This window comes from Perna viridis, chromosome 1 (genome assembly GCF_037379345.1).
Source record: "Perna viridis isolate PV_CMFRI_1.1 ecotype Kerala chromosome 1, ASM3737934v1, whole genome shotgun sequence".
Taxonomy (NCBI): Eukaryota; Metazoa; Mollusca; class Bivalvia; order Mytilida; family Mytilidae; genus Perna; species Perna viridis.
The window spans coordinates 61,412,285-61,556,463 of record NC_142445.1 but is presented as its reverse complement, the minus strand read 5'-3'; the positions used below and the strand labels follow the sequence as shown (position 1 = coordinate 61,556,463).

The following is a 144,179-nucleotide window of genomic DNA, read 5'->3' as shown; positions in this document are numbered from 1 at the left end:
ACTTTCCTGAATTACACATGAATAGTTCCCATATATAATTAAATGATGCGCCACAGTTAGTGTAATATCATGTACAAGTTTAAAGAAAATTGAATTATTGGAAAATTTTGGGGGTAACCCAGGTCTACATGTACTACCTTACACCGGACTTCTTTTACCAATGATATGATCATGTCTGAGAAAAAGGCTTGCGTATTAGAATAACTTTATTTATCATAGTTTTTTTTTCACAATAATAAATTATAAGGAATGTAACCAATATCTAATATATTATCTAGTAAAAAGAACTTTGGTTCGATTTACGCAGAATAAATCGAACCAAACTTCTTTATACAAGGTATTATATTCAGATATTAGTTACCTTCCATATAATTTAATATTGTGGAAAAAACTAATGAAAATAGATTCTCTCAAACATAATCCGATGGGATTATCGACTGCCCTAGATTTTTGGTAACGATACTATTTTAAAATTATTGTCTATTCTTTGAACCGTGTTTTCACGAATAGAGATATTCGGCCATTCGGTCATTTTGTTGCTTTGTTCATCATATACTTCTATCCAGCATTGAACTATGTTTAGCATATAAGTTTTTCGCTTCGTGCAGGAGTACGAATATTTGTGTGACAATAATTTGCAACTCAAGCTGTCCCCGCAATACTCTTGCATCAATATAAATCATCATAATTTGATACTTATTGAATATTAACATGATTTTAGCCATAATGATTAAGTATTTAAAAAAATATTCATTGCCTTACCATACAATCATTATAACATTATAATAAACTACATGGTGAACTTTCCTGAATTACACATGAATAGTTCCCATATATAATTAAATGATGCGCCACAGTTAGTGTAATATCATGTACAAGTTTAAAGAAAATTGAATTATTGGAAAATTTTGGGGGTAACCCAGGTCTACATGTACTACCTTACACCGGACTTCTTTTACCAATGATATGATCATGTCTGAGAAAAAGGCTTGCGTATTAGAATAACTTTATTTATCATAGTTTTTTTTTCACAATAATAAATTATAAGGAATGTAACCAATATCTAATATATTATCTAGTAAAAAGAACTTTGGTTCGATTTACGCAGAATAAATCGAACCAAACTTCTTTATACAAGGTATTATATTCAGATATTAGTTACCTTCCATATAATTTAATATTGTGGAAAAAACTAATGAAAATAGATTCTCTCAAACATAATCCGATGGGATTATCGACTGCCCTAGATTTTTGGTAACGATACTATTTTAAAATTATTGTCTATTCTTTGAACCGTGTTTTCACGAATAGAGATATTCGGCCATAATTGCTTGCCTATTACTTTACGTTGATATTCCACAGTCTGGCAATTGGAGTTGTAATAATAATAATAATAATAATAATAATAATAATAATAATAATAATAATAATAATAATATTTATTCAGTGAAAGGTGAGTTATATTATTTACAAACATAAAAGTAATTAAAACATACATCTGTAATACATTTATACAAATCTTTTTTGCTTTAACCCAAGGATTATCAATGAAAGCTTTAAAAGCTTATTTCCATTTTGGTCCTTAGAAACAGAAAACATCAGTACAAAATACCATAAATAAAAGGAAATTACTAATGAGAGATATAATGTTTGTATGATATGAAAAACAACCTAATCAAATATAAAATCTAATTCAGATATTGATCTCATTTCATTCAAATTGTGTTGCTTTACCTTAAGCTTAAATTTTGACTTTACATTGATGGTATAATTGAATCAGGTAAAGGATTTCAATTTTTAATTCCATTATAAAGAATTCAGAAGATTCTACACTTTTAATACCTGGTGCAACAAATTATCAACTGAGTCAGATCTTGAAAAACTTTGTTTTAAATAACATGGACATATATTGTAAAAAAATATTGAAAACATGATTCAGCCCAAGTTGCAATACTCCGTTACAAATATTAAAAAATCCTAATTTTTCACATTAATGAACAGTAATACATTTTCTTTCAGGTAATTCTAAAATAAATCTGATAACTTTGTTTTAAATAACATGTACTTTGTCTTTAAGTTTTTTTAGACAAAACCTCATACCAACAAGCACAAGCATAATCCAGACGACAATGAATTAAAGTATTTTTTTGTTGTTTATTGAGACAAACAATGTTTATATCTGTACAAAAAAATCAACTTATGATTTGCCTTCTTTACAATAATATCAACAATGTTTTGATCTGATAGTTAATTATTCAAAATTACATCTAGATATTTAACACAAGATTTACTTTAAATGTTTATGTCATAGTAGTGACCAATTATTTCTAATGCTGGTAGTTTTGATGATGTTGTCGTTCTTCAATATGTTCTCAGATTTCAGTCACTGCGAACGTTCTTTAAGTATATATCTCATTTTGCATGAAGATGTAGGATTATTGTCGGACGATTAAATTTTATTAAAGAATAATAGACATCATATGTTCATGAAGGAACATAACAGTTATCAGAGGACTCCATAGCAAAATAATTCAACTTAAAATTTATTCAAAGCTCACTCTCTCTCTCTCTCATTAAAATATTTATTTTTTTCGCTAACTTGAATATACTGCCATCAATAATGAACTCAATATTGCTTTAACATACGTACCAGAGACCAAAGAACTCGAGATAAAGGACACAATAAACTATAATATGTTTAACTAGTGCCTTGATCGATCTCCTTTATAAAATAATCAAAATAACCCAACACACGCGATGGTGACATTCTATTCCTTGTTGTAAATTACGTATTCCTTCTTGGATATTGATATTACATCTTTCAGTATTAAATTTTATTCAAAAACAATGTAAGAATATTTAGGGTGTATTGACTATGTATGACGTCTCAAACCTCTCAGTAAATTTAGGGCAGATTTATGTCTTGTTACCTTTCAGATTAAGTATGTCAACACCTGAAATACTAACCAAATCTATTGGTGTTTCTAGGGTCCGGGTAAGTCAAGACGACCACATTGTGGTGTCTAGTTACATTGGATGTGCCTCTATTTTCCTCGCATTTATTTTTAGGTACACAATATCGCCTGTTTCTTTGTTGACACTTTGTTTCGCATTCAGGTATGGCCATGAGATTAAAACCATTATATTTGTACATTGACTAATTCATTAGTTTCTTTAAATGTAATAATTTATAGAATAAAGATAATGAATAAATACATTCAAAAACCCATTGAGTGTTAAAATTTAAAATAACTTATCATATCCAAGCCTTACCAAAGCAATACATGAGGATTGTTTATATGAATATATCATCAAAATTTAGTCAAACAGAACATGGTTTTAAAATTATTGTAAGTTGATTTTCTAAGGCAAACTCTGTGCAGCTCAGCTGTAACCTGAAACGTTCATGTCAGTATGCTAAAAACAAGTAGTAATACGTCACGTCTTAATGTTATTAACACATTCAAGTATAAAGATTCTCCTATAAAAATCACAAGGCGAAAAATGAAATTTTCTTCTCAATTAAAAAAAATGAAAATGATATCATTTTATGCCTAACAGTGATAGTAGATCAAACCATTTTGTATGGAATGTGTATAAGACAGCAGTTACTGGTTGTCCTATAAATATAAAAGTATATGACTTTAGTACAAATAATTTGTAGACGATTTTTAAAGTATTAGTTTTTTATGGTAAGTGGCTGTATGGTTAGAGGATGTGTCGTTTAGGAGAATCAATCAGTTGAAATTTTGTCATTAAACATGTATGTTCCCAACTGGTGAAAAGCAGGATTAGAACGTTATTTAAAAAGAAAACACACAATCTAGACGACATGCATTAGAGAAAGAGAGAGAAATTCAGTTGAAAGATTTTTTGTTATTTTTGACATTTTCCCAAATACGTTGTTTTTTTGTGAGAAACTTAGAAATTATATCATATGACGTATATATATGCATACAGTAGTATACGTCGGTTAATAATATAAACTACTCATCTATCTCAACCAAAAAAGTGTTGCCTTTCTTTAAAGTAAACGTCCCCAATATCTTCAAGTTACCGCTATATAAATAGGTGACACACCAAGCATTTGTCAAGTGTCGTTTTGATTCGTAAATTATTACTTAAGTAGTACTTGCATGTGTTACTACCTGGATGTGAAGATCAGCTCTCATAGCCTGCTGGATTAATTATGAAATAACCCTCGTTTTTCACTTTAACGGGTGATTGGATAAGGGTTTTACATTGTGCATTTTCTTTCGCAGGCCACGCACTAATCTAAGGTTTTAATTAAAATCAACAAATCAATAGAAAATGGCAAAGGCTATTCATAGACGACGACATATAAATGCCAAAAAAATCATATTGTGTCAATAACATGAAAAAAAAATCAGAATTGTTTAACGTAATATTAAATGATTGATAGTGCTAACTAAGGAAAACATCACCCTTTGTATCAACGAGGGGTGAGGTAAAACAATCAATGTAGTCTTATTGACCTTGAATAAGCTTCTAACTGGTTAACTCGAGGTGCTAAAATACATACGTTATATCTTATTTTGTCTACAGAAAACCTTATGAAATATTCTCAAAAGAAGAAGACTAAAGTAAGGAACTTCCTAAATAATAATAAAGGACACACACACAAACGCATAAAATTGTCAATATTTTCATTATTTAAATGAATTATGGACGAATACTTTTTCTGAAACACTTCCACTGTGGATACGCCTTAATATATTTCTTCTTTTTTATGTCGCCTTCACTACCGATGCATCTAGTCCACGTTTTTACTGAAGTTCGGATTGTTCTTTTACTTTTGTTTCTTTGTATGTGTCATCTTGGTTATTTCATGCTTTTTTGTGTGCCCCTCATTTCCCTATCTAGTATATATCTTTGGAAAATATTCGTTTGATTTGGTTTACTTGATTACTTCTTACCACACACTCCAAAGAAGAGATGGTGGAAAATCATTAATCTGTTCTATTATATTGTTGTTTGTCTCTCAACCAAAGACGATTTTTGTGCTCTATCGTCTACGAACTGAATTTCTAAATTCCTTAAGAATCCATACAAACAGCGTTACATAGCTGGATCTGCAAAATGTACCACAAAACTTCTTTCACATTTTTTAAGTTCTATACTCACAGCTGTCAAATAGACTCTCCAGTCCTACCATGGCACTTGTTACTCCCGTAGTGGTATCTGAAAAAAATTCGGAAGACATTCAGGAAAACTCAATTTAAGATTATTGTTAGCATACAATAGCATCAAAATCCAAGATTTCTCAACTCTTTATACTTCTTTTCACCATACTCAGTTAAAACTCCGATTCAAAAACGTTATATATTGTTGTTATTTAAAAAAAATAACGGTACACCTAGATTCAAATATATATTTCTTGATAAAGTGTCCTCATACTTTGAAAAAAAGATTCCAAATCATTTTCCAAATAAACCAAACAAGATATTTATGCAATAGCTTGCTGCTACTACGCAGACTTGTTGTACCCACGCTAGACTTCTTACAATCAGGCTTTTGGGAGAGGGTTTTGTTGCTACAAGTTTGAAGTCATCACTACATTACTAAAGAAGTTTCATGGTCGTCATCAAGAATTCGTGGATCATTACGATGTAACATCTGCACCGTGAGAACTGATTTATTCAACGTGTCATAATTTTCCTTTTTCATTTACCCTGGACTTGACTTTTTATGAGCATATCGACGGGTGTTTCTAGAAAAGCAGAAGGCGCTTTCGAAATAAAAGGTTGATTAAACAGGTTTAGTAGTGCGTTTAAACTTCCGCGTCCATTACAGTTCATTACTCCGGTATATTTCAACACAAAAGCGGCATAAAAAAGTTGTGAAAGAAACATTTTACATATAATTTGGTGGAATAAAATATCTATGTCTCTTGACTGTGTGTTATTTTCAATCTCTAATTACAAAAAAAATGATATTAGCAGAAAAAAATGCAAAGTATGCAAAGTATGAAGCTTGTCAAGAGGTTTAAGTTTTTAATATATTGAAATGATTAATGTATCGTCAACCATATAGGTGTATGTTGACGTTCTTGATTCTGACTAGTGAAGAACAATTAGAATTATAAAATTGGATATTAACCTTTTACAATAAACTAATATACTTAAGAAAACTACAAAGTATTCATATATGCTATTTTCTTTTGAAATTTACAACTCATTCCAATTTTATATCCATTAACATAGATTTCTAAAACATCAAAACGAATGGTTATCGCGGTAGATTTTGTAATGACCGAAAACATTCTAGAAATATAAAGAAAAATACCGAAGTGTCAATAATACGACAATTCAGATATATGTTAATGTTTTGGGTTTCATTTATTCTAGTTCATGCTATTGGTTTTTGTTTTCAATTGTTCGTAGAATTAAAAATATCGAAGTTATTCGCTGCGTTCCCATCTTTTAATTGAAAGTTCGTATATCAACTCATAGGTTATCCACGAGCTTGTTGAAGTCAACAAGCTAAACGTTTCACAGACAAGAAATAAGGGTTTAATTAAAATAATTCAAGACACATAAATTGCTTCGAATGATCTCAAATCGCCTTCATTACAATATTTTGGACAAAGCGTTCAGCTTTAGCAAGTGCAACTACCTATTTCTCTGTCTATGTTAACATCCATATAAATTTTCATTATTTTAATATTGTACACATGAACTCAGCCAAAGTTATTGGTTCGTTTGGTTTGTTTATTCACTGAATGTGTATTAAGTATTGACCTAATTAGACATCGAATTGATAAGGCAATTGTAGGTTGATATCTGACAATCCGTATCCAAATTTCAGACACTCTACTTTGTAGATTTTAAAAGCTCTGAATATTCTATCATTACTAACGATTATTGTTTTGTTGATAACTAATTTTCTTTCAAATTGCTTCCGTGCTCAGTAGGGTATACGAAATCACTCTTAATGACATGACGCGATAATATCACTATGCACTTAGAAGGACACAGAAACGTCCATGTATATTTGCCTGTATAAAGGAAGTAACATTATAAACATAGACTAAGCAATGAATATTTCAAAAACCTATTTCACTATTGGATTGTCTTTCATTAATTAGGGTATACCGACTTACTTCATGGCAAGGAATATCCCATCTTATTGCTTTGATTCATTATTTAAAACTTGGCCGATGACAAAATGTCATCATTTAGATTTTTCTTGTACGTAGACATGTATTAATGCTGTTCTGGTGATTAAGTGAACAAAATCCATTGTAAGTGTTTTACCTTATAACCGCATGTGGTATTCCTTCAACTTTCTGCCCCTTAGAAAGTATATTTATGTTTTTAATTATCATCAGGATGTAAATATTCCAGCGGCAATTTAAGTAGTAAGTTTAATTGCCTTAATGGTAAGAAAGGATTCAAGAAAATACCAAATCAGGGAGTGTTGTAATAATTCATCTAGTCTTCATTAAATAGCCGATCAGTTCTTCGTGAAATATTTTTAAATGTTATATCAGGTGGGAAGTATTGGACCTAATTTAAGAAATTAATCAGCATATCTTAAACTCTTCTTTATGGATGAGACAATAGTCTGCAGCAAAATAAAATAATTCACCAACGTGTTCAAAACACTTAATAGATAATTCTATGCATTTAACAGAATTGAATTGGCGAAATAAATGAAATGATAATGAGTACATAAAGCAATTAATCGTTTTCTTTAAGATGTATAAATGGTATGTCCTTATGAATTGACCCGTACGTAATGACCCTGATAACAATTGAAAATATAAAAGGGAATCCAATACATTGATAACGACTGCTATCGGGAAACTATTTACAATGCTTTTGGGAACTATCAATCGTTTACTGTAAAAATTAGGATTATAACTGGCGCCCATTTGTAATAAAAGGTTTCAAATTAAACTTTACAGCACTGTCGATTATTGCTTCAGTAGAGTGGTAAGTTACTTTTCCACAAGGCTTCTGTACGTTTGCTAAAGTTTCATTTACTCAAAGATATTAAGGACAATATCAAAATTACCGTACTTACCGGCGGGTGTTTCTAGAAAAACAGAGGACGCTTAGTCTACCGGTGCACCTGGTCCATGCTCCCAAGTTTTAGTGGACTCCACGTTGCTCATTTGCTTTTGTTACTCTGTATGTATGATTTTAGTTACTTTATGTTCTTTGTTGTGTATGTCTGTTTTCCATGTCTGGTCTTTGTCCCTGGATTACATTCTGTTGATTACCGCTATAATCTTGGTTCCCTTGAATGTACTTATACAACCTAGGTAGTAGTCAAAAAGATAGATTGTAAGAAATGGTTATATGAGGTTAATGATCGTAATGTTCCTGATTTTGTATTAAATTCAAAAAGAAAGATGGGTGAAACCAGTTTTAATAGCAACAAACCTCCCAGTTACGGTTTATTCTTTGCAATATATTTCAACACAAATGGGCAGCATAAAATTGCCAGTCAAAATAGGTAAAATAAGTATCCAAAGCAGTACAGAAGATAAGAACAAAAAATTAATATAATAAGAACTAATTATAATAAATAAAATGTAAATCCAAACCACTGCAACTCTTTTATGATATCATGTGTAATATAATCAATATATAAACATTACTGCATTATACATTTAAATGTGGCATCAGAGCAAATAAATAAATAACACGATATTTAACAAACATATTATAAAAGAATATGTATAGCAACATCATTTGCCGATGTTTAACCACGCTCTATATATTGGAATTATAACTTTGAAGTTCTTATGGATGCCGTCAAGGACTATGCAAGAAAATGGATAAAACGAGAAAAAGAAGACACTGATTTTCTGTCAGAGTGGTTAAAGGTCGCGAGGTCTTTAATTTTGAAACGAATAAAAGCTTTACGTAGGTCAATGAGTGCCAAAGCTACATCAGTTTTCAAAGACCCCGATGTAGCAAAACCATTGTCTACTATACATGACAAAGATGTTGTCGTACCAGCAGACAAAGCCCAAAACAACATTGTTTTTGTCTGCAAAACGTTTTACATCAAATGTTTATTATCAGACGTTAACGTAGAAAACAATAGCAGTGATAAGACCTATACTGCTACCACACTCTCCAAAGAAGAGATTGGGGAAAACCATTAATTTGTGCTATCCTCTCTTGGTCTCTCTACCAAGGACGATGATTGTAATTTACCGTCTATGTACTGGATTCCTAAACTCCACAAGAATCCATACAAACAACGTTTCATAGCTGTATCTGCAAAATGTACCACCAAACCTCTTTCAAAACTTTTAACTTCTTTACTCACAACTGTCAAAGTTGGTCTGCAGTCCTACCACAACACTTGTTACTCCCGTAGTGGTATTAATTCTATGTGGACCCTGAAAAATTCGAAAGATCTTTTGGAGAAAATCAGTTCAAGACTATTATCTGAATATAGTAAAACCTATGATTTTTCAACACTGTGTTATTCCTCATACTCTGTTAAAATCCCGACATAAAAAAAATATATATCGTTGTTTTTTCCAAAAAAGATGGTACACCTAGATACAAATACATAGTTCTTAGTAGAGATTCCTCATACTTTGTAAGAAATAATTCCAAATCATCTTCCAAATATACAGAGGAAGATGTAGATGTTTACAAAATGCTGGAATTTTTAATCGACAACATATTTGTCCAGTGTAGTGGGCGTGTTTTTATACAAACGGTCGGTATTTCAATGGGAACAAATTGTGCTCCTTCATTGCTGACCTATTCCTTCACTCTTATGAGGCTGACTTTATAGCTGATTTGATCCGAAAGACATAATATCGTTTGGCTAGATCCTTTAATCTCAGTTTCCGCTACATAGATGACGTATTATCTTTTAACAATCTTAATTTCGGGGATTTGATACATCACATCTACCCCAAAGAACTTGAGATGAAGGATACTAAATACACTGTAAGGTCAGTCTCATATCTTGACCTACACATAGAAATCGATGGTAAAGAAAAACTATTGATGAAACTTTATGACACACGTGATGATTTTTCATTCAGAGTTGTCAACTTTCCTTTCATCGGACGACTTTTTTTATTCTTTTGATTACCGCTGTAACCTTGGTTCCCTTGATTACTCTTTCTAAAATGTAATCAACCCTTAAAACTATATATTTTATTGCTAATATTTTAATTAAAAGGTACATTTAACTCAATGTTATAAAATCTCCTGAGATTAAAATATATCCATTTTGTAAACGATTGTAATATCTTTGTTTTTGTTAAGAGTAATCAAGGGAACCAAGGTTATAGCGGTAATCAAAAGAATGCAAGGTATTGAACAACTCCCTTACTTGAGTACACAAATGACAAGACCTGAATACATTCTACAGTGCCGTTTCTGGACAATTGAAATATATATTTTCAGTTATTATTTGAAACAAAATCTGACCTGCACAATTTTTGTAAAATTTTTATACTTAAAAAAATAGTGTTTTTAAATATTAAGATGGTAACAACATTAAATCTGATTTCAATTTATAATAAAATTAAAGCAATTATTTGAAGTTGCATGAAAGAAATAAGAGATATGAGCGAGTTTTTAAGATCTGAGTTTTTTTTTCAAAATTTTGCTTTTACGTTATGTATTCTTACTGCAAAATTAGAAATTCCAACTAGTATTTTTAACTGAATTTAATACATGTTTCATTTTAATTTATGAGTTATATAATTTAAAGGTACAAAATGTAATTTCATTTTCATAGTAATTACATCACTATTATGGTATGGAGAGGGGGTAGTTTTTTTTATTTTGTTCTGTCATAAGACATAAGATATTGTTATAAAGTTTGAACTAAACGTATATACGTAAATGCTGGGGGATAGTTTAGGACAATGAAACTGTAATTTTAGTGTTGAGTAAGTTTATCAATTTAAATCCAAAAACTCGAAATCAACAGCAGTGAATTTATATTTTTTCATTCTTTGCAGTAGTTGCAAGTTGGCAAACAGGTCAATTCTTTAGATTATAAAAAAGTTAACAACTAGGGCTTCATAAATTCCGCCAAAAAGAAGGTAGTGGCAACTAGATTATCTGTGACCGATGGACTTCATTGCCAAAACTGTAGTTTTGACAACTAAAATATACCATTAACACTAAATTCCAAGACAGTTTATTCAAGTAGTTTAGATCTAGATGTTAGTAAATTCCATACACAGACAAATTTTGAATGACAGCTTACCTCTAGTTAACCAATATTAAATCTGTGAAAACCTGTCATTAACATAGGACAAATATTAAATCTGAATATTGAGGTAGCCTTCGGATACATTCTTTTGAAATTGAATAAAAATAAAATAGGTTAGGCATCCTTGCATTACTCGAGGAAAAATATTTAATAATTATCAAAAGCGAAGTTTCATTGAAAAAAAATGGAAAGACGTACAAAGTATAGAATCTCCTGTTCTGAATATTGAAAAAATCATCAGGATTTGATTTAAATCCCTGTCGCGTAAGAAGTGACAAATTATTCCCTGTTCTTAAAATGATTGATGGGGCGTGAGATCTGAATGAACAAATTAAAATGCTTATACTTTAATCAAAGAAAGCCGAACATGTTTGAATGTTCGCAAACTGATATTCTAGCTATCCAGCTATTTTTCTTTCAGACGATGGCTTTTTTCTTTGAAAGTGTTTTTTTTCTTCTATTTCAAAGCTTTTGGTGACTTTAAAAAAAAATATTTGTCTTTGGTTGAATGTAACAAGATAGTTTGGACATAACATAACAAGGTAAAATAAAATAAAACTTCAACACACTTTTGTCAAGGTGACAATGAACGTTCAAAAACGAAAGGCTTATATAAACAAATACTGCACATATCCAAATACATAAAAAAAACTTTCTTTGTTTTATGCGATGCACTTTTAACATTACTTAAGAAATAATTCTATATATATGTGATTTGAATAGGAACTGTAATATGATGTAATTTTAGGGTGTTTAGACAACAACCGTGGTAAAACGTTGATAAACATATAACCAACGTCATAGACGTATCCCAGTCTTATTTCTGTCGTCATATAAATATTTTTTAAAATTTTAACGACGTCACACAAGACCTTTGCTCCATGATGGTTGCCATTTAAAGGCAAATATGAGGAAACTAGTCCTTCAAGAATCGTAGTAAAACACTGAAACTCCAAATATCATTACTTTTTCACTGGTCATTTATGTCGATATCTCACACCTAGCTTACGCTTGGGTTATAACAGTGCGACATAAATGGCTAGTCGGTGGTAAAACAATAATAAAGTGAAATATTCAAGAAAATTTCAACGACACAGTTAATGCGTAATGTTTACTTGTTATATTAATAAAAGTATACCACCTTGCAAAATCAAACGATACGGGTATGAATAATGAATATCATAAAAAATTAGAATTCCTGTATGTGTTCGATAAAATAACATAATGTGCCTGAGTCAGCTTGTAGCAATCAATTTCATCAAGCATTACGGAAACAGTACGTTCAAATAAAAAAAATAAACCATTTTGTTCACTACGGTGCTGTGCTTCGAAGATGGTTGAAATATTGTTCATTTTTATGAACTATAAAAAGGGTTGCTTTCCATTGTACGTTTCCTTCCACTTGAACCACAAATACGTTATACTTATTGGTTGGTACTCATTCACATTGGCGCGGTTTTAAGTGCCTCCCAAAAAGGCGACAGTTTCTGATTCTTATTAAACGTCAACCTGTTGCTCGTTGCAGGTCATATCCTGTGAACCATGATGGATGTCTATGAAATTATTGTTCATATTCAGAAACTGACGTTTCACATTAGTCAGTGGTGATAACCGTTTAATTTTTAAAATGAAGACTTAATTCTTTTAGCAATATATTTTTTTACAGAAAACGTATGTAATAATTGAAAAATCTAGGAAAGAGAATGAAATCTGTAGTATGGAGCCGCTGGAATACCTTCTTACTGCAAAGTAAGTAACTATTGGACTGATATTTGCAACATATTTAAAAAAAAAATGAAAATAGCAAAGCACTTACAAAATCATAGTGTTTACTTGAGGTGGTAATTTGTAAATATTTGACACACGCACATGATACTGCACACCATATTCAATCACTGAAATGCTTAGTGAACTTAAATTTGAAAGTGTTGAGAAATATTTAACTATAAAGAACTTTCCATTATGTCCCATAACTACGAAGACATGTATCTTATTTTTAAAGTAATTAAGATCTACGTAATGAAATGTCAGTGGTCAGTGACGTTACATATTCAAATCCGATACATTTCTATTTAGGATACTTAAGATAATTGGTGTTAGCTAAAATATAATATATTATCTATTTAAAAGTAAATTTGTTCAGTATTTCTGTGTAAGCTGTGTCATTGATTGAGCATGACTATATCAGTTTTATGAACAATACATCGATAATTATTACTTTAAAAGAAAGTAAATCGTATTCTAATGCAAGGTAAAAAATCATTTTCTTTCACTTTATCCAAAATAACAGTTTTTTTTTGTGCCAAAAGATTTCTATTGCTATAAACCAACGAAGAGTGTTATCTTACTATGATGGACTTTACAGATATAGTTTACTCAAATATTTGAGAATTATGTTACTATGACTTACTTTGTAGATATTGGACTCAAACATATAGTGTCATGTTACTATGGTAGACTTTTATGTGAACTTCATTCCATAAAGCCGATATCGGACCGTTTTCTATAAATCAACATAAAATCAAATGCCATTTTATGTTGAAATTACATTGCATATGCTTTAGTTTGAGTGACTTGTTTGTGATACCTGTAAATGCAGAATTCATAACAGAAAAGATACGTTATATTGTTTGTTTGAGCGTTTTTGTCGTTTATGTTGATGTTGTTTTGTTTTGTTTTATCGTAATTTTATTTTGTTATCTTGTTTTTGTTTTTTGTTTGTTTTTTTTTACATGCAATTGATGATGTTTATAAATATTATTTTTAACAAAGATTTGCTGAAACATAGAAGGAGAAAACTCAAAACAAACAGTCTTTATATCATCAGAGCCCTTAGTCGTTTTTGTGATATTAATAATACATGAAAAACATTGCTTCTCTGTGGCATTTTCGATTTATATATTCTTTATACAGCAGTATAATTGTTTAATGCAGCCCTTCGGGTATTTCATTTCAACGAGAGCATCTGGCGATTGACGGCTGGCCGCACCGTCAATGAAACATGAACGAGCATTAAGCAGCCACTGCAGGAAATTAAATAATGTATGGATTATTGTTAGACACAAAAATTCTGGTTATGGTCTCCTTTAGAAATTTTTTAATGGATCAATTTTCTTTTTGGTCTTTTAACATGAAGAAAAAATTGTATATAGTAATTAACCAAATCATTATCTTGTAGTATTTACGCACATTCCTACCCTTTTCATTCCGAGCAATGTTACACACGTTACACATATAATTGTTTAATGACTCTCTAAGATGCTCTTGAATTTTTTATCTCTTTGTCTATTCTTACAAAAAAAAATTGATGTATCTTCATGCGATGCAATAGTTCTTATTTCTTTAACTTTAAAAAAAAGCTTGTAGATGTGTCATTGTCCAACTTCTAGCAACCACAAACGGATTGATATGAATTAAGAAAATATGTTATACTTATATTATATGTCAATCGACAATCATAACATCTATGTTACGAAGAAAGTTTTTTTTCAAAAATGCAATAGAAGTCATAGACATCCGTGAAATATTAATGATATTGGTGACAAGAAAGGTTGTATCGTACCGTAGGAAACGACACGACAACAATATACATGGCAATTGAAAAGTCATCCCTTGCAATAAACAGTTTCTATTCGGTTCTTGGATGTAATTGCTTATATCTACTTAAATCATTTACCCAATCACCTAAAACACAAAAAAGCTACTTTGTTCTTTTTTAGGAATCCCGACATCTTAGTTTTTATCATATATTAATTGGATCAATTACCCAGATTACACTTTACTTAGTTCTACATCACGCTGAAAATGCAAGTAAATTCCCTCTATTTAATAAGAGTTCCTTTCATATCATTTTGTTGAATAAAATATTTGAGAAAATGAAAGTTATATATCAAAAAGGGTTTATACTACAAGAGTGAAATCATTTTCACACAAACAGAAAATGCTTGCTTTAAACACAGTACAAGTAATCTACGAATATCTTCAATCGAGTCATGTATGCCAAATGTTGTAGTTCTTTCTTCAAATGAATTAGTTTCTGATATTATTCAACGTGCATAAGATGATAAAACCTCCGTGTTTTCTCACAGCAATTTGAAATTGATCTGTTTCATTAAAATGTGTATTAATTTAGTTAAGTCAATCACTTTATTCTGATTGATAGCACACTTAAGCCGTGGAGAACAAAATCAATGTCGACCCTTCATGCATCCAATTTATCAGCACTTTTAAATGGAGATATGAATGTTGTCATGTATGTAGACAAAGTATGAAATTTGATATTATATATGTAATGAAATCAACTTCTTTTATTCTACATGGTTCCCAAACATGATGCTAATGACATAAAAACGCTTATTCAACTATAATTCTGCTTATATCTAAAAGAAATGTTCACACCATATTCTAAGCCTCTTCCAAATAGGAACGGAAATATTTGTTTGAATGCTTTCTTTTAGAGTTATCAATTGTTGTAGGTGGTCCCTTGTTACTTCTTTTCTGAAGTTCATTAGAACAACTAGTATACTATTGGGGCTTTTTAGTATTTATATATTTAGAAAACACAGACAATGAGACTACAGATGTATTCTTATCAAATGATTTTTTAATACAACAGTAATATGTTTATTTTTGGTATGAAATGTTAAGAATACTGTATTGCAATACAACACTCAAAGGGTAACCAGATTGGAAAATAACGATGACCTACAAAAACCTAAAAGAGTGTAAGTATGTGACATTAAATACGATTGCCAGAGGTTTGAACTAATTTGTGCTAGATTATTCCCGAATTATACTCACCTCATCTGCAATATGGGGAGTGCCGCTGCCTGAGCGGATCATGCTTCCCCTTTCGGTGCACCTGACGCCAAACCCGATACTGATAATGCTCTTCTGGTGACATCTTGTTTCTCTTATCCTCAGTTTTTTTTAATTTTTTTTATTCGGTTCGCTACATTGTGTATGTAGATCGTCTGTGTTTTGCATATTTACGTTTGGGTCGCTTTTTTTTTTATTATTTTGACGTATTTTAATTATCCTACTGCTGTTGTATTGTTTTGGTGATGTTTTGTTCATCTCAAGTGGAAGGCTAACGACAGAACCTATACCGACAAAAATATTTGTAAGATGGACAAACCATATACGTCAATATGTCAATAATTGTGGAAATAGTTGATTTAAAATATGTTAACTAATTCGATGTTGTTACATCGATTGATGAAATCAGAAGGGAACAAAAAAATATACAGACAATAAAAATTCGTAAAGATCAACGCCAATACATCTGAAATCTCATAGTCGGGGAGATTCACTCATTAAAGAATTATATTTGTATTTTAGCAGACCTATGTAACATAAAAAGTGAAGTCTATGTTATTAAGTCAGCTTAAATTAGTATGAAGTAATATATTTCAATAGCTGAAATAAATAAGATTCATCTTGAACGTCATGATTTATTGTTGTTGTTTTACGTGTTTGCGAAGCTTATGATATTTTGCGAATAACGTATAAAATCATTAAAGACAATCAATGCTGAGGTGTTTCGAGATCAAAACAAATCTCAAGCAATAATTAATTAATCGTGGTTAGATATAGACTAATGATTGTAGTGCAAATTACTGGTAGCAATGTCGCTTTTTGGGGCAAGATTCAATCGTAAAAATGTTTTCCATTCATTGACATATTGCCACTATATTTGTTGACTTTGTCGATACAAACGTCAATCGTCTAGACAAGTAGAACAATATTGGCCCAGGATATGATTCTACCTCCTATAGCGTACAAAATAAAGAATCATTGAGATCATCACACTCTTGTAAAACAGTTTGAGTTTTTTGCAGTTAAATGACGATTCATCGTGACAGTAAACATTGATGTATATATTTTTTATTCTGGATAATACGAAAAGTAAATAAAATGACAAAGAACTGTCAAAAGAAATGAATAAATTGCTCATGATGACAAATGTAACAATATATGTAATACTTTAAAGCACGGGGGTAACTTATGTTCAATGGGTAGGTACAGATGTGCGACCGATAATGGTCCACTTTTTATGATTAGTGATATAAATAAGAAATGGGTTGGCATTTTAGTTGTAGACAATGTGATATAGGTTAATATTTACACATGGTCATAGATTTGACATCAATAAAATTGTCCTTAAGATTATCAAAGTAAATAAAGATTGACTCCAGAACAGATGCAAGGAATTAACTCTGACATGATAAATTATGTCTTTAGATACAATGTCGTATGATTTGACAAGCATCCTGCAGTGATATGTAGATACAGATGAATGCCATACATATATATATATATATATATATATATATATATATATATATATATATATATATATATATATATATATATATATATATATATATATATATATATATATATATATATATATATGAATGAGTTACATAAATGCATTACATATATATAAATGGGGTGGGAAAAAAATTTTGGAGGCCGCACTTCCGTACCCTTTTATCCTTAAAGTTACCCCCCGGGTTTGCTGCTGTGCAAGTCTACCTAGTGTAAATTCGAACAGAAGTCTTCATGTGAAAGTAATGAAAATATTGAAATTTTATTTTTTTTAAGACTGTACAATTTTGTGAGCCATCATTTCTCGTAGATTTATGCCATATTTTTTTTCTTGAAGGCTTCAAATGTATGGCATGGTTTAAACCCTTTTTCTCTGTAGTTAAGTGAAATAAGAAGATACGAATCAAAGGACATTCTTTAATGTGCCTTTACGTTGAAACGTCTAGTTTTTAACACATTATTAGTATACCACATAAGAAGGAATAATTATCAAGTAATTATTCATGGTGCCAACACTCTTTTAATATAGTGAATATAGTCAGTTTGTACATTTGGGTATGTAGGAGTGTAACGTCAATTGGCATATGTAGGCGCGTTGCCTACGTTATTGAACTCTGTTACGGCATATCATTGTGGAATATGCTTTGTTATTCATTACATTCTGATTTGTCGTCCATGTACTAGATAGCCACCGTATATAGTAATCCTTACAAACAATGAAAAGTTTGGATGTGCTAAATATACATCTTAACCTATTAAGTAGCACGCCAGCTAAGGATCATGCAAAATATGATTCATGGGTAAAAAGCCTACATATTTTTATTTTTGCTATTTTGTTTGAAATGCCATAGTAAAAAGAAATTAATCTTCGGTTTTTCATATAACCCATGCTCTTACGAGATAAAAATTATATAGAATGCACTGTAGATTTCAAAATTAAGGGAGATAACTCTGTAAATGACACTCAAATACAATAGAATCTATTAGATTTTCAATGTTGATTATCTCCTAAGAGCAGGCAGATTTGAATAAATAATTACACATTTCATAATATAGACCCATAAATCAACTTAAAATCAAAAATAAAAATATGAAGCCTTTCTTTTAGGTGTATCACAATTTACAGAATTTGCATGATTCTTACAAAGACTGCTACTTGAAATACTTAGAAAGCCAAAAACTTTCTCTAATTTGACATGACACTGTTACGACGATATACATGTGTCCTTTGAATATCATGACTTAAAAAATCTGCAAATGAAACTTTATTCAAACTTAAAGTTAAACTTAAAGAGTTTTTTTTTAAAATCATCCGCAATAGTGAGTGAAGGTGTAACAATTGAAAACGATGAACTATTTTAAATGATATAATAGTTCAATTAAATGCAAATGGTCTTCTGCATTATTCAGGGATTACATATTCTTTATGCCATAAAATTAAAACAAGAACAATAAAGACGCACTCTTACAATTACAGACACTTAAAAATAAGCCAATTCTGTTATACGCATTAATGTTAAATGACGTTCATTTAAAGATCAAGTTTGATTTAATATGGAACAAGCACTATATTTAATTTTTCGTTGCTTTGATGTTCTTTTCATACCAAAAAATCTGCTTTTTATAATGTTATACTGGCATTTCAATTTCCAACCTTATCTGAGTATCTTCATTATTGAAGTGGGGACAAGTCCGACATACAAAAATACTAAAACCAAACAGGATGCAGATTTCAAACGGGCTTTAATTGCTCCATTATGTTGACATTAGTTTAATTGCAATGACATCGAAAGAGTCAAACGTGACAGAATCAAGAGGCTTTATATCTCTAAATACCTTCGTTTGGGAATCATTACATCCTATTCTGTGATTCATGGCAGTTTTGTTTGAAAGCACGCGTTAGTATCGTACATAGGGGATAGCGTGACAATCTATTCATCTTCGGATTCTCGACATTCATGTTTCTTTTAAAGCATTTTTTCATTTTTTTTCTCTAACGAAGATTTGAATTTAAATGGATTGGAGAATCAATGCATGTATGATTGTAAATCCGATGTATAAATCTCTCACCAGGAAATTGTTATTTCTGCATTTGCTCATTGAACGGATACAAAAATTATTCTAATTTAATTTGTATTATTTTATACTTGTGTTCCCATGTGTGAAACGTATGTTATTCTGTCATGCATTCAATGTCACTTCGGTTTAAATATGAGCAGTAATATCGAACATACAAATGTTACACAGTGGTGCTGTAGTTAGGGTATCATGTCAGCTACTTTATCTATTATGTCATAAACAGCAAGGGAAAACTTTACTGTAATTGTTCGCTAACTAAGACTTTTGCATTATTTGTTATCGTAGAAAACGACAACAAGCAAACAAACATAATTTTCATGGAATTTATCTAATTTAAAAATCATAAATGATACGCTCTTGATAGTAAATATCAAATCATACAGAAAGTATCCTCGACATTGCCAATAATTCGAGAACAGTTTTACAATGCTTATTGCCAACATCAAGAACAAGTATTTCCACAGTTAATGACCTCCACTTGTAGTGGTTTGGATTTGATATAACGAAAAAAAAATCAAGGAAGCATGTTGTTTTTAAATGTGTGAGTCTTATCTAAACCCAGACACTTATCTTTAATCTAAGAACAGGTGACAGAACCTTCTGCATTCAAACCCGAAGGAACTTACTGAACAATATATAATTAGTTGACGAACTAAAGTAAAATTCTTTATTTCAATAAAAAAAATAATAATATCTTTCAAATCTTGCCCTATTATATGCTTTCAGAAACAATATCATGAGTTCAGTTGCATGGTTACTTGTTATATCTGATTTAGTTATTTAAATAGCTGCAGTTTATATGTATTTATATCTACATACATACTACCATAATACTAACGAACTTGGTGCACTTTTGGATTCTGTAATGATAAAGTATCCACATACGTGAAAGCCTTTTGTATTTGTATAAACCAAATCCTATTTAGGAATTTAGAATTGAAAAGCCCAATTTGATATATTTTTACGCTAAACCTGGCACTTTCAAATGCAACTAATATATAATAAAATTTGTTCAAGTATCAATTCCCAGCCGCCACAAACCATGGTTTATGCAATGCATCAACGGTAATCCCCTATAATATTTGATGGCGAAGATTCATTAAAATTTGGATTAAATGTTTTGTTTGCATCTTTCTCAGCGTTCCAAAATATATTACCGTTTCCAATTAGTAGTGGATTACAATTTCACATTACATGTTTTGACAATCCTTGCTTTGACAGATGCCTTTTTAATCGCCTTTGAAATGAATGACCTTTACATGAAACGAGTGATGACAGAACCCAATATTATTATACGATAATAAATGGCGAATATTGGATTTTGATTTGTTCTTGTCAAAGGGTGTGTTATGTCTAGTCACTGGGTGTTCTATCTAATAGCTTAAGTTTAGTTACGGTTCTCTTATTTTATCGAAATTGTATATGGCAAAATGATTGTTTAAGTTGTAAGGACTAATAAGCAAAGATATAATTTAACGCCACTAGTATGACAAATAACAGCATTAATTGATATATTTCCAATCAAAACGTTTGCGACTGATTTTTACTTGATAAGCAAACGCTGCTAAAACTGACAGGCTTGTCCATGAGATCTCCTTAACAGGTTGTCAGTTTGCATAATGCATTACTGTCATTGTGAGATTAAAGAACTTCGTGACTACTGCTTCTAAGATGGTATCCTTTTGAACACGACGTTTCCTTAGTAAGAGCAAGAAATATTTCAATTTGAACCGATAATGGAAGCAGTAGTATAAATGGCAAATTAATAAATAACTGACCGCTAATTAACGATTCGAAGTCACGGTCATGACAATGAAACACGCCGTTAAATAAAACACATTTCCTACAATTTGCTGTAAATCTGGATGAACACCAGAGGATGCCATATAACATTTTATGATATTATGAAATAATTGCTAGATATTGATCATTATCATTTTGCAATTTTCTGATAACGATATAATGGATACATCCCTTAAACTATTTCGTTTTCTATCAACATCCTGGAAGCGGATTATAATTGGGGAAGACCTAAAAGCTCCATGGAACACAAAGCAGTTTAATTGAGAATAGCTCAAAGTAGTACACAGTCTTTAAATATTGTTGTCTATAATGTAATTTTTGAACGAATACATATATATTTTTAAATTGAAGTTCTTAGAAATCAGGTATAAGCATAGAAATTCAAAACCCACTCGAGAGGTACCACATAGGTACTAAGATTACAAATAACAACAAATAACTAGTCAGGTGGTTTTTACACATTTAAATGAAAATTTCATAAGTTTTCGTTTGATTATCAACAAATTTTTGTATAGAGCGGCATATAGCGTACATGGTTAATACTCGCACTACTGGGAAATGCTGAAAATTGAGTGCGTAGTATTTCCTTTATTTACATCTGTGTATTTTTGTAAAATAGTAAGCGCTACTTAACAATGATCAACACTCATATTCAAGTTGAACATGTCACAACGAAAATGATAAATGTGATACCATGTTACCTTGTTAACGATTTGAATAAAATTTTATAAAGTCTATTATATATCATGGCCTATTCTAGAAAATATTTCTAGTGAATGGTCAGGCATCGCCTTTTTGTAAGGCAATATTTCAAATCATCCAAAGCACAAATAAATGGAAGTTTTATCAAGATAAACAAAAAAGAAACTATACCCATCATAAACATATCTGGTGATATAATTTCTGTCTTATTTGTCTCACTTGTAGCAATATTTGTTTTGGTAAAGGTCAGAAAACGACAGTAGGCTATTTTTGTCGCACTAGACAGTAAATTTTCTTCTTTTGCATGATAACAAAACTAAATAATAAGATAAATAAAGAATGGATTGAAGTCAAAATAAAAAAAAATCTTTTTATCAAACCTGGAAGGAAATCATTATTAACGAAGATAATCAAATAAACGTTTTGTTTGCTTTGAATTATTGTGTTCTATCCGAAACATAAACACATAATATTGTGGACTGACACAATGAAACTGTAATTAAATTGGTGCACGTACGAATAAACAATGAACATAATGAGGCAAGCAAATATTTCTTATGCTCATAGATAGTGTATTTTATAACATATTCATGTATTATATAAAGCTTCAGACCAAAGACGTCGTTTTTATAGCCCCGTGCAGATCCGGGTGTTAAAAGAATAGACCTGCAGCAGCGCTAAGCCTGTCGTAAAAGGCGACTAAATAGTGCTCAGAAACCTAGCCGGGTGCTAGGAGCTCTGCCGATAGAGCAACTGGGATGTGTGCCCCAGGTAGTGGAATGGGGTATCCCTGGCGTGTTACATGCTGGGTTTGTCAGGCTATAATACGGAAAACCTGACTGCAAACCATAGTGGTGCACCGTGTTGGGAAAGATGCCACGTTCCTCGCACGTTAAAGAACCCTACTGTGGTATTCTCCCGGAGTAGGAACCATAGGGCTCCGCCACAGGAGGCTAAATTGCCAGACCCTACCCACCTCTCCGAATTTCCGGTGGCAATCAAAATTTGTCGACCACATTGTCCTTGTGTCCCATTCCTCTTTCATTTCATCATCATTTCATGTTCATTTTATCATCAATTTCATGTTCAGCATCTGAATATAGCTGAAATATTGCTGCTCGGACATTAAACCCCAACAAACAAACAAACAAACAAACGTCGTTTTAACAACATTTAAATATCAAATTGTAAAGGACAAATACGTAGAAAGCGTCATCAAATAACCAGCTATAAGTAGAATTGTAAAATTTCAAAGGTCAATGAGAGGAACAAAGCAACAAAAACATATACCATATTGATGGTTTGACAGTCTGATAGACCAAATTTTTAAACATGGTAGTAGGTTGGACCTATTCTGCCTAGTCGTTGAGAATTTAAAGTAGAAAAATTTATCATTTAAGTTCAATATTTTGGTGATTCAACTCCGTGCTTTTATGAAGCTGTAAAAACACTTTGTGAATATAGGAAATTTGACTGTAAATATTAATAATTTGTAAAGCAGGTTAAGTTTTATTGGCTAATTTGAAGTCCGTACCAAAAGCTGAATTGAAGAGTCAGTTGCCAGTGTTATCTCAGAAAACTCTTGGGTTAAGTTTTTAATGTAAAAACTTCAGGATAAGACAGCTTTCAGAAAAGCAGATTTGCTGTTAAGAATAAAAAGTGACTACCTAAATCATGGATTATTGTTTTGAGGTTTCTTCTCTTGATGAGCCCTAAGACCAAAACATGAATTCAGCTACGAAATTACAGTAATCAACTGAACTTAATATTGACAGGGTAGATATTATCAGCAAAAAGTGATTCGTTTAAGAGGGTCCATTGAAGACCCGGACAGTGAATTTCACATGGACAATTTTCTTTCCAGTAAGTTTCCATCCAGTAGAGATTACTAACTCATGTTATCTAAACTAGAGGCTTCAAATAGTCCAAATCGCTCACCTGACTTAATAAGCAGAATTCTATTTTTGTAGAAGCGGCCATGTTTTTTCTTAGAGAAAATTTCTCATGGTCATACCGAAGGAACAATCATATCCATTTGTCCAATGCGTCATAGTTTTGCTTTCCTCTTTCGTCAACCCCGAACTTGATATTTTAATCGCAATTCGGCGGGTGTTCCTAGAAAAACCAGACCATACCGGTTTTTAGTGAAGTCCGACTTTCTCATTTACTTTTCTTACTTTGTATCTATTATTTTGGTTATTTCTGTTCATTGTTATGTGTATCTGTTTTCCATATCTTGTCTTTGTCCCTGGATTATATTCTTTTGATTTCTCCTAGAATCCTTTTTCACTTGATTACTTTTCACTGAATCATGTCCAGTTTTTTTTTTTTCAAGAAAATGTTAAAAAAAAGACAAAACATTAAAAAGAGCGTCGAAAAGAGTAATCAAGGGAACCAAGGTTATAGGGTAATCAAAAGAATGTAATCCAGGGACAAAGACCAGACATGGAAAACAGACATTCACAACAAAGAACATAAAGTAACCAAAATTATACATACAAAGTAACAAAAGTAAATGAGCAACTCGGACTCCACTAAAAACTGGGAGCATGGACCAGGTGCACCGGTACGGTAAGTGTCCTCTGCTTTTCTAGAAACACAAGCCGAGTTGCTCATAAAAAGTCAAGTCCGGGGTAGACAAACTAGGAAAGGAAAACTATGATCCGTTGAATACATTAGTTTTCATGGTGCAGATGGATACACCATAACGATCCACGAGTTCATGATGACGACCATAAAACGTCTGTAGTGATGACTTCAATCTTGTAGCAACATAACCCTGTTCCAGAAACCTATTTGTTAGAGTTCTAGCGCCATACAAAAAGTCTGCGTAGTTTCGGCAAGCTCTGGCATAACGTATGAATTGTGATATGAACACTCCTTACGCAGGAGCCGAAGGGATGTTGCCATACATGAAAGAAAAGTTAACAATTCTGAAGGAAAAGTCATCACGTTTGTCGTAAAGTTTGGTCAATGGTTTTCCTTTACCATCGATTTCTAAGTGTAGGTCAAGATATGAGGCTGACTTCACAGTGTCTGTAGTATCCTTTATCTCAAGTTCTTTTTACGGGACGATGCAATGTATCAATTCCCCGAAATTAGGATTGTTAAAAGATAATACGTCATCTATATAGCGGAAACTGCGATTGAAGAATCTATCCAAACGATATTCTTTCTGTCGTTTCAAATCAGCTATAAAGCCAGATCATAAGAGTGAAGGAATAGGTCAGCTAGTAAAGGAGCACAATTTATTCCCATTGGAATGCCGACCGTTTGTTGAAGAACACGTCCATCACACTGGACAAATATGTTGTCGATTAAACATTCCAGCATTTTGTAAACATCTTCCTCTGTATATTTGGAAGATGATTTGGAATTATTTCTTACAAAGTATGAGGAATCTCTACCAAGAACTATATATTTGTAACTAGGCAAAAACTCTAACATGCTTAACAAATTGACACAAACATTTGACCACAGATAGATCTCATCATGCTAAACACTTTTAAGTTGGCCAACTTACTGGTTTTATATATATATATATACCAAAAACGTCTGTCTGATCCCTATGTTATATTGTACTTAGGGCAGCCATGTTTTTCGACGGATAAACAAAAACTAAGAATACCCTAAGGAACATTCATACCAAGTTTAGTTCTAACTGGTCTGGTAGTGTCAGAGGAGAAAACTTTTTTTTAAGAAATAACACTAAAAATAGCAAAAACAGTCGACAAAAGGCAATAACTCCAACAAAAACTAACAGATTTATACAAAAAATTGACCACAGACAGATCTCGCCATGCCGAATAATTCACCTCCCATGTTAGAATTTGACTGTTTTGACAGGTTTTGAAGATATGAGAATAACTTCCGTCCGACCTCTATGTTCTATTTCAGTAACGGCGGCAATATTTTTCGACAAATCGAAAATCCCACATCAGTTCTATGTAAAGCATCCCAAGAAACATTTATACCACGCTTGGTTTTAATTGGTCTAGTACTGTCAGATGAGAAGAGTTTTGAAAAATTGTAAACGACGACGGACGCCATGTTATGGCAATATTTCATTAATTACCCTATGGGCAAGGTAAGCTGGTTTGTGATTTACTAAAATGGTGAGAAAGAAATTAATCATTTATTAATTATTAGGACAAATCTCTGTTCTGTATGTCATTATAACATTGGAACAAAAATGGTGGGATAAAATTGACTCTGTGCCGCCAATATGATAGGGTCTGTGTGGTTATTACATACATATATACTTAAAAAGACATGGCATGTTTGGTTTTGGTATGTTGAAAATTAAAATATTCTGCTTCGTTTAATTATCAGTCAGATATATACATTTTTTTAAAATTTTGTCTGTTGAGGTTCGTGATACTTTCTTCTTACTGAATGATCATCATGTTAAATATTAAGTCAATTTATTTGTACGTAAATTTAAAGGTCCAAGAATACTTCCATGAAAATATATCAAAGTTTAGCTCTAATAAATGTTACCTGCTTCTTAATTAAACAAATTGATTAAACATTTAAAATATAGATATTTCCAATTCTATTGTTCTAATACCGCACTCTTATAAATGCTTTTTAACAGTAATATACTTGTTATCAATCTGATAAAATGTTGATAGGCTGTATCACAATGAAATAATAATGTACAAATCGTCATCATTTTCTGATAAGATCGAAATTGAGGAAACTGAAATTTTCCGATCTGCTGATTTCGAGCAAAGCATCTGATGATAATCGTTATTCAAAACATCAAACTGAAGCCTTCCTTGTATTTTCTGATCAAATACAACTCCATTAAAGTGTCATGCATAACAAATCCGATGACACCATACATATTCGCGTATTTAACTTACTAGTGTACTTACCGTGTACTATTTCGCGTACTTAACAGAAATTGTTCATAATTTTATTTGAACTATTTGTAGTATATTCATGAATTTTGAATCGAATCAAATAAAACAAACATGATAAATCATGTATATGCCGTATTTATATTGTCACCTCATTAACTTTAACGTAAACAATTTTAGAAAAAAAGAAACAGTTGTTCAAGGTTCAACCGACAGCATAATTCTTAGGTGGATAATCACTTATATACAAACCATTAATTAGAGTTAGCAGACTGATACGGGATGTTCTTGTCAATAGCATATCATAAAGTTCATTAATCCTACGAAGCTAATTTTCTTTATCATGAAACTAAGATGGAAGATATGCTTTCTGTAGTAGATCATCACAATGATTGTAAATAACGGGACGGGGACATGAAGTGTCATTCATTGTCAAACAGAATATGAAATATAGACTTTAATGAATACATCGTGCAATAAAATATCACATGACCATCTATCATCTATTTTGGTCTAAGCATGAATAAAACTTAATATTAAAGTGAGCAGTATAGCTTGTTTTTAGTTAACGTGATATATATTTCTACATGTAACATAGCTATCAAATCTAATATTAATCATCTATTGAGAGTACTTTATGAATGAACAAAAAGAACAAAGTAAATTTAGATCTTATTATGATAACTCAATTCATCAGTATTCCAACCGTATACTTATATAGTACTTGTGTTTCAAGTTCCGTGTAATTGTAATGAAATAAACATAATACCCTCGTCCTGTACAAAGAATGCAATATATACTTAGCCTCTACAAGAAACGATCTACCCATTAAATATTATGTTCAATGCTTCATTGATCTCATAATTTAGCATAGTTAATAACACTCTTGCCAAGAATAGCATATAAAAAAAATGCAAAAAAGAATCAAATTAATTCCAGTTACATGTATGTTATTGTCGGAAAGAACCCGGTTCTTTTTCTAATGAAAGCATTAACTTGGCTTCCGCTGTGTCAGTATACTAATTAAGATATGTAAATTTTGTATCATTCTCACCATTTTTGACATTTCATTTAATAACGGTGAAATTTTAATTTGTATATTATGAAACGTTGATCATCTTGTCATAGCAGGATATCTATTAATGAAAGATTATTCAGTGACATTTTTAGTAGTATTTCTGTCAAATAGTTTTACCTTTCTCTTTTAGACCTTTTAACGGAGTCTTTAGTCTTCAAGGTACTAAACCTCTTCCCCTGACGATGAACATGTCAGCATGTATAAGTATGTCTCCTTTTTCATATTAGAACACCAAGTGTGTAATTGTGTTGCAGAGTAGTTACGCAGTGAAAACTTTAAAATTTAGGTTGGTCATTGTTCTAAATTTGGCATATTTAGACAAACACAGATCGAGAGTTATATTTACTAATGAAATTAATAAACTGCAATTGCGATTTCACATTTTAAGAGAATTTACATGCTTATTACACACTCCACTTGTGCAGTAAAATTGGGATATATTGATAGGGTTGTCCCTACTTCCGCCCTCTCTTCATTCCTTTCGTCCATACTTCCTTTCTTCTGTTAGAAAGAGGGGGCGTATCTCTATCCTTTCTCCTACATCGCTAAATGGAATTTAAAGAAACATATCAACAGAATCGTCATAACATATTTCCATTGTATACATCCTATTCTAGATTTGATAAAAATCAATATGGGGTTTTACATTCCAAAACATTGATTTTTTTTCATTTATGAATATGGAGACATAGGGAACCCCTCTCCTGTCAGATACATATCCTTCACATTCTCATTTTGTACTTCTTGTTTTAATTTTGTATCTAAATTGAGTTGAGTGTTTTACTTAGCAAAACATGGACTATGTTATTTATGAGTATGAAATCATGAGGCCACCTCTTATCCGTTACTCCTTCTTCACCACTGATTGGAATTTTAATGATACTTTCACAGAATCTTTATTGTGGAATTCTGTTTAAGATTTCGAGGTCTTTCATCAGCAAACATCATTCCCTGAAAGCGGGTACCCATCACTTATCCGGAACTCATTGTACACAACTAAATGAAAGTTAAAGAAACTTTATTACATAATATGCACCTTTTTTTAGACTTGGATCCAAATTAATTTGCGGGTTAAAAAGTGCATGATATCAAATGGGGAGAAAAAGTGGCAATTTAGTGAGCATTTTTCAAAGTATTTTATAGTTTTGTTCTCTGATGGCAATAAAGAGTAATCAAGGGAACCATGATTCTAGTGGAAATCAAAAGAATGTAATCCAGGGACAAAGACCAGACATGGAAACAGACAAATACAACTAAAACTAAAATAATACATACAAAGTAACAATAGTAAATGAGCAACTCGGACACCACTAAAAACTGGAAGCACGTAATAAAAATTATATTTCCTTGGTCGGTGTTGTTGAGTCATAGAAACTGAATAAAAAATTATATAGCATAGGCCCATTAACAACAAGGTGATACGAATCATAACCAATATTTTGTTTAGCTGTATACTTTGGTTGTCATAAACCGATTTCAAAATGTTTCACTTAGTCATTCGGAAGTGGGAATTGTTTAATTAGTATGAAATATCTTTGATCTCAAATGTTTAAAAAGAAAAATGCAAATAGGGGAACTTATCAGAATGATACAAGCCTGCCTATTAATATCAAATGACGTCGAAATTTAGTTTTACAAGGTTTTGATTCAATTTGCATGTTTTATTTTGTTAATATTACAACAGAGATGTACTACAAAGGAGTTAGATTTTTGTTAGGTACCTTTAACAACTTGTTATTTCATTGTGTCATGTTTATACTGGGAAAGACGCAATTGTGTTTCGATAAAATTTTACTCTCCTTTTGTAGTTTTTTGTTATAAAGGATTTAGAAATCTCTAGAAATATATTTAGGGTAAATATAGCAACATCGACATTAAGTAATTACGTTATTTTCTTTATTTGAAAGAATAAAAGCCTTTCTTGACAAGACCTTGAAAGAAAAACAAATAACGACATTCTCATAGGTCATTTTTACAGTACAGTTTTTATATTTTTATATTAGCCATTACATGTAGTATGAAAAGTCTGAATTTGATTGAACATATCATTGTCAAATGTCTCTTTATAGCTTTACTGACTTATAAAGACAATCCGCTGTGCGTCCTTTTGGTGGGAGACTAAGTTTTAATCCGACAAAATGTAGAAGACATAGATGCCACTTGACTTATGAAATGATTCCCATGAGAATTAATGCTAGAAGTTGTAGTAAAATAACTGACAAGAAGATGCCCGTGGTTCAGATTTTCTATTGTCCTTCGGAAATTATAACTAAACCGTCTAGCTCTTTGAAAAATATATTTTATGACAGAGAGATAACTATTTGAGAGGAACTTGTTATTCTTTAGATATAACAAACATCTTCAGAATATGAAATATTTCTTCTGAAATGATAATCTTGATGTGTTTACAGAAAGCTTAATTTGTCGGGCTGTCTGTAGTGGAGAACCATCCCTATTTAATCTTACTCAATAAATGATTCTTACCATATATAATAACTATTTGATCATTGATTTTCCAACAATGATAGTAAATATCAAAAACATGACAGCTTTGGTTAGACCTCAAACGACTGGATACTTAGACAGACTATTTGAACAAATCCTGCAACATGATACGTACGACGAGATCAAACTATTATTGAAGTCTATAATGAAAACATTGTAAGAAAGATTTATGAGACCATTAAGTTTTATTTACAACATGAAATTATTAACTCTTTGCTCCATATTCCATAGATCTAAATGATAACTTAGACAGCTACTGTCTAAATGTGTAATTGGAACCTTTTTGTTGATTTCACGACGAGAAATAACCGTTGAACCAGAAGGTAATAATATCGCATCTATTAAATTAAGACATAATAAAGAGTAAATTTATCATTTTAATCATGTGTCTCGCAAGTAAAGACGCATTGACGTCTTTCCAGTGATGAATTGGAAGCTGATTGAGGTAATACAACAGTCAAAACTCATATTAAAAAGCCAAATTTTTCAAACGTTTGTGAAATATCGGTAGAGCACCTAGCTTTACTGCTAATCATGAATTTATAATAATATATGTTACAGTCAAAATGACCGCAAACCGCATCTTAGAACAGTTGTTTATGCATTCCATCATTTCTTTGTATCGACCTTCACTTATAAACCATGAAGGTTTAAACCTAAAAAGGAAATATACACACATATTTGTCAGCAGTCAAACGACAAATTATGGAAATTCACATTTATATACTGTTTTCAAACAAAGCAAATCTACACCGAATTACCATACATATTTTCATACTTTCTTGACAGATTACACCCTGCTCCCACTTTACGAAAGCAAGGATCGGCGATGATTGACCTTAAATATAACTACTAAATTTTATTTATAGAAAAATCAAGTATTAATTAGAGGCTTTAGAGGACCAAAAGCAGCAACAACTTGATTTTCTGGGGTATGTAATGGATTTTGTTTCAAATATAAAAGTTAGTTTCCAATGTTTCCGTTCTTTGGCTTTGTGGAAATTTAATTATTTATATACATGTATATTTTAAGAAATTAATGTTTTCGACTTGTCAAGAAAAAAATACTGTTTTTTTTTCGAAAAGCAATAAATAAAGATTGTCTCTGGAAAAAAATCAATAGCCTCCACCACTCCATCAATTCATATAGTTGCTGCCAAAATCATCTGGAAATAATGTGTTCCTCATATGAATATTTGATGTCAAAATAAATGGATGTTACAGCAATTAAAGCCCTTACTCTATCTTATGTAAGCTAAACACTGCAAAACATGGCTAATTTTTGTTATTTTCATGACTTTACGAATAACTGCAAAAACACCAGGTTTCGCCTTTCATAGGCAGTAGCTCTATTAAGAAGTCGTCTTACAACTATGACATATGGTGACTTCCGTCGATCTTATAAAGATCATTTCATCAATTGAAAATTTCTTTTTATCTATTTTTGGTTCTCACAATCATTGCTAAAAACTGCAAAACACGTCGTTATTCATCTTTCAAGTTTAACAAAGAGTTGCCCAACAGAGCTTAACCAAAAGAGATTTGTGTATAGCTTTTCAAACTGAAAAATCCCTCATAGCTTTCAAAATATACCTTGAAATAAGTTGCTTATGTTTACAATTATATGTGGATGTTTGTTTGTTTGTTTCCTTCTTTCTTTTATTGAGGGATCAAAAATTAAATCATAACTTTTGTGGACGATACAATCAAACCAACTTTCATCGGTCTTTGTAATGTTTTTTTTTCAAGTGGATGTATTAAAACAATATTAACCAACAACACGTCGACGGAAGCCAAGAGGTGGGAAACTCATATAGATCTTGGTTCAAGTGAGCTTAACATGAAAAAATATGTCAGGTACATGGTGTTTATCATTTTTAAAAAATTGTTGGGAAAACATCGATCAACATTCGATTAATGGTAAAAATTAAGAATTGTAATATACAATTCAACGTCTCCATTAAAAGGTTGGTTGTTCTATATGGACTGTTGGAGTTTTTTTATATGGATGATGTGTTTTAAGTAGAATATTATTTTATGTACTAAAAATATACAAATCTGAACAGTTGCGTGTATATATTTATATAGAATTTTCATTTACGGACAAGCGATTTTTGTTCAAAGATATATTTTTTTCCACTTTTGAGGTTGTACCCGATTTTCATCAATATTTATAACATTTTCAATTACACTGCAAAAATCGCGCTTTTAATTATACCATAATTAGAACGATCTCAAACCAAGTATGTAGCAAATGGACTAACAAGTTGACGGAGTCAGTAAATAATATGTAGCAGTCGAAAGAAAACAAAAAGAAAACTAATAGTAACTATAAAAAAATCTGGAATGTATCCCCAGGTGGAAGCACGTACTGTCTAAAAATGGAAATATAACTCGGTTACACATATGACTTTAAAGTTTTAAAGTACTGGTTGATATTTTTTTAACTTTTAAACAAAACAAAGAAAGGTCATTGTTGCACAAAAATCATGTTGTCTTTTTTAACACTATCTAAGATGTTTTTTCTTTGTCTTACACTCATTCTTATTCCTTAACAATACATTCATAGGAAACAATTACAGATACAGAACAAAGAATAAACCAGAGTTCAAAGGTATTGGTGGATATAATTGAATCAAAACAGAGCTTAAAGGAATAAGAAAATCACATTAGAACACATCCTTTGTGAAAATATGTGCCAACTTTATGATGCACTGCTCAAACCATAGAAAGGTAAGGGGAATACTTGTCAAAGTTCACTTTGATCATGAATAGATCCAACTTGATGTTGCAATAAATGATTCGTTTTATTTTTAATGCATGGCAAAGCCACAAAATATTGAAAACGAATTGTTTGTGCAGTTCATTTTACATGACATACAGAGAACAGACCCTCATTTTAGTCAGGTGTGTACCGTTTATTTCTTTGTGAACTTTTAGTTGTTTTTCGTTTGCTGAAGTGTTGGTAAAATTCCCATTTAATTTAATCGTCGATATTTTTATTATGTTCTTCCAAAGTCAGCCATAAAAGAAAAAGACAATAACATTACAACACGAAATAATAGAAAATAGACTTTAAAAATAGTAGAAAAAAACACTCCTCATAAAAACAAATTGTCATTTTGTTCATATCAATATAATAAAATGCTAATGATATTTTCAGTATCATAGAAGAAACCATTACATCTATACTATATCAGACAGGAAGAACAATAATGATATGTAAAAAACAGTTTTCAACAAATAGATCTATGTCGAATTCGAAATCCAGTACTCATAAAAGTTTACCATCCTTCTTAAGCTGCACTTCTGTCCACCTTTTTAAGTGCAGTACTGCCCATGAATTGTTTATGTGCTTGTCATCATATTTCAAATCAAAATCGCCATCTTTCAAACATAATTGTCCAAAACATTGTTTTCAGTATTGAAAAGAAACAGCTAAATTCATGAAACAAACGTATAGTAATTCATATAAAGTTTTGTATTTTTTTATGTATTGTATATAGATTTAGTTGTGAGACCGGATTATTCTGGATAATTCTTTTAACAACATCTATTGGTTCGTCCGTACGAAAATAAAGGCTTGAAATCCGCAAAAATCACAATTCATAAATCTTTTACTTCGTCCTCGATATAAAGCTAAATTCAACATGATATTCAAAAGATGCATCATTAAGTAAATTCAAACCAGATGCTTTAGTCAGTATTTTTGTTTGGTATATTCATTTTGTTGGTTTAAACAGACCTTTTGATATTTATATCTATAAAAATGCACACCTAAAGCGATGATAAAGAGAACTACAGACAATAGATTCAGTTACTCAGGATAGTTATAAATAGGAATGTCCAGAAACAAATTACTTGGAAATAAGCATTTTGTCTTTATGTAATGCACCTTTCTTCAGAAGACAACGCCGCCTCTGGTTTTTTATTTCATATGAAGTTCGGATTTTATTTAATTTTAGTTGAAGGTCCTTGTTCGAGTGATAAGTATTGTTCCAACCATAGTCACGCCTAATCATTCTCAATTCGCATTTACTTAATTCTACCAAATAGTTTTGCTTTCGTATGTCAGTTCGGCTTTTGAAAGTCTGTATCTTAAACGAAAACTTCAGACCACACTTGAAGTACTATAATACTTTCAATGAAACTTTTAGAACAAGCTAAGATAGTAACCCACTCATAACTCTTCTTAATTTGTTCTGTACAAGTTGCTAAACTAGTCATAGAATAATCCTAATGTTTGTTAATATTCTAATACATTGTAGTATGTTACGGTCGAGCACGAATAAACAATGTGTCATTTCATTATTTAAATGAGTATGCAAATTTACCTTTTTAATGTTGATTTCTCGTGTAATTTGAAATTTCGTAAATACCTGTTGAATTATGAAAACGCTTTGGTAAAATGTTCATTTACTCAGCAGTATCAAATCACCAGCATTTGCTTTAATTACTTAAATAGTATCCATTAGTTTGTCTAAAATAACTGATAATTATTTAATTTTCAAACAAACCTCAAAAGTTTAAATTAAAAAATACAAGAAAAAATCATTTGACGTAAGGTAATTAATTGGTGATGCATCATAAAAGTCACTGTGTAAACATTGTTCAAACCTAAAATAACGTCGTTATACAAATGCAGTTTAGTAGTCAATTAAAATTACAATACTAATGACATCGACGTCATTTAGAATTCATTGAAATGGGTTCGTCTCAAATTATTTAGCAAAACCGTAACAAGTTTATAACAAATAACCGTTCTCTATTTTTGATAGAACACCATATACAGTGTTGTGAAAATTTGATAAAAGTTCTAAATCAGGTTATAAACAAGCACTAATAACAAAATCAAATTTGGCTTGTCTAGTAACAATATTTTATCTAGCGCTTACTTCCATTTATTGTGTGATGTATTAGCCTTCAGGGCAATGCATCACGACATCTTTTATCGTATTTTTCTCGCAAAGTAAATTTGTTCTATGCTAAAACTTCCATTGTACAAATTTCCGTGGTTGAAGGCTAATATAACATTTAATAGCTTTTTCTGTTTTTGCTACATTAAACTGCTTTGTGTGTACTTTAAATGGTTTAAACTAACTTTTCTCAACTTTTAACCATACAAATATCATTAGAACATATTTTATTTACCTTAACGCCAATCTCTTAACTATATGTATCGTTACAAATGATGAAAAGAAGCATTTTTGTTTTCAAACTTTCATTGAAAATAAACATCGCTATCATTGTAAAACATCTTTTGTATCACATGGACCACAAACGTTTTTGCTTAATCTTCGCGCCAAATCTATAGAAAACTTATTTAGGTTCAAGAGGAAGTTCAGAGCCTTGAAAAACAACTATAATTTATTCAAATTATAGACGAACTCGGTTAACGCCTTGTTTCAAAAGACAGTATTTCTTGCAATAATCTTCTTAATTTCTATTCTGCGGTGATTACAAGATTTTCATTGAAAAGGGTACTGCTTCATTGAATATTGGAATACTATCGACCAATTCTGACTTTATTAAACCTTTTGTTGTTTACTTAACGCACAGGATGTCGTTAAGACAAAGATCACAATATCTCATAAATGTATACAATAATCTAAACATAATCTGTTTGATTAAGAAGGAAACAACGACTATGAAACGCTATACCGTACAAGAAATGTGATGCATGAGTGTAGTAATCTATCCAAACTATTTGTGTAAATTCAACTAAACAAAAGATGGCCACTTTCAGCCACCTTAAACTGAATAGTCATTTTGTTATTTATAGCTGTAAATATTGACAACATTTTTTTGCTAGATGAGACACGTCTTTTCCTCGTTGTTTTTAATTATTTCAGACCAAGCTCAAGAGAAAGATTGTGGGTGGGTTTCTTTTTATGTGGTTTAACAATATAGTACTCCATTAAGTATGTTTGTGTCATGATGTGGACAAAAGAAAACTTGTGCTTAGTTTAAAACTAAATATAGTTAAAGTCAAAATTATACCGATATTAGCTATAATTGATATTAGATGTTATTGCAATGCGACCGCAGCAAGAATATATCATAGAAATTTTCCATTTGATATATTACTAGTGATATCATTCACAACAATAACTGTTGATTTGGAAATAACTTTACAAATGAAATACCATTACCATAGAATAATGAAACTTTACTAGGTGTGAAATTTGTGTTATCAAAAATCGCTAGTTTGCACAAATATAGATTATATTCGAATTTAAACGATCAGTTTTTAAAGTTTCTCTTTTTTCTCTTTTAGAAATTTGATCGATAAATCCTCTAACATTTTATGCTATAGGTTGTTCTATGGTTTCATAGAAATAGGATAGAAATTAAAGACACTATAGATATGCTGCTTGCAAAATCAGTAAGAGAACACCCCCGCTTTAAAGTCACTTTAATGTTATATCCTTAAGACGGATTATTTTCGTTAAAGGACTTATCGACCAATAATAATAATAATTGTGCATGCAAATGTACATTTAATGCCCGACCTTACAAACGGAAATATTCAAAACCCTTCGAGTGTTCAACGGGGTATTGGGCATACGCGTTAAATGTTAAAACCTTTTATTGGATTTTCTTTATTTGAAGGCACCATAAAATATCTAGTTTCTTAAATGCTCATCATTTATTTGGATAGCCAATCTTCCAATAAAATTTCATCAAAATTCCTTGAGTGGTTTCGGATTAGTATGTGGAAAGATCAATCCTGTTTACATATGTAGGAGGTATAATAAACATCAGTAGTGTGACACGGGAATGAGTTACCATGTTAACAAACATTGCTAATAGATACAGCATGGGGTAATTAATTCCATTTATCTACGAACCGAATGGCTTGTCACCATTTTACACACCATATTAGCATATGAGCATTGTCATTCCAAAGCCGAATTTACTAAGGATTGGATAGGGATAAGGACCATATAGTTAGTATAAGTTCGGAGTCGGTTAGCCTGAATGTGTCATTACGTTCGATGAACCCATATCAATTCATGGCAAATATAAATTTGGCTTTTTGCTATATAACTAAGAACGGAAATATTATATTAACAATACTCACTTCATTTTCCAAATAATATCATTCAAGCAATTATTTGATTTGGAATGGAAAGAATATTAAATATAATACATTCGAATAACAAATCATTCAGTCCATCAGTCGCACAGGACTATTATTCTAATTGTTCATGCCATCTTTCTTACACAGAAGTTAGAGACAATACCATTGTACTAAACCACCAAAAAACATAAAATGCTTCGCGTTTGATACGACCGCATAGTCAATAACAAGATCATTTTCTTTTCGGTATGTTTAGATACGTTCGCAAACAATTGCAGTCGTACAAAAGTATCATGCAAACTTCAGCATGAACTGTTTATACGACTGCAATTGTTTCCAGTTGTATACCGAAAAGACAATGATCTTAACAAGATCAACTTAGAAAAATGTTATTAATCACTTTTGAGAGTGTAGACAAAGAGTAATCAAGGGAACCAAGGTTATAGCGGTAATCAAAAGAATGTAATCCAGGGACAAAGACCAGACATGGAAAAAAGACATACACAACAAAGAACATAAAGTAACTAAAATCATACATAAAATGTTGATAGTTCTAAATCGTTTTACGTATGGATCATAAAATAAGAGATATAACTAGTATAGGATTTTTTTTATTTATATACATACATTAATAGACAAATATAAAAATCAGATACTGGAAAGCCAGTGAATACATTTCATATAAGATATAAGTTCTAAATCAATAAGATGATTAAAAATAAAGCTTATCTTTATCTTTGAGGCAATAACTTACAAATTTATAAAAGAATAAAGCATCACACTTTCTGGGGAACATATAAGAAACACTTATTTTACATTAAATAAATCATAACTATGGCAAATATCGTAAGATATATAATTTGAAGTTTAGTTGCTTGAGACTTCCGTATAATAATAGATTTAACAACAAGGTTTTCCAATTAAGGCAAACAAAAAGAGACTTAGTAATACGTGGTAAGACGGTACCACAGGAGATTAATATTGTATATCTAGAAACCCTTTTACGTGTATTCAATGTTATATCCATAACGAAAAGAGATAGTTACAATTGAAGTTTAACGTTTCTGTTTGAATTATTGCGACAAATAGCACTTGGTTAAAGCTAAATACAACACGTTGATGGGTAATTTGTTGATTAGTCTGTTGATTTCAATATCACAGAAAACTACAATTATATTTAGTGGTACTGAGCGTGAGAGAGATTGAAGGATACAACAGCTTTAAAATGATATATACTTATTTATACAAAAGCCATACCGAATTTCATGATCAAATGAAAAGGTAGCAAGCATTTAAGTAAACCACGTTATCATTAAATAACGCCATTATCATAAGATCAGTAATAAAAATGCAAACAAAATGAAGTAAGATGCACTGACTTATAAAACGTGTTCGTTATAAATACAAAAGTAATTGTAACCCAGACTGGCTATTTGTATACCCAACGCCTTGTGGATGGTATGTAGTGATTATGGTGTCTATCCATTCTTCCGTACACAACTTTTTTCATTACTGGGTTAAGCGACGATATATGTTAGTGATCTTTGCTCACTTTTTTCTAGTTTATTTCCTGTTATTAATAACACAACTAATATAATCAGGTTATCTTTAAACGATTTTTTAGAAAAAAACTTGAATTTTCTGATATTTCTTATCCTAATTACTTAAAATAATCAACAACAAAATAAAAAACAAAAACAAAAACTAATAAAAAAATTTAATAAGTACGTGAAGATTTTAATCTTTTAGAGATCTAATTTTACTGACATAGACATAATGTAATCTCAGCATCAATATATGTTATATTACTTTTGGGAATTATGACAATTAGTTTACTGTGCTTTGGTTCTATCGTTAATCCTGAATTATTGTGCAGTTTAGGTAAATATCCAAAGAGTAACTATAGACATTCAATGGAGGAATTAAAAACCTTATTGTAATCAGGCAGCTATTACATACTGGAAAGAATTTTGGCTCTAGATAGTTGAATTCTGAAAACGCACCAGGAAATCAAAAGTACTGCTGACAGTCTTTGTTGATTATGTCCACCAAAAGAACCTATTATTTGAGTGACTGTCAAAAAGCAAATAATTTGAATGACTATATAGGAAGAGAACAAGCCTGTAATAAGTATATGATTAAAACTCCATAATAACTTTAACTTCATAATAAAATTATTTAAAGCTAAGTTTAAAAAAATGTTCCATTATTGTATAACGTATAAGCAAAATATAAACAAAACAAGCTTTTGAGATACATAAATGGCTTTGACGCCTCTCCCGATTCCAGTGATTTCTTGGGACCAATACCTTTTATCTATATCTATTTTCAATCCTGTTTTTGTCTGGTCTTGATTCTTTTGATCCGGTCCCCATAATACCACACTGCAAGTTTGTTTGGATGAACTCCAAATTTGTATGCAAGAACGATAAGAGAATTCATACCACTTATCTATAAAAAGAATACATAGCATACATCAGTAATTTCAATTAACAGAGCAGAAAAACATGACCCTTTAAGTAAAGTATCAGTTACATTATCTTTATCTGTTCTAGTCAAAACTACTGCATGATTAAAAACAAGATTGCCCCGTTCAAAGCCATAACGATTTTTGTCTTATATCCATGACAGATATGCTCGAAACAGAGTAGGGTAGAAATGGGATGGAGTAATTGGTTGAGTGAAGTTTTCTTTTATTATTTTTTATTGCAGATATGTCAAGCATTTCAGGGCGAGAACGTTTTATCGTTTGAGCAGACCCTGTTTTGTCTCGCACGTTTTTTTTTCGGATTTTAATGTACAATCTCACAGAAGCAGTAGCCATCAGATATGCATAAGAACCCATTCGGGCACGTTAATCTGAATCAGTCGCCACCCTACCTACCTCCTTTATGTCGCGTGCTTGTTGAAAAGCACTGACTATTAATTTGAGTGCGACATAACTCTTTCAACAACCGAATGTGGCCATTCGGGCTTATACTTAACATGCTTTAATTCACGAAGTTGTTGATGTACTATTATCAAAGAAGTTTTGAAATTCCACATAAATACTTAATCAAGATAACGAAGGGATAATACATGTTTAAACTTAATTTATTTTCCTAAGAATTATGCCCGGATGGGGAAGGGGGCGCTTGGTCTGACAAGTGACGGGAGTGTTTTTCAGGTAGTTCAAAACCCTGACACCATACTAGACAATTTGTGGTGATTCTACACATTTCATGACAGACAAATGATTGAAAATACAGCCCCCTTTGCCAGAGTCATATAATCAGGGGATATAGAGGATTTATTGGCATATCAATTCAAATAACAAATTTAATAATCAATTAAGTGAAAAGTATGCAATTATCAACCAGTGATTCCTTCTGAAAATGTTTTCATCAAATAAACGACACTCCATTCCAGATGCTTTTGTTACTTTGTATGATTTTAGTTACTTTATGTTCTTCGTTGTCTATTTCCCATGTCTGGTCTTTTTCCAAAGATTACATTCCTTTGATTACCACTATAACCTTGGTTCCCTTGATTACTCTTTCTAATGATTATACCTAATTCTAGACCGTTAAATCGGTCCCCTTGTTTTCAGACAATGCAGCTGAAAATGTAACCATGTTTATCGGAACATATTGGATACAAAATATATATTGAGTGTCCCTCCGGGGGATTAATGCAGTACTGCAAGAGCTACGTGTCAATACTTAGCGATTTTCTAATGTGCAACTAGTACATTATAAGCAAACGATGCCTGGTACGCATAACGCAAAAGGGTACCATGTCATGCCTGGTTCTTTATAGCACTTAAATTACGACTATCATCGTAACCATTAGCATATTTAATTTCTGATTTGTAAAAATGAAAACAGATTCAACAATGCTCCCCAGAAAACTTTGAAATGTTTATAAACTTTTGAAAACCACAGTATAAAAATAAGTTTTCATACTATTTCATAGAATACTTTTACTTGTAGAGATGTTTTTGCAAAAAAAAAAAAAATTCTAAAATAATAAAGCTCGTAATAAAATGATTTCAATAAAAATGCAATTATGAACTGTCATTGTCCATATACCCTGAATACTCCATATCGTTCCCATCGTCTGGACGAAGTTATTGCAGGACCGCAATCAGCTATTCCTATATGACCGATTTTTCTTAGAGATTCCACCTGCAATAAACAATAAAAAGACAAATAATGGTTCCGTGACTACATATACGATAAATAAAATCTATTGTGTTTATTCTTTTTTAACTTCTTTCTAGAAGAATCTATCTTATCCAAGAAAAACGAATTTTAGCACGACATGATTATCAGAATAAAATGATAGAAAATCCTAGATATTTTAAGCCTTATCATCAACTGATTAAGTGAGCAACTACGTTCACAATGCTAATTCAAAGACAATGGTTCTCATTTCACATATACTGTACAGGTCAATGGACGATTAAAAAAACCTTCAGAAGCCCCCGGAAAGGAAATATTTTATAAGACTTTTTTTATGTATTTAACTTGGAAGTATGAACTGTCTAAATAACTTATGTTTACAAAGATTTATATCCACAGATTATTTTATAAAGACTTATTATGCTTTCCGGTATAGTTTTGAAAATATTGTAGTATAATTTCAATCTACGTCTTCCCGTACATGATGATTAGTTCACAACAGAGTGTTTTCAAATTAACAATTTTGAAACGATATGGTTATCAGTTGAACCTTTTTTACTTCGAATATTGAAATTGACAAGCATGTCACCCCGCCTTTTCTTATGTCAATTTCACTGAATGAGAGTCTCAAAGAAAAAAACACAGGGATAGATACGTTGCAAATAGTTAGAGATTGGAAGTATAAGAATTTTCCACAATTTATGGATGTGTAAAATCGGACCATTCACTCACAAACATGACATTGTGATGTTTAAAGACCAATAACCCTTAACAATGTAAAAAAGCAATACAAAGACAACAAAGTAAACGGACTTCCTGATAGCACAATACCATAATTTATGCGGTACAAAAGGGGGACAGGACTTCAAATCACTGTATCAGGTAGAAAACGAGTAAATTCACTGTGAATATTCTTAGCATCCAAAACATATCTATTGCAGTGAAATAAAGATAACTTGGTACATAAAACAAAAAGAAGTAATATGATTTGTATAAACACGGGGAATAAAAAAGTCGGAACGAAGGAAAAACCCGTACAACACAGTAGAATTAAAACGCAAAAAGAAAGAAATACATGACCCTTACAAAACAGGTGTAACCTTAAGTGCTTCTAAAGGCTAGAACTTCAGGCCACTAATGCTGCTCCTTGAAGAACAAGTTATCAAGTCTGTTGAAAAATTAAGATTACTTATTGCAAGTTAAGGTCGTTTAACAAATTATTAACGGACAATTATCGTGAAGACCGAGTAAGAACGTGTATCTTATTAATTGAAGACTCTAGTGTCTTAGTTCTCTTAGATTTTACGTAAGCCTCTAAGTTCTATCTAGAAATCGTTGAAATTGTCGCAACTTCTAGAAATAGGATTTGAAATGAAACATCTTCATCTGTTTTTTTTTCTATGAGCACCATAACATTAAGCTAGAAACGCGGCGAAACGGTCGCAATATCTGACAAAGTGTATGAGTTGAAAGAAAACACTTTTCCATGCTTGAGCGGCAGCAGCAGAAAATTTTCTACATAAATTAATTGACATTAACACATCGTATTACTGACTTTTATCATTTTTTAAACCCGACGGATATGATACATTGCCGTTCGCGAGGTGACACCGCATGTCAGATAAAATGCAATTTTCATTATTTTACTTATTTTTTAAAGGAATCAAACATTGTATGTGTGGCTGATATATGGAGCTATACGTATGACACCAAAAAATAAACAAAAAATATACCATATGTAGCTTTCAAAATATATTCTTGAGTGAAAAATAAATTTGTTTACTTTATCATGTATATAAAATCATATCATGTTTTAATTTCTGTAAAATAGCGCAACACATTAAAAATAATGAATCTTCTGTTGATACATTTGACGCAAAAAGCTAAATGTTGAAGGATATCAAAGAAACTACCCTTGATTTAAGGGTACCCTTCGATTTACATGATACATCAAAACCCGTCGATTGATACGATTAATGCAGGAAGGATAAGTTCACATGCGGACGTTTCTTTAATGTTGGATCGTCTTTTATCTAATATATAAAACTGTATATCTGGGTTGGTAGGACAATAAAATTACCAACGAATCATTTACATCAAAGGTGACTTTTTACCGTCCAAAAGTTTCAGTTTGATTCAGAAGTTATACCTTATACACAGCATTTGCGTTATCCACATTTATTATGTTTAAAAGATTGACATTTACCTTCTAAGTGGCGGATGCTTCCATTCAGAATATTTGTCATGAACTGCGGACGAATTTAGTACTATCTAAACTTAATGAATCAACCATTAAATTCGTTTATTGCATTAATACAATTTGTCATCGCTTATATGTTATCATTCAGTTGAAATTTTTAAATGCTAAAGCGACATTCAAATGAATTTTAAACGGTAAAAGCGATTGTGCTATTAAGTCCGTGCAAAGGCATATACTTTTCCCGCTTTCAACGGAATTGTATTTATATAGCAATGTTATTAGTTCATCATTCACAGTTTGATATTGAAAGGAATACAATCGAAATCCCTCCTACCCAAAACCCTTTATTTCGATACCTTCTGCTGTTTGGTTTCTTTTTCAGATGGAACAGTATCACCAGTAACCACAAAACGTCATGAATTACCATAGAATGCATCTAGAAAAAAGATCGTGTTGGCGGAATATATCAATCGTCCTACTGGTAGGCCGGTGGTGACTTTACAAACTATATGATAGTTGCCCGTCATTGAGCATAAATATATCTATTTCGTTCCTGCGTCAACAGACCATTTGTTTGTTGACAAGTTGATTTTGTTGAATTCATTAAAGTCATGACAATTTTCGCCAAAACCAATAGTTGAGTTTATTTTAATATAAGCATAATTAAAATCAATCGAATTGTTTCATTAGGTCATAAAATGATTCTGTTGTTCATATTATAAGAAATTTAAATGAGCAATTCTGTATTTAAGGTAATAGTTTCGTTTAATATATGCAATAAACGTCATACTACATTATTCTCAAGGATCTGAGTAGAAAATAAGTTCATGATGATATAGCCCTTTTTCAGAATTTTTCTTTTTACCCTTCCCTAGCGAAATATTTTTACGGTAACTTCGAAATAAAAAACAAAGCAAATACAAATACAAATACCCCAGCTATTTAGAGCTAAACCCATATTCCGCATGATTTAAGATTTTTTCGACTACCACCCACATTTTTAAGGCAAATAAAATATATAATATTTAGCACTGGTATATCCAATCCAACCAGGTGAATAAGTCAATAAGACATCAGTTTAAGATCATCATTAGTCATTATATAGTGACAAGAGAGAATCAGAAGAGATAATTTTGCTTTAATTGTTTCCAAAAAGATTGTAGGGATCGCATCTTCAGCAGGAACTCGCCCGTATCATTACGTCTTTTTTTCTGAACGAAGGGTTGGAGGTATCATGAAAACAGACGGGTAACTCTAAATTGAGGGTAAATTAATTGATATTACTACGAATTTTGCATTTTGTTTGTTATACATATGGTATGCAGATGTGTTGAATTTTTAATTACGGTGCTACTTATTGAAATAAAAACTACAAAATGATTCAAAACACATGTAAACGTAAACAAACGCATTTTTAAGCAGAAATTTGTTTAGAAGCAATGAACTTCACAAATTTTGTTTGTTATGGTGTCATACATATATATCAGCCACACAAATGCAAAAACTATGAGTAAAATAATACAAATTGCATTTTATCTGACATGCGGTGTCACCTCGCAGACGGTAATATATCGTAACCGCCGGATTTTAAAACAAGTACTATCTTTAAAAAAAGATAGCCGACGCAGTAAAATTACTTGTAATTTTCATCAGGAAATAACGCATGGCACGTAATTTCAATTTCCCTTTTCGAACCCCACTAAGTTAGCAATTCGTTGTCCAATCTGGAAACAGAATTTTGATCAAATGACTTGCGTTTCCATGGAAGAGCGTCTTTAAGGTCATAGGGTAAAAGGCGAAACGATAGCGACTGCGTCGGAAAAACGATAAAAGTCAGTAATACGGTGTGATTAAGCAAATCAAAGTCTTCGCATCAAAGTACAAAATACCTATTTTGTAAATTTCGACAAGAACTGAAGATAAAAAGAAAACGTATGTTCAAGACATATGGACATAAATCTATTTTCGCACATTAAAACTAACAAACTATCCAAGTGAAAATATAAGTTAAATGGTTGAAGTTTGTTTTCCTATTAATTGATCAATGAAAGATTAACATATATTTACATTTAAATTGAAATCCTATGTTTCATGTGAAAAACACAGTTGCAGTCTTGACCGCAGTCACATAATTTCAAGCTATGATGTTTTAGGTAACACACATGATCTGTAACAGAGTAATGCTTTCATCATCTGTATATTGGATGTAACATTCGGATTTTTTTCCCAAAAGTAAGTTTCTTCCAATTATGCCTTAATAGTATACATAGTGGAAGGATTACTGCAACAACATAAAGTGTTTTTAATCCATGATTCTCTGTTATTTTCAAAATCTAACCCCATTTAAGCCACTTTTTTAGATCAAGTATCACGATACCTTAGTATTTTCCACAGTTGCTAAGATGGAAATAAGCAGCTCAGAAAGAGTTCTTTCTTTCAGTGCAATTGAGTGACCAAGCAATGACAGGGTTTTTGTGTGGACACTTTCTTTATTACTTCAGGAATTTATGAAATTTATGTATCCAGATTGGAGGATCACAATGTTACTCAGCATTGGAAATGGTAAAAGGGAAGTAAATACTTATTTTTATTGAATATAATTTCGACCTTCGAAGAGGAAGCAAACCAATTAGAACAAGAAATAGCAATCAACACAAAACACTATGAAAAAAGCAAGGCTGCTTATATTTTCTTAAAATAAACATCAGCGATAACTGTGTCAATAATTCCCCGAGCGTTCACTTGTATATTCATTATTGCACGCAGTGTTTCGTGATTGTAATAAATATGATATAAAGCATTATATATATTGAATACACTGCATTTGCTGAGGTTATCCTGGCATGCGTGTTAAGCAAACAGCAAGATCAAATAATGCCACTTTCAACTGTCAATTACAAATATAACGCCAAAATATTTTTTTTCTGTTAAAGCTTACTTATCAAATCATGCTATATATAAGTTAAGCATCAAGCCAAAATGAATATATTTTATAATATAGCAAAGTATTGTTTAACTTCATTTATTTCCAACCAATCATATTTTCTGAATGTTCTTGCAAAACCTCTCCATTCAAATATGGTCCTTCTGGTCACGTCGTTACGGGAGATTTAACCATTATCGAAAACGAATCTCTGCGTAATATCCTTTCTAAAGGTCCCAAGTACCGTGAACCACGCTCCATAAATTGGAATTATATCTTTGAAGTTCTTATGGATGCCGTCGAGGACAATGCAAGAAAATGGATAAAACGAGAACAAGAAGACATCGATTCTCTGTCAGAGTGGTTAAAGGCCGTGAGGTCTTTAATTTTGAAACGAATGAAGGTTTTAAGTAGGTCAATGAGAGCCAAGGCTACATCAGTTTTCAAAGATCCCGATGTAGCAAAAACATTGTCTACTATACTTGATAAGTATGTTGTCGTTCCAGCAGACAAAGCCCAAAACAACATTGTTTTTGTCTGCAAAACGTTTTATATCCAATGTTTATTATCAGAGGAAGACATAGCAAATAATAGCAGTGATAGGACCTACACCGCTACCACTCTCTCCAAAGAAGAGATTGTGGAAAACCATAAATCTGAGCTATCTTTTGGTCTCTCTACCAAGGACGGTGATTGTGATTTACCGTTTATGTACTGGATTCCTAAACTTCAAAAGAATCCATACAAACAACGTTTCATAGCTGGATCTGCAAAATGTACCACCAAACCTCTTTCAAAACGTTTAACTTCTATACTCACAACTGTCAAAGAGGGTCTACAGTCCTACCACAACACTTGTTACTCCCGTAGTGGTATTAATTCAATGTGGATCCTGAAAAATTCGAAAGATCTTTTGGAGATAATCAGTTCAAGACTATTATCTGAATATAGTAGCATTAAAACCTATGATTTTTCAACACTGTATACTTCTATTCCCCATACTCAGTTAAAATCCCGACTTAAAAACATTATACATCGTTGTTTTTCCAAAAAAGATGGTACACCTAGATACAAATATATAGTTCTTGGTAGAGATTCCTCATACTTTGTAAGAAATAATTTCAAATCATCTTCCAAATATACAGAGGAAGATGTTTACAAAATGCTGGAATTTTTAATCGACAACATATGTGTCCAGTGTGGTGGACGTGTTTTTCAACAAACGGTCAGCATTCCAATAGGAACAAATTGTGCTCCTTTACTTGCTGACCTATTCCTTCAATCTTATGAGGCTGACTTTATAGCTGATCTGATCAGAAAGAAAGAATATCGTTTGGCTAGATCCTTCAATCTAAGTTTCCGCTATATAGATGACGTATTATCTTTAAACAATCCTAATTTCGGGGATTTGATACATCGCATCTACCCAAAAGAACTTGAGATAAAGGATACTACAGACATTGTGAAGTCAGCCTCATATCTTGACCTACACTTAGAAATCGATGGTAAAGGAGAACTATTGACCAAATTTTACGACAAACGTGATGACTTTCCATTCAGAATTGTTAACTTTCCTTTCATCTGTGGCAACATCCCTTCGGCTCCTGCGTATGGAGTGTTCATATCACAACTCATACGTTATTCCAGAGCTTGCCGAAACTACGCAGACTTTTTGTATCGCGCTAAAACTCTAACAAATAGGCTTCTGGAACAGGGTTATGTTGCTACAAGATTGAAGTCATCACTACAGAAGTTTTATGGTCGTCATCATGAACTCGTGGATCGTTATGGTGTATCCATCAGCACCATGAAAACTGATTTATTCAACGGGTCATAGTTTTCCTTTCCTCGTTTGTCTACCCCGGAATTGACTTTTTATGAGAAACTCGGTGGGTGTTTCTAGAAAAGCAGAGGACGCTTACCCAACCGGTGCACCTGGTCCATGTTCCCAGTTTTTAGTGGAGTCCGATTTGCTCATTTACTTTTGTTACTTTGTATGTGTGATTTTAGTTGCTTTATGTTCTTTGTTGTGAATGTCTGTTTTCTATGTCTGGTCTTTGTCCCTGGATTACATTCTTTTTATTACCGCTATAACCATGGTTCCCTTGATTACTCCTCGTGCACTTAGGTATAAAGTTTATGTGTATTGGCCTTCGAAATGACATTATTTCGTGAAGTAGTATAGTTCAGTGCTATGAATAAGGAAGTATGTCATCGTTTTTCACACTTTTTAATATTAAAAAGAAACAGGGACATTTGTATACACACAAATCAAGTATTTAAAACACATCAATGTTAATTCAATGTGGACAACGACGTTCTTTGTTAATAGAATCAGAAACTAAATGCAAGGTAAAATATAAGGCAATGTCCATTTAAAAGTACTATCAGATTTTTTTCCACGATGATTGAAGTTGTATTTAAATATTTATTTTTGTTCCAACGTTTGGGTGTTTCATTTGTACAAATAATCCGGTTATGTAATATACTGCGTCCGAAACAGATTTTTTTAATTAGCAAACATCCATTATTCAGAACACAAAATACAAATTTTAACACTCAAATTGCAATAGTAAAAATGTTACAAGATTTATGAACTTTCCTTTAAATTACAGGCATGTGAGGAGGCGTGAATAATAACAGGGGAGTAAATCAAGTTTCAACCCAAATCAACAGTCTCGATGGTCATCACAACAATCACAAGAAGTCATAACGGTCATCAATACGAAATTATCCTTTGACCTTAAAAGCACTTGCAGCCTTATTTCAGTCTGACATGAAGTTCACCTGTAATACCTAGTATGGATCTTAACTTCATTTGTAATTTCGTTACGACGACGGGCGCCAAGTGATGGCAATAGCTCACTTGGTCCTTTGAGCCATGCACAAATTTTTGTACTTCTTTTCGAATAAGCTACAATTTTTTTACATGCCAGCGCCTGAGAAATTTACTCTTAAATTTGGTACTAACAATTAGTATATAATGCAACAATTGTTTGATTGCTGTTAAAAATTCTGTTAACATAAATGTTTCAATTTAAAGAATACATCCTTGTGACGAATACATACTTTTGCTTAATACATTCAACTTCTAAAATGAAATTAAACACTAAACATCATACAACTTCCAGCATTACTTTTGTAATATTGTCAGTTATCAAATTATTATAAAAACATAAATACACTAAGCAAGACATAATGGGGATATTCGTATCATCCTTAAATGAATTGATAACAACACGAACACATGTAAACTTTGATTTGTATGTTTATATGTGTAGTAATGTCGAATTTTACCCATATATTATGTTATATGTGTATTTACTTTGTATTGTAAAATTCTTATATTGATGTGTTTGATATATTAAGAAAATAAAGCATTAGTAAAGACTTATTTGAAATAGACTATATTGAAAAGTACACGTAATTATTGATCTTTAGTTTTGATTGGTTATTTGAAATTTCGTCATGATTTGGCGTCATTTGTTTGGTTTTGAGTTGGGAGTAATGCTCGGGGTCGATGTAATTGATACAAGTTGTATTCTACAATTCTTGCCAGTTTATATTTTCATGAATTGATGAACAGTTAATACCCATTACAGACATAATGACTCTGTAATTTATTTTCACTTCTTTTAACACTCTAATTGTATGATTAACTGAATAAGGGACATTTTCTTTCTTTCTACGCAGAATTCTATATGCACGATCCTTGAATGTTAACAAGAGCGGCGTATGATTAATACATGTAAGATAATTTCATTTTTTACATATTATCGCTACATTTATAAACGCATTCAGGTATTTTCTGATCCTTTTGATCCTGTAATTGTGAAGTATAAAATGTGCATATTTGCTGTGCAAATAAAGTACAATAAATCTATTTCATTTTACATAGTGTATTTCCCTGAGTAATCGATGTGAATCATAAACATATCGTCGAATCGACACAGACATTGATTATAATACTTTTATAGTTGATTATTGATTTCACGGGAACAAGTATTGATTTATTGTGTATTGGTTTCAGATTTGAGGAGATGTTTGAACTGAACTGAGTGTCTGGTTCACTCGAGCATAAGATAGCTCATTCAACAAATGGTAAGCGTTAGCTATTTGTATTTATTTTCTTTAACTGTTCGGGAAATATCTAAGATAACTTCCCTTGAATGTGTATTCCAATTCTGACGTCATTTGTCTTTATTGCACTATATTGATTATTGTATTATTTTAAAGGAAAATGTTTCTTTTATCATTTTTACCAATACTATATATATACACACATCAATCAAATATTGAACTATAGTGAATGTTAGATTACAAGTAGTTTTGCATATTTTGGATAACTCTTTGTTAAGTTAAAAGTACATGTGACCTTTTGAACTTAAGAACATTCCATTGTGGTGTGTATTGGGTTCTTTATTATATTACTTATTGTGATTGTGTTCAAGTGATCGAATACTATGTGAATCACCTTAATGATTGTCTTTAAATTCAATCTCTTCATATTTATTGTTTCAGAACTATGTTATATATATGCTGAATAAAAATAAGAACCTTGACGGTTACCTTTATCAACCGACCCTGTTACATATGCAGCTGTATATGCAGCATTTTAGAATACCAGATAATGCCTGTAATGCCGTGTTAATCGTCATAAAACCATCCCTTCAATATTCATAGTCCATAAACAGTTTCGTAAATGGTTGAAATGATGTCGTAGAAGAAGAATACATAATAAAGTCATTTGCAATCTTCTAATGACGCAAGACACAAAAGTATGAATAATAACAGTATTAGGTCACGTAATAATATTTAATTTTAACTATGCGCAAATAAAAAGGTCATGCAAGGTCATTTATTTGTCCCTACGCACTCGACAAAATGTTGACCACAAGTGATACTTAAGACCTTAATGATTTCCATCTCCCTTATTCTCCTCCGCGGATAATGGCGTCAATGTTTCGAAGAAAATAAAGCAAACCTCGATGCAGGAATAAGGAAATCTATTGTTTGACACTCGTCACAATGTTGACCACAAGTGATACTTAAGACCTTTCAAATGATTTCCATCTCCCTTATTCTTCTCCGCGGATAATGGCGTCAATGTTTCAGATGTGATAACACACTTGAAGAATCTAAATGTCAATCTAGGTAAATAACGTATACAACAAGATCAACGCTGAGTCATTAGTCCTTTTGCCCTTTTAAGTTTAAAGTTTAAAAAAAACTTTCATATATGGACGAAATAAAGCTTTCAGTTAGTTTTCATCAAAACCAAAAAATCATAATAATCATGTTTTAAACAAAAACATTTACTCGATTTCCCCTTAAATTTATATAAAAATGTTTTAAAAAGTTATAGAAGAGGTCTTACTATTTATTACGACTTCAGAGGAAGTACTTTAGATTTTTTGCACCCTGTTACATTGATCATATTTGAGTAAAAGGAGAGAAAAGTGTACTGAACAATGTACCAAAAATATTTACTAAAATGAGAGAATAATCATACAATTTCAATGGTTCTGCTTTTAGCGTCTTGAGCGTTAGTATGTAGGTACAAGATATTTCTTGACCAGGCAGATTAAACCTATGACAAAACTTAGGATATTAAGTGACAATGTAAAATCGGTATTGCTTTATGAAGTAGAAACATGGAGATTAATACTTGCCAACATGAAGAAACACCAAACCTTCATAGATGTTTGAGAAACATCCTTCAGATATATTGACCAAATAAAATTACCATGAACACCTTTGGGAAAGAGCAAATCACGTAACAATTATACAAAACATAAAGAAAAGGAAATATATATGGTTAGGGCATACACTACGTAAAGTAAAAATAACATCACTTGTCAAGCTTTAGAAAAGACACTTCAAGGTAAAAGATTAAATCGTTGTTAGCGCTGGAGGTTTTCACGAGAATACGCGGTCAATTTTAAAGATTAAATGATAAAATTGATATCATTATTATCATTAATTTGCATTTCCCATTAAATAAGAATCGTTTTATTTCTTAAATATTTAATCTGGATGTTAATCTTTAATATTGATTTCAGAAATTTTATATATGAATCAATTATAAAACAGTATCCAACTCCACACACATATATTTATTTTGTTTTGTTTCACAAATTTTCACTTCTTGTTTATTAATAAAAAAATATAAATACAACATTGAAGACTTTGACCTAATGTATGTGTTTAAATGAACATGCTTTTCAAATTAATATGTCTAAACACATTCTGCAAAAGTTAAATATCTAAATGCAAAGTTTTACTAAAATTCTTTTAAGGCCAAAACACCTACAGTTGATTTGAGGACTAGATCCAAATTGGCAGCAATTAAAGAATATTATTAAACTGATTAATATCCTGACACATTTTTACTGATTTCGAAAACATACTAATTTATATAAAAGGAATTACATATGGACTTTATTTTGTGGAGTGTTCAATAGGGAAGTTCCTTTGATGAACCAGAGACACAAGATATTCTGACCCTGAAGGCTCAAAAACAAAAAAAGAGGACGATCAAGATTAAGCTGAAGGAGAGTTCTCAATAAGTGAGCACAGTTGGAACACCATACACTTACTAGAAAAGAACTGAGTAACCTAAATGTATCATTATGAAAATTAAGACATGATGACATTTTCAAAATTATTAGTTGAACTCGTTCTCTTGTTGTAATGGTCCCAAATGCTCCAAACACCAATCCAATAACAGTTTAATGTACTGCAAAATGTGTACCAGTAGATTAATTAGTACCACATTTCACTAAAGTCAATATTCCATCAAGAAGTTCCCGATAAGAAGTCATTTATCATCTTTTCGAATGTGTAAAAAAATAACCGGTATTATACTAGAATGTCCAATCTTAATTGTTAAAAATAGTATAAAAATAGTAAATTGTTAAATCTTAAAATCCAGCAATAATTGTAACAAACATAACGATTTGTTTTAACAAAAAATATCGATCAAAGGTGTGTAACTCTATCTTTAGAATTTCATGTTATGGGTCTCTAATGCCAGTGTGCGATTCGTTTAATATCTTCATTTTCCCGCCTTAATTGTTTGCATTTAATTTCTTTCACAGTATATAAGTACACATGTCTTGTAAAAATAATCAAATTTGAGAAACCCCTCATTACACACAACTGTACAAATTAGATCTGTTTTCTCAATGCTACAATCGGCGAAAACGCTTCAAAAATCATTAATATTTATATAAAATCATTCAGACTAAATTAAACAATATTTTTTAAGATGAAACTAAACTCCTACCAGCATGAAATCTTCCATTAGATATACTTCTTGAAATCCACCAACTTTCTTGTATGTACCGACTTCCATGAACAATGCTTGGTCTCCATAAGGCAACTCTAAAAGAAATTACAAAAAAAATATTACCATTACGTTATTTTTTAATAAAAAAAATATCATAAAAACGCAGCAAGAGATATAATTAATCGAAGTTGCTAATTTAATTAATCTGAAAGTTTCCGACTACTAAACTGATTTTTGACACATTATGTGTAATATTTCACTTAGTGATGTAGGATCTACGGTATTTGACCCACCTGGTCCTTTCACCAACAAGTTCGCCCGTGAACATACTTTTTTTAACTTACTGTCTTTCGAATAAAAAAATTACAAAAACTTTTCCAAAAGTATCTGCAATTAGTAAACAGAGAAAATGGATTCCGGTGGTATATGTCCTACCTGTTAACATTGTAAATTAAAAATGCCCATGTAAAAATAAGAACCGACTGACCATTTCTGCTTTCAGCATATGAAACATATATGAAAGGTTGTTTTTTTCAAAGCAGCCCACAGTTACTATCACACAACAATTATTTTTCTTAAAGCACGTATACCTTCGAATAGTTTCTTTTAAATGCATAGACGGTTCAGGAGTTGCTCTTACAAAGTGACGAACATTTCAGCTTGAACATCTCCCTTTGTACGCTTTCACAGTTTTCAACTTTTCTTTTTCGTGAACATCTACATATGAACCTTTATATACATTTCCATCTAATTGAACGGTTAAGGTGTTGCGATTACAATATAAATGTAAAGACAAACAGATTGCGGAACAGACAAAGACGAACAGACAACGAGATTCCCAATGTACAGATGCGATATACAAGTCAATATATAATGAATATTTTTACTTCCTAGACAATTGTTGTTGATTTAATATATTTGGAAATTTGAGTTTTTTTCATTTTCTATTTATCTTGAGGCTACATACCAAACTTCAAATTTCTTTTTAGCACTGACCATCGTATCCAACTCATTTTCAAGCGAAACAAAAAACTTACTTCTTTTGATCTGAAATAAATTTCCTGTTTATTGTAAATGAATCGCAGAATAATCTTCTATACAACAAGTGAATACTCTCATAAAGGTGTGTGTTCTATTTTTAATGTAATTAAAAAATCTGACTTAAAAGTAAATAAATAATCATTCAAATTCAACAACGATAAGTTTTCTTAAAAACTCACTCCAACGGACACAAGTTGGTGCAGGCCAGAATTTCAGCTCGAACTATACAGAGGATGATTGATCACTAAATATATCTGATAAGGTGACTGCCTCTATATTAGCTATACCAAAGATCCTGAGATAGAGGACACCACAGGCACGTTTCACTGAAGACTATCTACCTACCTTTACTCCGGTGTTGATAAAAGTTAAACTCCATGACAAATCCGTTCCTATGAGGTTAATTCTGCTGTTCCTTTGTGTTTTCGATTATCGATTTAAACACTTTACTAGAAAGTCCGACCAACACACTAAATAATTATATAGGTACCTGGCAAAGCTATGGGGTCAAGAATATGTTGATAAAAGATTAAATTTGTCACTTAATAAACTAAACGGTCATTACCAAGGCCTGATTGGCCGATATAGACTGATATACATCTGACATATAATGTCTTGTTCTTTGACATCGGGTTATACCTCAACAAAAAATAAAAATAAAAAGAGACATATGCATTATGACATCTTGTGCGCATGTCTAAGTTTCCTAATAGAACCCATAGAAAGACATCTGGCTAAAATAACATTAATTAAGTTAGGAAGTCAAACCTACAGACTAAATAGGAATGAAAATGCATTGTCATATTTGACATATTTATATTTTCTATTGCTTGATACTGACGAAATCATTTTTTCTATTGTACAAAGAAAACTGATATGTTCAATGTGTCATAGTATTCCTTTCATCTTCCGTCCACCCCGGACTTGACTTTTATGAGCAACTCGGGGAGTGATTATAGAAAATCAGAGGTCGCTTACCCTACCGGTGCACCTGGTCAATGCTCCCAGTTTTTTGTGGAGTCCGAGTTGCTAATTTACTTTTGTTATTTTGTATATTTTATTTCATTAACTTTATGTTCTTTGTTGTGGTTTGTCTGTTTTCCATGTCTAGTCTTTGCCCCTTGATTACATTCTTTTGATTTCTGCTGGAATCTTGGTTCCCTTGATTACTCTTTCTACTCCTTTTCGTCCTCAATTTGGTCAATGATAATTGGACGTATTGATGTCATCAAATAGATTTTATACAATAAACTCTTTACTAATTAGAAATTTACCTCTCTTAAAAGATATTCAAAATGAATAAAATTAGGATATACGTATGGATTATTTTCATCCTTTTTAAATGCCTGCCCTCGTTGTTACCAGGAATAACAGCTGTGCATTCATTGCATGTAATAGTGTATTGTGATTTCTTCTCGATAAATTGCCCTACACCGTCCTGAAATTAATTGTGAAATTTCGCTAAAAACTGTATTTTATTTGTAGTTACAAACTAATTTCACTTTTAAATGCTTCTTTGTTGCGAATAACATAAAAACTCTAGAAAAGTACCTTTCCGGGCATTCTAATGAGTCAAGACTGAACCTGAAGAACCCAGCAATATTCCCTGGTGTATGGAGACATTTCAGTATAGCATCATCATAATGATTAGGTAACTTAGTACCAGCATGCACAAATAACAGTATGTCACCAGAGGCATATTCTGCTCCTAATTTCTGTTGGAAACCTCTACCTAAGATAGATAACATTTAATCAGCCTGTAAGTTAAAGTTCCCGGCAATTCAAACGACGGTGTAAAGTCATGCCAGATGGGTGGTAAATCGTTGCAAACTTATCAAGCTTCAAATGCCATTGCAAAAGGAATTAAATACTAATTACATATTTCGACAGCTCCATATACAAAGTGGTAGGTTCAAATCTCAAATGCCATAATGGAAAGCGAAAAGAAAAACTGTACAAATTAATGTTTATGATCACTACTACAAAATGTCTTGCTTGTATATTAATATTGAATATCAATAATATAAAATAAAAACAAAACAAAACAAAAATATATGACTCATATTACACATATAACAGTTTAATGTTTGTGATGTTCATCACTTCAAGTAATCCGTCTTTTCATTCTGTTGAATTTATTAGCTTTGCATACCTATTATTTTTAATTTTTTTTTGTTTTTGTCCATGAGATTTCAAGTTATAAACATCCTACTATATATCAGTGATTTCACATAAACATTCACATTTATACACAAAATTTATAGAAAAAAACATGTGTAAGAGAAACATTGCCGTGCATTATAGTTTTAGTTAACTTACTGAGCCTATAAAACTCTACGAAATGACGGTTGTTTAGAACGATTTATTTGTAAAGAGACAAGAATAAGCTCTAAACTTTTAATGATATTCTACCTGGATGACTGTTTATAACTTTTATAGGAACGTCACATTCTTTACCAAACTGTTTGATGATGGAGGCTGTGTCATCCGTACTTCCACCATCGCTGACTATGATCTCTTTCAGAACATCACGATTTTTGCAACTCTAATCAATGAAAGAATAATTAAGGAAGATAAAAAATACATTTTAATATCCTATTTCCTGAAGAAACATGTCTTCAAGTAATATCTATGAAGTTTTGATTTAATCATGTCAAAGTAGAATTATAGTAAACAAAAGACAGGAAATAAAATCAATACAAAGATATGACGGAAAGGTTGGATTGTTGATTACCAACAAAACATATGTACTGCCTTCTTGTTTATTTTTTTCGTACAAAATGCTTATTATGTCATTTATTGCCGATGATGGAGACATTATGACCATTGCTTCTATTGAACACTGTCAGTGTTTGATCAGTAATAAGAATAGTTAGCCATAATTCTTAAAATCATAAAGATGTGAATGTTCGTTGTTTAACATAATTGTCAAGCTATTTGTGTTTTAAGTGCTTGTCATATAAACTTGGAAACATTCTAATGGAACTTCTAATTAATGAGTAATTCGTATCAATCGTTTGACATTATGCCTACACAACAAAGAAATAACTATCAATAAACATACGGTTAAAAACAGTTCACATAAGTTAATGATGCATTAATGGAGTCAGTGTTCCAATTGCAAACTGGAGAAGTCATGTAAAACCACAGATATCGCCATGCTATATACGAAACTACCTTTGAACTTTGCCCCGAAATCCAATAATAATAAAAACTAAACTGTGAGTAAAATTCACAAGGGCTACTCCAGCCACCCACATATTTCTCATGCTAACTAGCGTAAAGCTTCAATATTTAATGTTATACTGAACCTTGTTCGCGGGGGTATACCGAGCTATTGATGATTTGCATTGAAAACAAAATTACAAGGTCAAACACAAAGAAAAGAATTGATCCAGATATCGAAAAAGTAATCAAGGGACCCAAGATTCTTCCGGAAGTCAAAAGAATGTAATCCAAAGACTAAGACCAGACATACATAACAAAGAACATAAAACAACCAAAACAACAAAGTAACAAAGAAAATAAGAAACTTGAATTCAATTAAACACTGGGCGCATGGACCAGGTGCACCGGAAGATTAAGCGTCCTCAGCTTTTCTTGAAACATCCGCCGAGTCACTAATAAAAAGTCCGGGGTAGACGGAAGAGGAAAGGAAAACTATGACACGTAGAACGTATCGGCTCTAGAAACGACAAAACATTATGCAACTCATTTATCAAGTGATTAAAGAAAGATACATAAAAGTTTTTTTACAAGAAAAATGAAGTTCATTTCAAGATAAAAATTTAGTTGCTTTAAACTCGAAAGATTTTGGAACTTTTACATGTCATTTGTGTCCACACCTTTACACACAACTTTAAACAAATAAATGCCTAATGCATACCTTGAGTTATACTTTAAGACTGATCAAGGGAACCAAGATTCGAGCAACAATCAAAAGAATACTTTCCAAGAATAAAGACTAGACTGGGAAAACAGACACACGAATAATATTTTAACCGTACAAAGAAACAAAAGAAAATGAGCAACCCGGACTTATGGAAAAACTAGTTGCATGGTCCAGGTACACCAGTAGGGAATGTGCCCTCTGCTTTTAAAGAAATATCCGCAAAGTTGTTCAAAAAGTGTCCCCTCCGGGGTAGACAAAAGAGAAAAGGAAAACCATGAAGGTTTCCATGATGTAAATACACCACAGCTATCCACGAGTTCAAGATGACGATCCTAAATTTTAATCTTTGAGCAGTATTACCGTTTTCCAGAAGCCTAATTGTATGAAGTTTAGCACAATACAAAAAGTCGGCGTAGCTTCAACAATCTCTAGCATAACGTATGTGTTATAAAAGCTCCATACACAGTTGCTAAAAGGATGCCACAGAAGAAAGGAAAGTTAACAATATGGACTGAGAGGACTTCAAGGTTTTAGTATAGTTCGGTCATGAACTTTCCCATCGAAAGTGTAATTCAAGACACTTCACAGTGTCTGTAGTGTCTTTCATTTCAAGTTCGTTAAGGGAAGATGCGATATAAAAAAAATCCACGAAACTAGAATTGTTAAAAGACAATATGTCATTTTATAGTGTGCGTAAACTGGGATCAACGGATCTGGCAAAACGATGTTCCTTCTTTTGGACCAAATCGGCTACAAACTCAGCCTTACAAGAGTGACGGAATATGCCACAGAGTAGCGTAACACAATTTATTTCCATTAGAATGCAGACCGTCTGCTGAAAAACGCGTCCACCACACTGAAAAAGTATGTTATTGACAAAACATTCCTGTATTTTGATAACATCCTCTTATATTTTAATGACAAAAATCGTTGTTTTTGTATCCGAAATTAAAAGACCTTGTGAGACTAATCATCTCATTATAATTACAGGTGTTTCTTCGATTCACTTGACTTACACTTAACGTTTATATAATTTTATTTTTCAACAAACATAATTCAATTATATTACAGCTGTATGTTTATTTAAACATAATGTTACGGTTGTTAGATGGCTGAAGCTTTAATAAAAGTAGTAAATACCGTCAACAAAACACAGAAGCATCAAAATAGATTGTTTGTTTGTTTGTTGGGGTTTAACGTCCGAGCGGCAATATTTCAGCTATATTCAGACGATGAACATGAAAATGAACATGAAATGATGATGAAATGAAAAAGGGATGGGACACAAGGACAGTAGGGTCGACAAATTTTGATTGCCACTGGAAATAGGGAGAGATGGTTAGGGTCGGGCAATTTAGCCTCCTGTGGCGGAGCCCTATGGTTCCTACTCCGGTAGAATACCACAGTAGGGTTCTTTAACGTGCGAGGAACGTGGCATCTTTCCCAACACGGTGCACCACTATGATTTTCAGTCAGGTTTTCCGTATTATAGCCTGACAACCCCAGCATGTAACACACCAGGTGTAGCCCATTCCACCACCTAGGGCACACAACCCAGTTGCTCTGTGGGCAGAGCGCCCTAGCCCCCGGCTAAGGTTCTGAGCACTATTTAGTCGCCTTTTACGACAAGCTTAGCGCTGCTGCAGGCCTATTCTTTTGACACCCGGACTTGCACGGGGCCATCAAAATAGAGGAGCAGTTTTGAGAAATCAAAAGCCCTTTGTATTCCAATAAATAAATTTATAAAATAGTTAACGAAAATAGATGTAGTCGTATGTCCCCTTGATCTTGCATGAGTAATTCATGTTAAAGAATAATCAAGGGAACCAAGATTCCATGCGGAAATGAAAAAAAATGTAATCTAGGGACAAAAACCAGACATGGAAAACAGACACACAACAAAGAACATATAATAACCAAAACAACACGTATAAAGAAACAGAAGTAAATGAGCAACTCGGACTTCACTCGGAGCATAGACCACGTGCACCCGTAGGGTAAGCGTACTTGGTTTTTCTAATAACATACACCGAGCTGCTCAGAAAAAGTCAAGTCCGGGGTAGACAAAATAGAAAAGGAAGACTATGACACGTTGAACAAATCGGTTCCACAAGTTCATGTAAACGACCAGAAAACTTCTGCAGTGAAGAATTCAAACTTGTAGCAAGATAACCCTGTTCCAGAAGCTTAATTGTAAGAAATCTAGCGCGGTACAAAAAGTCTGCGTAGTTATGGCAAGCTCTGGCATAACGGATGAAGTCATCACGTTTGTCGTATAGGTTGGTCAATAGTTTTTCTTCACCATCGATCTCTAAGTGTAAGTCAAGACACGAGGCTGACTTCACAGTGCCTCGGGTATCCTTTATTTCAAGTTCTTTGGGATAGATGCGATGTATATAATTCCCGAAACTAGGATAGTTTAACAATAATACGTCATTAATATTGCAGAAATTGAGATCAAAGGATTTGGCTAAACGATGTTCCTTCCTTTGGATTAGATCAGCTATAAAATCAGCCTCATAAAAGTTAAGGAATAGGACAGCGAGTAGAGAAGCACAATTTTTCCCATTGGAATACCGACCGTTTGTTGAAAAACGCGTTCCTCACACTGGACAAATATGTTCTCGGTCAAAAATTATTACAGCATTTTGAAATCATCTTCTTTGGTATATTTTGAAGATGATTTAGAATCGTTTTTACAAAGTTTAAAGAATCTCTACCAAGTATATGCGCAACACATCTGTATCTAGATGTAACGTCTTTTTTTGGAGTAACAACGATATATTTATGCTTTTGAGTCGGGATATATGGTATGGAGTGAGTATGGAGAATAGCTGTATAAAGGGCTGAAAAATTATAGGTTTAATGCTATTGTATTCTGATAATAATCTTGAATTGAGATCTTTCCAATTTTTCAGGATCCACATTGAATTAATAGCACTAAGGGAGTAACGAATTCCGAGGAAGGACTAACAATTATCTTTTACAGCTGTGAGTAGTTTATTTTAAAAGCGTTTTGGTGGATAATTTTACAAATCCAGCTACGTAGTGTTGTTCGTAAGGATTCTTGAGAAGTTCAGGAATCCAGTGCATAGACGGTAGATCACAATCATCGTCTTTGGTAGGGAGACCAAACGAAAAAAATAGTACAGATTTATGGTTTAGTATTATCTCTTCTTCGGATGGGTAGGAGCACTATATATATTAATACTGTTATTATTTTCTAAACCTACCTCTGATAATAAAAATTAGATGTTGTGTCTTTTGAAGACAAAAACAATGTTGTTTCAGGCTTTGTCTGCTGGTAAGACAACATATTTGTCATGTATAGAAGACAATTTTCCTGTTACATCAGAGTCTTAGAAAACCAGTGTAGCATTGTCACTCATTAACCTATTTAACATTTACATACGTTGCAAAATCAAAGACCTCACAAACTTTACCTACTCTGACATCGTTAGTGGCGATGGCCAGGACTCTTCATCTGTCTTGGATTGTTGTCAAATACATTCATCACATTCACGTTAATGCTATATTGGCTTGAAAGTTTCCTATACTATAAATGTTGTCATTTCACCCATAAAGTATTGAAGTAGTTTGTGTATCAAATATTCCTCTCTTTCCCTACGATAGCTTTTAATCAGGACAGGACTGCCCACTGGATGGTATATTTGTTTTTCAAGAATACAAACTACTTTTGTAGAGAGGATTGAAGGACCCTTTTCATTAAAATAATAAACTGTCGGCAATTTGTTCGTATCCATTCCCGAACGGTGACCGCACATTCGGTCAACCCTATACAAACTAAGATTATCAGAAAACTTTACATTAAAGCCTTAAAAAATCAAAGTCAATAGACCATGACTGCTAGGTATATGCATGGAATGGGTATTGAACAGCATGCCAACTATGACTGACCAAGCAGAATGGTTAAAACTAAGCTGCCCTAATCAGAAAAGTTAACATAAAATCTGATGGTGGGCACCGGAAAAGCAATACAACTTTCCTTGCAGGCAAGACAAAAATCTGTTGCAAGTTGTTCTTTCGAAAAAAAGAAGACAAAAATTTGAAACTGCTAAAAATCAGTCCATATAATTTCCCAGTACATTTTAGTCTCTATTCTATTACACTAAGTACCATTCTCTATATCACCCTTCCCACTCCTGCCACCAAACATGGGTTCCTATTCAAATCTTCCCTACAAAAGTTCCAATTCAATTCCGCGGTACAAAATTCTCATTTCCTTTCCCCAAAATATTATTCTGCACTCCATATCCCATACATCAATTTCCATTCAAGACCCCACCAAACCCTACTGCCATTCTATTTTCATAGCCATAAATAAATTTCCCATTGTAATTCCAAAATGCATTATTCGCCATTTCGTTACCAATTACACCAATACTCTTTATTTTTATTTATTTAAAGAATACTTATAGGGCGTTCACATATACAATGTAGGTGTTTCTGTTAGAACAAACTGTGATGACATCTGCTTCATTTCTAAGTTGTTGGATATTGACGTGTTGTCTTTTAAAATAAACATTTAAGGAGGTAGACCTAGGGTAAGGGACACAACTCTTAGAAATCATTGGAAAGTTTATATTCATTATTTTACATCTATCTCATGTAAGCAACAAAGTAACTTGGATTGATTTCATTCTGTTTCAAATGAAAGCTTGATAGGCCCTGGTTAAATTGAATATGATACAAACATATCACTGATTTCAAGAGTTATGTCCCTTAGCCTAGATCTACCTCCTTAATTACAAATGTATCGTTCACAGCTTAATCAGTAATCTGAAGTTAGTATTTTTACCAAACATCAACTGCTTCAAATTTCACTATTTATGTTGAATTGATATTAAGATATACAAGTTATATTAACAAACATGACTTTTTTACAAATGCACTTAAATCGTCAAGCTGATGTGGATTTAAGAATGACGTTTAAAATATGAAAGGTTTCAGTAATGTAGAGGTGATAATTCAAAAACTGTTTGGAGTCGGAAATTTATCAACATTTTAACATGAATGTTGTACAATAGTAAATATTTATAGGCTACCTACCAAACATGACTCATATGATCACGTTTCTCGAATACTATGAAAATCTATGGAAATCTATGACCAGGCATTGGGTCAATTACCATGGCATTACTGGAGGAAACTTTCTCTTGCAGAAAAAACATTTATACAGAAATGCAGTTAATATGTTTAATCTTTATGGTTTTTTGAAGATTGTTACATATTGCACTTGATTTGCATTTGCTTTGCTGAATTAGATATGACAAGAAGTTTCTAATCTTATCAAAAAAATGTACCTTATGGTTACTTATTATAACAATGAATATTAATTGTCTTATTTCAAATAATAGCATCTGGAAGAATTAAAACAAAACGTGGATCCTAGATTTCCTAATGTATAAATTAATATTTATGTTATTGTTGGTGATTTGTTCTGGTTTCATTACTTGTACTGATCACTAATGCAAGTTTTCGCATCATCATCTGCCACATCCACAACGGCACAATTATGCGCATGTGGCCTTGAGCTGACATTTTCATCCCGATGGGATCGTTGTCTTTTTGACGTTTTCACCATATCCATTCTCGTTATACTATTCAATAATCGGAACTAAATAACAGTTATCAGCAGTCATTGCACTGAACTGACAACTTACTTTTACACCCGGTGTCATACGATATTTTGACCACTGCGATATATTGACCCCGGTTAAAATATCATTTAAATTTATTGCAGCAGGAGGGAAATAACATAACGGGATGGGGGTAAAATATCTGGTGGGGTAAAATATCGCAGCAGGGGGGGGGGGATAGTATAACAGGGGGTTAAAGTATCATGAGAGGGGGTTAATATATCGCAGCTTGGGGGAAAATAACAGAAAAGTGGAGGGTTAATATAATGCAGCAGGGGGTTAATTTATCGCTTCGGGTTTCAAATATCACAGAACCGGGTTAAAGTGTCATTGCAGTGGGGGGTTCAAATATTGCAGCAGGGGTTAAAATATCGCAGCAGGGGGTTAAAATATCGTAGCAGAGGGTTAAAATATTAAAAAATGGATTTAAGTATCGCACCAGAGGGGTTAAAATATTGCAGCCGGGGTTTAAAATATCGCTGCTGGGGTTAGTGTATCATTGCATAGGGGTTAAATAGCACAAATTTAAGGAATGTGAAGTATTACATTATAAGGCAAGTTATAATTGTCAGTAGTTTAAAAAGTATGAGTTATATCCTTTTTCTGCAGTTAAGAATTCATGTTTGAATATGTTTGTGTGTCTGTTTATGTGACAGTCAAAAACAAAAAATCAAGAATTGCATACTTAGCTATAACTTTATTTATTTATCACATTTTTATAACATAATGTAAGTTAACAAAGTAATCTTAAATTAGGTTTCCCTCAATTACACTCATGCACTAAATACAATATAGATTCACACTCATTACCCGAATACTAAAACTGATAATTACATGAAGGTTGATAGTACTAAATAATTGCAGTCTAGTAGATTATGTTGGATGAACATACTTCAGAATCGTACATTTAACTTAATAATAATGAATAAAGAAAAAGGTATACATTGTCTTTAAACTTCGGCATTTAAACTTGAAAAGTCTGTGTTTAATGTATTTCCTGTACTGCGTAACATGGCACTGTCTCATGATGGTTGGAGGTTGTTTTTTTTTTTTTTTTTGTGAAGAGCAACAGCATTCTGCAAAAACAAGAGACAATATTAACCAATTTAATTTTAGTGATAAATTGTAAAAACACTTAAGAGGATAACTTAACAAATTGGTCTCAAATAAATAGATTATTTATCATTGATAAAAACATATAAGAGAAAAATATTTTAAATTGCGGAGGTTAAAAGATGACATACCTATATATTTGGAAATTGGCAATATGAAATTATGAGTACATTTGGTTGTGATGTTTTTTATTTATTTTATCAGATTTAATTATGATTAAATATACTCAAATTATATAAGGTATCAAGAAAGTTAAAAAAAAAAGCCCATCATAAATAATAAAAATAATATATAACAAAATAGTAAATAACTCACATTGACATGTGCTGGTCATGATTTCTTGATCACTGGTCAGGAAGTTGTAGAAGCTGTTGTACTTCTTTAAATCCATAATTTGTAAATGAACTTCAAGCGTTTCGCATATTTTTATAAAAAACTCAGTTGAAAACTAAGATACCATCTGTGTCCAATCTTGTAGTATATATATTGTACGATTTGACATTTTAAAATATACCCCAACCCTTTTCCATCCCAATTGTTTACAGGAAGATATAATAAAAGGTCTGAGAAACTTTTGTTAAAAGGGATACCAATTAAAAAATGTATACTACAAAGATCTGACATTGCTGTAAAAGAGTCTACCTTGTCTATAGGATATAATTAAAGGTGTCAATACATTTCATTTAAGGGGGAAGCCATAAATGGTTGTAAAAACATTGTACTCGTAGCAGCTTAATATTTTTATTACTTGATGTACTCGTACTTTAATTTGTGTATCTGGATTAAAACAATTACTTTAGAGTAAAGTAAAAAGTACATTATTATTTTAATTGATAATATTTTTATCATTATAGATAAAAGGGAAATATAAGTTTATCAGTTTCATGTTGTATTTTTTTAAATCATAAACATTTTAATGTAGGAAAAGTAAAGTTTTATTTTCATTTAACCAATAATAATAGGAATAATTTTTGTCTACTAAATGTTATAATGCTAATGTTAAGCTTTTTCCCAGCTGTTATCATAATTATAAATGTTTGCGTTGTTTTTTTTTTCATATGCAAAAAGTGATTGAGGTGACTGTGATAATTTTGTATTTCAATTCAGTAATACGTTTGACAAACCTGGATGTCTATAAAAACTTTCTACTGACCTATTTATCAATTGTCCAATCATCGCTCTTGTTCTCTCTTGTTATGTTGCTTTAAACTGATACGGGATCTTTTTCCTAGCATTACAGGGATAATAAGTGACCCATACATCTCTTGGTTTTGTCCAAAAGACTTTTATCCTCGGACATATGCCTCGGTCATAAAAGCTACGCATACCCTCAAGGTTGTCACTAGGAGCTGGTAATTAAGTACGCATTTACTACTTTGAGTCACTGCGCGAGGCGCTTTGTCAACAATTCAACTGCTAAATATTAATTTGTACTAGATAATGTCAATCTATTTATTACATTCATTTCATCCCCTTCAAGGTTATGATGAATTATTTTTTTCAAAACAATCATAGTTTTCCTTTCCACTTTCGTCTACCCCGGACTTGACTTTTATGAGCAACTCGGCAGGTCTCCATGCACCCAGTTTTAGTGGAGTCCGAGTTGCTCATTGGCTTTTGTTATTTTGTATGCATGATTTTAGTTACTTTATGTTCTTTGTTGTGTATGTCTGTTTTCCATGTCTGGTCTTTGTCCCTGAATTACATTCTTTCGATTATCGCTTTAACCTTGGTTCCCTTGATTACTCTTTCCAGAGTCTTGAGTCAAAGAAAAGCAGAGTACGCTTACCCTACCGATGCACCTGGTCTATGCTCCATGTTTTTGTGGAGTCAGAGTTGCTCATTTACTTTTGTTGCTTTGTATGTATCAATTAAGCTATTTTATGTTATTTGTTGTGATTGTCTGTTCTCAATGTCTGGTCTTTGTCCCTGGATTAAATTCTTTTGATTTCCGCTAGAGTCTTGGTTCTCCGGATTACTTTTCATTCTGGAGTAGCAAAGAAACCCAAGAACTAAACAAACTCAAGATTAATGAATGAAAACTCGTCTGTCAAGATCTGTATATTTTGCAAAGATAGACACTTTGCAACGGACTGTAAAATGGTTACAGAAAGGAATGCTAGGTGGAACAATAGCCCGAATGGGAACGGAAGTCTGTTATTATGACTACGCTAACAGACACCGAGCAAAATGATAAAACGGAATCTTACGAAATTGGAAACATGTGAAACGAAACAGAAACTTTGGTCGATATTAAACGATTTAGCAGCTATCAAAAGTTACTTCGTGTTGTATCTTACGTTTTACGTTTCGTCGGAAGCTGCAGAAAGAACAAATGTGAACAAGAAGTAGGACCGTCACATGTATATGCAATTCAAACCGCATCACGCATCTTAATTCTATCAGTAAAACATAACATATACATAGAAGAAATCTTGGACAACACCTCAAGGAAACAGAACAGAATACCAATTGTGCGTCAATTACGACTCTACTTAGACGACCAAGGGTTATTGCGTTCAGGAGGAAGGATGGATATTTCCGCTATATGTGAAACCAAAAAATACCCGTACCTGTTACCGCCACATCATCCACTTACAAACTAGTGATTATGGACGCACACAAGCGACAGAATCATATTGGACTAAATGGAACTATTGTGTTAATTCGACAAACATTTTGAATTCCGAAAATCCGACATAGAGTAAAGATGCTACTACCTTCGTGTGTCTCATGCAAAAATATGTCGCGGACCCACCACCCCTCCCGAGAGAACGACTCACAGGTCACCCACTTTTTATCGTAACAGGAGTCGAGTTCAGTGGGGGTTGCATGCAAAGACAATGAGTAGTATGGGCACTAGAGTATACTTGTGTTAATTTATATGTGCAGCAGCGACAAGAGCTATACAAATATATATTAGCATTCCGCAGATTTTCAAGTCGTCCATCACAACCTCGAATAATGATATCCGGCAACCTTGGAAAGTGCAGCATCAAAGATTTCCGAATTATTCAAAACTAACACTGTTCATGACAAACTTAGAGACTATGGAATGATTTGGAAATTTATACTCACTCGAGCACCGTGGTATGGAGGATGGTGGGAACGATCAGTCGAACTCACAAAAGATGCATTGAAAAAGACTCTAGAACAAGTGCATGTTGATATAGACACTATACACACAAATATTACAGATATCGAGTACACCTTACATGAAATTCCGTAAACATGCATTTCGGCAGACGTTGATCCGTTATCTCCGTCTGATTTACTCTATGGACGCAAATAAAACACTTTACCATACCCGTTTATCACGAAAATATCAGACATGCGAAAACCGCTTACAATCTGTACCAACGTAAGCTCCAGGAACATTTCCAAACGAGGTTAAAGAAGGAATACATGACATCATTACGTGACTTTCATAGAACACATGGCAACAATACACAAGTGATAAAAGTTGAAGACGTTATATATACACAGAAATATGAATAATCACCGCGTACATTATGGAAAGTCGACCTTGTGCACGGCAGAGATGGTTTGACAAGATCAGCGATCGTGTGTACTAAACACGGATTAGCGGAAATTGTATCCACTGGAGATAAGTGCGACTGAAGAGGTTCCCACGAGAAGTGTTAGAATACAAAATCATAGACTAATATTCAGACAATGCAATATTCTGAAACTGATCACTTCTGACAAAAGTGTTTCTATTCTAAGTGACAATTGCAAAGATGATTTACTTTTTTTTATTTCTGGTCAAAGTTTTATTTTTCTTATTGAGTGCATGTAACTGTCATCTATCAAGATTAAATATGTGATAATGTAATATACAGACCGTGAGTACATCCATTTTATAATACCGTGAGTACATAGTGTAATAAGTAACCGTGAAACCGTCAGTACCTTGACGCAATAATAACATGATAATTAAGTACCAGTCAATATAAAATTCAGGCACTGGCTATGGTAAAGTGATTCATGGTGTGGAAAAACCCACGGAACCAACGATGCTTTTTTGGTCTACATATGCTGTATTTTTATGTGGCAATAGTCCTTTCTGTATTTAGATCTATACTTTTGAGAAATTACACTTTAACCTCCTACTAATATAAACCAAATTGAAACAAAATCAAGAACGATAACTCTTGCAAAGTGCTAATTTCATATAAAATCTATATAAATTTTCACTTGTAAATTTTATCTCAAACGACAAAAAACTGAATTCGTTGGGTTTTTGACATGCATGAATCACCTCCTGTCTGCTTTTTTATAAAGACTGTGCTTAATTAGAAAGAGTGAATAACCAAAATTATATTAGGAGTGCCGAAGAACGCCTAGATTTTGCGAATGTGCGGAACTTATTCCGCGTACGAGTTAAATCCTCACGCGTTCTTGGCACGAGTGATGATCATATTTTGGTTATTCACGATAACCAACTGATTATCCTGTTTATTATAGAGATTTTCGTCATAATATATCGATACTTTCTACATGAATTTTTAATTCTGTGATCTATATAATAAAATGTATTACCTAAGTTATAATTATTGCGAATCAATTGGTGTTATAATTACCATGAACATGTTGATGTACTGTTCTGATGATTGAGAGTTTGTGGAAATAATGGTATCCGTGAGTATGATGCTAAAATTTATGTAATACTTTATTATTGTGATGAGTATGTTAAAGTAATATTTGCCCTCAGTATACCGGGTACAGTAGTATAGTTATGTTATAATTACCGTGATTATATTTTCTAAAGTTGAGATAATATGTTTGGCTTCATTGTAAACAGGAATAACTATGCTGAGTTTTTGGTTGGTTAGTTGCTGCTTTGTTATTTTCAATTCCTCCTCAATAACAGGAATGTCTTCGATAATATCCTAATAAATGGTTTCAGACTAATTAAATTTTTGTTTTCGTTTCATAACTAAAACGTATTGCAATTGATACCTATCGTTTTACAATATAAAGGACACATATAAACAGAATATATTGTACTAAATATAGAAAGGAAATGAATCTTTGGGTTTTGATCTTACTTATTTAAGGTCTTTTAACGCCTACCACCACACAAGATCCATATCACATTTAGCTGTTACCATCTAATTTTGAAGAAAATCGCTTTATTTCCATCAAGCCCGAGACGTATGCCCCTTTATACTGCTGAAACCAGCATTTTCATTTTTCTTTAAATGAAATCGGAAGGGATGTTAGATCTTATACAAAATTAACGAGGATTAAATTTTAACTAATTGCAATTGGGTGCGTGTGGACTACATCACTGCAGGTATAATCTTGCAATAGATATCATTAACTTAGATAACATAAAAAGAAACGGTCAATGAAGAGAAGCTTGAACAATATTTCGTGTTATATACATAAAAAGCCAATTGGAAGAAACTCAGGATTAGACTAGTAAAAAACTGAACAAATCTTATATAACTTAATAATACCCTACTCCCCATACAGCATCAACAACCTAATAAAAATAAAGTCGTCAAATAGGACAAGTTAAAGTCGTATCAGTCTATAGTTTAATCCTACGATATGGCATATCTATGTAAACCTTCTGTCAATATACAGATGCTGTATTTAGCAGTTGCAGAGAATGTGGCAGCCGGACGAGCGGTCGAATAGACACCGTTATCTCCAAATAAAAAGCAGGGATGATAAAAATGAGCAAAGGTTACTGATAAGTGTTATGTATAGTTGAAAACATATCAATCATTATGGTCATGTCCCTCCGTCCTGACGTATCAGGAAGTTAAGTCGAAGATACATGTAAGTTCATACATGTAGTTTATTTAAGTAAGTCAAAGCCATTCCAGTATAAAGACATGGTGAACATAAATAACTGAGAATGTACAATATATGAACTTAAGTCTTACCACATCTCGGAGGACACTACTTAGTATGTCTAGGGAGATTCCTAGAGATTTAGCTTTGTCGGATTGTTCAGCAAACACTGTGTCAGTTCCCCAGTTAATATCAGAAAAGAGTTTGTCTGAAACAGAAAAAAGACCGGATTCCAAGTATATGCACCTTTAAAAAATATTGTCAAAAAATGTCAGTTTTTAACATTTTCAGAAAAAAGACAATTCATAACTTTAAGTCCTTATAATGAGATTTGAATAGGAATAAACGTGATTTAACACGTGCTTAGATTTCCATGCTTGAATTATTGGACAAGTAAAAAAGTTCAGTCACATATACTTCACTGGTTGACTACATTTATTCAACACAATACTCACCGAACTCAATATTTGCCCTCTCGGCTAAGCCAATAAGGTAATAACCACCATCAACAGCTCTCCCTAGTACCATATTTGTACCACTCTGAAGTTTTCTGTAGGCTTCGGATATTATAGACGATGATATCCCTGGAATATCGCTACCTAGGGTTAAAGAAGATTCTAGAAATCTGATGTCGTCTACACGACAGGTAGTCGCTGCCCTACTATTCCCTTGAAACCAAAGTAATTTGTTTCATTTTATATGTTATTTGATGCATTCTGTACTTGCCTTCATCATTTGTACCTAAAAATTCGCTTAAACCTAGATTTTTTTAAATATTTAACTGTCCTGATGCGTACGTCATGTACACCAATAAAATATGCTCTCCTTGTTTATTGTTTAACCCACCCTTACTGCACTTATAAAAGAGACATTTGCCATAAAATGAACTTAAGAATTCGTTCTACTGCTGTCTTTTACTGTCCAAGGTTAGGGGAGGGCTGAACGCTCACAAACATGTTTAACCACGCCACATACTTTATGTGCCTGTCCAAAGCCCGGAACCTGTAGTCCGATGGTAGTCGTTTTTTATGTTCACTGCTATTCGTTTTACGTTTTTTTCTATAGATTAGGTCGATTTTAATCTTTGTGAATAGATTCACTTCATTTATGTTAGGGCCGTTTACAGCTTTATGGTATAGGTTTTGGTTAGGGCCTTTTACAGCTTTATGGTATAGGTTTTGGTTAGGGCCTTTTACAGCTTTATGGTATAGGTTTTGATGGTGGATGACTGTCTCATTAGCAACCATGCAACATCTCCTTTTTTGTATTACCAGTATTTATATGGAAGCATGACAGTACTTATCGAACTAATAATTCTATTAAAGTGTAGCTTGACGAACTTAAAACAATTTAAAAAACTCACCGATTACAACCGTATATTTTGAGCCTCTCCTAAAACTGTCTTTGAATGCATTAGCTAGCTTTTCCCCTAATCCCCCTTTAGCTTGTTGTTGCCATGCTATATCTAATTTCCGTTTATCTAACCAATGTTGCATCTGCTTTTCAGTTCCCCCATTGTAGTACATTAAAGTTGTAACATCATTATCTGTATCATAATACATGCCAATATTGTCAAGAATATGTTCCGTCTGAAAACCAAAAATAGTTTTACAGGCAACCGAAGCAATCTTATTAAACGTACTTGAATCAAGTAATTAATACGTTTTGGTGATTAGGCGCAATATAGCTAAGAAATCAAATTAAACCTTAATATAGTTAAACGAATAAATTTAGGACACAGGCACTGAAACTTTGTCGGGCGGATTACATCGATATATGGAGATGTTTCAGGACCATAACAAATCTATACCTTTTTGTTTTGTTTTAAATTGTTTGTCTTTTCACTTTTTTTGTTTTTCTGTTCTTCGTTTTTTGTTTGTTTTTGTCTTAGTTTCTGAATTTGTTTCACGTCAGTCGTCATGATCAAGCGATCGGGTAGTGCATATGGTGAAGTTTATAGGGATAATCGACGGTTTTAAGTTGTTAGAAATGAATTTCCGCGGTTTTAGACGTAAATAACGGTTGATTGAGTGTGTGGAAATGTATTCCAGAATAAATGAATGGCGACTCTTGCATGAATGAAAGTATCAACACAATTCACGAAATCATATTAGAAAATCGGAGGGACATATAATAATACATCTAAGTCAAAAATAATTCGGAAAAATGAAATTAGCCACTATCTACCTGACTTGGTACGGGCATTTTAAAGCGAAATGGTGGGTTATATCAGGTTTTCGGAGCATACATAGTGAATGGGATGAAATATGCAGGTCAATTTAAACAGAAATGGCTGACTGTTGAAACAATATTCGGCCAATTGTTAGTAAAGTAATTACGTATGAATGGGGTACATGGTGTGGATAGAAAGGATTGGGAAATGGTATCCTACAATGTAAATTGAGTTGGGGAGAATTGGATTTTAAAATGATAATATGCTCTACTGTAGATTTGAAAAATGTTAAAAGTATGAACGTTTTGTAATCTACGTTTACGCTTATTATTATAACTTACTTATTATGTGTATATATTAATCATATCAGTCAGTCTCGCCATGTGACTCCGTGGTTTCACTAGAATGGGTCCGTCTACCATTCAAATGCATATAACGATTAGTCATTTTCAGGGCGTTCAGTTCAGTATATAAACGCGAAACATATTTTCGCTTAAAATACCAAGAAAAATGACAAATACGTATTCCCAGAAGATAAAAGTGTTTAGAAAAGGCGTAAAATAGAAGTTTTGCATAGATTTTTCGAGATCCCAGAAGTAAACAACAAATGCCGATCGGTCTTCGGATTTCAATACATTCTACATCAGAAATTCCGGTAGACAAAATTAAACTAGAACGAGACTTATAGACCCAATGACAGTTTAAAATGTGGGACGAAGTTTTATAAATAGAAAGAAGGGAAATAATGGGGAATGGACCATAAAGAGGATAGAGCATGGTATAAAAATCTACACCATTCAGTATAAATGTAAATCACATACAAAATAATGTGTAACTGACAATTTAGTGGCGTCCAAGTTGCTCATTTGCTTTTATTACTTTGTATGTATTAGTTTGGTTATTTTGTGTTCTTTGTTGTGTGTGTCTGTTTTCTATGTCTGGTCTTTGTCCCTGGATTACATTCTTTTGATTTCCGCTAGAATCTTGGTTCCCTTGATTACTCTTTAAATTCGCAAACCGAGATTTTAACATCAAATAAAATTTATTATTCTAAAATTAGTGATATAAGTTTCTCACATGGTCGACTAAAAGTTACGAACATACAAAATCAGAAATTATTCTGGACTTCAAATATCTAGATATTACTTAATATTTGTTAACATGACAATATATATTTAAATTTCTTAAAGTTTAAAATCATTCGAGTTATATGCAAGAAATGAAAAGTAATGAGTACTTCTACTTCCGTATCTCATTACTGAGGTACATAATATATAGGTTAATTGTAATCAAAACCAAGGAGTTAAATTATAGTCTACAATAAAAATCCTTGTCGGTCACATCACGTCATTTAAACATCATCAAAAACGAAACAGTCCGTAAGGTCCTTTCTTAAAGTCCCAAGTACCGTGACCTACGCTCCATAAATTGGAAGTATAACTTTAAAGTTCTTATGGATGCTGTTGAGGACTACGCAAAAAAATGATAAAACAAGAACAAGAATACAGATTCTCTGTCAGAGTGGGTCAATGCTACATCAGTTTTCTAAGACCTCGATGCAGCAAAAGTATTGTCTACTATACGTGACAAATATGTTGTCGTACTAGCAGACAAAGCCCAAAACAAAACTGCTTTTGTCTGCAAAACGTATTACATCCAATGTTCATTATCAGATGTAGACGTAGAAAATAATAGCAGTAGTATGACATATACTGCCATTACACTCTCCAAAATAGAGATAGTGGAAAACCATATATCTGCGCGATCCTCTTTTGGTCTCTCTACCAAGGACGATGATTGTGACCTACCATCTATGTACTGGATTTCTAAACTCAACAAGAATCCATACAAACAACGCTACATAGCTGGGTCTGCAAAATGTACCACCAAACCTCTTTTCAAATTTTTAACTTCTATACTCACAGCAGTCAAAGAGGGTCTCCAGTCCTATCACGACACTTGTTACTCCCGTAGTGATATTAATTCAATGTGGATCCTGAAAAATTCGAAAGATCTCCTGGAAACCCTCAATTCAAGTTTATTATCAGAATACAATAGCATTAAAAGCAATGATTGTTCATCTGTTTATACTAATATTTCTCCATACTCAGTTAAAGTCCCGACTTAAAAACATTATACATCGTTGTTACTCCAAAAAGACGGTACACCTAGATACAAATATGTAGCTCTTGGTAGAGATTCCACATACTTAGTTAAAAAAATAATTCCAAATCATCTTCTTAATATACCGCAGAAGACGTTATCAAAATGCTGGAATTTTTGGTCGACAACATGCTTGTCCAGTGTGGTGGACGCGTTTTTCAACGAACGGTCGGCAATGGGAAAAATGTGCTCCTCTACTTGCTCACCTACTCCTTCACTCTTATTAGGCGGACTTTGTAGTTGATCTGATCCAAAAGAAGGAACATCGTTTAGCTAGATACTTTAACCTAAGTTTCTGCCATGTATATGACGTATTATCGTTAAACAATCCTAGTTTCGGGGATTTGACACATCTATCCCAAAGAACTTAAAATTAAGGACACTTTAGACACTGTGAAGTCAGCCTCGTACAAGTATCTTGACCTTCACTTAGAGATCGATGCTAAAGAAAAATTATTGACCACACTATAGGATGTACGACAAATGCGACGACTTTTCATTCCATATTATCAACCTTCCTTTCATCTGTGGCAACTTCCCTTCAGCACCTGCGTATGAAGTTTTCAATTCACAACTCATACGTCATGCTAGAGCATTCCGTAACAACGCAGACGTTTTGAATCGTGTTGGACTTTTTATAATTAGGCTTCTGGGGCAGGGTTATGTTGCTACAAGATTGTAGCCATCACTACTGACGTTTTACGGTCGATATCAATGACCTTGTGGGTCATTACAGTGTTTCCATCTGCACCATGGTAACCGATTTGCTCAACGTGTCATACTTTTCCTTTCCTCTTTTGTCTACCATGGACTTGACTTTTTATAAGTAACTCGGTGGGTGTTACTAGAAAGGCAATGGACATTTACCCAACAGGTGCACCTCAGTGGTCCATGCTCCCAGCAGTTTTTAGTGGAGTCCGAGTTGCTCGTTAACTTTTGTTACTTTGTATGTATTATTTTGGTTATTTTGCATTCTTTGCTGTGTTTGTCTGTTTCCATGTCTGGTCTTTGTCCCTGTATTACATTCAAAATTTGATTTCCGCTAAAATCTTGGTTCCCTTGATTACTCCTTGTCAAAATGAAGCTCTTGCCAAAATGTTACGAAGACGATGGCAATGGTGGTAAAATAACAGTGATGAGCATTTGGTAGTAGAATGTTGCAGTGGTGACGATCATTATGATAATACACGCCAATATTTACAGGTTTATAAACATAAGACGACTCACCATTTTCAGTTGAGCATAAGCTGCATTTTCAGTTCCAAGATCTGGAATGAGCCGTGTTTTCGTTGTACCAGGGCATGGATATCTAGAAAAAATAACTAATTCCTTAGTTTTAGATTTACCTAAAACCTTTTTGATAAAGAGTATAACGCTGGTAATCATTGCAAAAAGTACAAAAACAACTTTCATTTTATTGAAGTCACGTGACTTCTAAAGTTATATATTTTCTTTGGGGTAAGAGGCTAAAGTTAGCTTTCGAGTCTTTTATTTCTACGTATATAACACCCTTAACTAATTTTACTAATATTAATTATTAATTTAAGCGTATTTATATTACTCAAACAGATTAATTTAGATGGGAAAGGGGGCAACTAAGTGCAAATTTTGTTGATACAAGCGACTTTCGTCAAAACATAAACATAAGTCAAAACAAGCGTAAAATTTGTTTTAAAGCTAGAAGGTCGTACCTGAAATGGATGTTCAAGACCTCTTTTCAAGTTGCAAACGCGGTGATTTGCAGAAAGTACAGTAAGAACAATATTTAACACATTTTCTTTGTAATATTTAAATTGTATTTGCGTTGTGACTTGTGAAAGTTGTGTGAACAATATGTTGAAACTTTCGTTCGCTAGGATGTCTCACCATAACAGAGAGAAGACTAAGCAAAATCAAAATATTAGCTTTCCAAGATGCAACCGCCAACGGCCTAAATATTAGGAATATATTAAACCAAGGAAATAACTCATAATGTACGTTGTATACATTTTCTTCTTACATATTTCGTGCATGTATCCTGTTGGCGTTTTTTCAAATGATTTGCAATTGAAATTATTCACGAAATTACACGTATCTCTATACTGTTGTAAAATTATTTGACATGCTGAGTTTTAGTAACTGCTTTATCAAATTATTACTGAAAGGGCTAATTCTAGTACACCATGTTTGGCAGTTTGTCGGTACATGTGTACATGTAAATACATTTTGTACATGTAGATGTACATCTGTCCAAATGTTTCTCCTACATTGTGTACATGTAAATGTGTATGCGCAAATGTACACATTAATGGTGTGCGTATTCTCAAAGGAAGTGTATATATGTATTTATTCTAGATGTAATTTTGTCACACAGGAAAAAAAAATATTGGGATAGTGGCACTTAATCATATATTTGCTAAAAAGATTGTACTAAAGTATCTTTGGAACTATGGAAAAAATAATGTTATGTACATGTACGTGTACTTATGTAGGTTACTCAGTGACAGTACATGTACATTTAGTTTAAACATAATTTATTGAAAAATAACACACATTTTGAATATACAGTACAATATTCAATTTACAAAAAAATCAATAGGATTTGGCAACAAGCTTACCTGACAATACATTTATAGTTCATACATGTACATGTGTACATGTGATTTTGTAAAGAAGTCTTTTTCAACATTGGAAATTTCTGTGGAAAATTTTATTACATACAAAGTTCCTAGGCCAAACTGTTGAAATTATTATGTTAGATGTACATTGTACTCATTGGTGCTTCAGTAAGAGAAGAAATATGATCTTGGCTATACATGTTATTTTCAAAATCCCCTTTTAATGTCAGTAAAAATGAGAGGGACCATTACATGTCCATGTACATGTATGTTAAGGGTGTTTTTAGTAGGATGATATTTTGTAATGTTTATGGTTTGTTTTTTTATATTACAGTACATGCTTGCACTTTAGAACATGAAGATTTATAAACTAAAGGGAATTGAAATTATTACAAAGACATGAGGGATGATTGTAGAGTTTTTAATAAATGCGCTTTGAATTGTTTTTACATGTACTTGTAGGATCTGTATATACAAATACATTGTTTTTATTTCAGATACTTAGTAGAGCAAAAAGAAGTTGAACTTAATGTTAGAGATAAATGGGACAGTACACCACTGTATGTACATGTATATTAAAAATAAAATATTGTAATTTATTTGTCTTGTAGTTTGCAACTCATATTTTCTATGCAATAAAACATACATCAGATGTGTTTTGTGAAAATTGTAAAAGTAACTGCATATAACTCAGGAAACATTGCCACTAACACAAACATTAAATCTTTGTATGGTACAATTATGCATAAAGTGTGCATGTTCATTCATTCATTCATTTCTTAATTTCCTCTCACAAAGATTAATGAATACAATATATCAAATATTAAGTAGCAGTCTTTGTAAGAATCATGCAAAATTGAAAAAATATGATACACCCCTAAAAAGGCGATATATTTTTACTTTTGTAATTAAGTTGTTTTATGGGTCTATATTATGAAATGTGTAATTATTCATTCAAATCTACCTGCTCTTAAGAGATAATCAACATTAAAAATCCTATAGATTCTATTTTATTTGAGTGTCAATCACAGAGTTATCTCCCTTAATTTTGAAATCTACAGTGCATTCTATATACTTTTTATCTCCTATGAGCACGGGTTATATGAAAAACCAAATGTTAATTTCTGTTTACTAAAGCATTTTAAACAAAATATCAAAAATGAAAATATGTAGGCTTTCCAACCATGTATCACATTTTGCATGGTTCTTAGCTGGAGTGCTACTTACATGTAAATGCTATAAACACACATAATCAAGACAACAAAACTTAAACACTAATTATAAACTCAACATGTACACATAATCAAGGGTAATTTATGATAATATACATGTATGGTATTGATGCTATGGTATGACAGCTTGTATCACTCACATCAATCACTGGGATGTGTTATATAGAGATAAATGCTGCACAACATGTGCATGGCATAACTTAGCATGGGAAGATTGCTCCATGGTTTCTAAGAATGTATTCAGCTCATGTCCAAGCATAATCTGAGACAATGTCTCGTCATTGTTCTCAGAATAAACAAAGATCAAAGTGTTCAATAATAATGGCCCACCAAATATATCAAAGTTGTTTCATGGCTACACAGTCAATACATGTATTTATATATACATTGCCAAATTGTTTGTTACAAACATTGTAAGTATCAGGTGCAGAATTTGGAATTACAGTCTATAGCTTAGTTAGTAGATACACTCTCTTGACCTTGATAAATGTTTTGGACTTATACATTACATTGCATTGTAGAATATTTCATATACTGGTACCAATGGATACATTGTCATAGCAACTTAAAAAATAAACATTATTTTCAGGGTTACACCTTCATTTAACTAGCCTACTGTAAAATATACATGTACATGTGTATTGAAATATAAGTTTAATTAAATATGTTTATCAAAACATCAGTTATGACAATGCACGATTGATTAGTTTAAATTTTTACATACATGTAAATGTTAATTAGCCATTCAGATTATAACACTTAATTTCTCAACTTTTTTCATTACTGTCTTCTTTCAGATATTATGCATGTCTCTGTGGTCATGAAGAATTAGTGAAATTTCTTTTAGAGAATGGTAAGATATGTGTTAAAATTCAGAGTAAACTTATACTCATGTACATAACAAATAACATGTACTTTATCCACAGGTACAAAATGTACATGTACAGTGATATCATCTTTCTAAACTATACATAGGAAAATGAGGAAATGCTGTCTCTATTACATGAACATGTACATTTAGAACACATATATTTTTGTATTACTATTCATATATGGTACTATTCAATTTTAATTAGTAAACCAATTTCTTGCTCATACTTTGTACATACCAATTTCTTGCTTATACTTTGTACATACCAATTGAAAGCTTAAAAGGCATTTAATAATGACTAACAATTCCTACACAACAAGTCCTGATACACAATTGATGATGTGATGTGATCAGTTGAGTATCCGGAATGTTTATTATTGCAGTCACCTACATAATGTACCAGACCTGTAATAAAACTGCAATTAATTTAGACATGCATTAAGTTTTTGTATAATGTATTGACAGATGGATAGACATTCATTTGTACAGTGGTATTTCACATTTACTTTCACAAACAAGGGGGCAAATCAAGATCCTTTGATGTCATTGTACAGTCTTGATGAATATGATCAATTAAATTCCTTTTACCAGCACAATGGGATTATAGTAGCTGTATATACAATATACATTATGTCTGTCCATTTGTGATTCCTTGTAGACACATCCCTCATACTGCTGGACAAATTGCTTCTATAATTGATATGATAAGATAAACGTATATTGTAAGGAAATGTAAATGTGCATTAAAAAACACTTTTTTAATTCAATAAACTTTGTAGGAATTATTGAACTTTTACAGTTTTGTGCATTTCAAATTTTTCTATGGCATTAGGTATTAGGCATAAAGGTATTCACTATTCATACCAATCTGGTTGATTTTAGGAGCTAAATGCCAAGCCAATACTTTTGATGGTGAAAGATGTCTTTATGGAGCATTGAACAACAGAATCAGAAATCTACTGAAAACATATAATGCTATTTCTGCTAAAACTATGAGGAGAGATCAGTATGAAGAGTTTCTAAGAAGGTATAAAGAAAGTGTACATGTACAATGGAATTGGTTAAAGCTGAACACTGAATAAATATAAACCAGATATCTTCTGGAGTCCTTTTATGTCAATTTTGATGCAATTTGACATGTACATTGTATTAACCAAAAATCTGTCTTACTGACGAAAAAAGATCATTTAGTGTGATATACATATATATACAGCAAATACAAGGCACAAGTACATTATATATGAATAATGTGCTTGGTTTGACAAGTGCATCTAAGTTGTGTATTTAAAAAAGTTTTAAAAGTACACATTGTGTATTTAAAAAAGTTTTAAAAGTACACATGGCCATACATGTAGTTCAGTGTAGTGATGGTTCAAGGTAAATAAATTATTTCAAATTTGGAATGAGCTTCTACCTAATTCATTTTAATTTTCTTTGTTTGGATACAGTCTGCCAGGATCAGTAAAACACACATACATGTATTATAAATTAAATTATACACTGGCACATATTATTTTCATTGCTGTTGACAGCAGTTTATTTCAGAAACAACTGGATGAAAGTTGTACAATGCCCGAAGAATTGAGAGGAAAATAGAGAGAGAAAAAGAAAGCATACTCAAGGGTTTGAAAAACATTTTGCATCTACTTGTATTAGCCTAACACAAATGTTTCAGACTTGTCTGATATCTGTTTCCCACCGTAAGTTTTAGAAACTTTTTATCCTTGTATTGTTAGATTAACAGAAAGTGGTAACTACAAAGATATAGTATTTAATGTTCATGGGGAGAAGTTTCCTGCACACAGATGTATAATAGCCTCCAGATGTAACTATTTTTCTGACCTATTCAGGACTAGGTGGAAGGACAAGCAAGATATTGTTCTTGGTCATCACAAGGTAGAGATAAGTTGATAAATGTCTTTTGTACATTGAAGGTAATTCTTTGTCCATCTGTTTGTTTTTCTGACTATCCATAACACCAACTAAGCCTATGAGAACACATATTCTATATTATTTTATATAGTGTAATTGGCATGTGGATGTTAGATATGCAGGATATTTCATGGAGTTTTAACAAGGTTAATTCATTATTTTTTGACCTGGTAAAATTTCATATGCAGTGAGGATTAAGTCCAAAGGTGATGGTCCATATATCAAAAATAAAAGTGGCACAATCTTATTAAAAGCCAATTTCTCATCAATATGTGGCATGTGCCATAACAAAAGCCCAAGAGCAATTAAGGAAAAGCTTTTAATTAGATTGAGTTTGATAGTGATCTGCTGTTACTATATTAAAAAAAGCATGATAATGTCTTGCTGTTACTATATTAAGTAGCAGTCTTTATAAAAATCAGACAGAAGGTGATACAAGCATATCAAAAACCTGTCTGATTCAGTTTTATTCCTTGTTCAGAAACAGTTACTGATCATAAAACCAGTTGTAGTTTTTTTCGTTTGGTTGTTGCGCTTTTGAAATGAAAATTATATAGATTGTACATGACATTGGCATTTTGCAAGAGTTATTGTTCTTGATTTGTTTTGGTTTGGTTGTTTCTGGTGGGAGATAAATGTATGATTTTCTAAATGGTGCAAATCTGATTGCAGAAATGATTACTGTTATGTTAATGTATAGCATATGTTGACTGAAAAAAACGTTGTTTGTTTAGTGGGTTTTTTAGACCATGAATCACATAATCGTTGGTAGTGGCTGAATTTTATGTTGACTGGTACTTAAGACAACTGTGATAATTACATGTACCTGACTTACTTCCACAAAATGTACTTTTTGAATAAGTATAGAATAGAACTTTGATTGCTTTTTATACTTGTACAGTAGTATCGTCACGAATATGACAAACTATCTGCTAGTATTCTTATAGATTTATTGGAGATTAAGAAACACCCTGTAACATAATAAACACAAACTTTGACATTGACAAAAGACAAAGACAATACATATAGCATGCAATTCACATACAAAGATAGATAACTCTAATTGTCTCTTGTTACTTAAAATGAAAAATATAAATCATTCTGTCAAGTCAATTCATTTTGAAATTCACCATTTATCTCTAAATATGTTTTACTCGTATACAATGTACAAAAGTACCAAGTCTACTTCTTGTAATCAATTAGTTTGCAAAATCTTATTATATATAACACTTCATATCACTGATCTACGCTCAGTCACTGAAATTGAAAAGTACAAGTTAATTATAAGACAAACTGATTACAGGTGCTTAGCTGGCTGCATCTCAATTAGCCAAATTCTCTATATATAACTTATACAGGATGTGAATGAAATTAATAACCTCTTCATATCTATATAGTTGATTATGTCCAATATTGCTAGATGCAAAACCAAAGTATTAATATCAAAATAATATATTCTGTATATTTAGATTCAATATCTGAATCTTTACCTATAGTTATAGCTATATCTCAAGTGCTATAACTATTATACCAATAAAATACTTTTAAGTCTAAACTTTCATACCAATGAAAAGAATATCTGCATTCATTCTGAAAATCATACGTCTTTCATACCAAAAGATAAAACTATAGAAAGTAGAATGCATCAGAACAGAATATAAGAAATGTAACTAACCTTTAAATATGAATATCCATAACTAGAATAAATTGAAACTGTCAATACGAAATGTGAGACTGGAAATTCAATATGTCTCCTCAAAGAAAAATTGTAAAATTTAACTCACAAAGGAGTTCACAAATAACCAATTATTAGAACAGAGAGAATAAAGGTCCCAGGATGTACAGTGTGTCTAAATGAAAATCAAAGTACTGAAAGTCCTAAAAGTCATAGTCTAAGTCTGATATGCATCTATCAACAAATATACCTATTTATAATATCTATTCATATAAAAAATGTTAAATCATATCAAATCCATATATATAACATACTTAAAATATTGAAATAAAAGACTTGATGAGTCTAAAGGATGAGTTAAGATATTCAAGGTAACCTTGTCAGTGAAAAAAATATTTTTAAACTTTTTTTCAAATTTTGTTTCCTGAAAAATTTCATTTTTATCAACTGTAAACTATAATTAAAACAATTACCGGTACAATATTTTACTGAATGGCATTACAAAAGTTTACATATGCAAGTTTAATTCTTCATATAATTGTAGATAACTCCATTTGCCTTCAAGTCCATATTACAGTACTTATATACAGGTATGTGAAAAAGACAATTAATTGGGTGTACTAAAATATCAAGTTTAAACCTTCAACTATAGTACACATTGTCTATTCATATCTTTTAACACGGCGTGACACATTCGTTTTGTAAACAAAAGAGATATCTAATTAGTGTAAAACCATGCTTGCACTTCCACAATCATTGTAGTGAACGAGTCACTTTTCATTGTATTCATCGATTGTAAACGCTTACGTAAATCATTAAAGCAACAAAGTCACTAATACTTCTAAAGAAACATCTCTATTCTATTACAGTCTAAGGGTACTATACATGAGAGCACATAGAAATGTCAAATATTTTGGTCAAATGTTAGGATCTCCCACATAAAAGAAGGTGTAAAGTGTATTGTTTGCATTAGTAAACAAATACATAAGACTTCATAACCAGTACCACTGTTGAAGTTTGGTATGAATTACCTGGTTTTAAATTATAAAACAATTTACTGTAAAGAGGAACTGAATCAAGAATATGATAATCCCATTGGCAATGAATGTGTTCAAAATACCACTTGGCTGTACAACACATATAGAATGACAGTTTCGGCCACAGTGATTTTGGCCAAGCATTGAAGGACATGATCACGCTAGCAAATCAACATTGAAATGTCATTCACAAAGAATGAAATGTGTTTCAGAGGACTGTGATTTGTTGATGTTTTGATAGACTAACTTCAGTGACCTAATGCAGCATTTCCACCATGATCACATGACCTACATGTAGATCATAACGTGACTACATTTTGATTTTGATATGATTTTACTTACCACGTAAGGAAGGTTCCTATTTAATTTGAACTGTGTGGCACCTACCATTTTAGAAAGAGGGGCCAAAAAGGGTAAAAATAAGTGTTTTATGAAAACCAATGTGGAATGTTTTGTTTCTTGTTTTCGATTTTAATTATTCTCTTTTTTATTGTGTTCCTTATTTAATTCTGGAAAACAAATCTATCAGGACATCTTATGTGCTTTTGACCATTTTCAAGTTAAAGGGAGCCCAAAAAATTCAACTTTTTTATTTTTGGCCAATTTCGAAAATTCTTTTTTTTTTTATTGCATTCCTCTTAAAAATCCTTTCCTGCTTTTTCAATCAAATTTCAGATATCTCTTAGGGTTTTCGAATTATAAGGGGTCAAAGGGGCCACTCCTGAAAAAATTGACTTTTTAATTTTTGGTCTGATTTTACGTTTCTAATTTAATTTTAAATTTAAAATTTTGTGCAGTATAGTATTCAAACTATTTGATGTGTCCATGATGAATTGTAAGTCCTTATGCTTAATTGTATCTTAAACTTTGTGTTCACACTGTTCATGGTTCAACCACTGTAGTTGTATTATGCTGCACTCAGTGAAGCTTTTTATTGCCATTTTTTACAATGAACAAATGGTGAAAGAGATTTTAAATTTGTGTTGTCATTAATCATTGTTTTCATTTGGATGTAATTGACAGGGAGATTAGAGACTCACATTGATGATATAGACGACTGCCTTTTACTTGCCAAACAATGCCAGCTTATTAAACTACAAGATTTGATTGTGGACAGAGTGAAAAAGACAATATCATGGGGTTTGTTGGTTTATTGATACACATTTGTAGAATGGTTATGAGAGGAACAGTATGTTTATTACCCCAAGGTACCAGCTATTAATTGGGGCAATGTAGTGTCGAGAGGTAATGAATTTACTGATTTCTAAATGAACATTCAACAAATGTTTATTATCCTGAACCATTAAGATGCCTTTATAATCATAATGAATAACCATATATGTTTGTCACTAGTCATTTGAGCACACAGTATCAGGAATCCCAGCAAACATCTGAACTTCTATAAGCCAATGAAAATCAGAGGGGCAAAACTTTGCAAATTTAGATGTTTCACTATTGCCAAATGAACAGTAAATCCTGTTGACGTAAACAGAACCCTCTGGTCCTTTGGGAATAAAAAGTTAAAATGTTTACACTTGATTTACAGTAGAAAATAGATACAGAAGTTTGATAAGGCATACTAATCCTCTTTTATATGACGTTACTTTACTAGTTAATTGAGCTGTATTAGGCCCATTTGAATGTTTGTTTCTAATTGTATACTCTAGTACAAGTTAAACTTGTTATAATTGAAGAATCCAGCAAACTTGGTGTAAAAGTGACAACCCTAGTGATAGAACAGCCTCTAGACAGTCAGGATTTACAGATGGACCTAAGTAGATTGGCTGATCTAGCATTACCTACAGAACTATGTACATATGTAAGTTCGTTACAGGTAGCATGTTATCTTTTTAACATATCAATTCTATCTCTATTGATTGATGTTATATAGATGCTATTTGTCTATCTACAAATTGTGCTCCAAATGCATTAAAGTACATGTATTTGAATAAGACCGGAGTTATTGAATAAAGGGAGATGTTGTATCATTGATTAAACCAACCTTTTACTAAAGTTATTTTTATTTTCTAGCCAGTTTTGTGCTGATGATAAATAAATATAAGCTGATTTGTTTTTTTGAGCAATGAAATTATGTGTGTATCAAAGTTGATAAAATGAAGAATTTTTGTCTTGTAGTTTCTTGATCTAAGTAAAACATTGGAGTTTAAACCACAGATTTTTTTTTCAATAATTTTGAAAATTTAAAGACTGTGATCTTTATTCTGAATTTCAAACAGAAAATCTGCTGCCTCTTCTGAACAGTTTTTTCTCTATCTGAATGAAAAGAAGATTGAACCTAAATTTGAAAAAAAAAGTATTCTTTTTACCGGTATAAAGAAAAATATCTGGGACCCATTCATAAATATAACAAGTTTAAACATACAACAGTATTATTGTAATTTTTTTTAAATTTTTGCATCGAAATACTTCTTTTCTATCACTATCATGATTATTTATTTTATTGTATTTTAACCATTTTTGCTTTTGTTCCCATTTAGATGTGCGGTGAACTTCCATTTGAGCCAGAGTATGAATCTGTCTATCCAGATCTATGTTTTTCTGTTGACGGACATAATTTTCTGTGTCACAAGGTAATGGAACAATATGTTCTGTGGATTAAAAGTTAGATTAGTTTAATATAAAAATACATGTGTATTAAACATATTTGCAGCTTGAGATAAATCACCACTCATCAATAATAAAATTTCAAAGAAGTTTCATTTTTAACTACTTCTAGATTATCCCAAATAGTATATAAACACAAAAAAATAGAAACAATATAGTTTTGTCAGTTTGGTTACTGGTAGGATTCTCATGTGGAGTGTAAAACCCAAAATTGTTTGTATACTTGAAAAGTAAGTTGACAATGAAGATTATTTATGCTAATCTTTGTGTAAGTAAAACAAATTCTTATTTGAATATTTATACCCTACTGAAAAGAGCTTTTTAATTTACCCCCAATAAAAAAAACATTGCCACAAGATCTTTTCTAACTGCATGTTCATTTACATTTCAGGTATTTTTCTGTGAAAGAAGTGACTATTTCAAGGCTATGTTGCATGATCATTTTGGAGAGAACGACACCTCTAATGGCAATGTTCCTGTTGTCAGACTATGTGAAGTCAATGCTGATACGTTCACAAAGATCATGTACTACATCTACCAAGACAGTTGTGAGGTATTTTAAGAAGCAGAACATAAATTAATGATGTTTCAACCATTAGATCTTTTTAAAAAAATTAAGTGCTTTTCAAAGTTCTTGGTTCGTGGGAAAGTTTTCTTTAAAACCCTAAGAAGAAAGGAGGCATTTTTTGTTTACCTTTTCATGACCCTAAAGATGATGAATGTGGTTTTTACATTGCTCACAATTACTCGGAGATTGAGGATGTACATTTTTTTCTTTATTTTATTGATTATTGGATTGTTTTAATTTTTGACCAGGCTGTTCGAAATAACCAACTATGGGGTAGTTTACCCTTCATGAACCTTGAAATGATTTATGAACAAGCAAAAACTGCCCCTAAATTGGTTATGCAAGGATAACTTAGTCAAAAATTCAAAACAATCCTTATAATTTAATTTCTTATCTATTAAAGTCGAAATCAAAATTAATCTCTTCATCAAAGCCTTATTTAATTGGAGTTTTGTAGACTGGGGACCGATTAATGTTAATGATGTCACAGTACCAAGTTATTTTATGGAAAATAAATCTTGCCCAGAAATAAACAATCAAATCAAATTATATACATGTACATGTAAGTGCATAATGAAGCACCTTAAAAAAAGATGAAGGATCTGAAACCAAGAAATTATTTTTGTTGGCCTCATGAGTTTGTAATTCTAAGATTCAATGTAAATGAAGATATCTAGACAAAATTTTGCCCAACCAACATTGAATAAATTGAGTGCATGTTATATGAGCTCATTGATATCTGTATGAAGTAGGTAGACAAGAAAACGTCATTTGTATGTTGTGATACTTGAAAAATAAAAGGTCTTGTTAGGATTCATTCTTCCATTCAGAGGTTTTTCCCCACACCTTCCACCCTTACAATTTCATTTCAGGTTTCCCTCAGACATTTTTACTAGCAGACAGCATGTACCTATACTTATTAATATTATAATTCAATTATATCCCAACTCTGAATTTAACAACTACTGGTCACAGTCTCTTAATAAGAATCAAGCTAAAATGAACACCTGTAGACATGTTCATTTTACGAATACGATACTCAATATCAAACACTTAAATTAAACCCACAGTATGATTACAGTACTCAAAATCTATACTACATAAAGATGGCATATTTCTTCTATTTAGTTTATGCAAATATTCTCTTTTTTCTAACTTTGTTGAACTCTTGTAAGTATATTATTAACTTTACAGCTGACAGAGGATACAGTCTATGATGTTTTGTGTTGTGCTGATCTTTATTTACTTCCTGGTTTGAAAAGACATTGTGCTAATTGTATTGCCAAACATCTAAATACCAGTAATGTAGTCCAGGTGACAAGAACTGCCAGATTATTTTCGCTGCCAAGACTAGAAGATCAGTGTGCTGAGTTCATTGCCAATAATATAGAAGAGGTAATGTTGGTTTTCACATCAAACTTGAATAAACATCAGAAAAATAATGCAAAAAGTATGTTAGGATTGATTGCAAACACACAAAAAAAATGAACCTGTTGAAAAAGTTTTCATACAATATGCACACAATGATTTCCCATTAATTAAAATAGGCACTTCATATTATTCTTTACCAAAAAAATGAATTAATGCAATGCCTTCAATTTCAGAAAGCAGAGGGCAATATTTGTCTAGGAGATAAATGTAATAATGCCTTTCTAAAATAATATCTATCTTTTTATAAATTATAATTATTAAATTATTCTTTTTATAAACAAATCAGATCCCCGTGCAGGTCCAGGTGTTAAAAGAATAGGCCTGCAGCAGCGCTAAGATTGTCGTATAAGGCGACTAAAAAGTGCTCAGAAACCTAGCCAGGGGCTAGGTGCTCTGCCCACAGAGCAACTGGGATGTGTGCCCCAGGTGGTGGAATGGGGTACCCCTGGCATGTTACATGCTGGGGTTGTCAGGCTATAATACGGAAAAACTGACCGCAAACCATAGTGGTGCACCGTGTTGGGAAAGATGCCACATTCCTCGCACGTTAAAGAACCCTGCTGTGGTATTCGATAGGAGTAGGAACCTTTGCGCTCCGCCACAGGAGGCTAAATTGCCCTACCTTACCCATCCCCCCTTTTTCCAGTGGCAATCAAAATTTGTCGACCCTATTATCCTTGTGATCCATCCTTTTTTTTTTCTTCATTTCATGTTCATTTTATCATCCATTTCATGTTCATTGTCTGAATATAGCTGAAATATTGCTGCTCGGACGTTAAACCCCAACAAACAAACAAACAAACAAACAAATCAGATACAAAAATCATAGATTTTAATGTTGTTAATTTTGGCCTCTCAAAAGAAAATGCCATTAGAAAAACATGTTGTGTTGTATTACACTGGTTATATATTAAACATTATAAGATATCGTGAAGGCACATGCAATTCTTTCTGTAGAACTCCAAAAATCTCAATGTGTGCTTTATTCCAAATTAGATTAGGTATTTCATTGAGATTATTGGCTTCTTCTCTGTCAAGTTGTCCATTTAAAGATAAATCTTTTTGTAAAACTTTTTATGAGCAACTCGGCAGGTGTTTCTAGAAAAGCAGAGGATGCTTATCCTACCTGTGCATCTGGTCCATGCTCCCAGTTTTTAGTGGAGTCCGAGTTGCTCATTTACTTTAGTTACTTTGTATGTATGATTTTAGTTACTTTATGTTCTTTGTTGTGTATGTCTGTTTTCCATGTCTGGTCTTTGTCCCTGGATTACATTCTTTTGATTACCGCTATAACCTTGGTTCCCTTGATTATTCTATATTGAAAGATAAAAAAATGAAATGGTCAATTAAAAGACATGTTTTAAATTTTATCTCTATAACACCGTTTTGTAATATACAATTACTTGTTCTGAATAATTGTGCTTTATGCTATAAAAAGTTAATATATTTCAATGTTATGAAATTTGTTCATCCTAATAATAAATCTAGGGCTTTAGAATGGCATCTTCAAGTTATTCATGGCAGGTGAAACTTAGCATAGGGAAATATTTGAATACTTGGCAGGTTGATTTCTGTAGTAGGAAACTTTCATGCTGAAATCCGTTGAGGAAAATAAAATATTTTAATAAACATTATAGAACTGTCTGCGCAAGCCACTCTGTAATTAAAATATTGCAAATTACTTTCCAATTCTAGATTTTGGATCAGGCTGACTTTGCCGAGTTAGTGAAGCAGGATGCTTCAGAAGTGAAGGGTAGACAAGAAACAGATTCCATTGATATTATAGACAACATCAGATTTCACATTACCTTCAGTATTCAGACATATGGAGACATGTCTGAAGCTAATGAAAGGCTCAGGCGTATTGACAATTTATTAGAAGAACTTGAAATAGAAGGGTAATTTATTATATTGAAAATGAATGTAATGAATTCCTTCGTGTATGTTTATGCATGACTCTTTACATTTATGTCTCATTTAAACATTTTCTATTTACTGATTTCAGTTAAACATTTTCTATATACTTATTGGTAAACCTAGTGAAAACTATATATTGAGGTAAAATAACTTTATATGTCAGCACTTACTTTCATTTTAGGTGTTTTTGATGATGAGAACACCACATGGTTGGACTTTAATGTACTATCCGTCTGTCTGCTGGTTATGGTTTTTTTTTGCCATTTATTGTGCAATAATGTAAAGTTCATGTGAATTGAAAGAATAAAAAATGCAATTCTTTATACATGATCAACATTCATGCAGACATGTTCTGATATATTAGTAAATTTTTCTTGATTAGTTTCTCTATATCAGTGCAAATGGAGAGATGATATTTCAAAGTTTGTTATAAATGATCAATCACTAATGTCATAATATGTTCTTCAATATAATTTTCAGGATTTAGTTGATGATATTGACTGTAGGTATTGTACTTGTTCTGATATCAAGGCAATTATAATATACTGAATTAGATATCCAAAGCATAGTGAATTACTGAAGGTTGATGTTACCTATTACATGTCCAGTGCTTCAGATAAAATTGCTTTTGACCATAGAGTTAAAATTCTGTTTTTTCCCCTCTTTTTTTTTTGAAGAAACAAAATGATTTTAGGCTTTTGTGTTAAACAATTCAATTACTTAAAACCTTATTCTTCCAATCACTCTATAGTAATATGGTAAAAAACCCTCTTAGTATGCACTGTCATTATAATAAGTCTTATGTGCGTTAAGTGCCATAGCATGATTAGTATTTATTTGCAGCTTCTCTTTACCATCACAAAATGGCACCAACGTATGGGAAATCAATCAAATCACAGTTAATTTGAAGCAATTTATCAAATTGTTTAATATTTAGATTTTCTATTCATTCTGATATACTTATTCCAGAATATTTCTGTTAAAAGTTGATGAGTGCTTTTAAGCATAAAAAATATTTTCTGGGTACTTTTTTGTGCATTTGTCTGCCACATAACTAGATTTTTATACACCTCTGAATACTATGAATATGGTATGATGGAAGCTAAAAATATCAAGGTTTTATATTCAAATCTCACCATCACTACATTAATAAAAATAAAACTATCTTTTCTCTTCCTTTTTCATGTTTTGCTTCATATTTTTTTCATGATGAAATCTTTCGAATTTTGTTTTTAAAAAGAACTCTACCATATGAAATACATTATTTTTTAATTTCAAATAATTCGTCAACTATTGTTTATAAGCATTTTATGACTTTATTTTAGTTAAAACAAAAGAAAAGGTCTTCACAAAAATTCATTAGTTTAATTCAGCATGCTTGAATATTAAATTTTTGTAATTAATCAGCAGTTATCATTTATTAGCATGAGACAATTATATTTATTTTTATGGAGTAAATTGTTTACATCGTGTCTCTTAAACCTTAAACTAAAATACAGTCTATATTTCAAAACAAACACAAGCTCTCGTTTATGTAGGCTGTTAAAGATGTCAGATCGTTGAAAGGTCAGGTTTAAAACGTTTTAAATAGTGTTATTGCTACAACACTGGAGAAACTTCTTCAAGACTGAGATGAAATCGACAGTCAGATTTAAGTTACATAACCAATATTCTTAGACTGAAGTTATGTAGTTTTTGTGGCAGGAGGTCAAAACATTTGTAAGTCTACTTTCAATGAAAATTTGAACTCCTTAAGGTTTCTAACTATTGAGATGATATTATTTCCTCTCAGGTATGTTTTGGTATATAATCTCATTAAAACTTTAGTCAACCAAATTCAGATATGAATCAACTGAGCTCTTTGGAAAGATAAAATGACTTTCACATTATATTAAGATGGTTCTAATATTAATTAGTTTCAAAATTGTTTTAATATTAATCTTAGTTTATGGAGGTCAAATGTATTTTAAATTCAGTTCACATGATTTTTTTTATAGGAAAACTTAAAGCTAACCAACAGAGTTAAGTGGCTGATTTCAGTTAAAAAAAACTATTTTTTTACTTAAATCTATTCCCTTTAAAATTTTTCGAATGAAAACAAAAAACTTGGTTGAATTGAGTTAATTTCACTTATTAGTTAAGTGCTACTGTCTTAATTAAAGTGGTTATTTTGATGGTTAACAAAAGAAAACAGTTACAATTGTGAAACCATAAAATATTTTAAGTGAAAGCTTTTAAATGCCTTGCCATAATTATGAAGATTCACATGCACTCCATGAAATGCACAGGATAGATTCAAGTGCTTAATATATGACTATTTACATAATGTTAGCTGTGTTACTTTGTACACTGAATAAAACTACTTATTGATAACAGACATATTCTTGACAATACAAGGAGTTTTTATTTCTAAAGCTTTGGTTTTACGGCCAATGCAGGACATACTGTTGAAACCAGATATGAATGTTTTCCTTTTTTTTTTTAAATATATTGATTCTAGATATACATTAGCAATATTTCTAATATTAGTACCTTGTTTAGTTTGTCTCCTTTGTTTATATAAGCAATTGACGTTTATTACAGTAGTCTTGAATTCATGGACGTTCATGAATTGGAAGAAAAAATGATTATTAGTCTATATGAAAGCTAAGTTTTCTATGTTTAAGTCATTACAGTCAGATACAAGTACAAAAATCAATTTGCAGGTGGAATATATATAAACGTCGGATCAAATTGTTACAGGGAAGATATGTAAACGTATAGAAAGGTCTGAAAATATATAATATAATATAGCCTAGCTGGCCGAGTTGTCTAGGGCGCTGGACTTTGTGCACGCGGTGTTGCTATGGATGTCAGCGGTACGAGTTCGAGTCCCGCGGAGGGAACGACCAAAAATTTGCATCGCAAATTTGACAGTTCTAATATCGTTGGGAATTTTTTAGACCTTTCTATATATATATATATATATATATATATATATATATATATATATATGCTAGACCTTTATATATATATATATATATCCACACTCTGTCTCACAGTGTATTTAAAAGTGTTTATTTTGTTTCCTTATATCATAGAAATTTAAAAGTGACAGAAAAATAAAACCAAGAAGTTATTTAGTAAAATAGACGTAGATGAAACACAAACGTTCGATTCTTTGACCTTTACGGATATTTTTATGAAACGTTATATAATTTTTGTTTGTTTGTTTGTTTTGTTAATATCTTGCTTACTATTTTAAATTTTTTTTAGCACATGTGATACGATTTTTGTGTACATTATTTTTTGACCATATTATATGCAGGATGAATGTTGAAATGTTACGTTGTCATATATTTATTGCTAATAAGTTTTATATATTTATTTTGTTGTGTATTTATTGCCAAAATTTTTTCATGTATTAAAGAAGCCAAGCCAGTGAAACCTATAGAAATAGCATTTCAATTAAAACTATTATCGAGTTGCAAACTGTCACTTAAAACTTTTTCATTTGTTTAGGTCCGTCTATGTTCATTGATTTTGCATTATATTTGTTACGTTCTGCATGGTGAATAAGTGACATCAAAGCATCGATAGACATCAATGATTATACTTGTATGTACTGCAAAATGAACTGTATATAGTTTTGTCAATAGTTTCCTTTTTCAATTGATCTCGGAGTGTTGGTCAAGATGTGAGACTGACTTCAAAGTGTCTTAAGTATTCTTTATTTCAAGTTCTTTGAGGTAGATGCAATGTATAAAATCCCCGAAACTAAGATTGTTTAACGGTAGTACGTTATCTATATAGCGGAAACTGAGATCGACGGATTAAGTGAAACGACATTCCTGTTCTTGATCAGATCAGTTAAAAAGTCAGCCTCATAAGAGTGAAGGAATAGGTGAGTAGAGGAAAATATGCTCCCATTGGAATGCCGACCATTTGTTGAAAAACGCGTCAACCGCACTTGACAAACTTTGTGTTGGTAAAAAATTCAGCATTTTTAAACATCTTCCATATATTTTGGAGATGATTTGGAATCGTATTTTGTAGAGTACGAGGAATCTTACCAAGTCTAAATATTTGTATGTAGGTGTACCGTCTTTTCTGGAGTAGCAACAGTGTATATTTTAACTGAGTGTGGGGAAAAGAAATACAAAGGGTTAATAATTCACAGGTCTTGATGCTGTTTTATTTTTATGAAGACCTTGAATTTTTGGTTTCAAGAAGATCCTTCGAAATTTTTCCATGGTAAGACTTGCGACCTTAAGCAGCTGTAAGTATAGACGTTAAAAGTTTTGAATGAGGTTTAGTGGTTAATATTGCAGGTCGAACAATGACGCTTTGTATGGGTTCTGGTGGAATTTTGGAGTCCAATATGTAGGCGGTAGACCACAATCATTGTCTTAACGATAGAAAGAATATCGTTTTGGCTAGAACCTTTAATCTCAGTTTCCGCTATATAGATGACGTATTATCTTTAAACAATCCTAATTTTGGGGATTTGATACATCGCATTTACCCCCAAAGTACTTGAGATAAAGGATACTACAGACATTGTGAAATCAGACTCGTATCTTGACCTACACTTAGAAATCGATGGTAAAGGAAAACTATTGACAAAACTTTACGACAAACTCGATGACTTTTCATTCAGAATGGCCAACTTTCCTTTCATCTGTGGCAACATCCCTTCAGCACCTGCGTATGGAGTGTTCATATCACAACTCATACGTTATGCCAGAGTTTGCCGAAACTACGCAGACTCTCTGTATCGTGCTAGAACTCTAACAAATAGGCTTCTGGAACAGGGTTATGTTGCTATAAGATTGAAGTCATCACTACAGAAGTTTTATGGTCGTCATCATGAACTCGTGGATCGTTATGGTGTATCCATCTGCACCATGAAAACTGGTTTATTCAATTGGTCATAGTTTTCCTTTCCTCATTTGTCTACCAGGGCCTTGACTTTTTATGAGCAATTCGGCGGGTGTTTCTAGATAAGCAGAGGACGCTTACCCTACCGGTGCACTTGGTCCATGCTCCCAGTTTTTAGTGGAGTCTGAGTTGCTCATTTGCTTTTGTTACTTTGTATGTATGATTTTAGTTACTTTATGTGCTTTGTTGTGTATGTCTGTTTTCCATGTCTGGTCTTTGTCCCAGGATTACCTTCTTTTGATTACCGCAATAACCTTGGTGCCCTTGATTACTATTGTATAGTCCTATACAGCATCCATAAGAATTTAAAGGTACTATTCCAAATTATGGCGCGTGGTTCACGGTACTTGGAACCTTAAGAAACGATCTTACGAAAGATTCGTTTTCTATGATGTTTTAAATTAAATCTGCCGAATTGACGTGATAGCGACAATTTTCGTCACAAATTCTCCGTTCCTTCTGGATTCTAATTTGGTATGTAGCTTTATATTGATACACTGTAAGCGACTTGGGTTTCACTCCTATATCATCTTTCTGTAGGAGTTGGGTATACCTAGCACGACAACGCCTGCAACTTCCTGTTTAATATTTGTCATCCATCTAGATTCTTTTGTTTGATGGTGATAATAGGTGAACCACTCAAAGGACTTTATTTTATTTTTTGTCAAATTGTTAGCACGTTAAAGTATAAATTTTTTGTCATCTCATTTTTTTTATGTTACAGATATTTCATCTGCATCTTTTATTTTACTTTTTTTAAAATTTGCAATGTATATGATTGGTATGTTTCTATTTACTATCACACAACATGGTTGAATATTATTCAATTATTCAATGTTCCATGAGATGTCTTATTTGTCTTCTTGTTTCCTTGCCCGTTTTTATGTAAGGATATTAAATATCTTCTATAGCTCACCTGGACTTAGACCATGTGAGCTATTGCGAACAATTGCGTCCCTCGTTGTCTGCCATTGCTAACTTTTCTTTCAAAAACCTCCCCAGAAACCACGAAGTGGACTATTACCGAACTTTGTCAGCATCATCTTTGGGCTATTTCAACAAGTGTATCGATTACATGTATATAGATCAAGCGTTAAACGTGACCACAGGGATCGAGTCACTAGTTTCTACATATATCAAAACATAAGAAATATTGCAAAGTAAATGAACTACCTTATTCAGCTTGAGGAATCCACTTTTTGGTCGAAGTTGTAGGATAAATCCTTGATCTTGAAATGCAAAAGTGTCGTTTTCATTTTTTAGTTTTTAGTTAATGTCTTTCAATTTCAATTGATGAAATGAGCCTACAAATATCTTTATTGGGTCGAATTTGAAGGACGACCTCTTTGTAGTAATTGCCCTTAAAATGCAAAAAGGTATTCAGGTGAGTTTTAATTTAAGTAAAATTAAATTCACTTTATCCGAAATCGATGTTGCTAAATTTTCTTAATACCATTCATAGTATCTTATCTGAAAAGAAGCTTTGGGTGAATCAATAGTTTTTTTCAAACTTAGTAAGCTAACAAACATGACATCATATAATCATAATAGTGTAAGTCTAGGTAAAATGCGTCAAATTCAGATATATCTGAAGGAGTAATCAAGGGAACATAGGTTCAAGTGGAAACCAAGAGAATGTAATCCAGTGACAAAGACCAGACCTGGAAAACATACAAACACAACAAAGAACATAAAATAACCAAAATAATATATACAAAGTGACAAAAGTAAATGAGCTACTCGCATTCCACTAAATCTGGACCTGGGGCACTGGTAGGGTAAGAAATATCAACAAATTTGCTCATAAAAAATCAAATCCATGGTAGACGAAAGAGGAAAGGAAAACTATGAAACATACGATGGGAACATAACATTTTGTAGGTTTAAAGTGGTATGGAGGTGGCATGTCAGTTAACTGCTAGTAGTCGATAGTTTGGACGTTTGTGCAATAAATATTCACTTTCTTTACTTCCGTTGTAATAAGAGATTCAGACATTTTTGAACTGATTTTTATGTGTGTTCAATTTTGTGTAATATTTTTCTACAGTGGCCAGATTTAAAATTGGGGTTGTGATTACACAAATGTACTCTTACCCCGCCGAATTTTTTGGGCCTGTCCCAAGTGAGGAATTTCTGGCCTCCGTATGTCTTGATTAGTTTTTACCTTTAATTATTTTTTATGTTAATTGAGTATATAGGGGTAACTCTTTCTTTTTACCTGTGTATAATGATGTTTTGGGGCCAGCTCTAGCTTGCCCTGTGGTGTGAGAATTTCCTCGTCGTTCATTGAAAACCAGTAAATGGCCTTTGGCTAACATTTTCATCTCGGTGGAGCTTTTGTGTTTTTGACATACACAATACCTGCTTTATATTGTTAAAATTCACCGATGTTAAAACCACATTTGACTCAGTAAAAATTAAGCATAACCCTTCTCCCCTGCAGGAAAGTTTATAGACCTTTTTTGGATTCATCATTGATATATTAAAAACACATTCTGCCTGTTTTCCAAAAACACAAGTCCAGCACTAAAGGCCGTTAGCAGAGATGCAGTGATTGATACTCAATATTCAAGTGCTTCGTAGGGTTGAGAAAGACAACCGCCCTGTTGACGGTTTAAGGGTGAAAACTGATACCTACAAACTGCTTGCTGGTGACCATTCATTTGAATGATAATGAGTGTTGTTATATGCTTGAAATATATGCACCGTTTGTCTCTACGTTTGGGAGTGACTGCTGTACTCCCGGCAGGGAAGTAAGTATATTTGTCAAACCGATATCTTGAAGTCATCACTACAGAAGTTGTATGGTCGTCGTCATGAACTCGTGGATCGTTATGGTGTATCCATCTGCACCATAAAAACTAATTTATTCAACGGGTCATAGTTTTCCTTTCCTCGTTTGTCTACCCCGGAATTGACTTTTTATTAGCAACTCGGCGGGTGTTTCTAGAAAAGCAGAGGACGCTTACCCTACCGGTGCACTTGGTCTATGCTCCCAGTTTTTAGTGAAGTCCGAGTTACTCATTTGCCTTTGTTGCTTTGTATGTATGATATGCAATCATTGGGGTTTGATTTTATACCTGTCAAAAACTAATTTATTTATAGGGGAAAATCAAATAGCTTACGAGTGATATTGTCATACAGCTCAGTTGGCCGAATTGTCCAAGCTGATGAATATCAGGACCAGGCGATGTTGTCACAGAAGTCTGAGACTAGGAAGTGAGGAGATAAATTTGAAAAGCAAATATTAATCTTGAAACGAGCTAAGTGGTTATAGTTGATGAATATACACGGCAAACTTGTCGTGACATTGAAATATCACCAGAGCGTTTGTATACAACTATTTTCCATAGAAAAAACGGAAGAGGGTCCTCCAGATAGTTGACGCGATTTAGTTAACTTGATATTATCTGCATCAATCAACAATGTATAAAATCATATGACATTGCGTTTTGGATATTACTGAATGTCTTTATAATCTTGGTATAAATAAAGGGAAATAAACAGTCGCCTGTGTAAGGTAATGTCATTTTACATTTAATTCTTTGGTAATAACCTATTCTTAAATTTGGAAATAAGGGTGTTTCACACAAGGAAGTAGTTACAATAGATACAAAATGGAGGGTAGGTTTGTTTAATTTTGCAAGTGATTTACATATTATGTATTTTGTTCAAACAATAATTTATAGCAATAAAGTCCCTTATAGATACTTATCGGGTTTGACTGTTTATAGTTATTACTATTTGACTTGGTTATATCTATTATGTTAGTGTTTTATATAAACTAAGAGAACAGAAATAAGAGTAGAAACATATATATTTAGATTTTTGTTTATTCACATGTGTATTTCTTGTTTCATGTGTATATTTATCGCAAACAACATTCAATGTTACACTGTACCTTATGTTCTGCATTTTGTATCATGTTGACATTAAATTATGATTGCATCATAGTTAAGCAAGTATATGAGCTAATATTTCAATGAGGCAACGATTCCACTCTTGAATTTTTTTTTGAATAAAAAAGAAGATACAGTTTAACCGTCGTCAAGGAGTCGCACTATATATATATAATGTATACGACAAAATCTCGTCATTTATTTGACCAAACATAACAAAGATGTATAATTTTAAATACTCATTAGACAAAACGGCCATTGTAAATGAAATAAAAATAATAATAAAAAAAAACAGTAAAAAAGTTACCAAACATATTCGTTTAATTTTTTTTTGAAACTGTAGTAAAATTGATATTTTAAGTTGATTGAAACTTCCGTCTAAATTTCACTTTCTTTTCTTGAAAGGAGCAGATTTATTGATTTTAGGTTGCTATATTTATCCTTGTATAGAAACTGTTTAAAATAAGTTTCGACACGTATTCCAAAAACAAAGACTTTTTTAAACATTCGGTGATGTAGGTGAACTAAAACTCATGGAAGAGTAATCAAGGGAACCAAAGTTGTAGCGGTAATCAAAAGAATGTAATCCAGGGACAAAGACCAGACATGGAAAACAGACATACACAACAAAGAACATAAAGTAACTAAAATCATACATACAAAGTAACAAAAGTAAATGAGCAACTCGGACTCCACTAAAAACTGGGAGCATGGACCAGGTGCACCGGTAGGGTAAGCGTCCTCTGCTTTTCTAGAAACACCCGCCGAGTTGCTCATAAACAGTCAAGTCCGGGGTAGACAAACGAGGAAAGGAAAACTATGACCCGTTGAATAAATCAGTTTTCATGGCGCTGATGGATACACCATAACGACCACGAAAATATTAATAAGCCTATAGATTGTGTTGCTTTGTTTTGATTAGGTTTAAAGTTTAGGGGGAATCTTTCTCTTTCCATATATTTGATACTATTTTAGTATAATATATCAAATATAGATTAATATTTATTCCAACAATGAATTTTATATCATTGCCGATTAAATGCCTGTGAATATGAGTAACCGATATGACATTATTATTTTTTTTATCAGATTCATACATTATTACAAGTATAAGATTTTTAGTTTATTTTACTTAATATCAATACTAGGTTATACTTAGTCTTACATAAACACGATATACAATATGTGTGATGAAATCCAGAATATCACGAAACTTCTGTGTTACTTTAATTCTACTACTCCTTCTCCTGGGATTCATTGTTTGTTTGGTTGGTTTTTTTACTGTTTGCTTCATATGTTGTTTAGAAGGCGCATTTATTTTTAAAATATTAAGCAAGGTTTTTTTCTTTGCTATCATTATGTTTATGAAGTCATTGAACAAAATAATCGCACCCCACGTAAAAGCAATAATTGCAGACTTTTTTGGATTGATACATATTGAACATTACAAACAAAACAAAATCATGATTGCCAAAAATGTGCACCGTTCTCATGGAATAGTAATAAGGGACGATGTCATTTCTTAGTATGCATTTGAAACGTTTTGCCTCCATCCGAGTGAAATATAAATATTTGGTAACATGGTAACATAGAAAGTCAGGAAATACCCCTATATGCACTGAATATGGTCAAAAATTACATTTTACAAAAAGAAATGTTTTCTTTAAAATTGCATCCCATCAGCCCCATAGAAAATCGCTTTGTACCATCCTATCAATTTAATATATTTCGCTTACATATGCTGAAAATGATAAAAAAAAATGTTACATTTAGGTTTAACGAAAAATGCTAGCAGGGCAAAAGCATCTTTTTCCCTATGGGAAAAATATGACTTCAAAACTAAATAGATATTTTTCAGATTTTTACAAAATTATGCAATGGAATTAATCAGTTCCTTTTTTAAGCAACCAAATAAAATCATGATATACAAACAAACGGTGCACCTGGTCCATGCTCCCGGTTTTCAGTGGTCTGAGTTGCTCAATCGCTTTTGTTACTTTGTATGTATGATTTTAGTTTCTTTATGTTCTTTGTTGTGTATGTCTGTTTTCCGTGTCTGGTCTTTGTCCCTGCATTACATTCTATTAATTACCGCTAGAACCTTGGTTCCCTTGATTACTCTTATATGCTCCCAGTCGTATCTGATGCCTATCTTAAGTAAAAATCTGTTTATTCAGAATTTACAAGGAAGTATTAGATATTATATGGATATTTTTATAATTTATATTTTGAACGTATTGCATGGCAAACGGTAAATTGAAGATATTATAAATAAAAAAAAACATATAATCGAATCTTCGGTATCGAACCACATATTTAAGAAAACACGCTCCAAATTACCTATTTCAAATTACACTTTGGGGTATCCTTATATGTATGTAGTTACGGTGAAAGTGTGCAAAATAGGGCGATTTTCGTCCTTTATGAATAGTTTCACTTCATTTATTTCGGGGCCTTTTACTGTTTGCTGTATGATGTGAGTTTGTTTTGCCTATTACTGAATATCGCGTGTTGACCGGTAGTAGTTTAATTGTTCGTTGCTTGTCTTTTTTGTGAATGACTGTCTCGTTGTTTCATTAGCAATCATACCACATCTCCTACCTTTTTTACGAAGCGTATTAGGACCATCTTTTTTTTCAAATCGTCCAAGATTAAAGTTGGAACTTCCAAGATTAATGTTGATTATTCAAAAATTAAAGTCGACAATTTGAAAAAAAATTAAAAAAGGATGACCCTAATACGCTTCCCTACTTATTTATAAAATTCAATTATAGTGAAAACTTTGTTTGTATACTTTTTTGGACACGAGTACTTATTTTTTTTCTATTTGATACTTATAAAAATGTGGTATATTTATGAAGTGGATTCATCATCCACGTATACTCACTTAAAATATGTTGAAGATAAGTACAATTAAACAAATTGATGTGTTTATACAGGATGGTCCAGAATTACACACATATTGAATACTTAATGCATTTATCATTCATTTATTAGTAATCGTTATTAATTTTATTTCCTCTTTTCCCGAGTTTAACACATTCTTCTTGAAAAAAGCGTAATAAATTAAACTTACTAGTTCATAGATATATCGAAAGTTATAGCAGCAGAAATGAACTCAATATATTCAAAATGGTCGACAGGTTTGCTATATATCAGTTCATGATAAAAAAATGAAACAAAAAAGTTATTTGTGACCCACTCAACCCTTTGCATTCTGAAGCACTTAAAAAGTATTTTTTTGTTTTTTTTTCTAACACCCTGAATCTCTATTTGAGGAAAAAACCTTTTAGCAGGTATTGTTCCTGGTGTTACCAACCTACATAACAGCAGTGCAAACATTTGACCTTATAATGCCTATTTGCTCCTCTCTTTTAATCATATTGATTATAACAATACATTTATCAATCCAAAATAATAACAATTAGGTATATGATATAAAGACTCAAATCTTGAGTAATCACCAGTAATTAGCCCAAGTTTATTAGTCCTGAAATAATTAAAATAGATTAATAAATCATAAAGTTTAACTCCTATAAAAAAAATATACATTTATATTGCCTGAACAGTGAGAGGGGTTCATTTATTCAACCTAACCTAAAGGTTTAAGGATACTGTTATATTTTGACAAACCAGCAGGATTATTATCTTTTTTTATAAAGCTACGAATCTTTAGAGAAGCCGATGGTCCCCTTCAAATTCTAGGAATACTCAATGGAAATTTTGTGAAATGGAAATCCTTATCCTTTGATTAACTAATACACCAATAATGAACTCGTCTACATTGTATGCAACCCCACACACCCCGAGGGTAGGTGTACGCTGGTCAATTATATACTGTGTTTGGTATATATAAGATATTGTATAACTATATTTGTGTTCAATTATAAACACAACGATTATAAAGATAGTTTTGTGTTATGTATCTTAATCATAAGAACAACATCTCTTTCAGGAATGTTTCTAATTTTTGAACAGATAACTTTAGTATACGAAATAGCCCGGTTTGCGGCAGTTTGCGGTTTATAAAACGTGGCGGGACTTGCTCAAAGAAACGTTCTAGGCCTGCTTTCTAAATTAATGTACTAAAGGAAGCACGGATAAGTTACAATAGTTTTGTTTTAAATGTAGACATAAGCATTCTGTATTTGAAAACTTATTTCTCTTTCAATATTGTAAAGCGTCGATCAATCCACTCTTGTTTCTTTGTTTCATAAAGCAAGTAAAACAAAAAATAATGAAAATTAGAATACTTCTCGTATTGAATGGAATTTCTAAACCAATTTTCCTGCAATAATTTGTCTGATTTGTTTAATCAAATCCAGCTGAGCCAAATATTATTTCTGTTTAGTGAAAAGCGCTACATTTGTCTCTTTAAGTTTGTTTCAAGTCAACGCTTTTTATATTTTATTCTATTTTTATATATGTTGAATGATAGTTCGCTAATTACCAGGAGTGTTCGACATACGTTGCACTTTCTGTACACATTTACTCATTAAATGTCAACCATAATTATACTTTTTATTGTTAAAGGTTTTTTTAGGATTGCTTGTAGATAAATGTATTTTTAAACACTATTCAATCACAATGTGGAAAATTATTACTTAATACGATAAAATATGGTACATAATAAAAACCCAAACACAACCACAAACAGTAATATATCGAAAATAATGCAACTCATAAACTTGTATGACTCCGGACGGAAATACATTTTTTGAACTTATTTTTAAATTCAACATTATGGGACCATATCAGGAAGAACTTATTTTAATATTTCCTGTTGAGTAAATCTGGCACCAACAAAACTCAATAACAATTCCATCGACAGGATGCAATCGGTTGTATGCAATTGCTATTCAAAGAATGTAGCTATGAAACTTATATTCATTTGCAATATCCACGACATCAAAAGTGTTATGTACTTCATTAATTCTAGAGAATAGTGTTTGCTTCGATCTTTTTAGAAACAACGTTGAGTTGGTTTCGTGTGTCTACCTACATAAATACAACTACATATACTCAAGAATGGAGTACATCAACGAACTTCACAGATTCAAACGATACCAAAACCAATGAAGGTACAATAGCGTATCAAGATAATAATAATGGTGAAATAGGTATGTAAAATATGAGCATACATATATGCCTCTTTACAAACAAAATAAGAGAAAAAAGAATGAGTACTATGAAACGTAACAAATGCACAGCATATAAACTTAATACAAAAAAGTAAACACATAAAGATACCTCCAAAAGGTATTCAACGAGTATAAACACAACTTTGAGTAAGCTGCGAAAGGCTCCGACATCAACAATAATGAAATATATAATAACAGAACGATGACAGTTCTAAAAACAAATCAAAGGGAAAATTAATATAACGACTCAAAGACAAATTCGATTTAATAATCAATATCTCCTGACTGCGGAAAGGTGTATGAAATCTGCAGTGGATTTAAACAAGTTTTAAAGGTTCTTAAGCACCCCCTTTAATGTAAGGTAAAACATGATCTGAAGCAATAAACAAACACACTATAAAATTCACTTAATAAAACATAAAATTCTTTCCATTGAATACGGGATGACAAATCTCCAATATTACTGATTTTCAACCGTTTAAACCGACAACCACGGCTGTCACCTACCAATATGAACAAACACGAAAAGCACATAACAAGAAATAACGTACAGAAATAAAGCCAAATTTGAATAAATGAAATAACGTCTTCTAAACGAAATAACGTCTTCTAAATTAATTCACGTCATTGTTCATGAAAATACTTAATTATGAAAATATTTTAAGGCAATTTAATATTTTCAGTGGAGTCATCTTTTAGTATTTTTTTTTTGTCTGTGTCCATTCTTCACCTTGTTTGAGACTTGACTGTCTGTAATTTTTTCTTCACTTGATGAAAGCCTTTTGAAAGAAAGGTTAGATAGCGTGTGCCTGTGCAGTGTGCTGACCTAGACTTTTTCGTAACTCAGACGTTAAAACAAACCGAAATGTTAACCAATATAACATGATGAGGTCGTCCTACAACAACCTAAATAATGTGTGCAATCAACTAAGAATATAACATAGTAAAATGGCATTCTTACTTTCAGGTTCCAACGTCATGTGGTTTGAAATTTCAATTGCCTTGTTTATTGTCGTTGGTGTATTTCTAGTTTTACTTATTGTTTGCTTTATAAGACAAAAAAGACTATTGAAAAATGCACTTACAAATTCTTCTAACAGACAATCCGCATCATTATCTCATGGCGGTCGGAAGGACAAGTTTTACTGTAATTCAGAATATAACTATGAAAATCCAGAACAAGAACAGCCAATAGTCCGCCCAAAACAACAAACTGAAGATGTTGGAACTCAGTCATTTGAATTCGCAAATCCTCGTCAAAAAAATCAGAACTATGAGTCAGGATTCGGGTCTATTGAAGGGTCCATCATTGACCGCAAACGGCAGGATAACATTTACGAACCAGATATAATAGGCCCAGAGTGGCGTGTGTTTACAAGAAATAAAGAAAGTGTATTTTCTAACGATCAACAGACGTTTTTTAGAAGTATTGATAGGAAAGTTAACGAAGAAGATGTAATCAAGATCGAAAGTGAAGTTCAAATGCGGGACATAGAGGCAGATGTGTCATCAGATGTTAAAATCAGCGGTGTTATGGTAGGCACGAAGGAAGTACATCAACGAGAAAGTGTCGTTATAAATATAAATGATGGTTATGGAGAGCCGTCGTCTGAAGATGATTATGAAAACTGTGAACATCTGCACATAGATCATTTGCCTACTAAGCAAACAAAACTAGAACCTGAAGGTCATAATTTGGAAAATCCACTTTATGCTATGTACTCTCAAGACGGTAGCCCCGATAACCGGTCATCTTTGTCCCATGACGAGGAATTAACTGACAAATCAGGTGATGAATGTGACCAGCCGCTATATCAGAACGCTGCAGCATTGGGTAACGCTTACTTGAAAGAATGGCAAAGTAGAGATGAACCTGCAATTAAAAACTTCATCAATTTTAAATGGGATTACAAAGCCCACGTAACACAAAACGGGGGCTTATTAAAAGCTGATAACTCGGATATAAAACTATGCCTACCAAACAAATTTGTGTCCACATCAGCTGCTACTATTTATTGGTCAATATTTGCACAGGATTCAGAAATTAAGGCTAGGTCAGATCTAGACAAAGATTTATGTGTCGTGTCACCTGTTGTAGAATATTATACACCTTATGATGGAAATTTTGATTGTTACGTGGTTATAGAACTGCCACACTGTATTTCAGAACATGCGGACAATAATGTGCAACCATATTGGTTTGACCCTACAGAAATATCTAGTGGCGGCATATATCAAATCCGCAAAATCCCATGTTTTGACGAAAGCCAGTCACAGTTCAGCAATTTTCCTGACGTATTCTATTTAAAGAAACATCCAGGATTCGTGAGCATATACACGTTGCATTTTTCTGTATACTTTTGTGCGTGTTCACAATATTTCCCGCTAGAACTTTATGCAGTGACATTTGGTAAATATGTACCAATAGACAATAGTCAAGTGAATATCAAAATTAAAGTCCATATAGCTGATGCCAAAATCACACTGAAGGATTGTCTTGAGGTGAGTAGCTTTCAGTAGCTTTAACAATAATATACACAAACACTAATACGATAAAATATGGTACATAATAATGTAACGTCAGACCAATAGACCATTTTTAAATCCGTCCATGAATAAAAAAAAAACTTTAAAATGAAAATTAATACGCTTGTCGTTTGATGGAAGGATACTACAGACACTAAGAAGTCAGCTCCACATCTTGACCTACGATTAGAGATAAATGATAAAGGAAATATATTGACCAAAGTATACGACAAATGCAATTACTTTTCATTCTGTTTTGTCAACTTTCCTTTCATCTGTGGCAACTTCCCTTCAGCACCTGAGTATGGAATCTTCATATCACAAGTCATGCGTTATGCCAGAGCTTGCCGTAATTAAGCAAACTTTTTGTATTGCGCTGGACTTCTCACAATTTGGCTGCTGGAAAAGGGTTATGTTGCTACAAGATTGAAGTTATCACTACAGAAGTTTTATGGTCGTCATCATGAACTCATGGATCGTTACGGTGTATCTATTTCCATTGGTTGTTGTGTGTGTCTGATTTCTATGTCTGGTATTTGTCCCTGGATTGCATTATTTTGATTTCCGATATAATCTTGGTCCCCTTAATTACTCTTACAAGTTTCAAGAAATATTAACATTTGTATCAAAGCAATATATATGTTACACATAATAAGATTTAGTGGCTTTATTTTCGCCATTGACCTTTCGAGATGTATCAATTTTTTAATGGAAAGTTGCAGTAATAAATATTTGGATTTTTCTTTTTTTAAATTATGAAACGGAGTATAAAACATTCTTATTTTTCGCTCTTTCAACACTTTTCAATCTTTTTTGTAAATTTATTTTCAAGAAATAAACTCAAGATGTGTAAGCGCTTCTAGCATAATTGGGGGGATACTGAGAAGGGGGTAAATGTCAGTGACTAGCCTTCCTGGTCTCGTACGCACGGATTTACGGGGTAATTCTCTCTCAACATTTAGTTGCATACCTCATGTAATGGAGAAATTTGTTTGAACTTTTCTACATTTTATCATGTTGATCTTGGCCTTTTTATGTTTGGTTTCTTTGTTTTGTTTTGTTTTGTTTGCGGGTCATTTTACGCTCGATGACCGTCCAGATTGATTCGAAATCAAAACGTTATTTTGTTTAGGATTATTTGAATTGTGGAGTTTGGACCACTTGACGTCCTATACATGTAGAATGTAAAGGGCTATAAAATATTCTGACTCAAGAGTCGAAGTTTGTCCACCCGGAGGTAGAGGATTGAGCAAGTGTGGTGCGCTGTTTTGTCTTTTATTACGTCGGTAGATACGATTAATATTTATTTATTTATTGAATGAAGTATGTTTAAACTCTGAATGAACAACAAACAATTTGAAAATTATAATAGCGACGGTCATGAATGCAACCAAAATATAATGTGTACAGTTTAAAGGTAGTTTGTGGGTACACATTGATTAGATCATTAGAAAGGGCATTACACATATTCGATTGCTTTCCTATTTGTGTGGTCTGAGGTTTTACTTGGGAAAAAATGAAGCAACATGGTTTGGCTCAAGAACAGCGACTGTTCAAAACAACCTCCCTAGGAAACCTTTAGTTTGGAATACATCTGGTAAATTTACGATGCTTGGAATTTCTTTTGATATTATGGCAGATGACAAGACGTGTCACAATTTTAAAGATAAATTGAAAAAATTACAAAATATTTTAATGTATTGATGTAGGAGGGACCTTACGTATGTTGGAATGAAAACTGTCGTCAAGACTTCAGCCCTTCAAATATGAGTCTAAGTTTTTATTGTACTACCAAATCCTGCATTTGAGATAACAAAAAACTGTTGAAGAGATTTTTTAAAGATTTTTATTTAATTCCTTTGGCAGGGAAAACCAGATAAAATCAAGAGAAATATTATGATGAACGATTACGAAAATGGTGGATTAAAATCCTCAGATTTTAACTGCCTGCTTTTAAATCCATGAAGATGTTCTGACTACAAGAACTTTTTAACCCACTAAATCACTTCCCTTGGAAAGGATTATTATTAAGAGATATCGAAAAGTATGGGGTGTTTATGTTAATACCGAGGGTCTAGAGTACCTATTGGGGAGATTGAAATGTTTTTTGGGCGGACGTTTTCAAAAATTTCAAAGGGGTAATAGGAATTCACCAATAATCTTCGGAACTCGAAGAGGGTAGATTTGAACAAAATTTGATTTGATGTCAGTTTATAGGTTATACCTATAAAGAGTTGTCGGAAAAATCCAGGAGTACAGCAACACATTTTGTTGAATATTATGGTATTATCTCTGCAATCACAGAACATTAAAAAAATCAGTACAGGGAAAGGCAAAAAATGATGAAATAAAAAATAATATTGTAGAAAATTTGAAAATGACAAGAAATTTTTTATTTATTTTTAAAAAATCAGAAAATTCCACTAAAATTCAACAAAAATGGGATATTTTAAATGGACAGGAAATATTAGGTTGGAACCATATTTTTTTTCTTTGAGTTTTTCCATTACAAAGAATTTTCAGTTCAAATTAGTACACAACATTTTAGCAACAAACTATTTGTTGTGCAAGTGTGGGATTAAAAAATCGCAAATATGCACTTTCTGTAAAGTAACTGAAGAGAATATTTTCAATCTATTTTTGTGAGTGCAGACTTAGTAATAATATCTGGCTAAGTGTTAAAGGCCTGTTACAAAAATGTGGTTATGAGACCCCACAATAAACACAAACTTTTTGGCGTTGGATATATTGATGATCCAAATAATATTACTGATCATACCTTTCTGTTCATGAAATATTACAAATATAAATGTAGATGTTCCGGTAAAATGCCTTGCGGGAAAAGGTGCTTTGGAATATTTAAAATACTGTATTAAGATAAAAATAATTAATCAAATGTATGACACCTTTTTGGTTATATATATATATATATATATATATGTTTTGTTTTGTTTTGTTTTGTTTCTTGTTTTGTTTTGTTTTGTTTTGTTTTTGTTTTGTTTTTCTTTTTTCTTTTTTAGTTTTTTGTTTCTTATTTTGTTTCTTTTTTTTTCTTTGTAGTTTGTAATAATATAGGCTCTATTCAGGTTTTTACGAACATAACCACGAAAATGAGATAAAAGTTGTGACTTGATAATTTTACTACAAAATCCGTTTTAATTACGACGATTATTATTGCAAAAGTTGATTTGATTATTATATTTTGCGAATTTGTTTCTAAGAAGATTGTTATCGCCTGACAAGTGTTATAAGAGAGCGCGTTTGGGTACACAGTCACTAAGAATGGGGCTATAAAAAATAACCAAATACAATTTAGTTTCGGCGGACTTGTTAATAAAATAGATATTATTACAAAGTGTTGTAATGTAAACTTGTGGCTAAGATCTTATTACAAAGAACGTTTTACTTTGGTGTATATTATTTCAAAGTGTGTTTTGCACTAAAAGGATCTTTGATGTTATTAGAAAATGTGTGTTAAGTTTGACTAACTATAATAAAGAGCAGGTGAATAAGCAATTTGCCTAAGTTTTGACAAATTTATTGCACTGGAAACACTAAGTTGTTTTTAATATTAAATAAAAAAACCGGACCGGGTTTGCGATACTTAACTAGAAACGTCATTAACAAGTACAATTTGTTCCATTTAATTATGGCGTCCAGTGGTAGCGGACTTCAAAGTATTTTACACAACATGAATGGAGATAATGCCAATATCATAGCAAATATTAAGGAGTGTCATAGTTATTTTATTGTTTTTTTTTTCTACTGTTCTGAAAAAGATATATATGAGCGGTAAATTATATTTGTCTCAGAGCTAATCTCTAATATGTTCCTGATCTTAGCTTGAAAGAGCTAACCAGGGCGACCAGGATTCTAGCGGAAATTAGAAAAAAAAATGCAATACAGGGACAAAGACCAGACATGGAAAAAAAAGACAAACACCACAAAGAACATAAAGTAACTACAAAGTAACAAAAGTAAATGAGCATTTCGGACCAGATGCAGCGGTAGGGTAAGCGTCCTATGCTTTTCTAGAAACACCCACCGAGTTTCCCATAAACAGTCAAGTCCGCGAGTTCATGAGACGACCATGAAACTTCTGTAGTGATGACTCCAATCTTGTAACAACATAACAATGTTCCAGAAGCTTAATTGTATGAAGTCTAGCGCTATACAAAAAGTCTGCGTAGTTACGTCAAGCTCTGATATAACGCATTAGTTGAGATAAGAAAACTCCATACGCAGGTACTGTAGGCATGTTGCCACAGATGAAAGGAAAATGGTCAGTATATTTCCTTTGCCATCGATCTTTAAGTTGAGGTCAAGATATGAGGCTGACCTCACAGTGTCTGTAGTATGCTTTATCCCAAGTTTTTGGGGTAGACGCGATGTATCAAATCCCCGAAATTAGGATTGTTCAACAATAGTTTTGTACGTCATCTATATAGCGGAACTGAGATAAAAGGATTTGGCTAATCCATGTTCTTTCTTTTGGATCAGCCTCATAAGAGTGAAGGAACAGGTCAGCAGAGGAGCATAATTTGTTCCTATTAGAATGCCGACCGTTTGTTGAAACACGCATCCACCACACTAGACAAATGTATTGTCGATCACAAAAAATTCCAGCATTTTGAAAACAACTTCTGTATATTTGGAAGATGATTTGGAATTTTTTTTTACAAAGTATGAGGAATCTCTACCAAGAACTATATATTTGTATCTAGGTGTATGAGCGTTGAGTCAAAATATATAGAGAGCGTTGGGTCAAAATATATATACAAAAAACATGCATTCAAGGGGATTGTTAAAAAGTAAAGACTTTTTTGCCTTGAAAAAAAAAATGAAAATAAAAGATGGAAAAGTATTTTGCTGTGTACCTGTTAGTCGCATCTAAACGAGAAAAAGAAACCACTTTCAGAGGTTTAGGACACAATGGTTTTACCACAAACGGTTTTCTTCATTGCTTTTGTCATATTTTCATTTTTTCTTTAACCGTTTAGGCCCTTAAACAAGATGAACAAACTCTTGGCTATTACTTCAAAGGAAAAACAGAGATCGACTTGGAAGATGACGACAAAATTTCAGGAACGGATTCCATCGAAATTAAAGTAGATTTTGAAGATGTTCCAAGAAATATGAATCCAGTTTGGAAACATTCGGTTGACAAGAAAGGGAGTCTAATCCATCCAGTTACAAAGGTGAGATTTTTAAGTGGTAAAGGTATATATGCATTGTCGACAAACTTCTTTATAGTAATGCTGGCTTAGAAAAAGAAATCTGAGGGTTTTTTTTCTATTTGATAAAGTAGCTCTCTTGTTTTGTGTAATCTTAATCAAAATTATCTATATCTGAGGGGTTTTTTTATTTGATAAATTAGTTCTCTTTTGTTTTGTGTAATCTTAATTAAAATTATCTCTAATACCACCAAAAGCCCTTAAAAAGATTTTGTTCAAAAAATTTAATGCATTTCAGTAAATGGATAATGTGGAATTGTGAAAAGGAAACCCGGAAACTTTTAACAAATACTAAACCATTGCCCTTGTTTACGTTATTCATTGTCCTATCCCTAATCGAGGATTTCTTTCCTTTATTATAGAATTTGTCACGTGAAATATAAGGAAATGTCGTAAGGTCAGGAATTTTTTCATTGAGTAATACAAAATTCATATCCTGCCCTTCTTAAATATTCCAGTGTCATAAAATGTTTTCAACATTCATTTCTAACATTCACTGACTGCGTACATAAGTAATTATGGCACATTTTCAAATACTTACTTACCGACAAATCGATCGAGGCTAGAATTTTTTCACATAAATGGTAAAGATTGAAATAAATTGAAATAAATTGAAGTTTATAAGTTTGAAGAATGCGCAATAATCATGAACAACAGATTTTCATACTAAATTTCAATTCTAGCAATGGCACTTTGGAAACAGGTTCAAATGTGGAAGTCACAAGTTCATACAAACAACCAAAGAATGGCAATTCAAAAACGAAAGTCCACCAAGATGCCGGACGGTCTTCCAATGTTTTATAGACATCATATACAAGAAACAAATTCTACGGAAGGAAGAAACGTCAACATCAGACACATATCCAGCCATGACGTATCCGGACGTAGGAAGCAGTCTCCTTCTTACATCATCCTCGCCCCCAGATATGTACGAGACACAGATTGTCGCAAGAACCCGTATGACAGTCGATATAGATCTCTCTGACACTGTTATTGATACCAATTTTTCAGTACGTTTATATTATATATAGTAATAATTATTATTGTATCGTTCACAGCATGTATTTAATGAAAAATATTACAACTGACTTCAACCCAAGATATTTGTTTTTGGTTAAACTTTCATCTGCCACCAAAAGATGGTAACGTCCTTAAAACATGAATGCGCATAGAATCATATGATGTAGGCTTGGATTCAAAACATTAATGAAAAACATCAACTTTTGAGTACTTTCCTCGTCAATTGCTAGACTAATATTAATTTACAAGCAAAAATGATTATTGTGTACATCTTTTAGGAGAATAGCATGGATAGTATAACATCAAGACGAGGAATTCTACCAAGTATAATTTATGAAATTATTGATGGTCTTGACGATGAAAGATTTGATGAAATGTGTCGACGACTTGGTGCTGAAAGGGAACTTAGATGTCACAGAATGTAAGTTTAGACAAATTTCACGGCATACAACTAAAACGATCATTTTCCTCTACAACAGATTAGGGTAAATTAATAGTTTATGCTCTAATAAATTTAGGTATTCATCATCTTTTTATGTATCATGAGGTTATACACAAAAATATTCTTCAATATAGATGATTAAGATAACGTTGGACTGTATAGTTATAAATTTTCCAAAGTGCCATTGGTAGAATGGAAATTTAGTATGAAAATTTGATAATTATGATTATTGCATATCTAATGACTCAACTAAGTAAAACACACCTAAACAACTAGGAAACTCGTTGCCTTTACAGAATGTAACAGTACTGATAAACAAACAAAATTAGGTAAATGGTTCAGGAAATAATCACAAGTGGCTTCTGAAAACCTTCAGTTAATTATGGGTGAATTTTAATTTGTTTATGTACCGTTTATATTGTATTGCCATGACTCTCATTTATTAATATGGTAGATAACAAAAAAAGTACAATCTTACAAATATACAAAATTCAAGAGCTAATGAAAATTAAAAAGTCGAAAATTTGGGATCAGACAAAAAAAACAAAAAAAGTAAATTATATGATAGCAATATCCTGCAAATATCCTCTGCTTCAGATTACAGCTACATATTTGATTAATTTGTTATAAACAATTAGTAGTTGTAAATTTTCTAGTAATATATACTTACAGACAAATGAAAAGATAAAGTATGTACACATTTCAAATTGCTCCATTTCGGGGATTTGATACATCGCATCTACACTAAAGAACTTGAGATAAAGGATACTATAGACACTGTAAGGTCAACCTCGTATCTTGACCTACACTTAGAAAAGGAAAACTATTGACCAAACTTTACGACAAACGTGATGACTTTTCATTCGGAATTGTCGACTTTCCTTTCATCTGTGGCAATATCCCTTCAGCACCTGCGTATGGAGTATTTATATCACAGCTCATACGTTATGCCAGAGCTTGCCGAAACTACGTAGACTTTTTGTATCGCACTAGAATTCTAACAAATGGGCTTCTGGAAAAGGGTTATGTTGCTACAAGATTGAAGTCATCACTAAAGAAGTTTTATGGTCGTCATCATGAACTTGTGGATCGCTACGGCCATGAAAACTGATTTTTTCAACGTGTCATAGCTTTCTTTTCCTCTTTCGTCTACCCCTGACTTGACCTTTTATGAGCAACCCGGAGGGTGCTTCTAGAAATGCAGAGGGCGCATACCCTAAAAGTGCATCTGTTCCATGCTCCCAGTTTTTAGTGGAGTCCGAGTTGCTTATTTGCTTTTGTTACTTTGTATGTATGATTTTAGTTACTTTAAGTTCTTTGTTGTGTATGTCTGTTTTCCATGTCTGGTCTCTGTCCCTGGATTACATTCTTTTGATTACCGCTATAACCTTGGTTCCCTTGATTACTCTTTCAAAGAACCATCAGAATGTCCAGACATTTTCACATTACAAAAAGGTCGTGATAGCGATTAGATTTTTAAGATTTTTGAATTATGTGAAATGATAAATCGTCATTCTTACCAAAACAATGAAATCTCAAATAAGAGATTTGAACGCTTTCAAAGCTCTTTAAATTTCATATTATTTCAATGATATATTGAAGCATTCAGCCTCGACATGAGAATTATATAAAATAGGATGGTTTTCTCTGCATCGTTTGAAAATGAAAAAAATAATGATTTTGTAGATATTTCTTTGATTGACCTTATCTTGAATTATTTATCATAAAGTGAAACAGTATGCCGTTTCCTTTGTTCGTGAGTTTAATCAATACTGTTGCTTTATATAATGCTAATTACTTTGTTGCATTTCATCAATTTTTAATTCAATATATAATTTTAGAGGCAGTGAAACTCTAGGTAGAGGAAGAAAGTATGATTTACTCGACAGCATTAGAGACGTGACGTCTGATGGCAGGTTCTGTAAAGATATACTTTCGGTTTTGACGGTCATGAAGGAAAACCGACTAAAACAATCAATTGCAGAATACATTAAGAAGGCTACACATTGCAGTCTTCAAAAGTCCGTGAGTATAGACCCTCAACCATATCATCTGCAGACGCCTAGGCCTGGAGACGAAAACAGTGAAGACGATGACTTCTGTGCTCACCAAACCCACCGAAAGACTTTAGAGTGAATCAGCATTAGCTGCAGTGGTTAGAATAGCTAAAATGTGAAGGACTGTGTGTGCTTAATGTAATCTGATACATGGAAACTAAACCTGCAAAAAATTAATTAGCATTGTGTCCTTCGATTGCTACTCTCGGAGCCTTAAAATCTATGTGTAGGCAATTTATACGTTGATAACGGAGTAGTTTATATTACTCAAGTAAAATGATTTTAGTTGGTTTCATATGTCGTTGCTATGATTGTAATGTTTGCTTCTAATTTGACTTACGTGTACTGATAAGAGTGTATCAACTGACAGAAAGGATATTGTATGCATTGTTACATAGTCACATTAAATGAATTTACTTTCTTCTTCTCTGGGGCCAAAAGTGTGCATTCTAGTTTATCATATCCGTATAATGTTTGCAGTTGAATACGCATTATTCCTCTTAAAAGCTATTAACAAAAGGCATTTGATGAGCTTTAACTACAAAATGAATTGACTAAAATGTATTAAAGTCTACCTTCGGAATACGAGATCATAAGCAATTATATCCATTTATTATTAAGAAAAAAAATAACTGGTTCGTTTAAGTAACTGGAATTTTTGCCACAGATAAAATAAGTCTACAATACGGAATGAGACATCCTCGTGATTGTCGTATAGTTTGGTCATAAATTTGCCTTTTCCGTCGATCTGTAAGAGTAGGTCAATATATGAAACAGCAGGCTAACTTCATAGTGTCTGTAGTGCCTTTTATTTTCAAGATGTAATGTATAAAAACCCTATAAGATGATTGCTTAAAGACAACAGATAATCTATGTGGCGGAAATTGAGATCATGGGATCTATCTAAATTCGAAAGATCTTCTCGAAACCATCAATTCAAGATTATTATCATCAGAATACTAAAGCATTAAAACTTATTATTCTTTTTCCCATACTCAGTTAAAATCCCGACCCAAAAACATTATACATCGTTGTGATATTAAACAAGACGGTACAATTTAGATAAACATATGTAGTTCTTGGTAGAAATTCCTTATCCTTGGTAAGACACGATTCCAAAAGAAGATGTCTTCAAAATGCTGGAATTGTTTATCGATAACATATGTGTCTAATGTGGTGGACGCGCGTTTCAACAAACGTTACAATGGTACAAATTGTGCTCTTCTACTTGCTGACCTATTTCTTCACTCTTATGAGCATGACTTTATAGCTGATCCCAAAAAAGGGATATCGTTGAGTTAGATCCTTTATGCCCAGTTTCCGCGATATAAATGGCATATTATCATTAAACGATTATAGTTTCGGGGATATTTTAAGATGTTTACAAAATGCTGGAATTTTTAATCGACAACATATTTGTCCAGTGTGGTGGACGTGTTTTTCAACAAACGATCGGCATTCCAATGGGAACAAATTGTGCTCCTTTACTAGCTGACCTATTCCTTCACTCCTATGAGGCTGACTTTATAGCTGATCTGATCAGAAAGAAAGAATAGTATTTGGCTAGATCCTTCAATCTCAGTTTCCGCTATATAGATGACGTGTTATCTTTAAACAATCCTAATTTCGGGGAATTGATACATCGCATCTACCCAAAAGAACTTGAGATAAAAGATACTACAGACACTGTGGAGTCAGCCTCATATCTTGACCTACACTTAGAAATCGATGGTAAAGGAAAACTATTGACCAAACTTTACGACAAACGTGATGACTTTTCATTCAGAATTGTCAACTTTCCTTTCATCTGTGGCAACATCCCTTCGGCTCCTGCGTAAGGAGTGTTCATATCACAACTCATACGTTATGCCAGAGCTTGCCGGACTACGCAGACTTTTTGTATCGCGCTAGAACTCTAACAAATAGGCTTCTGGAACAGGGTTATGTTGCTACAAGATTGAAGTCATCACTACAGAAGTTTTATGGTCGTCATCATCTCGTGGGTCGTTATGGTGTATCCATCAGCACCATGAAAACTGATTTATTCAACGGGTCATAGTTTTCCTTTCCTCGTTTGTTTACCCCGGACTTGACTTTTTATGAGACGCTTACCCTACCGGTGCACCTGGTCCATGCTCCCAGTTTTTAGTGGAGTCCGACTTGCTCATTTCCTTTTGTTACTTTGTATGTATGATTTTAGTTACTTTATGTTCTTTGTTGTGTATGTCTGTTTTCCATGTCTGGTCTTTGTCCCTGGGTTACATTCTTTTGATAACCGCTATAACCTTGGTTCCCTTGATTACTCTTACATCGCATGTATCCCATATACTGTAAACGTACTAATTTTCGTTATTTTCGCGATGGACAGAAGATTGAAGTCATCACTACAGAAGTTTTATGGTCGTCAGCATGAACTCTTGGATCATTACGGTGTATCCATTTGCACCATGAGAATGCCAGAACTACGTGAATTTTTTGTACCTTGCTAGACTTCTTACAATAAAGCTTCTGGGACAGGATTATATACTACAAGATTTAAGTCATTACTACAAAATTGTAAGGTCGTCCTCCAGAACTCGTTATGGTGTATCAATTTGAACTAATAGAACCAATTTATTTACCGTGTCATGGTTTTCCTTTCCTCTCGTCTACCTCGAATGGGATATTTATGAGCATCTCAAAGGGTCTTTCTAGAAAACAGAGGACGCTTACCCTACTGGCGCAGCAGGTCCATTCTCTCTGCTTTTAGTGGAGTCTAGGTTACTCTATACTTTTGTTTTCTTTGTACGTGTTATTTTTGTTATTTCATATTCTTTGTTGTGGGTATTAGTATTTTCCCTGTGTAGTCTTTATCCTTGAAATATATTCTTTTTTATTAACGCTTAAATCTAGGTTCCCTTGACAACTTTTTGTTACATCCACAAGATCCATACAAACATTTGCGTTTGTTACTTTGTATATATGATTTTAGTTACTTCATGTTCCTTTTTGTGTATGTCTGTTTCCATGTCTGGTCTCTGTCCCTTGATTACATTCTTTTGATTACCGCTATAACATTGGTTCCCTTGATCATTCTTACAGTCAAGTAAATGGGCCGTCTGGACAGTTCATCTAGCTTGCAATAACGTTATATATAGCGAAATATTCAATCTTCTTTAATATTGTAAATTAAATCAAAATAATGCCCTTGGAGAATGTCGTTTAATGACATCGTTTTGTTAGCAATTAATGACCATTGATACGTTGAACTATTTCGATGAAATTAATATTACTAATTTTTGTATTATTTACTACTGTAGTAATTCTGGATCTATAATGAAATCGCTAAAATAAAATGAAAAAAAGATTTTTTCTCGAAAAGAAAATACATGTATCTAGTATGCGTTGTTTGTTAGATTGATTGGTGTTTTACGCCCATGCAGCAATATTTCAGCTATGTCCGGTCAATGAACATGAAATAGATGATAAAATAATCATGAAATGATAGTCAAATGAAAAATGGGACAGGACAAAAGGATAATAGGGTCGACGAATTTCGATTGCCAATGGAAATAGAGAGAGGGGGTAGGGTCAGGCAATTAGGCTCCTGTGGCGAAGCGCAAATGTTCCCAGTCCTATCGAATACCACAGCAGGGTTCTTTAACGTGCGAGGAACGTGCACCACTATGGTTTGTGATCAGGTTTTCCGTATTATGGTCTTACGACCTTAGCATGTAGCATGCCAGGGGCACCCCATTCCACCACTTGGGGCACACAATCCAGTTGCTCTGTTGGCAGAGAGCCCTAGCCCTGCCATGTTTCTGAGCACTATTTAGTCACCTTTTACCACAAGCTTAGCGCTGCTGTGGGTCTATTCTTTTGACAACCGGACGCGCAAGGGGCAGCATGCATTGTATAAAATGAACTTGACACGAAAACGAATCTAAAAGAAAATGCCTTGATTTGATTACGAAGTTCTACAGGGAATTCACATTATACATCCGAAAAAAATGTATCTATGAGTTCAAAATGATAAAATTTTGTTTCAATAAATGATAAAATAAGATCGAAACTAAGGAAGCCAATTGAATTGTTATCATTTGGAAGACTAATAACTATATTCATTTTACTTTATTTAAGGTGGTGGCCGGCCTTTTGATAAAATGTACACAAGGAAATTAATAGAACCTGTATTAGAACGCCAATCAAAATTAACAAAATAAAGGGACAACGACCAGACAAATGCAATACATAAAAACAACAAAGAAAAATGAAATAACCAAAATAACACGTACAAAGAAACTAAATTAAACGAGCAACGTTAACCCAGACTCCAACAAAACCGGAAGCATGGATCAGTGCGCAAGTAGGGAAAACATCTTTTTCAGCTTTTCTAGAAACAAAAAAAAATGAATAATATATGTTGTGCAGTTCCCCATTTAGCGTAAAATAAGAATGATAAATAAGTGAACAATATCCACATTTAAAAGGTAAAAGAGAACTTGATATAACAAAAATTCAAACAAAACGCATAAAAATATAGAAATAAGGCCCAAATTTTCGGCCTCACAGCCTTTGTCAGAGGCAAAACATTCTAAAAGTGAAAACTGTCAATCCATACTGTAGAGATAAAGTAACCTTCAAAATTGATCTTGATCACTGGTGAGACGTACTAAGTTCTCCAATGGAAAGATTTGTCGGGAACATTTTCGGAAGGCCAACCACAATGATGATTTGAAAGCAACTGTCTTCTGGTGAAATAAGGTGACAGTTTTCTTAGGACTGTCGTAGACTCTTTTGGAATGAATTTCAAAACCCACAGTTGTCATTGCACGCTTTCACTTGTTTTTCACAATTTATATTTACAATTTCATTATTTTCATCTTGAACTTGATGCGTCTTCACAGTGATCAAGAACGATGTCATAACCAAGAAACAATTCTTTTGGGGATGTTCACATTAATCTGAAATAATTTTACATGCTTTCTTCTGAATCTTCAAGCTGTAGCTTTCTTCCAAGAAGGACTATCACCCACAGGCATTGGAGGACAGGATATGGTTTTTAATCATTTTTTTTAAAATAAAATTTGCAATTTTTATATATGTTCAATAAATAAAAACTACGCATTTTATTTTTAAAAATAGTTTTAAAAAAACAATATTCTGTCCTCGAGTGCCTGTGAACTTTCCTACAAAATGCTATTATTTAGTTTTTGTTGAACACATCGATCTAATGTTTGGAAGATTTGGATAACACAAAATGAACTGAAACAACAACGAAACCATCAATATTAACAGCGTCAAATATAATTGGTCACTTTTTAACCAAAACGTTGAATTTTTACATGAAAGCGTACGTTATCTACTGTCTTGTGTTCCTTTCTAAATCACAGATCGTAAAAAATCATACGGTCGATGTGATGTGTAGTGGTTGAAAATGAGCTTCTATGAAAATCCCCTGCTGACAAAGAAAAAAAAACAAAAACATCTGTTAATCTGATAATAATTGTCCTATAACTTCATGTGAGTTATTTGAAAAATTCAAAACAGTCACTCAAGTTTTTATGACTTATTTTTACAATCGACTCGTTTTGTTTTATCCATATAACTATTAGGTTGGTTAATAGTATATAAAAAGACACTTTAGTGTATTTAAAAGAGTGGAAACTACATCCTGAAGAAAGTCAACTGGAGTCTTGATAAACGTGATACACACACCAGGCCTGCGTCGCATCTATAAAGGCTGACCCGACGTATGCACCCCCCTTTTTAGCCCACCTGGCCGAAGGCCGTGTGAACTATTGCCATCACTTGGCGTCCGCCGTCGCCGTAATCGTTAACAATTTTTAAAAAAAAACTTTTCTTCTCTGTCACTTCTTGACCAATTGGAATTATACTTGGTTTGAATATTCCTTGGACTATTCTGAATAGAATTGATGTGGCGATTTTTGATCCGTCGAAATTCATGGCCACCGTTACTAAAAAATATACCATAGGGTCAGAAAGTAGACTTTTGCATATATTTCAAAAACTATCAGGTTTAACCAAATTCTGACAGGCTAAAAGTGTTTAGCATGAGGCAAAATTTTGTTTTAATCTGTTAAGCCATGTTGCTCTTTGCGACTTTTTTTTTTTTTTGCTATTTTTAATGTTTTTTTTTTTCAAAAATTTTCTCCTCTGACACTACCCGACCAATAGGAACCAAATATGGTATGAATGCATGTTCCTAGGGTGTATAGAACTGATGTGGGGTTTTTGATTGATTGATTGATTATTGGGGTTTAATGCCCGAGCCCGAGCAGCAATATTTCAGCTATATTCAGGCGATGAACATGAAATGATGATGATGATGATGATGAAGATGACGAAATGAAAAAAGGGGGTGGGACACAAAGATGATAGGGTCAACAAATTTTGATTGCCACTAGAAAAAGGGAGGGATGGGTAGGGTCGGGAAATTTAGCCTCCTGTGGCAGAGCGCAAAGGTTCCTACTATCGAATACCACAGCAGGGTTCTTTATCGTGCGAGGAATGTGGCATCTTTCCCAACACGTTGCACCAATATGGTTTGCGGTCAGGTTTTCCGTATTATAGCCTGACAACCCCAGCATGTAACACGCCAGGGGTCCCCCATTCCATCACCTGGGGCACACAACCCAGTTGCTCTGTGGGCAGAGTCCCCTAGCCCCCGGCTATATTTCTGAGCACTATTTAGTCGCCTTTTACGACAAGCTTGGTGCTGCTGCAGGTCTATTCTTTTGACACCCGGACCTGCATAGGGCGGGGATTTTTGATCCGTCAAAAAAAACTAGCTGTCCTTTCTAAAAATAGAACATAGGGGTCAAACAGTGGTTTTTCGCATGTGTCTCCAAACCCGTTCGGTTTTGCCAAAAATAAATATGTAAATTATTTATTTGAATTGTTTGAAAACAAAAATATTCAGATAATCTAGAAAGAGCATATATAAAGTGCAGTTCATGCTTGGATTGGCAGTATTTTTCTTGTACACTTACATGTGTTAAGCAAATGTCCAAAAGCGCAATATACTGGTTCTGAAGCAACTGCAAATGAAGCATTATTTTAAGCTATGTATAATGTTAACTTACTACATTTTCCACTGCAGTTTAATTTGGATATACATATATCTGTATCGAATTTAAACATTTGGAATTCTTATTGTATTTTAATTTTTGTGTTCAATTTTATCCATTTTTATTCTTAACTTTGACAGCCCAGTGGTGGGATACCCCTGGTATGTTACATGCTAGGGTTCGCCAGGCCATAATACGGTAAACTGACCATAGGAAGCTAAATTGTCCGACCCTACCCACTTCTTATTTCTGGTGGCAATCAAAATTTGTCGACCATATTATCCTTGTGTCCCATGATGCCATCCCTTTTTCATTTCATCATCATTTCATGTTCATTTTATCATCCATTTTATGTTCATCGCGTGGTTATAGCTGAAATATTACGTAAATTCATATTTTTGTGTAAATAAATCTGTGTCAATTTTTAAATATTAGAATTTCTATTTTACTTTAATTTATGTGTAAAATTTTAGAAAATTTTCTGTAAAATTTCAACGTATTTATTCATTTTTTATGATAGTCTGAATTTCCTCTGACCCTGCAACCCTCCTCTTTTTTATGTTTTTAATACTTTTCATTTAAAATTTTCTGAATTATTTTAAAAATTCATTCAACATCACATCCCAAATTTTATAACCACTTTTATGTTGTTAAAGTAACGTGTGTATGCATGAAGTCTTGTATTTTTGTTGATTAGCCAAAATAGCCACGGCCAAAAAAACTTTTCTGAGGAAGCCCGGTTGCGTCCCACATTTACAAAGTAGATCCGCTCAAACTACACACACTTTCAGGCTGGATCTTATATTAAACTAAGCTGATTTAAAATTTACATCCAAAAGTAGTTTTATATAGATTGAGTAATTCCCCTTTGGTCATTAACCAAAACGTGTTTACCTGTAGCGTCTTCAGGTGAAAAAAAAAATTGTGTGCTATATTTAGACACTTTCAAAATGGCGACAAAGCATCAAGATTAGTCAACATAATGAAAATCGGAGGTAATTTTTTGAAAAAAACTATAAATTGAAATTTTAATATCAGGTTTAATTAGTTACATTGAACATATTGATGTACTGGTTTATAATCCATGCCCTAATTAACACCTGAAAGCCGTATTACGTCGTATTTGATCCTACAATCCAATCGGGACTCAGGAAATAAACAGATTTACATTTTTGAATTTGAGTCCGTTATAAATACTACTTCTCCTTCTCCCAAACTTATTCAAAACAGTGGCACATCCCTAACTTCATATGTTTTGTATGTTTTTTATAAAATAATTTATGGAATATCATACAACTCTGTCCTCTGTCGTTTTTTTTTTCAGGGGTATTATAGTAATGGTATAAATTTATTGGAAATATCCCTGTTTTTTATTTATTTATTTATTTCTATTTTTTTTCCCGTTTCCTGTACATGTCCTTGTTTTTATCGATATTGGGAGTTCTTAGCAAATAGTTTATGATGCTGAGGGTCATATGGTAGTATATGGACTGGAGTGTATCTCTTGATCTTTTGGGGCCACAAACCTGTCCATGTATTTTGCGATACGACTCAAAGTAGCATTTGCTGTATTATTCTTTATAGGCTGCTCGTCCACGCTGTGACGCATTCGTGGACGGGTAGATTCTACAGGCTCTACATAGAAATTCTTTTTACACAAATATATACAAAATGTTACAAATACAATTTTAATAGTAACTGATGTAACAAATAACGATTAAAATTCATTCAGAAATAATACTAAATACACATTTAACAGACTTGAAAGCCTTTTTTAAACAAAGGTTGGACAGCAAGAAAGATTGTTTTCGCTCATGATTCAATCAGTACGGCACATTTTAAATCCACATTCCAGATGGCAGATGTGAAATATGTCCATTCACACTGGTCCTTCTTTGTAGCAACTAAAATTTTTAAGAACATTCCATGCGTTTTTTAACTTGTGGGATAATCATATTTTCAGCAAAGATAAATAATAAATTTTTTTCAAACATCTGGTAAAGATAATGCATTGACTTTTGCACCAGTCATCATAACTTCTATGACTTGTTCTGTGTCTGTATATTTGCTGACAAGTTCAACAACATTTCCGTAACAAAGTTGGCTTTTCTGTCACGATTCCACATGTGTATGATGCAAACAGGATGTTTAGACAATTAGCCTGAAGAGGCTCCCAGTCCACAAATGCGTGGACGAGGAGCCACTGCTATTCTTTATATATAGTTTACTGACTGGATCCTTTGTATGGAAAACAGGTAAAATATGCAGAACTATTATGATGTCACACTTGAAAGAGAGGCAAACAATATTTGTTGTCACAGCTGAATTGATAATCATTCAAATTATATAAAAGGCTGGTTTACAGGTGTTATGTCATCTACATGTACATGTACCTTTATTAAGTCCAGGAATAATTAATAAGGAGGTTACCATTAGGGGATCCTTAAAGGTTGCACTATACAGATGCAATAGTCCTTTTTTCATTTTTATGGAATGCAAGTCATTTTAGCAAGTTTTTATGAGCAACTCGATGGGTTTTTCTAGAAAAACAGAGGACGCTTACCCTACCGGTGCACCTGGTCCATGCTCCCAGTTTTTAGTGGAGTCCGAGTTGCTCATTTCCTTTTGTTACTTTGTATGTATGATTTTAGTTACTTTATGTTCTTTGTTGTGTATGTCTGTTTTCCATGTCTGGTCTTTGTCCCTGGATTACATTCTTTTGATTACCGCTATAACCTTGGTTCCCTTGATTACTCTTTCGAAGGGTGGTAAGCCACCAACACAGGGCAACCTGGTTTTGGGTCTAATTACTATAGAATACTTTTCCAGACAAGCAAATTTCCCAAATACAAATATACACAAGCCTAAGATAAAACAAAAACAAGCATTCCACAGAGTATTGCAAAATGATACATAGTCACCTACCGCATACATTTTGTACCTGCCATCTTTCACGATTCAATCATGTTTTATCATGTTTTCAGGTCAAATTTGTCCTTAAACCCGATTTTGCCAAAATAACATTTAAAACTTTGAATTCAAACCCTAAAATTTGTGTTTCAATCCCTTTTTTTTATTAGAAGAGTCTTAAATCTGACAAAAGGTGTTAATTGCTGTCTAAACAGGTCAGGGTACGTTGTGTGACTGGTAAATAATCTCTGATGATCAATGAGCTGATCAGGGTTATCAATGATAATTGTCAATTAGAAAATAAATCCGGATTGGATCTACCACTATTTTATGAACAGCCAATATTTTTTTAAAGATTTATTTCTACTCTACCATTAATTTGACAAATAGTGTCAATGTAACAGGTCTAATATTTGTAGAACCAATTAATTATAAAATTACTATTAATTGTGCATGGATCTCTCTGAAATGGTTCCACAAGATTGCATACCACCAAAATTAGGCTAGGATTGATTTTGGTGATGGTTACTGTATCCACGAAGAAATTAAAAGGCTAGAAGGGACTAAAAACATTTTTTCTGGTTTCTGGACAATAGAAGTACTACTAGACTCTTTATCACAAAATGAAGGTTTTGGTGGATTTAATGGTATATGCACTTTGTTATGGGCCTAGATTGTAAAAGGCATAAAAATCAGCTTTTTATACATTGTTTATGTCTAACTGCAAAAATGCTGGTTGGCTTGTTAGAATTCCAATTAAGGGCTACTAGTAACATCATATATCCATAAAATATGGTTTGAGTCTATAGCTTGTAAAGTTGAAAAAAAACCTCTAATTGCAGTAAAATTAGAGTTAGCTACATGAAGAGACTGCTTATTCTGGTATAAATCTTGTCTGTATCAGGATTGAATGTTGCGTCAATAGTTGTCCCAAATGTTCAGTAGGAACAGACCTCTGCAGTCTTAAAATTGTGTCATGCCAAGTGTTGTACTAATGTACCCTATGTACAGTGTACATGTACATGAAGTAGATTTTTAAAGGAGAGAAGAATTGGACAAAATATCAAAATCTATTTCTGATATTTGTATGCTAATTTTGAAGTGTTGAAGTTATTACACTTAGAATTTGTAATTTTATATTGATTTTCTTGCTGACATGAATGTCACTGCATCTACATGTAGATAAGTAAATATTTTTCTGCTTTTAACAAGAATTTGATAGGACTACTGTTATTCTGACAGCTAATTTATTGTGCTTCAATTTCTCTATGCTTCTGTATTTTGGAACCTCATAATTGATCAGGAAACTGTTTCAAAGGGAGATGAGTCAATTGAATTATTGATAATCAACTTCTTTATTCTTATCTGAAATCTTGAATATTGATAATATGAACATTCCTTTAAATCATAATAATACAATCCAATATACCTGTTGCAAAATTTGTGTACAGAGTATGTATGGCTGAACTTGTTAAAAAGTTGAAGTATAAAGGTAAATTGGGTTTAAAACAGCTACCTGTCAAAGTGAAAAATAGGTGAATTTCATTTATATGACAATGACAGTGATTTAACTACTCCTATGATACTGAATATTCCCATGATAAGATAAAATGAGAACCAGCTGATGTTTACTAAGTTATGTGAATTATAGGGATTGAATATGATAAAATCAGGATTGTTTGTCTACATTATTACTAAACAGACTGGAATTTGTTGAGACCATTACAGTTTGGGCATGATGATTTGTATTAAGTCTGAAAGGGAGTTGGTGGAATTCTATAACTTTCTATTTACAAGTCAAGAACTAAAAACTGTACTGTTTCTTCAGTTCAAATGAAATGTTTTTACTCAGTATTTTATTTTATTTTATTTTTTTTTTTTTTTTGCAAGATGAATGGGAATCCAGTTACTCCAGTGAATAGGTCAGATGAATAGGATTGTCTCTTATATGTTGTATATCTCAAGTATAATCTGACAACCAGAAAAAATCCAGGACCCTCACTGGTGTCATCCCCATATTTTAGCTCACCTGTCCCTAGCTATTGTCATCACTATGTGTGCATTGTCAGTAAACTTTTTCATAAATCTTTTCCTCTGAAACTGCTGGACAGATTGTAACTTAACTTTGGTTGTTCCTTAGGGTGTATTTAACAATACATAGAAGGGGATTTTTTTATCAAGCAAAAAACATGGCTGCAATTCCTAAAAATAGACCATTGGGGTCAAATAATCAAAAACAGTAGAGTTAAGCTAAAATATGGCAAGGAGTATGTTTAACATAAGAGATGGACTTATGCCTAAATTTTCAGAAAGATCCATTGTTAATGTTTAAGTTATGGGTCCTGAAATGGGTTTTTTCCTGAATTTTACATTTCCAACATTGAAAGTCCTACTCAAAAACTACTGGGTCAAGATGCATTATTATCAAACTTGGCATTAATTTTCTTTAGGTTATTCTTAACAATCTATGTTTGGGGATTTTTATCTGGTGAAAAACATACCCAACATTTCTAAAAATAGACCATGGGCGTCAACTTGAAGATTTTTGGGAAATAACTCGTAAACTAATGGGTTATGCTAAATTCTAACAAGGTGGATACAAGTGATCAGCATGGTTAGACTGACCTACATGTATGCCAAAATTTCATATAATGATGAAATGAATAAATGGGATAGGACACCAGGATAATAGGGTGGACAAATTTTGATTGCCACTAGAAATAGGGAGGGATGGGTAGAGTCGGGCAATTTAATCTCCTGTGGCGGAGCGCAAATGGTTCCTACTCCTATTGAATACCACAGCAGGGTTCTTTAAGGTGTGAGGAATGTGGCATCTTTCCCAAAACGTTGCACCACTATGGTTTGCGGTCAGGTTTTCTGTATTATAGCATGACGACCCCAGCATGTAACACGCCAGGGGTACCCCATTCCACCACCTGGGACACACAACCCAGTTGCTCTGTGGGTAGAGCACCCTAGCCCTTGGCTGGAATTCTGAGCACTATTTAGTCACCTTTTACGACAAACTTAGCACTGCTGCAGGCCTATTCTTTTGACGCAAGGGGCGCTAAAAATGACTATGAGAGATTTACCTTATGATTTGAAAACGTGGTTGAAAAGTAGGATGATTCAATTGATTAAATGATATTCTTATGATAATAGTATGGTAGGGTCAAGACTCAAGGGTACAATTTTGAGTTATTGCTTTAAAAGACTTTTTTTGACAAGGAGAGCGATTCAGGGTGTATAGAGCCTCTAGCTATTTAATTCATATAATGGGCATACATAGTGATGCATGTACATCAATGCCTATACAATACTGTATTTCAACATACACTACCAGTGTACAAATGCAAAAGAAGCATTAGATGTTTTTTCTGTTTAAATAAAATATACACTTTTACAAGTATGTATTGCTATATTGTTTTGTACGTACATTCATGTAGAAATTAATGTGTTAGGATAATTTGAAAAATATGTCAACTTACATATTTTTCTTAATTCAAGTTTTGACAGATTATGAAAACAACATTACACTTTCCCTTGAAAGATTCATTTTAATTTTATGTACATGTAGGGGTATTTAAACAAAAATTGCTACTCAGATGTATAAAATATATAGATGAAAATAAAAGCATGTCACTGTGTGTTCACAGTTTCATGTGAAGTGGAGCACAGTGTCAAAGTGCAGGTTTTATATAAGGTGAAATAATTTTAAGAATCTGTCTCCATGATCACAAACAATGCCTCCCTGACCTCTGATGTGTAACTGTAACTTCAATTATACCATAAATACCATTTTTTGTCTTTTTTCTAATCTTGTCATCAAAATTCCTTTTCTTCTTTTAATTCTCTGTTGTTCATTTCATTTTTACCCCGTATCTGTTAAAATTCTGAGGTCTATGCGTTAAGTTGTCACATTTTAGACTTAACCATAAAATGCATGTTCAAATATACCTCCAAGTTATGTATGCATTGATTTAAACATAGTGTACATGTGTTTACATACTAAGGCATTTGTGTTGATGGAGAAGTAAAGTACATGCAAGTTCAATTGCAGTTCATATTCACAGATTATCAAAAAAGAAACTATATCCAGGTTAAGAAGTCAAGTTAATGGTTGATCTGTACATTTTAACAGGAGTAAACTATATAACCTGTTTTTAAATTTATATAGATGGTAATATTTGCATGTACATGTATGCTTTATCATAGTTTGTATCTTTAATTTACAGAGATCTAATACAGTAAAATGAAGAAGACAATTTTACGTTGTTTAGAAGATATTACATAACACAAGTCACTATGAAGGAGCTCTACAACATACACATGTTTTTCTGCATGTATTGGATGCATGCAGTAATTTTGTGTACAACATCAGCACAACAAATTTGTAAGTTATACATACATATATCAGGAATTTATCCATGATGTATTAAAGTGAGTTATAACCAATATTTGAAATTAGCATTGTTTTGAATAATTGGAATTTAATATTTTGTAGCAAGGGGATTTTAATTTGTTTCTGTCTGTTCTATGAAAACTGTGAATTTATAAATAGACAAATTGAGTTATAAGCTCCAAAGGTCTTGTCGTTCAAGACTTTTTTCACTTGTTAGATATTTATCCACTGGATAACTTGAATAGATTGCATTAGACTTATCATCTAAGGAGGTAGACCAAGGATAGGGGACATAACTCTTGAATTCAGTGATATGTTTGTATCATATGCCTTTCAAGCTTTCATTTGAAACAGAATGAAATCAATCCAAAATACTTACGTGCTTTTATGAGGTTGATGTGAAATGCTGAATAAAACGTTACAATGATTTGTAAAACTTGTGTCCCTTACCCTAGGTCTACTTCCTTAATTAATGCTTATTTATTTAAGGTAACATGTTTTAGATGTAATGTCTATTACATATATGAAAGCCAAATTTATTAACATTAACATTTTCATAAGCTGCACTGTAAATTGTTTATTCTACTTGTATGTGCTTCTACATTATTAAAATATTTTTTGGTAATTATTGAGTTGTTTATTTTTTATTCTTTATTATAAAACTGACTTTTCAATGCAGACAATATTGAGGATAGGTGTAACAAGGCTGGATACTTCGATATTGAATCTGACAGAACTGTATATTTTCGTGGAGGTTACCAACAGGGCACCAGTACAGATCACAGTGTTTGTCAAGTTGTCCTCCGGGCTTATAATGGAGATCATATCCTGTCATTTGAGAATTTCAACATTCAGTTAACATGTGGTGTTGCTCTAGATATTAAATATGGTGGCATCAAGGTTAGTAATACAAAATTAGTGACTTTCATATTGTTCACAAATAAAACAGGAGAAATTATTTGTGTTATGAATAAATGACCTCTTTACTAATAAGGAGTTATCCTTTTTAAACTGTGTAGGTTCATATTTCCCATGTTGATGTGAATTTTATCATATTTTGTTGTGTATAGCACTTCAACTGATGCATGGTTCAATTTTAAGAATTCAAGGATTTTAGTTACAACCTTTGTCTGACAGTTATCATGAAATAGTCTACATGTGTATACTGGTAAGTTTTGTACATGTAGCCACTTTATTTAATTAATTGAAGAATTCATACTCTCTTTAATTTCTCACTAAAAGGACAAGAAAATTTATGTTTTTGGTTGTTGAATATTTCTTTTTTCATGTATCTCACCCATCAGTAAGCAGTGTTTGTGATATCACAATGAAACATTTGAATGTGAAAAGAATCTATAGTGGCAAGTAGGATGTTGTGAATAGTGAGAAAAAGTATCAAACACAGCTAGATAAGGCAAATCTATGGAGTCTCAGAAAAGTTTTCTAACTAGCATAGAAATTTCCTGTTTGAATGTCTTTTATTATGGAAAAAAGATAGTTCACTTAGACTATTTTTGAATAGGTGTGAAGAAAATGATTATAAATTGCGAATAAATGATAATCATATTTATATTTTTCAGAAATCATATGATTGTAATACATTATCACCAGGGAAGTTTTCCTCCCAGACCAGAGATGCTATTATTGTGTTGACTAAGCCAGTTAACTCACCTTCTACATTTGGCAAATTCCAATTTACGATTAAAGCTGGAATAAGTACTTAATTTTCAATATTTTATATACTACATGTTTTTCTTTTATTGACCCTTTTACTTTATAAAGTTACCAGTACTAAATGTTTTAACATATATGACCAAATGTACATCATTATGACTAAGTAAAAAAATAGTATAAAAATTGTAAACAACCACATTAAGACAAGGTAGTATGATACAATTAAGTCATATGAACTAAATTGCAGATTGTGGATAAAAGGTATGGGTGATTGAATCTTTTTCTAAATACTTATTTTCAAAAATGATACTTCTTTTTTAAATCAATTTTGGTAATTAAAGTTTTTATCGTCACTAGTAAGTCTCCATATTGAATTTTAAGAAGGAAAAATGAATGCTATGATAAAGTCCTTAAATTAAAGTTCAGAAGTTACCACTTGGCATTACACACATGACGCATGCACACAATGTACTTTCTTTTAATATTTAATAAATTTCACTTGACATTTTTAACTTATGGTAAGTGTTTCATTACTTTACTGCTTTATACCTCATTTTCTGGTATTTTTCAGAGCCAATAGACCCTGTCACAGGCAGCTCCAGCTCTGTATCAGTGACACTGATTGTGGGGGCTGTTGTTGGTGTCTGCCTGTTCCTTTTGCTCATCTGTATAATTGGGGTCTGTATGCATAAGAAAATAAGGCGTGCTAAAATGAATGAAATGTACTATGCAAGCCAGGCTAGACCTACTGAGCAAGATACTACTCAAAACAAAAGTGATGCATTCACTAACCTGGATTACAGGTACAACTCAAATAGTGAGCCTTCTCCAGTGGCTAAAACAAAACTGTTGAAAGGGTTTGATGAAAGTATTAATGAGTCACCAAATGCAGGGAGAAAAGCAAACCGTCCAGAAACACTTAATATTAGAAATGGTTATAGCAGGTCAAATCGTGAAGATAGAGATGAAAGGACTAATAATGTTAGCTATACAGAAAATCAGGATGAGGTTTACTATAATATGGATGAAGAGAAAATAGAACAACCAAATAGACCTAAAACTCCAGTTACACCGATACTAAGTGCTCTTCAGTCGAATGCTAAGTTTAGAAAATCTTATTCTGAGAATGAGAGAGATGCTGAAGAAAGGGCTAAAAGAATCTCATATTCAACATCAAATGACTCTATAAACAATGAAAGACCACCTCTACCAAAAGTACCTGAGTCATCAAAACGACCAGTCAACTTAAAAAAAAATCAAAGTATGAGAAAAGCAACCCGACCTGACTCTTTTATAGACTATTCATCATCCACACAAGGTTCTGAAGAAATGGAGGATGATCGTGGACGCAATAGGGAAGTGGTAGAAAAACCAAAGCACACACTTAGGCCAAATCGTAAGAAAAGCCCTGAACAAGATAGGCGGCAAGGAAACAGGGCAAGAGATCCTCGTCTCGATGATCTACGAGATGATGAGGATGAAAGAGTAGGTCTGTTTGTTAAACAAGGCAGTACAAGGTCTAGTGCAAGGAGCAGTAAAAGATCTCAAAAATCACCCCGACTTGGTAAAGGGTCTAAAGGATTTGGACACAGAAGGTCAAACAGTCGTGGTGATGATGCCATTAGTGTAGGGTCCAGAACTGATTTGGAATCTCTTCCACGTAAGTTAACACTTATATCAATGCTAGTAACAAATTTAATTTTGGAAAAAAAATGGTAGAAAAACTAGTGGCCACTGCTTGTGGTATGCTATTCTAACATTTCTGTCAAATTCTCTCTGGTTCCTTCTGACCGAAAATTCAGTAAATGCTTCATGGCATTAGTTTCTGAATAGATTTAAAAGTTGCATATCACTAGCTAAAAAGAATCATTTAAACAAAAATTTCTTTGAAAAGGCAATTCTTAATAATTTTGCAGGTAAGTTGGAATTAAAGATAGAGGTGGGACTGTTTTCAATAAAAAGAGTTTACATTTACTTGCAGTAATATATTTCTTTCCATTTGACAGCTCTTCAAAGGTCAGCATCTAAATCATCATTGTATGCATCAAGGTCATCATTGTACAGTAGAAGACGAGGCAGGGATAGGGCCGATTCTTGTGGAGAGTCCATAGTCTCTTATGCCCATGATGACATTGACTATTACAGGCGTTCTAGGAGATCTGAGCGAGATTCTGATGATTATGATGATGATTTTGGTGGGTATGAAAAACCCATATCTCGCAATGATCATCTAAGAATGTCAAAATCTGACCATGACTTGGGACGTGCAATGAAAGAAATTTCAACACAAACTCTAAGGGAAACTGCAACACAAACAGGTCATGAACAACCTGTGACAGTTCACACAAAACGTGTTGTGAAAAAGCGGCCTAGGTCAAGAAGTTTGTCTGCTATGGGAACACAGACACAAAAGCGAGAAAGAACAAAATCAAGAACAAAATCGAAAGAAAATGTAGCTGCTACATCTGATGATGAAACTGAAGTGAAAGAAGTAAAACCGCCAAAACCAAAGCCAAAGCCAAGAAAATCACTAACAGAAAATGCTGCACAGTCAGATAATGAAGGCTTAAAGAAGAAAAAGAGACAAAGATCAAAATCTGATGCTAATTTGAGATTAGCAAAAAGTACTGAAGACTTGAAAAATAGTTCTAAACCTGTACCCGGACCACAGGTTCCACAGCCAAGCCAGACTGTGCCCTCAAATATGCAGAGCTATGCTCCAAATGGAGTACTTCCTGTTCCTCCTCCATATACAACTTTACCGCATGGTGCACAACAAATACAGTATACACCAAATCAACAACCAATCATGGTTCAGGCTCAACCTTTTCCACAGGCAGCACAACCTACTGCAAGGCCACTGATGCAACCAAATCGTCCACCTGTGCCAGCAAAACCTCGGAATAAATCAAACTGGGACATGCTTATGGAGATCACTGACAAACAAAAAGCAGGTGTTCCAACTGACACTGAGTCAATAGTTAGTTCTGTATTTACCAATAACCCTCCTCCTACATATCAGCCAGGCCAACCAGGCATTTATCCTTATCAACAAGGGTACAGTCAGTATGCCATGCAACCAGGTCAACAATTCCAACAGCCTTTGCCACAGGCTCAACCACCAGTACAAGCCCATCCTCAGATGCAACCACTTCAACAAGTTCCAATGGTTCAACCATACCAGCAACAAGTCCAACCTCAACAGCAAGCGGCTCAACCTCAATCAGGGAGGTATCCATCAACTCAAGGCTGGACACAACAAAGTGCAACAAGTGATTCCGCAAGCAGTAGTGGAATGTCAGGAAGTGGAAGTTCGACGTCAGGAATGTATGTCACACAGCCACAAGGTCTGTCATCTCAGGGAAAGTCATCTTGGGATCGATTAAAAGAGCTTACAGATCAGCCACCTCAAGCTGCAACTTCAGTTAGAAGAGACCAAACTAATGAGAGTATTGTGTAACTTATTTTTTTCTTTCTATGGGAGCCTTGTGTTACTTCACTTATTCTTTTTTTCCATTAAAGCACTGACAATTTTTATATTGAGGGGGAATTTGAAAAAAAATTTCAAATTTAAGCAAAAAAATTTGTGTTACTCAGTCATGGACAGAAAAAAAAATATGATAATATTCCCCCCATTAATTAATAATGTAGATTTTCAAATAGAAATATTGAACTCCGGCTGCTATTGCAAAAAAAAAAATATATTATTTTGTACTTGTGTGCAAATTTTTTTAACTAAACAAAATCCCAGGCCTCATCCTCAAAAAGAAAATAGAATGTGCCTAAAACTTTTAACGCTATTTCTTCCTGAAATTTGAAACATTGATTTATAATTATGCTTGTCAATGCAATGAATTTTAATCTGGTTTGTGTTTTAATATTTCTGTTAGTCTCAAATGTCTCAGAATACAATATATGCTATGGAATTTTGTATTCATCATTTTAATATCAAAAGTTTTTATATGTGTAACAGTATAATTCTTTCTCTGTCTAAGCATTTATTTATAAAGAAGGATTTTTGAAGATTTTATTTTTGTGAGACTTTTAGAATAAGGTTAGCAAAAGGCTTTGAAGTATATTGGTATAAATCATTCATGGGACATAATCTGGTAATGTTCATGGCATAGAGATAGTCTTCTCTTGATTAAAGGACAAACACAGATAAACTGTCCTTGGTAGATTACAAAACAATGTGGAGGAAAAACTTCTTATTAAATAATTCTCCTGTTGATTAATTCTATAAGTACGTGAATATATGTTTGAAATCTCCATTGATGTCCAGTTCACTACCAAAGACAGATTATCGGTCAAATTAATCAAAGAATGACTTTGTTCCTGAACATTATTATTGTCTACATTATAATCAGGTGCTAGCTTGAACCTTAACATAATGGTATCACATTGGTTGATGTTTCAGTAATTTAATTTCAGAAGTAGCAAGCTTTCTGATTGGATAAAAAATATTGTGCATTTCATTAGCCAAATTGTAATGTCATCAACATTTTTTTATGATATACTTGTTAATTTTGATACTTAAATTAAATTATAAGGAATGTTTGTTATACTTTTTTGTGTAGCAGGTTATTTAGTGTACACATTGTGATTGAGGTTATTTTTTCATAGACCATAAAATATAATTATCACTCCTTAATTACATTGTAAATGTACAATGTCTCAAAAACAAATCAAATGAAATTGAACGTTCCAGGGAGTTAAGTTCATGAATGAGTTTTTATATTCATTTTTATCATACAAAATATATTTCTCTGTAATACATGGTTTAAGCATCCTTTGTGATTAAGCATAATGACCAATTCTAGTCAAGCTGCTATTCTTTACTGCCAGAATGGTATACATTATATATATATATGTAATGGAGGTTTGCAACTTTTTGAATTGCTTCACAGCCAAGGTATTGCTTTAAAAATATCAAACAATTTTGCTGGATAGAGAAAAAATTCCATTGATCAAACTCAAAAAGTTCTGCCTCTAATATTTCTAAAATCAGGCTAATTATTTTTTCTTTTTGATTAACTAATATCTTTTCCGTCAGACACAGGTTTTTAACTTACAACATTCATATCTATACCATTACAAATGTAATGGATGTACATGATTTTAATGAGCATAATTAATTTATAAGACATGTCCAAAGATTGTAAATAGAATATGGTATGATTATATACTATAATAATTATCTGTTTAACAACAAGTGTCCTATCTTTTTGTTGTATAATTGTTGTACTGTATCTACATGTACATGTAGACCACTTGTTAGAATTTTTAATGTGACTTGTAGACATTTCTAGAAATACTGAGGTTAAACATCGTAGCTATCCAGCTAAAAAAAAAACATGCAAAATGTGATACATGGTTGGAAAGCCTACATATTTTTTTTATTTTTGATGATTAAGTAAACAGAAAATAACATGTAGGTTTTCATATAACCCTTGTTCATAAGAGATATAAATTATATAGAAATATATTATTATAAAGCAAGTTAATGCTGTAAATGACACTAAAATACAATAGATAGCATTGGATTTTCAATGTGAACTGTCTTCTAAGAGCAGACGGATTGAAATGAATAATTATACATTTCATCATCTAGATTTATAAAGAAACTGAAAAACAAAATTAAAACTGCAGCATTTTTTGGGGTGTATCACATATTACAGAATTTGCATGATTCTTACATTTAAGACTTCTACTTGACAGGATGTAAGTTAATCCTTGAAATGAATAAGTGAGGATTAAAATGTGCATGCCATGCCAGTAATCTTTTTTTTTTTTTTCAATTCATAAAATGTAAATTAGAATCTTTCATACAATCTTTATTCAATGAATCTTCTTTTTTTCAAAATACTATACAAATAGTAAATATGATTACTTTTTATGAGACCAAATTCCAATTCAATTATGTATGCAAATGATTTGTTACCTTAATGTTTTGCGTGAAATTTATATATATACAAGTTTAAGGATGAGTCATGTAAAGCTATTGAGTTATCACAATAACAATTCAAACATTTTACTGTACGCACATTTATTTGACACATGTCATCTCTTAATTTGTCTCAGTTTTGTAACTGTTGAATTCTACAATGCTCTTACAATAGCTTTGTATATGCCATGAAATGTCTGTTTTATATGTATAAAGTATATATTTAACATTATTTTAGTTTTGCACCAATTTATTGTAAGGCCAAATAAAATTTATGAGTAGATTATCACACCCTTCCACCCATAAAAATTGACAAAATTTTTATTTTAAATTGGACAGGAATTCCAAATTCAGGATTTGTTTTGCATCATTTTCTAGTATTGAGGTACTATAACACACAAATCTTGGTAACTATAATGTTTCTTCCCTGAAAATAATGTGGCTACGGATTTAGAACATTTCTATACTTCAAAGAGCTAAAATTGGGCTAGCAAATATCTGGTAGGAAATAAAATATGAAAAATAAAATCCTCTTATCCACCCCATTTTATTTATGAAGATTGGATCGAAATCTACCAATTAAGTTTACTTGGCCTAAACTAGCTTTTCTACTTTGCGGACTAAAATTACAAAAGCTCATTTAGAATAAATTATTTTTGCACTTTTTAGTTGTCTTGCCATTCTTTAATGTTTTTATTGACATGAGAGAGAATTTTAATGTTTTCAATTGCTGCAGGCAGCTTTGTGAGAAGTGCTTGCATCTGTGGTGCAAAAAATATGTAATTCGCTGTGCCATTTATGATAAGTTTTCTGTATGTTATATGCATAAAAAATGATGAGGTATATCTCAAAAGAGTCATCATGTGCAATATGAAATATAAGCATTTGGAATGAAAGGAATATTTTTTAATAATGATTCCAAATGTTCTGGCTTTGTAAATTATGGTATAAGTACTTCATTCATAGGTATTTTTTTATTGGATAAATTTGTTAAATCGTGGATTTTTTTTTCTTTAATGTATAGATTTAGATATTTTGTGTTAATAATTTTATTTTACTAAAAACTTATTGCAGCTAAAATTTATTTATCTACAAGGAAATCCTTATTAAATTGAAAACAAGCTATACCTCTATCATTTATCTTACGTTTTATCGGTTTTCTTGTTCACAGAGGGTCCCTTCAATTCATTTTTTCAATAACACTTTGCAGTAGTTATGAATGTACATATCAGTCTGAAATATACTCCACAAAAATAATTGAGGACCACTTAATTTTTTTTCTCAAAATGAACACAATCTAGATAGCAGAACATATTAGAGACACATAAACAGAATACAAATCAAATATCATACTTTCTGCTATGAATTTAAATAAATCTTAATTGTATTCATTTAAAAAATATATATTTTTTTTTAGAAGTGATCCTTAACTTTTTTATTGAGTATATGTTCAGGAATAATGTTTTCCTGAGAGATAAGTACATTCCACTATATATCAGACGTAGAATACTATCTAAATTTTTTTAATTTTAAATACTAATAATATACAGACAGATTTCTTATTAAACAAAAGCAGAAAAACTACAAGGAATACGTTAGTGAAAAATCCTCATTTTGGGAGATAGAAAAGTAACAAGGCACAGGACAGTGCCAAATATTTGAGATGTTTGTATAAAAATACTACTGGTGTTGTGAATTTGATGCATTTTGTACATGTATTCCATTTATTATGTTTACATGCTAGGTAAAGTGTTGGTAGATTCTTTCATTGTTAATGTAAATAGAGTTATATACATAAATAATGTTATAGTAATGTTTTTTTTTTGTATGCCTATTGATAATACATTGTTATATACATGTCTATGTAAATACAGTTTTAATATCAATATTCTTCAGATTTGTTTTGGTTTGGTTTTGTTTTATTATTTTTTTTTTTAATGAAATTCATGTGATACACATCATGTATACACCTCATCAGATCATTTTTACGTGAAAATCTGAGAGAGAAAAATAATTTAAACTCTTCACTTATAAGCAAATCTTTTTTGTTACAGAAAGGGAAAACATTCTAAGATTCGATGATCGTCTATTTGTTTTGGGTTAATTATATTTTTTTAAGTTTCTAAATATTCCTATTTCGATATGTGTAGAACATTCCTGTTAGTGGACTCTAGTTATCAATGTTGGTAAAATTAGCAGTTTGTTACGTAATTATTTCATTGCATATCAAAAGCAGACATTCCATCAAAATGTTTATTTTATTTCTTATTTGTTTGTATAGATTAATAAAAGTACTGTATAAGAAATGTATGGTGTTTTTCTTATTTTTTTTTTTTTTGGTCTTAATACACAGGAAACGTCTATGGACTTGAAGAAAATAGACTACACAGCAACCAATATTTTCAAAAGATTTTGCGGGAGATTTTTTTCATTACTCAAAGAGGATGGAACCCAAAGAGAATTATTGTCCAAGTTTCTGTCTGCCAGTCTTGCTTTCAATTTCTTTAGAGTTGGTTTGAGGTATTGAATGGCATATGCTTCATAGTTGTAGCTGAGTTACATGGGAAGTTCTTAAGTTTCATCAGCTACTTTACTCACCCGTTATTGCCCAGCTGGATTCCTTCATAAAACATTCGGAAGTCTTAGAGTTTTTTTTATGTTTATGGTTTCCTGCTGTTTATTCACCTGTTACCAATTAATTTCATACTTTGAAATAAAAAAAAATCAGACAAAACACTACAACAGAGCAGGAAAGGGGGACCAACCCAACCACATAAAAACTATGTCTACTCCCACAGTAAAAAAAGCAATAAATCTTATATAACATCTTTTTGAAATTTTCCCTTGAAAATAAACATTGAAGTTGTTATGTGGTTACTTGTAAAGAACAAGAGTTCTTCTGAATATGAAACCAAAAATATGGAGATTGATTAATTTCATTTTCAACATTTTTTAAACCAATGCTTAAAGTTTGTGATGATGTTGATGATATCAAAATACAATTATAATACATTAAAATACTTTAGTATACAATACCTATTTCTGTTATTTTTACAAAATAATAGACATAAAAATTCAGTTCACTATTAGTGTTTAAAAAGGTGAAAAAGGATATTAATTATTTTAATAGAATTTTTGACATATTAATTTGCTCTGTAAAATTATAAACAATAATTGTATAAAGCCACTTTCAAGGGGAGATAATTGGCAGGAAAATGATCTAACTATAAAAATGTAATGGGAATTTTTGTTTTGTGGTACAACTGCAATAAAATTGTGGTCATATAAAGATGTCGACATTGTCATTGTTGCTAATTTTTTTTTGCAGTTGCAATGGACCAAATGTGAAATTTTGATGTATTGTTATTTGTTGCTATTTAAAATGGGGTCACTGGCCCCTACAATTTACAAAAGGAGTAAAATAGAGATGATTTTATTGTATCTAGCAGAAGATTATATGGAAGGCAATTGAATACTTTGCTTAAATCCATCAAACCTTTGCAGCTTTAAATTTATTATCATCCAATGTGTTTTTCCAGTCTTCCACTATTTTCAATAATGCGGTTTGACAACCATAGCCTGCCCGAAAGCTGTAAGATAGGGATGGAAAATATTATTAAAAAATTCAGTCAATTGTACATAAATGGCCTTTTCAAACAATTTGGAAATATAGGGAAGAATACTTACAGGTCTATAATTAGACTTGTCTAGGGCAGTATTTTTCTTATAGCATGGCACAACTTGGGCTTCTTATTTTTTCTGGAAATTTAGAAGTTGTTAAACTTTTATTTATCAAATTTGTGATAGGTTGCAATTGAGCAATGGTTGGTTTAGCAAGTCTTAGCAATTATGGGGATATACCATCTATGCCTGTTGCTTTCATAACATTAGCTCTATCTAGTTGTTTTTCTACAAAATTACACTCAATTTCTCTAAATTTTAATAGTTCATTTTTTTTTCGTTTATTTTGGTTATGCTTAGATGATGTTCGGTTCCCTTGATTACTCCTCCTATACCTTTTGCCACATTTATGAAAAAAGTTGTTAAATTCTGTGGCTACTTGTGCTTGGTCATTAATGATTTGATCATTTTCTTCCAGTATTATGTCTTTGTCACTAATATCACCTTTATTACTCAAAAAAGGTTTGATTGTTGGTCAGAATTCACTTGACCTAGGGCCACCAATACACATTTCGAAAAAAATATTGTTTTATGGATGCTTTCTTAATTTTGTTAACTAATTTCCTTTTTTGTCTAATACTAATATTTTCCTCGTTTTTGCTAGATCTACGTTTTAGATCTTTATCCGTTCCCAGTCCTCTGAAAATGCTGAATGGGATTTGATGAAACTTTAACAGATTCTTGATTCCACTGTGTGACTGGGGTTTCCTGGTGCAAGAGTAATCAAGGGAACCAAGGTTCTAGCGGTAATCAAAAGAATGTAATCCAAGGACAAAGACCAGACCTGGAAAACAGACATACACAACAAAGAACATAAATTAACTAAAATAATACTTACAAAGTAACGAAAGCAAATGAGCCACTCGGACTCCACTAAAAACTGAGAGCATGGACCAGGTGCACCGGTATGGTAAGCGTCCTCTGCTTCTCTAGAAACACCCACCGAATTGCTCACAAAAGGTCAAGTCCTGTGTAGACGAAAGAGGAAAAGAAAACTATGACACGTTGAACAAATCAGTTTTCATGGCGCCGATGGATACACCGCAACGACCCACGAGTTCGTGCAAGATGGCGACAATAAAGCTTCTGTAGTGATGACTTCAATCTTGTAGCAACATAATTCTGTTCCAGAAGCCTACTTGTCAGAAGTTTATCGCGATACAAAAAGTCTGAATGCGTAGTTCCGACAAGCTGTGGCATAACGTATGAGTTGTGATATGAACAAAACATGGACTTTGTCATTGGTTGACCAAGGTGACAATCTTC

The 144,179-nt window shown here is 32.4% G+C and overlaps 4 protein-coding genes and 1 long non-coding RNA gene across 8 annotated transcripts; 3 read left to right on the top strand and 2 right to left on the bottom strand.

The window, feature by feature from the left end:
• Positions 1-38,276: 38,276 nt before the first annotated feature.
• LOC148629718 (uncharacterized) lies at positions 38,277-77,552 on the bottom strand. 2 transcript variants are annotated; one of them, XM_088556104.1, is made up of 11 exons: positions 77,336-77,552; positions 73,136-73,361; positions 72,228-72,371; positions 71,865-71,980; positions 70,716-70,856; positions 57,712-57,844; positions 56,851-57,031; positions 55,226-55,305; positions 54,256-54,353; positions 41,752-41,847; positions 38,277-40,132 (listed from the first exon to the last, which is right to left on the bottom strand). In XM_088556104.1, exons 1-11 carry the CDS (start codon positions 77,519-77,521, stop codon positions 40,010-40,012), a joined length of 1,524 nt encoding a protein of 507 aa, XP_088412230.1. In that variant the 5' UTR covers positions 77,522-77,552; the 3' UTR covers positions 38,277-40,009. The 2 variants fall into 2 exon arrangements, with proteins under 2 accessions (XP_088412230.1, XP_088412240.1); XM_088556114.1 differs by lacking the exon at positions 77,336-77,552 and adding an exon at positions 74,287-74,431.
• LOC148629719 (uncharacterized) lies at positions 65,534-67,111 on the bottom strand. Its single transcript, XR_015917229.1, has 2 exons — positions 66,280-67,111; positions 65,534-65,927 (listed from the first exon to the last, which is right to left on the bottom strand). It is a non-coding gene; the product is annotated as an uncharacterized LOC148629719 (long non-coding RNA).
• Positions 77,553-77,706: 154 nt separating the features above from the next.
• On the top strand, positions 77,707-95,359 carry LOC148629717 (ankyrin repeat and BTB/POZ domain-containing protein 1-like). 2 transcript variants are annotated; one of them, XM_088556086.1, is made up of 12 exons: positions 77,707-77,860; positions 79,203-79,265; positions 80,735-80,790; positions 81,691-81,835; positions 82,545-82,704; positions 84,960-85,005; positions 86,476-86,592; positions 87,147-87,271; positions 87,951-88,043; positions 88,469-88,630; positions 89,840-90,040; positions 91,772-95,359. In XM_088556086.1, exons 1-12 carry the CDS (start codon positions 77,805-77,807, stop codon positions 91,976-91,978), a joined length of 1,431 nt encoding a protein of 476 aa, XP_088412212.1. In that variant the 5' UTR covers positions 77,707-77,804; the 3' UTR covers positions 91,979-95,359. The 2 variants fall into 2 exon arrangements, with proteins under 2 accessions (XP_088412212.1, XP_088412216.1); XM_088556090.1 differs by lacking the exon at positions 77,707-77,860 and adding an exon at positions 77,868-78,081.
• Positions 95,360-100,123: 4,764 nt separating this feature from the next.
• On the top strand, positions 100,124-117,653 carry LOC148629716 (uncharacterized). Of its 2 annotated transcripts, none has more exons than XM_088556072.1 (7): positions 100,124-100,433; positions 105,780-105,932; positions 106,921-108,455; positions 113,480-113,677; positions 114,397-114,723; positions 115,012-115,154; positions 117,017-117,653. In XM_088556072.1, the coding sequence occupies exons 3-7, from the start codon at positions 106,932-106,934 to the stop codon at positions 117,309-117,311; spliced, it is 2,487 nt and encodes an 828-aa protein (XP_088412198.1). In that variant the 5' UTR covers positions 100,124-100,433; positions 105,780-105,932; positions 106,921-106,931; the 3' UTR covers positions 117,312-117,653. The 2 variants fall into 2 exon arrangements, with proteins under 2 accessions (XP_088412198.1, XP_088412187.1); XM_088556061.1 differs by lacking the exon at positions 100,124-100,433 and adding an exon at positions 100,440-100,537.
• A 7,573-nt stretch (positions 117,654-125,226) lies between these two features.
• On the top strand, positions 125,227-137,845 carry LOC148629715 (uncharacterized). The gene is made up of 6 exons (XM_088556049.1): positions 125,227-125,297; positions 131,448-131,605; positions 132,294-132,514; positions 133,195-133,330; positions 133,860-134,948; positions 135,295-137,845. Exons 2-6 carry the CDS (start codon positions 131,518-131,520, stop codon positions 136,746-136,748), a joined length of 2,988 nt encoding a protein of 995 aa, XP_088412175.1. The 5' UTR covers positions 125,227-125,297; positions 131,448-131,517; the 3' UTR covers positions 136,749-137,845.
• The last annotated feature ends 6,334 nt before the right edge of the window (positions 137,846-144,179 follow it).

Bases quoted from the DNA above. Each gene is read 5' to 3' on its own strand.
- LOC148629717 (XM_088556086.1), top strand. From the start codon at position 77,805: ATGGATGTTCAAGACCTCTTTTCAAGTTGCAAACGCGGTGATTTGCAG. The intron at 80,791-81,690 runs GTAAGATATGTG...GGTTGATTTTAG, and splicing joins GAAATTTCTTTTAGAGAATG to GAGCTAAATGCCAAGCCAAT. The intron at 86,593-87,146 runs GTTTGTTGGTTT...TTATAATTGAAG, and splicing joins GAAAAAGACAATATCATGGG to AATCCAGCAAACTTGGTGTA.
- LOC148629716 (XM_088556061.1), top strand. The intron at 105,933-106,920 runs GTATGTAAAATA...TCTTACTTTCAG, and splicing joins TAATAATAATGGTGAAATAG to GTTCCAACGTCATGTGGTTT. The intron at 115,155-117,016 runs GTAAGTTTAGAC...ATATAATTTTAG, and splicing joins GAACTTAGATGTCACAGAAT to AGGCAGTGAAACTCTAGGTA.
- LOC148629718 (XM_088556104.1), bottom strand. From the start codon at position 77,521: ATGAAAGTTGTTTTTGTACTTTTTGCAATGATTACCAGCGTTATACTC. The intron at 71,981-72,227 runs GTGAGTATTGTG...TTTCTGTTTCAG, and splicing joins GAGGGCAAATATTGAGTTCG to ACAAACTCTTTTCTGATATT. The intron at 54,354-55,225 runs GTATGTAGCCTC...AATTTCTTTTAG, and splicing joins AAAAAGAAATTTGAAGTTTG to AGTTGCCTTATGGAGACCAA.
- LOC148629715 (XM_088556049.1), top strand. From the start codon at position 131,518: ATGAAGGAGCTCTACAACATACACATGTTTTTCTGCATGTATTGGATG. The intron at 132,515-133,194 runs GTTAGTAATACA...TATATTTTTCAG, and splicing joins TTAAATATGGTGGCATCAAG to AAATCATATGATTGTAATAC. The intron at 134,949-135,294 runs GTAAGTTAACAC...TCCATTTGACAG, and splicing joins TGATTTGGAATCTCTTCCAC to CTCTTCAAAGGTCAGCATCT.